At 40.5% G+C, this 144,179-nt stretch overlaps 3 protein-coding genes, 1 long non-coding RNA gene and 1 pseudogene across 4 annotated transcripts in view; 1 reads left to right on the top strand and 4 right to left on the bottom strand.

The window, feature by feature from the left end:
- The window catches only part of LOC148363431 (uncharacterized), a 13,449-nt gene extending 7,823 nt beyond the window's left edge, over positions 1-5,626 (top strand). Inside the window, exon 3 of the mRNA XM_088341087.1 lies at positions 3,947-5,626. Within this exon, the coding sequence (XP_088197213.1) occupies positions 3,947-4,297 (351 nt within the window). The 3' untranslated portion in view covers positions 4,298-5,626. The remainder of the gene's footprint in view (positions 1-3,946) is intronic.
- Positions 5,627-12,115: 6,489 nt separating this feature from the next.
- On the bottom strand, positions 12,116-40,129 carry tigara (TP53 induced glycolysis regulatory phosphatase a). Its single transcript, XM_088341086.1, has 6 exons — positions 39,986-40,129; positions 31,564-31,601; positions 31,324-31,445; positions 20,940-21,017; positions 20,737-20,847; positions 12,116-13,085 (listed from the first exon to the last, which is right to left on the bottom strand). Exons 1-6 carry the CDS (start codon positions 40,021-40,023, stop codon positions 12,726-12,728), a joined length of 747 nt encoding a protein of 248 aa, XP_088197212.1. The 5' UTR covers positions 40,024-40,129; the 3' UTR covers positions 12,116-12,725.
- Positions 40,130-46,889: 6,760 nt separating this feature from the next.
- Positions 46,890-89,942, bottom strand: ccnd2a (cyclin D2, a). The gene is made up of 5 exons (XM_088341085.1): positions 89,496-89,942; positions 88,026-88,241; positions 74,047-74,206; positions 59,505-59,653; positions 46,890-49,779 (listed from the first exon to the last, which is right to left on the bottom strand). Exons 1-5 carry the CDS (start codon positions 89,688-89,690, stop codon positions 49,612-49,614), a joined length of 888 nt encoding a protein of 295 aa, XP_088197211.1. The 5' UTR covers positions 89,691-89,942; the 3' UTR covers positions 46,890-49,611.
- Positions 81,836-81,925, bottom strand: LOC148363429 (U2 spliceosomal RNA; annotated as a pseudogene).
- A 10,552-nt stretch (positions 89,943-100,494) lies between the features above and the next one.
- On the bottom strand, positions 100,495-122,053 carry LOC148363427 (uncharacterized). The gene is made up of 4 exons (XR_015850839.1): positions 121,903-122,053; positions 108,560-108,745; positions 108,307-108,432; positions 100,495-100,788 (listed from the first exon to the last, which is right to left on the bottom strand). It is a non-coding gene; the product is annotated as an uncharacterized LOC148363427 (long non-coding RNA).
- Between the last annotated feature and the right edge of the window lie 22,126 nt (positions 122,054-144,179).

The raw sequence follows: 144,179 nt of genomic DNA, 5'->3' as shown, positions 1-144,179 counted from the left end.
TGCTGAGCCATCCTCCCCACCCCCTAAGATCGATTGTTTTTTAAAAAGGATTACATAATATTCTTGGGGAAAAAACTATGATCGCTTGATATTGGTGGTGACATGTCACCTCTGTCCATGCCAAATCTACGGCTTTCACCACATTTTCGCTAAAGAAGAACTCATGCGTCTTTTCAGCGTGATAGGTTTGTAATGCTGGGAGACTTCTATGCTCACGTGGGCAATAACAGTGAGACCTGGAGGGGCGTGATTGGGAAGAACGGCCCCCCTGACCTGAACCCGAGTGGTGTTTCGTTATTTGACTTCTGTGCCCGTCATGGTTTGTCCATAACGAACACCATGTTCAGACATAAGGGTGTCCATATGTGCACTTGGCACCAGGACACCCTAGGCCGTAGTTCGACGATCGACTTTGTCATCGTTTCGTCGGACCTGCGGCCGCATGTTCTGGACACTCGGGTGAAGAGAGGGGCGGAGCTGTCAACTGATCACCACTTGGTGGTGAGTTGGCTATGATGGTGGGGGAAGATGCCGGTCCGACCCGGCAGACCCAAGCATGTTGTGAGGGTCTGTTGGGAACGGCTAGCAGAATCTCCTGTCAGAAGAAGTTTCATTTCACACCTCCGGCAGAACTTTGCCCATGTACTGAGGGAGGTGGGGGACATTGAGTCCGAGTGGACCATGTTCCGCGCCTACATTGTCGAAGCGGCTGATCGGAGCTGTGGTCGTAAGGTAGTCGGTGCCTGCCACAGCGGAAACCCTCAGACCTGTTGGTGGTCACTGGCGGTGAGGGATGCAGTCAAGCTGAAGAAAGAGTCTTATCTGGCCTTCCTGGCCAGTGGGACTCTGGAATCAGCTGAAGGTATCGGCTGGCCAAGTGGAATGCGGCTTCGGCGGTCGCCGAAGCAAAAACTCGGGCATGGGAGGAGTTTGGCGAGGCCATGGAAGCCGACTTTCGAACGGCTTCGAGGAAATTCTGGACTTGGAGAAGGCATTCGACTGTGTTCCTCGGGAGGACCGGTGGGGGGTAATTCAGGAGTATGGGGTACCGCACGGTCTTATCTGGTATGCCCGGTGCCAAAGTCTGGTCCGCATTGCCGGCAGTAAGTCTGATTCGTTCCCGGTGAGGGTTGGACTCCGCCAGGGCTGCCCTTTGTCACCGATTCTGTTCATAACTTTTATGGAAAGAATTTCTAGGTGCAGCCTTGGTGGGGATGGAGTCTGGTTTGGGGGCCTCAGCATTGAGTCACTGCTTTTTGCAGATGACATGGTGCTGTTGACTTTCTCAGGCTGTGATCTTCAGCTCTCGCTGGAGCGATTCGCAGCAGAGTGTGAAGCGGCCGGGATGAGGATCTGCACCTCTAAGTCCGAGACCATGGTACTCAGCCGGAAAAGGGTGCCATGCTCCCTCCGGGTTGGGGATGAGATCTTACCCCAAGTGAAGGGGTTCAAGTATCTTGGGGTCTTGTTCACGAGTGAGGCTAGGATGGAACGGGAGATTGACGGACTGGTCGGTGCAGCGTCTGTGGTAAAGAGGGAGCTGAGCCGAAAGGCAAAGCTCTCGATCTACCGGTCGATCTACGTTCCTACCCTCACCTATGGTCATGAACTTTGGGTTATGACCGAAAGAACACGATCCCGGATACAAGTGGCCGAAATGAGTTTCCTCCGCAGGGTGTCTGGATTTTCCCTTAGAGATAAAGTGATAAGCTCAGTCATCCGGGAGGGACTCTATGTAGAGCCACTGCTCCTCCGCATTGAGAGGAGCCAGTTGAGGTGGCTCGGGCATTTGATAAGGATGCCTCCTGGACGCCTCCCTCGGGGGGTGTTCCGGGCATGTCCCACCGGCAGGAGGCCCCGAGGACGACCCAGGACACGCTGGAGGGACTTTGTCGGATGACCTGGAGGAGGTGGCTGGGGATAGGGACGCCTGGGCTTCCCTTTTAAGGCTGCTGCCCCCGCTATCCGACCTCGGATAAGCGGAAGATAATGGATGGCTGAATAGATGGTTTGTAAAGTCTTTAAATGACATTGTAACTCATTTGGCCTTGTGCTTTCTGCTGCCAACATTTTTAACATGGCAAACAGTGTTGAGCACATCACTGAAAAACAGTTAATACTAGTTACAGTTACTTCTTTCAAAAAATAATTCCATTAGCCCCCAGATCACTCACACCCAAAGTAAGTGTGCTACTCTAAGAGCAACTGTCTAGTTAAAAATTGCCGTTTTGAAGCTGACCCTCTAAAATTGCTTAAAAATAGCCACATAATAAAATAAAATTAATAGAAAAAAACAATCAATGGAAACAGTGAACCCTTCATCTTTCTTGGTTTGTGCAATCTTGCCATGGGGTATTGCAAAAATAATTTTGAAGAAAAAAAAAAGAACAAAAATAAGCACACTCTCACCCATCAATTGATTTCAGGCTTGTTTGTTGTTGTGGTATAAGCCACGCCCCGCTCCCCATGCACTGCCTATCATTTGCTACTGGTGACGCGCAACCAAATATGTGCATACAAATTGACCCCCTGATTCAGTATTTTATTTTACAGTTGTAATTACGGTTAATATGCGACTATGTATAGTAGGAAGAGTACCTCCATGGGTAAAAAAATCAGGGTCCTCATACTCTACTTGAGATTTGAAAGTAAACATAAACATGCCCCCCCCACATTGTTGGAAGGTTGTATGTCACATCAGGAGCAAGTTAGCTATCAGAGGACACCTCAATTACTAATCTTTTATTAATAAATAGCGGACTAAAACACCATTTAGTACAAACATTTGAGTTACCAAATCTTATTAGTAACACGTTACAGTACTGTATTTTCACAGCCATAGGGCACACATAAAACTCTCCGAATCTCTTCAAATTGTGCCCCGTCGTTTGGTACGCCTGTGTGAAATGAAAAGCGGCAGCTCGGTGGCCCTAGGGTTGGGCGTCCTAAGATTGGGAGCTCACAGGTTCGAGCCTTGGCAGTCGGCAGAGTCATACCTCTGACATCCAACATGTTTGGGTAAAATATGACGTTTTTGCCAGATTGTTCACATTTCCAACTAAATGCAATCTCCTGTGAATTCTATGTGGACGATACAAAAGACCTGCTTGTGCAGAAGAGGTCACGTGACCTCACATGCAATGCGTCCATTGTTTGCGGAAGTATTTATGTATGCTAACGCCATAGCGTATCTAGCAATTTGAAAGCTATTTTGCCACCGGAGGCTTAACAAAGTGGTCGCCCCAAATATTAGATACAAAACCTCGCTTTCCCTCCATTAAATGCTTTCGGTGTTTTGTTGATTTCTACGCTACGCGGAAGAACATGGAAACCAAGCAGCCGCAAGAGAATTAAAGATTGAAGAGTCGATAGTTTGCAAGTGGAGGAAGATGAAAACGACCTCAGACAAGTTTTTTCCATGTGTTTTACTTTGTGGGGTTTTTAAGGGTTATTGTTCTATCTTCGTTATTCATTATCCATTATCCGTTATCAGTCAGTTCATAATACGCTACAAAGCCTAGGAGCCGGGACACTTACTCTCAGCCAAAAGGCCAAGCTAAGGTCCTAGCCCTAAAGCCTTGCTGCGATCATTGCGAATGCACCGTTCCCGGAGGTACTGCAATACCGGGCCGATGCGTGGAGTGTTACTTTGTGATCATTTAAAAAACGACTCTGAAATTGCGGTACTTACGTGGAGGGGATTTAAGTTACTTAGTAACGGGTTCACTGTAGGGTAATGTAGCGGTCTAGGAGTAAATTTTCTTCTTAACAAATCTACTTAAGTGAAAGTAAAAAAGTATAGTGATTTAAAAATACTCACATAAGTATATAATGTCCCACAGCATACGCAAGTAGATGTCATGGAGTAAATGCAACTTGTTACTACCCACCTTTGAGTTTGTAAATAGCTGTGGAACAAACGCTGATCATTTTTCCCACCATACAGAATCAAAACAACAGTCGTGAAATTCACTGCCCAAACAGAAGTCAACCTATCCTGCCTGCAGCCAAATCACTGTGTCGGACCCCCGTCTCACTTGAGCCTTCCCTAGCCTCTTCGGCAAGAAAACGGAGCAGGAGCGATGATGTGAACCCTTCCGACCCGTTTCGGTCCGAGTCGAATCCTTCCCGTCCCGTCAAAGAATCTGTCGATCTGGATCACAGCCATCGGGAACCGGACCAGCCGGAAGCCGTGTCAAAAGAGACCGTCTCGTCCAGTGACGAAGACCCCTTAAAGGTTTTGCATACAAACGGGCCAGTGAGTCCGGTCAAAACCAACCGGGCGGAACAATACTAACTTGATCAAATTTGGGAGTTAGTTTTATGGTCCCGCTAAACAACATTCAAGGAAGCACAAAAGAAAAATTTGCGTCAGTTGGAAATATTTCTACTTGAAGTTGACAAAGTCAGGCGCCACTCGCAAAGCAACTGGAGCTATGTTACTTCCTCTCTTTATTTCTCTTATATATATACATATGTATGTGTGAGAGAGAGAGAGGGAGAGGGAGGGTTTTATTTCTACCTTGTGGCCCCCAACCTAAAATGAGAGGCCGTGGAGGTAAGATTTTAAGCCCGACCGAACCCAGATTTTGGGCGTTAGGTTGGCCTAAAATGTCAATCATTACGTTCGGGCCAAACTTTTCTCCAGCCTACTATCCACCTAGCATTATTTTTTTTTGTCTCTCTGCCTCTCTTTACCTTAAGCACCACACTAGACCAGGGGTCTCCAATGTGGTGCCCGCGGACATCCAGGTGCCCCCTAAGGACAGTTGAGGTATTCGCGTACCTGTTCTGAAAATAACTCACCAGTGCTCGGTTGTTGTGATTTTCTAGTGAAATGGTTTTTTTTTTATTAGTTGACTGAGTCTATTCAACCATATTTTAATAAAAAAACTGGTAATAACACAGTGACAACATAGTAATAGCAAGATGTTATTTTAGAAATTCAAAGCCATGAAGCCCATGAACTGGAATTTTTTTGAATTTCTAAAACAACTTATCATATTATCACTATGTTGTTACTTTGTTATTACCAGGCTAATTATTATGAATACAGTTAAATAGACTCAGTCAACGAACAAACAAATCATTTTATCAGATGACTACATTGAGCTATTTTCAGAACAATACTGCGGGCACTTCAACTGACCTTTGGGGGCAACAATTTTCAAGATAACAAAGAACTGGATTTTTAGTGAGTTTAAAAGGAAAATAAATTGAACCCCAAAATAAATGACTTTAATTTGACAACACTGCATGCGTCAAGTTTATATTGAAAAGTAACAAGCAATGTTTATGTGATCAAATAATTTGATTTTGTCAGATTTTGACTGGAATGTAAAACTGATTTGGCAGATTGTTTTAGATAGATAGATACTTTATTCATCCCCGCAGGGAGATTCACATCATTTTTTTTAGAAAACCGGGTCACACCAGTTGCCTTTTAACCTTCTTTTGTCCATTAAACTTTAAACCTTGAGCTATTTTTGCTATGCTTCTTGTCACTGATCATCCTTTTAAAAGCATAGAAAATTATCTATTCTAGGACGCCTTTTATTTGTGTCATTTATGTAGGCCATGTGTTTTCATGTGAACAAAATAAAATCGAAGATTTCCACACTTTTAACTTCATTTTTGTCTGTGAATAATGTGTAACAACTAACAAAGGATGTTGTTCAAAAAGGGTGAACATACAATATTTAATGAGCTTCCATATAAAGGATTCTTTAGCGATGTACAGGGCAAAATGGGGTCTGTTGTGACGCATTGACTGTAAACTGTTAAAGTAGATTTGTCTGTGCATGCACCAAACCCAACAATGAACTTGCCAGAATTGGAGCGCTATGAAGGAATTTGCACAATTAGCATTTTGTCCCCGGCCCATAGGTACTCATGAAAAGAGCCATATTTGGCTCACGAGCAATAGGTCCCTGACCCCTGGTATAGAGCTTCCAGAAATAACTTTTGAGCAAGTTGAAAATATTGACTTGACACCACCTTCTCTTAATAATTGATTGACCAGCGTTTCAAAATAGTAATTTTCCGAATATCACATCTGTAAAAAACTGCTATATGCTCGAACATAAAGCTTTTTACGCTGAAATGAACTGTCAAAATATCAACGGATACAAATTTTTGCAAGTCTATATTTTTTTAACTTGCACAAAAGTTATTTCTACAAGGTATACAAGGTGAAATATCTTCGTACTTTAAAAATGAGATGCTTAGGTGTTTTAGTAACGTTTGCGCGAAGGGGAATTTTTTTTTTAAGCAGGAGGGGCATTTTGTTAGAATCTGGTACACCTCCTACGACCAGAGTGACCCAACGGAGGATTGAACCAGGCACACGTGAAACTGTTCATTTTTTTAAGAGAGTTTTGAGACGAAATTCCTCAAAACCGCCAAACAATAATTCAGCACATTTAACATCTCTGTGTGACACTAATTTGATCAAATTTATGAAATAATATTGCCAGGGCTTGCAATAATTAACAAATATGCAATTTTAGACACATTTCCCCTCCCAGAGTTACTTAAGATCACTGAGGCTTATTTTGACTTAATTTTTTTTCCACAAATAATGGTTTCAAAACAAGGTGCATGTGGAATTCTTTGGTAAGTTTTTCACAGATAACTGCAAACAAAAAGTTTATGGATTGTGAGAGATGAACATTATTAAGACTGTTTAATGGCTATATTTGCACAGATAAAATACATGTATATAGTTTAATTCTACATTATAACGGCAGCGAAAATAACTTACGTCCTTCCTGGTCAAAGTCCACAAAGAGAGAGAGAGAGAGAGAGAGGGACGTTTATTTTGCGTCAGAGAGATCAGTGCACACAAGAACATGATTTCAAAATAAAAGAATACAAGATTGATAAATGTACAAGAGATATAATTACACTCATTATTGAAACGTTACTTTATGTGTGTGTGTGTGTGTGTATGAGAAACATTGTTTTTATATTTAGTAATATAAAAACAAGCTAATTACCTTGAGACAGAAATTCAAGAGATTTACATTGAAACCCTGACATGGATATATTTCCCTTCTGTGCAGTGTTCGCATGTGAGAATGTGCTGTGTTGCATAGCTCTGCCTACCCTTACCGCTTAACCAATCAAATTCTTCCATGTGCTTGGCTGACATTTGTGGGGAATTACAGTTTGTTGTGTTTTTCAACAAAGTGTCCCAACAGTGAACGTATATATTTAATGACCTTCAATCTAAAAGATTATTTAGCGATGTACAGCCAAAACGGGGTCTATTGGTTTGACACCTTGACTGTAAACTGTAGTTTGTACTGCGCTCTTTATATTTTGGACTGAACTCAAATTATCATTAGGGTGGCTTTGACTAAACACGCACCACACCAGGTAGAGTTTACAAGAAATGGATCTTGCTCAAGTAGCATTTTATCACTGAGCCTTAGGATCCCGACCCCTGAGCTTTGCTGTCATTTCATTAAATTGTTGACTGTGTAATTGCAACAATCAAGTTGTAATCAGAGGCAGCACAGCGGCGCAGTGGTTAGCGCGTGTGCGGCACAGTTCTGAGGTCATGAGATCAAACCTCCTGTGTGAAGTTTGCATGTTCTCTCCGTGCTTGCGTGGGTTTCCTCCGGGCACTCCACTTTCCTCCCACATTCCAAAAACATGCATGTCAGGTCCAAATTGTCCCTAGGTGTGAACAAGCGAGCGAATTGTCTGTCCCTGTGTGCCCTGTGACTGGCTGGCAACCAGTTCAGGTTGTCCCCTGCCCACTGCCCGAAGATAGCTGGGATGGGCTCCAGCACCCTGCGACCCTACTGAGGATAAGCGGCGCAGATAATGGACGTCACAAGCCATGTATTCTATTGCTATGACAATAAGGCTTGTCAGTTTTGTTGAACATAATAATATTGCCGTTTTTGTGATTCTAAAAAAGTGGCCAAAACTTGCAAAGTTGCTTTCAAATCTTTAGCAAGGGTTACAGGGTAATATAGTTTATATAGGTTCAACTTTCAGTCACCTGTTCCCTCATCAAAGAGAGAGGTTTGTTCTTTGAGAGGAATCAATAAAAAAAAAAATTAAAAGAAATGAAATGATCTGCATTTATATAGCGCTTTTCAAGTCAATGACTTCCCAAAGCACTTTATAATGTGCTCCACATTTCCCAATTGCGGCCTTGCAGCCATGTAAGGCGCTAAACTGCTAATTGGGGGTATTAGGGGTTCAGTGTCTTACCCAAGGACACTTCGACATGTAACACGGACAAGCCGGGATTCGAACTGGGATCCCTTGATCTCAAGACGAGCGCTCTACCTCCTGAGCTACTGCCGCTACAGAACAAATCCTTCTCGTTATTGTCTTTTAAAAAAAAAAAAAAAAAAAAAAGACGTGTCACCCCAGGATTAACAGGTGATAAAAGCCTTAGAATAAAACAAAATTAAATAATATTTGGTTAAATGGACCAATATTTGTCTTTGTTGCAAACGGACTAAAGAAAAAATAGCATAGTAATACTAATTTAAATGACTGTTGTAATGATTTATAAGTCTTTCTGCCTTTTTTTTTTTTTTTAAATGAAAATGTTTAGCTGGGTATTGGAACTTTGTTAGATTTGATAGCTATTACAGGAAGGAGATAAAGCCTCTTTAAACTTCTGCTATGAGACCCAGGTACTTTTTGTTGTATTTTTCATATAGCCTTGAACACAGGGTTTGTACACCTTTTTCATGACCAAGATCAAGCACTTTTCAAGCACTTTCAAGGCCCATTTCTCAATAGTTTCAGTACCTTCAAAACAAATCCAGCTTCAATCATTTTTTTTTATAACTAAAATAAAGTCGCTATCTTACTGCTAGCACATACTTTTTGCTATTTTGAGCTGTTCTTATCTAGTCAAGTTTATTTGTATAGCCCTTAATCACAAAGAGTCTCAAAGGGCTGCACAAATCAAAGACTCATGCATGACTATTATGACACCATCCCCTCATCTAAAACCTACATGAGGGCAAATAATACACATATTATCAACATAAAATATAGGTTATTCATATGCTATAGAGTAGAAATATGTTTTAAGCTCAGATTTAAACATTTCCACTGAGGTTGCAGATCAAATCTCAGGAAGAGCATTCCATTGCACCGGGGCCCAGATGGAAAGCGCTCTCGAACCTGCGGATCTCTTCTTGGCTCTTGGGATCACTAGTAGACCAGCATTTTCAGAGTGAAGGCTCCGGACCGGAACATAGGGGGAAATTAAATCTGACAGATATGATGAAGAAGAAGAAGAATTTACTTTTATTGTCATTCTTTGTAACCATGCACACAGAACGAAATGTCGATACACTTGACCCGTACAGTTAAACTGTAGCGAGCCGATGCAGCCGCAGCCAAACAGGGCGCAAGTCCATGCATGATTTAGTATACTAGCAACAAGATTTTAAAATCACATCTTAGGCTAACAGGGAGCCAATGCAGGTTAGCTAAAATCGGGGTAATGTGATCAAACTTTCTTGTCTTAGTTAAAAGCCTCGCTGCAGCATTTTGTACCAGCTGAAGGCTCTTGATTTAGACTTCAGGACACCGGAGATAAGTGCATTACAGTAATCGAGACGGGAGGTAACAAACGCGTAAATTATAATTTACGCATCCGACTGAGACAGCATAGGACGAATTTTAGCAATGTTGCGAAGATGGAAGAAAGCTGTTCTAGTAATATTCTTCACGTGTGTTTGAAAGGACAGATCGGGATCAAATATGACACCTAAATCTTTGAGTCACTCTGGGTGATATGACATATGTCAATGTTCAGAGCAGTTTTTGAGAACAAGTCACGGCATTTAGATGGACCAATAACTAACATTTCGGTCTCTTCAGTGTTAAGGCGCAAGAAGTTGAGTGACATCTATTCTTTTATCTCAGTGAGGCAGGTTTCCAAATTTCCACAGTTTAGTGTGGCAGATTCCTCCATTGGAAGATATAGTTGAGTGTCATCTGCGTAGCAATGGAAACTGATATTGTACTTGTGAATAATATCACTTAATGGAAGCATGTAAATGCTGAAAAGAAGGGGGGAAGTACTGAACCCTGTGGAACACCACAGGTAACACTAAAGGGCTCAGAAGTCATTTCACCAGATTTAACACAGTGCGTCCTATCTGAGAGGTAGAATCTGAACCATAAGAGGACGGTTACTGAGAGAACAATCCATTTTTCAAACCGCTCTAGTAAGATATTATGGTCCACATTGTCAAAGGCAGCACTAAGGTCCAGCAGCAGCAAGAGTGATGAAGCGTCGGAGTCCATTGCCAGTAGATCATTGGTTACCTTAATCAGGGCTGTCTCAGTCAAGTGGTTAGCCCTGAATCCTTATTGCATTGATTCAAAATAGTTTTTGGGATATAAAATCATTCAGCTTTTTCAAGTATTTTAGAAAGAAACGGTAGGTTTGACACAGGTCTATAATTACATAAGCTTTTTGGATCCACGTTGGGTCGTTTCAGTGTAGGTTTAATAACAGCGGACTTAAAAGCTGCTGGAATTACACCTCAGAAGAGTGATATGTTTATAATATTTAGAACTTACGGTCCAAGGACCCCAAAAAGAACTTTAATCAGCGAACCCGTATTCACCACTTGTTTCAGATTATCAAATGACAGATCACTATAATCGGGAAAAATTCCCTGGACAGCCACCATGTCGCGCATCTATAGATTTCAGCCCTTTAATATGTGATGTATTAACGATGTCTTTAGAAATTTCTCCCCGTATGCGTTGAATCTTCTTATTAAAGAAGACCATAAATCTATGATCTACAATATTTTTGTGTCAATGGGCTGCTATAAACTGACATGAATTCTGCTTCAACAATGCACCAGCAAGCTTAGCTACATCACACTTGTTTACATACACAGAAAGGGCTTTGTGGATGCTGGGTAATAATTTAGCTCAATAAGGAAGACAAAAAAATCTGGAAAAAATTTTCATTTATATTTCATGTGTTTTTCAGGGATCCTCTGTAAAACATGAAATTACTAATTACTAAATAATTTGGTAAATAATGTGTTGTTATTGATAATATAATAGATAACAAAAAATCTGAGGAACCGTTTGGGAGCCGAAAGAGACAGCTCTACTCAGTGAGCCGAGCAACAGCAACAACAAAAAAAGGGTTTTCTAAATAGAGCTGTCCTCTCAGGGGCAGTGAAGCTTCACATGACAACGCCATATTGACAAGCCACCGGAGCAGGTGTGTCAGCGTCATTTTCACGCACTTTTTAAAACACATTTTTCATTTTTTGCTTGGTCTAGAGTTAGACTGATAAGACACATGAGAAGAACAATTTCAGGCATTTTCCACACACTTCACTCAAAATTAGTATTTACCTGACCTAGAAAACATTAAAATCCATACGTTTTCAAGTATTTCAAGCAACCGTACGAACCCTGTAAACACAGCGTACGTGACTTTTATTTTATGTAAACTAACAGGATAGGTTTCCTCAATGATCTGTGGTTGAGAAATAATAGTCGGCAAATACAGATTTGAAAGTGGCGCTTTGGTGACATGCAGTGGACATATTAAAAATCCAGGTAATCGTTTGTCGCTGCTCACCTATACCCCTCTTAAAACATTTTCTTTGATCTTCACGGTTCACGTAGATCACCCATTTTGACTTCAAAACGTTATACAGAGATCCCTTGGTTTTTGCGGTTAATGGAGACCAAAACCACCTGCGAGAAGTGAAAAAATCCGCAAAATTAAGAAACATCTCGCAAACTAACGTCGCACCTTCATGAAAGACCCTAGAGCAGGAGTGGCTGACCTGGTCCTGGAGAGCCGCACGTCCTGCGTGTTTTGGAGGTTTCTCTGGTCCAACACAGGTGACGCCAATTTTCAGCTTATTAGCAGGCTTTGTGAGAGCTTGATAACGATCCAGGTGATTGGAATCACCTGTATTGGAGCAGAGAAACCTCCAAAACATGCGGGACATGCGGCTCTCCAGAACCGGGTTAGCCACCTCTGCCCTAGAGGGTTTAACTTACCTCGAGATGAAGTCATTATCGACTGAAAGAATGACTAACAAAAAAAAAGAGCAACTACAAATAATAACACAATGCATAGTTGTAGTTGAATGAATTGTTTAATTGTCATTACACAAAAGTAAAACAAAATTGGAGGGATCATTTAGGTGTAAGAACAAAATTTAGAGTGCAACCAGCTAGCAGCATGTGTTGTCCTCAATGTAGCGGTTTCCCACGAGTTGTTGCTCCAGGTCGTACATGTCATAGCCAATGAAGCTGGCGTTGTCAAGATACATAAATGCGCAGTGGCCAGACCTTCCCAGCGCACATGAAAAGCTTTGCTGCGCATAAAAATCTGGGTTCAAAATTGCAAAATAATTCATTAGCAAATTCAGCCAAAATTCCAGTGTATGCGGGAAAAAATAACATGGATTCCCTCTGCATTTTTAAGGGTGGTATTTTGAAGTCAATGTCAGCATGGGATTGAGTAAGTGAAACCAAGTGGTGAAGAAAAGTATTTCAAAACCCTGCTATTTTGCCATTTCTCCCACTTAGAAATCAATTCAATTCAAAATCAATTTGATTCAAAATCTGAGAAGGAGTGAAGGAGTGATAACCAAAGCGTGAAGTAGCAAGGGGTCTCTGTATTTAGCTGAAAGGTGAGCTTTTCATGACTCGCTATTTAAAAGAAAAGAACAACCTTCAATTTCCTATTTGTTTACATGATCTCCCTTGTTGACAAACAGGCATCGAATGTGAGCAACTTGAAAAGTGCTGTCCTCTTTTGTCAAGGTAAGCACGAAATGACTGATACCAGCGTTAGGGCACAGTGAAAACATGCGTGCACGGCTGCAACCCTCTGGGGCATCACAGTGCAAATCGTCCAATAAGTATCGCATGGTCGTGCACAACAAAGCCCCGTGGGTTACCACCAGGACGTGGACAGGGAGCTGGACTGTCTCGTGCAGTGGTGGTGCTGAAGCGCCTTCATCCTCAGCTTTGTCAGGCCAGTGTTCGCACCCGACTTGTTGGACCATTTTGAGCCAGAACTTCTGGACCCGTTCCTTCAACTGAAAACAGTGACATATTATTCTCAAACATATACCACAAACTCAATCGACATGAATGAAAAAATGTATATGAATCCAATTTCAGCTAACTTGCACTGGCTCCCTGTCTATTTAAGATGCAACTTTAAATGAAGGGTGCGAATCTGAGGTGACCTAAAAAAGTCAAAAGTGTTTTTTTTTTCTCTATTAAATATGTGTTAACAATGCCCAACTGAGTTCAATCAAAAGTATGTTTGATTGGCACTGGCAATTGGCATTGTGAGGGTCAAACAGAGTGATGAAATGATGAAATAGAGAAAATTACTGTATTAAATACAGTCCAAATACTAACCCAACCCCTAAAAAAAGACGAAAAACGAAGAGTTTATTAAAAAAAAAAAAAAAACACGTACTTGCACACGCAACAAAAAGAGCTTGACACAGGCTGCAATGACAATTTCAGCCAGAGGATGGCATAAGCAAGAAGCATATTTTGAAGTCACGGACACCACCTTTAAGGATCTGTTACTAACATACAAAAGTTTGCATGGACTTGCCTCCTCTTATCTCTCTGATTTGAATTGCCCCTATGTTCCATCTTCCGCCCATAAAATGTTGGTCTAATTGTGAATTCAAAAGCCAAGAAGAAATCTGCAGGCTTGAGAGCGTTCTCCATTCAGTCCCTGGTGCTGCGGAATGCTCTGCGCCCTGAGGTAAGATCTGCAACCTCAGTAGAAGTGTTTAAATCTAGACATAAGACAAACTAAAATTCTTTAGCTTATAATAAGTGCCAACCTCATAGGAGGATGAACTGAGGTGAGTCAGTGGACCAGCACCTGGCCTGGAATGTCATCATCTGCATCGAGCAGTTGGATGGGAAGCTACATCATAGCCACATTAGACTTCTTGAACAATTTTAATTATGACCTATGTTCATTGTTGATGTTGACTATGTCGGTTTTGGATCATGGGATGGTGTAATTGTGACCTGTGCAGTCCTTTCTGACAAATAAATTTAACTTGACTTTATGATAAAATTGATGACTCATTGATGATGATAAACTGGTCTATCTTTGGCCAGCATGCCATTCTCATCCCTGTCATGCGCTCGTCCCATGCTGCGAAGGCTACTCCAGAATTTAAGAGACAAATTTATGCAGCTTGTTTCTGAAAAAGAAGCTCCTAAAGACGTGTCCACACCCATGATGATGCAGACACAAATAGAAGAGGTGACTTTTCAATCGGTTGCTCTGACACTATGGAGAAGTACCATATTTTCCACATTATAAGGAGCACTGGATTATAGGTGCACCCCAAAAATTCATCTTTGTAAAATTTTTTTGATATATAACTCATATCTGACTATATGGCGGAAAGAATGGTTGCACCAAAAATAATTAAGAACCCTGTTTTTGCATTGATTCATCAGTCGAAATATATGGCGATCACAATTGCTAAAAAAGGATGCATAAGGAATCAAACCCGGATCGTGGCATCGAGAGCGCCAGATCCAATCCACAAGACTGCCAGGGATACAGACAACATATGAAAATGCATAGTTTTAGGTCATCCATCAATCCATTTTCTAAAGAGACTTATTTCATGCGCATGCTCGACGTTTTCTTTTATTGTCGAATGAAAACGGTGAAATAGGTAGAGGAGTTTTTTTTTAAATACAGTCAATACCAACCCAAACTCCAAAAAAGATGAGAGTTTATTTGAACACTCCTGAGTGAAACGCTTACGTGCACATGGCAGATAGTCAGCCAAATTATAGTGTCATTAAGTAGAATTATTTTCAGGTTATGGACACCACCTTTAATATGCTAAATTATACCTGGGGACAATTTTGGAGTGATCAATTAACCTCTGCAATGAATGTATTTTGGAATGTGGGAAGAAATTGGAGTGCCCAAAGGAAACCCACATAGGCACGGGGAGAGCATGCAAACCCCGCACCGGAAGGCTGGCGGCTGGACATGAAGCCATGACCTCACACAACCAAACACCAACTACCCAGCCGCTGTCCCGCTGTTCTAAGTCATTATCACACTATTTTTAGTCATGGTACCACGTTGTTGATATCATTGGGGTGGGCCGCGAGAATATTGTCAGACATTGAACAATCTGTGGTACAGAAAAGTAGATTATTGAGAGAAAGAACAAGAGAGAGAGGAAATAGAGAAAAACAAAAAGAGAAAAAGAGTGGGAAAGAAATAAAGAACAGAATAAACAAAGAGGAGACAAGGAGATGTAAAGAGGGACAGAGAGAGAAAATGAAAAAAGTAAAAGAGAAAAATAAATAGAAGGAAGAACAAGAGAGGGACAACGATGTAGAAAGAGTGAAATAAAGAGAAAGAGAAATGGAGAACAAGAGAACGATAGAGAAATTAAGAACGATTTTGAAAGAAAGAGAAAAGGACAATTTTAGAGGCGTTGTTGCTGTCATGCATTTTGTCTACAATTCTTAAATATTACTTATGTTTTTATTATTGATGTTCACTATGTTTTGTGTATTGTTCCCCAATGCTAAATCGATTGCAGCCTGTTCATCCTGGAAGGGGGAATACCACTTGTAAGGTTTGTATTTTCCTAACATTGAGGTTTTGAGTTTTTTCTTGCCCACTTGTGGATTTTAGGGCCCGGTCACACAGCCGTTTGCGTCTGTATCGCGGGTAAAATTTTGCGGGTTTTTTTTGCCCGTGGTTGCCCGCGATGGAAAATGCGCAAAATTGGCCAACCCGCTGTTCATCGGTGGTATGCCCGCAAAACAGACGCTGGCGACTGTTCCGCTTCCTCATCGCGTCATTTCCGCGTCATTTTCTCTTGTGGACCACGGGTATAAAAGCTGCCGAGCCGGCGTTATGCCGAGAAATGCATCCTTGCCGAGATTTGCATCCCCTCGCTACTACAACCACTTTTACATCGTTCTATCTAACTTTTATATCACTTTTAGGGAATTTAATGGCGAACATATAACCAAAACCACTTCGTCTTGCATTTGTTGGGAATGTAATACAACTTAAACCATTCCGTCTTTGTATTTGTTGTGAATGTAATCGAACGGTAATGCACACCGTATACAAATCACTTTTGACGAGGTAAAAGTGGTTGTAGTAGCGAGGGGATGCAAATCTCGGCAGGGATGCATTTCTCGGCATAACACCGGGCTGTAGAAATCATAACCGCTCAAGACACAGTCCCGTGAAGATCAAGATTTCAAGCTATGGCACCGAAGAAGCCAATATGTTATTATTGTAATAGTTTTTCATTTTTATTTTATTATCTTGTTATGAAATGAAATGAAATGTCAAGAAATAAAAATGGATTAAGACGAGGTCACTACGGTGACGGGGATCCATGTTCACCCCTTGACGTCTCGGCAAATCGCGCTGTGTATACGCGGAGAAAGGCGTTTGACCGTCACACGCGTAACACGCTAATTTCACGTAATAACACCGCGATAAGGCGCAGAACATGCTATGACCGTGCTCCACCCACGATTACCCGCTGAAATTTCTCGTCCTACCCATGTGTAACCACGCCCTGGCCGCGGCCATAGTGCGTCGTTCCGCGTCATTTCCGCGTCATTACCTCGTGTGTACTACGTGTGCCGCCCGCGGTTAACACGTGGTCTAAAGTTTTGAGCGGCGCAAAACTTTTTCGCGCAGCCAACCGCGTGTGAATTTCCGACCGCGAGTAAAGCACTGCTGTATCTCGTCTATATGGCGATCTCAAAGCGTCCAATAGCGCTTGCTTCACGGGCAGAAATTTCTGGCTGTGATTCAGCCTCGATACGCCCGTGAAAGGCTGTGTGACCGGGCCCTAAAGTTTTGAGCAGCGCAAAACTTTTTCGCGCTGCCAATCGCGTGTGAATTACCGACCGCGTGTAAAGCACTGCTGTATCTCGTCTGTATGGCGATCTCAAAGCATCCAAAAGCGTCCGCTTCACAGGCAGAAACTTCTAGCCGTGATTCAGCCTCGATACAGACGCAAACGGCTGTGTGAAAGGGCCGTTAGATCAGAAGATGGCACAATTGTGACCTGTGCTGTCTTTTAAGACATCTTGTGATTAAGGGCTGCAAAAATAAAAGTGTCTTGACCTAACTTGAGTGGAAAAAAGAGGGAGACAAAAAGAGAGTGAAAAAGTAATGTAGCTCCAGTTGCTTTGCGAGTGCCTGGCTTTGTTAGCATCAGGTGAACATATTTTATACTGCAACTAGGTGCTGTCTCGCGGATCAAAGTAAAAAACTTGGCAGGCAGGTAGGTCGAACGATTGACACCTGTGCTCCAGAGTCAGCGATTGAAAGCATGACACAATTCCTCTATCAGCGCATTATGTATATCTAAATATAAAATGTTAATCCTGCAAAGTGATCCTTTTTTTCTGTAACTGTCACGGAATACAATTACCGTATTTTCACTTTCACTATAAGGCGCACCTAGAAGCTTTTATTTATTTTAAAAGCTGACCATGTGCCTTCTAATAAAGTGCACCATATATATGGTTAAATATTGAGTCAAAAGGTCTCGCAACTAAGGCAAGCAGCCACCGACTTGATTTTCCTCTGTAGGCGAAGTACAGTGGGACCATCGCGGATTCGACGTTCGCGGAATCAGAGCTTCGCGGTCTGTAATGGTAAAAAAAAATGTTTTATTTTCTTTTGAAGGGGCGTCGCTACTTTGCAGATTTTCACTTTTAGCGGGACTCGGCCGACGACCCTAGTCTTGAAAATGGAGGCACTTCATACACTGGTCCGGACCCGTTCTTGTTTCCCGGTGTTGTGCCCAAATCCGACTCCCGTACAGAATCCTCCCCCCTCGCGTGAACGCGCATTCTGCTGCGCTTCCGACAAAAGCGATCGTATTCTATATAATACGCTTATTGAAATCATAAAGCGAGCTAATTAAAATAATTGGGCGATCGTAATCTATATAACGCATTTATCTAAACAATAAAGCGCGATGGTATTCTACAAAATGCGTTTGTTAACGCGGATGAAAAACTCACCAACGTCACGTCTCCCGCTAGGGCCGCAATGGCTCTACATGGCGCTACATGGCCCTCGATGGCTGCGGCCGACGGACAGGGCCGCGGGGGAAAGGGGTAGGGGGGACCTGTGGGGTTAGGGGGCGGTGAAGCGGAAGCCGCACGGCTTGTCGCGGTGTCGTGCGTATCGCGCCCGAAAGTACCCGCGGGTTAGGGGCTCGCTCACGAATAATAAGGATAAGTGTTGCAGATAATGAGATGAGATGAGATTTTTTTATTTTTGAAGGTGCGCTGCTACTTTGCGGATTTTCACTTATCGCGGGTGGTTTTGGTCCCCATTAACCGCGATAACCGAGGTCTTACTGTAGTCCGCGATGTATGTTGGGATATATATACAGTAAGACCTCGGTTATCGCGGTTAATGGGGAACAAAACCACCCGCAAAAAGTGAAAATCTGCAAAGTAGCGGCGACCCTTCAAAAAAAAAAAATCTCATCTCATCTGCACCGCTTATCCTTATTAGGGTGACGCCGCGTCCGCCGAACTCGGACCGTCGCGCGGCCCGGGAGTGACCTCCGCTGACTTTCCCCTCCTCTTATTCCGCGTCCACTGACGTTCCGCCGAAAAAACCCGCAAAAAATGAAAATCTGCGGAAAAAAAAAACATTAACCATTACAGACCGCGAAGCTCTGAATCCGCAAACTTCGAACCGCGAAGTAGCGAGGTCCCACTGTACCGGCAATTTACTTCCTAACCAATGTGTTAATCATTATTTGAATCAGTCACTATTGGCTTAAGTTATTCGGATAAAGGAGGCGCGTCCTTTTTAGCATTTACAGGCTCACATAGGCTAAAGCGGGGCAAAACAGCCTGCAATTGGCCGAAATAGATGTGAATCACACGTTTGGTTGCTCTGGAGAAAAACATTTTTATTACTGTAGTCTGTATTTGTAAAACAGGAATTATGGGGCTAAACAGACAACTAGCAACAAGCAACGTATATCAATGCAGATGCTTCTCTGTCGGCATTATTGCGTGTTATGGAGTGTGTGAATATTTTACACCGTTGGATTTACTACACTCACGGATGTAAGAGGACAATGGTTGCGTATTATTATTGAACGTGATGGCTGCAAGACAACTTTGGTGGGATACCCCGGCGTTATATTTTCCCAGTATCTTGTTTCAGACTGATCTTGAGGTTTCTGCAATAGTCTATTTTTAAATTCAATGAAAAGTGTTTATTGTAATATGCACAGTAAAGAACCATGTTTCCTGCAAAATGAAATTCTTACTTTGTTGTCCACACAGTTGCCAGCTAAAAAGAAAACAGAAACTAAGAAATGGTTGGCAGGAGTTTAACCTTCCTAATGATTTGTGGAACGACATATTTGAGTGATTGGTGACATTGTACAGACATCGTGTCCGTATGTGTCTGAGACACATATTTGCTTCTTTGTGAGCCGTCTGAATGTTAAGGGGTTAAAAGTTTGACTGAACTATCTGACTGATTTGTTGACGTTCCCACTGTAGCGCCTTATAGTCCGGTGCCCCTTATGTATGGTTTCTTTTTTTTCTCCATTTTTGTCTTTGTCTCCTTTTTGAAGAATTCCATGAATATTTCATAATTGGTGATATACAGATAAAATCAAGAACAACAACTCAAAAAGCCTTAGGACCCGAAATAGCCAGCTCTTTTTTCTGAGCCGAGCCGAAAAAGCCAGTTCTCTAAAACTATTCGGAATTCCCATCTCTAGTAGATTCCAGTCAAAGACATCACTGTGGTGTTTCGTATTTGCTCCGAAAAATTCAAATTCTTTGACATACAACAACTTATTACCGAAAATAGTTACCCTGCCTGGCGACTAGTTACTTTTACTATAAAGTAATTCAGTTACTAAATCAGTCACTTTTTGGAAGAAGTTGTGATTCACGATTCAGACGCCTCCCGTACATTATGGCAGATACGATAATTTTTTTCGGGATGTCAAAAAATATCCGGACGTTGCTGTAAGTTATATTTTGTATTGTGTACACCATCTTCCGAGTAGAAGACCGTAGTGTAGTGCTTCTTCCCGCCGTGTGGCGCTGTGAGAGGTCACCCAGCATCCACACCAAAGAATAAATCCGGCTTCTACTTCCTGGTCCGTGAGTAATCATAACAACGAGTACTGTATCGCTAGCGCGCTAAGAACTTTGATGTTTTTATTGTTCAATATCTCGTGCATCCATTCAATATGGTTGGTGTAAAATGTAAGGAAGAGGCAAGCAGTTCCTTTTGAAATGAAAGTGCAATAAGAAAGCTTGATGCGTTTTGGAAAATGGTAGGAACTGTTTTTTTAGCAACTTTTTACCACGGAAGAGGACCTCTTGAAGCACAAGTAAAAAAGTAAGTAAAAGCTCGATTTATCTTCAAAGAGCATATTATTTTATTAAATGTTTATTTTTAGTACAAAACAATACAAGTTACTTATACAAGCCTTAAACATACTTATATAAACCATAAATCTACAAAATATAGCACTGAAGCAACTTCTAAACAAATTCAACTTACGAACAATCGCCCAGAACCTAACTTGTTCACAGTTCGGGCATAGTTTTTAATTAATTCCTTTTTTGAAGTAACGTGCCCAACACAAGTGATGTGCCATATTTTTGAAATCTCTCCAAAGAAAACCTTACCTGCTCTGAAGTCTCTCCCAGAGGAGGCGTGAAGAGTGCTAGAGATTGTCCGGCAGCTTTGGCCATGTCTTTCATTTCCTGCAATGGCTTCCCCTCTGCTATCCCAAAACTCTAAAAAAACAACCAAAAAAAACATGTGGCAAATTTTACAAACAGAGATTGAAAACTGCGGAAAAAAAATTAAACATATCCGAAAGACTGACTTTCTCCTTCAGAAGAGGGTCACACACCAGCTGTAGGTTAACACAACTACTGTTGTGACCAACAATGACCTCGGCGGTCTGCAAAGAACAACACATAAGATCCGGACATTATGCAAACAATCTTCCGTCATCTCATCAGTTATGTTCCCTTTAAGCTTCCACGGGTCTGAGCAATCACAGAAAGTCCGAGCATCTCTTGGAAATTTGGTGAGCAACATCAATCCCAAGTGTGGCAACCAAATCATTATCAAACATGTTCATTGCGAGACAACCAGTTTCCAGGAGATGCCTGGCAACCACTCCAACATTGAGGAAATTGTTCCTGTTGTTAATTGGTTCAGCACACTTACTAACGATGATAGGTGAATACTCGGGGACCGTTGCCGTCAATTGTTAGATGGGAATGTACAAGAATTTTTCAACCAACTTGACAACATTGTCACTGCAGTTCGGAAAGACCCGGCAGCCCCCACTGATTATTCTGAGGCAGAGGTGACATCAAAGTGCTAGCACCTCTTAGGTAGTCTCACCGTTAACAATGTGTAAAATGGATTTTATTTGCGAACAAAATTAGAGCAAGTATAAAACTACAACGCTCTTCTAGATCCAGGGTCGGAAATTACTGTAATGTCCCGAAATGTATTTTAACAACTCCAAAGCATGCTTTAAAACAATGGCCTTCTGCCAATAATTGCAATTTAACAGTGAAATAATTTGCATCGACACACACACACTGGACAATCGGACATTATAAAGTAGTTCATCCTGTCTATTTGTCTTTTGATTCGGTCCCAATGATTATAGGTCAAGACGTATTAAACCGTTTCATTGACTACAACCAACCAAATGTGGTCACAATTACAACCACCTTTATCTACAGCCCCATCAACAAAGACACCTTCGCACTGCTTCAGTTCGAGCCAAACCAAGCAGTCTTTAGAGCGTGAGCATGAAGAGGTGCTGCAAGAATTTTGCAACGACATTTCCTTAATTAAAAAAAGAAAAAGCTACCCAAGGTTTCGATTGAAGGTCGTAAGAGCATACCAGACCAGTGCCTGGGTGAGTTCGTACCAAATGGGTGCACCCGAACAAAAGAAAGGTTGCTTTCCCCTCATACAAGTCAGTCTGGTGGCCACAAGCACGGAAAAGTGAGCACCCTCTTTCAATAGCGCGGAGTACGTTTCATGGGCGTCTCTCTGAGTGGCTTGGTTGTTTATAATGAGTTTTTCTTAGTCCAAAACCCAGGACCAAGAGGGGGGGGAGTAGATCCTCATAACTTAGCCAATGAGACAAAACCCATCTTAGAAAAGTTCCCGCCACGTGGCGCTGTGAGAGGTCACCCAGCATCCACACAGAAGAAGAAATCAGGCTTCTACTTCCTGGTTTGTGTGTAATCATAACAACGTACAATAATTACGGGCAACTGATTCCTGATAAATGTGGTTTGCCGTTGCTGAGGATGTCACCAAGAATACACTTGAAAAAAAACAAAAAAACAAAAGTAGTGCTCGACCATTATTTTCTTGAAATCTAACAAAAAAATTAAAGGGACAGTGTGTACACAGGCATCGAAACAAAAAAGGTGCATGTAAAATATTCGAGTAAGTGTACAATGACTCGCTCTAATTTGGCAAATCTCTCATGACACAAAGTGTTTGGTGATACACTAGTTTCAGGCTGCTATGTCAAGTCAAGTCAAGTCATTTTTATTTGTATAGCCCTAAATCACGAAGAGTCTCAAAGGGCTTGACAGATTATTACACTATATTACACAGACTATTTTTTATCCGACGAGAAGAGTAGGTTATTCATATGCTATGGAGTAGAAGTGAGTTTTAAGCTTAGATTTAAACATTTCCACTGAGGTTGCAGATCGGATCTCAGGGGGAAGAGCATTCAGTCTAAGTATGATTTTGTAAAATACTAAGAGAACCTTGAAATCACATCTAAGGCTAACTGGGAGCCAATGCAGGTTAGCCAAAATCGGTGTTATGTGATCGTACTTTTTTGTCCTAGTTAAAAGCCTCGCTGCGGCATTTTGTACCAGCTGAAGAGACTTGATTCTAGACTTCGGGAGACCGGAGAGTAGTGCATTACAGTAATCGAGACGGGAGGTAACAAACGCATGAATTATAATTTTCGCATCCGACTGAGACAGTATTGAACGGATTTTAGCAATGTTACGAAGATGGAAGAAAGCGGTTCTAGTGATTTTCTTTACATGCGTTTCAAAGGATAGATCAGGGTCAAATATGACAACTACATTTTTAACTGAGTCACTCTGTGTGATGTGACATTTGTCAATGTTCACAGCAGTGTTTGAGAATAAGTCACGGCATTTAGATGGACCAATGACTAACATTTCGGTCTTTTCAGAGTTAAGACGCAAGAAATTGAGTGACATCCACTCTTTTATCTCAATGAGGCAGGCCTCCAAATTTCCACAGTTTAGTGTGGGAGATTCCTCCAACGGAAGATATAGTTGAGTGTCGTATGTCTGATGTCCTTTTCCTAAAGTTAAACCTATCCATAATTCTATTTTTTGAAAAAAAAACCGCCTTAAAATCATACTGGGAAATCCGATTTTTCCATTGCCCCGTCAACAAGGCGCAACTAAACAATTTTTCTGAGCGAACATTTGTAAATATAAGCAAAATCGTAACCAGATTCGCTTACTTAACCAAAATTTTAGTTTTCTCTCATTTCAAAAGACTGAGACAAAGTGCACTGAATTGGTTTGCCCATACTGCGAGAGTATTTCTTTCTTTTTTTTATATTTTCTTTTTTTGTTTTGTTTTTGGAAAAGCACCCAATGTGTGCGGCAATTAAGGGGCATGGATCACACCAATCCATACTCGGGTAATAATGAGGATGTAACTGATGATTTGTAACTGATGATTTTGTACCCACAATGATGTAATAACTTCTCCCACCTGGCAATCTCATCCAGGCCGCCAAGGCCGCCAAGGACCTAAGACTCAGGAAAAAGTCTTTCTCAAGGAACCAAGAAGGGAATGCAGGCGAACGTCACCTACGGACACAACGACAATGGGGTGTTGTCTTCTGCACCAACCCAAAGTTGTCCAAAGGTGTCCGTGGGATCAAGTCCCCAATATTAGTGATGCACGGACAAAGGGGGAATGTAGAGTATTCAATGTTTGATCAGAATTCCATTTCGCAATGTCAGAAAATAATGAAAAAATGTGAAGTGAATACTGTGTTTTAAGTCAATCACATAGATGTTATCTGACTTATTCTGGTGGAAAGTGAGTATGGGGAGGGGGCCCTTATCTTGCATTTGCGCATCAAAGGTTGCCGTGAAAACTCCACCACAAGGAGTCCGCCCCTCCCAGGAGACCGGAACCCAGAGCTGGTACACTTCTCAAGGGCAGTCTGAATTTGGCCAGCCAGAAGGCAACAGGGCATATCCTAACAAGAAGAACTGGCTAAAAACTGCACTTAAAACATACAAGCAAAAGCTTGTGGTCAACTAACTACACACTGAGCTGAGACCAAATCCCGGCTCAAAAAGCAGCCAGAGAACCATGCCAAGTTATTGGCAGCCAAGCTTAATCAAGCTAGGCCAAACCAGTGGGACAAAACCAGTGATATCAGAGAAGCCTCAAGCCACCAGCAGACAATCTCAGTCAACCTCTCCTTCAGCACTATGCATTCCGTGATCCTCGCTTTAACAGTCTCTGGTGCCTAATATGATTCCTCATTGCTGTACAGCCAAGGACATAAAGACAGTGCCGTCATCTTCATCGACGCAGATCATCTCGTTGTTGGTAGGTATTGGTGTAGGTGTGACGTAAAAGGGGGAACTCTATCAAAATACAATAACATAATATAATAATCAAGCCAATGTTATTGTCCATCCAAAAGGTGCCAGTTTATGTTCTCAGATTCTAGTTGTCTTGGTTATTTTTTTATTCATGATTTGTGTTCTATTCAAGCTTCTTCAGTAGATTATTAATATAAGAAAAGTCCATAAATCTAAGAGTGTGTGTGTCTTGACTAATGTATATTGAACCATCAAATACGGTAAAAAGAATTCACCTAAAGTGTTTGCTGCTACCCTTCAGAATAACTAAACAAGGTTTTTCATCCGTTTTCCTGACACAGTGATGTAAAATCCTATGTGGTGCTCCAAAAAGACGAGACGAGTTTTGAAAAAAAAAAAAAAAAAAAAAAGCTCTTTAATTCAATTGGTCAATAAATTGGTCAAATAATTTATTTACCACACATATTTGCTACAGGGGCAGCACGGCAGCGCAGTGGTTAGTGCATGTTCATGTCTTGGGAACCTCCTGCGTGGGTTCAAATCCAGCTCCAGACTTCCTGTGCGGAGTTTGTATGTTCTCCCCGTGCTTGCGTGGGTTTCCTCCGGGCACTCGGGTTTCCTCCCACATTCAAAAACATGCATTTCAGGTGAATTGGCCGGTCCAAATTGTCCCTAGGTGTGAATGGGCGAGTGAGTTGTCTGTCCCTGTGTGCCCTGCGATTGGCTGGCAACCAGTTCAGGGTGTCCCCTGCCCACTGCCCGATGATTGCTGGGGTGGGCTCCAGCACCCCCGCGACCCTACTGAGGATAAGCGGTGTAGCTAATGAGATGAGATATTCGCTACAGCGCTATAGGTCTTTGGTAATAACGGAGTTCAATATGAAAGACAAAAAAAAAAAAAAGTACTGTGTGTATGAAAAGCAGACAAATTGGCTTATTTTGACTTATTTTCATGATATTGATTGGTCACAATCTTAGAGACTGCTGATTTTTTGCTTTTTGTTGTACGTATTTTAAATTAATATATATATATTTTTTATCTGTGTCTCAAATGGTTAAAATAGAATTGTGAATGGTTAATTGTTTTGCATTTCATCATTTATTTATAGCACTGAAGACTTTTCATATTTTATTGTTTTGAATTTTAGGGATTTTGTGTTGTTTTTCGACTTTAAAATTGGTTTTGTATTTTATAAATAATATTGTAGATATGTTAATATCCATCCATCCATTATCTGCACCGCTTATCCTCAGTAGGGTGGCTAGGGTGCTGGAGACCATCCCAGCCATTTTCGGGCAGTGGGCAGGGGACACCCTAAACTGGTTGCCAGCCAGTCGTTGGGCACACAGAGACAGACAACTCACTCGCTCAATCACACCTAGGGACAATTTAGACTGGCCAATTAACCTGACATGCCTATTTTTGAAATGTGGGAGGAAACTGGAGTGCCCGGAGGAAACCACACAAGCACTGGGAGAACATGCAAACTCCACACAGGAAGGTTCGATCTCATGACCTCAGAACTGTTTCGCATACACGCTAACCTCTGCGGCGCCTTGCTACCCTGATATGTGAATATTTTATTTTAAATTTAATGTCTTACAGGATCCCTGCAAAACACATACAATTACTATTTACTAAATAATTAGGTGAATAATGTTGAATCATTATTGTTAACATATCACAAAAGAAATTTAAAATCTGTGGAGCTGTTTGGTAGCCAAAATAGTGAGCCAAGCCGAAAAAGCCACTTCTTGAATAAGAGCCAGAATTCCATTGAGGGCTATACATATAAACATGACTTGACTAGACTAGTCTGATAAACCAGTCTTCGTGGATGTGACAGTAGGGGGCAGTAACGTTTCACGTAACAACTTGAAAATGAAAACTGGAGCCACAATCTGCAGTTTTTACGCAATGCTTTTATTTTTCTTCATTTATAAGTGTGGTCTATCGATTCAGACTGCCAGGTAACACAGCAATGGAAATAATTTCAAGCATTTTCAAGCACCTTACCTGACCAAGAAAACACAACATAAAATTGAAGCCATATCAAGGATTTCAAGCACCTGTAGGAACCCAGCATGTAGTGATGCCATTCTCTGTTGGAAAAACGTGCCTCGGGACAATGGCTGATATCTTTTTGTCGACGAGATTGACTGAAGCTTCCGGTTCCAACATGGCGGCGCGTGTTTACATTGCGGCTAGTTGCTATCCGGCTATCCTACGATTTACTATCGTTCTCCTGCTTTCTTTTTTGGAGACATGCGTGGCCAATAAGACTTATAGTCGGGAAGAACTTATTCAATGGGTGGGCGTCTAAATTTTGACTTTTCAGGCACTTTTTATACCACCCATTATATCCCGAACGAGCTTCAAAGGGACTCGGGGTCTCCCCTTGGCTATCCACTCTACCTAAGAAAAGACGAAGACGGCGCAAAGACAGAAAGCAGAAGCGGGGCTGTCTCCAGGGAAGCGTGTGAAGTCGAAGGAGCAAGAAGGACATGAAGATGTGTCTAATCCAACCATTATTTCTTCATCGATCTTGCGGATCAACCGACGCCTGAAGCCCAACGCACTCGAACGGCGACATCTTGTGACGATCTCAACATAGACTACAGCTAAGTTAAATGATTCAGCAAAGCTAAAATTTGGTCTTTTAAATGTTAGATCGCTCGCTCCTAAAGCTTTACTTGTTGATAATATTATTCGCGATTATAAACTTAACTGTATCGGTCTCTGTGAAACTTGGTTACGCCCGGACGAGTTTTTACCGCTAAATCACGCTTCTTCTCAAGACTATGTGAGTAGCCATGTGGCACGCAAGTTGAAGAAGGGTGGCGGTGTCGCACTCATTTGTGAAAAAACGCTCAAATTTACTCCTCGTACCTCTAATAATTACAAGGTGTTCGAGGCTCTTGTGATGCGGTCCTTTCTATTGTCAATTTATGTAGTAACTATTTATCGCGCACCAGGGCCATACACAGCTTTCTTGGACGAATTTGCTGAACTTTTGTCTGAACTAGTAACCTATGCAGACAAAATTATAATTATGGGGGACTTTAACATTCATATGAACTCTCCACTCAATTCACTCACTGTTGCGTTTCGGTCTCTAATTGATACATTTGGTTTTAATCAACTCGTTGATTTGGCAACTCATAAAGATGGAAACCCGCTAGATTTGGTTCTGACTCTAGGAGTTTTAACCTCAAACATGACGGTGTTACCGTGTAATACAGTTATTTCGGATCATTATAGAATTAGAAAAGAAGAATTTACTTTATTGTCATTCTTTGTAACAATGCACACAGAACGAAATGTCGATACAACTGACACGTACAGTTAAACTGTAGCGAGCCGATGCAGCCGAAGCCAAACAGGGCGCAGCCATTTTAGTCATTAGGTGACCAAACCCCCCAATTCCAACCCTTAATGCTGAGCGCCAAGCAGGGAGGCAATGAGTACCAATGTTGTAAGTCTTAGGTATGACTCGGCCGAGGCTTGAACCAGCGACCTCCCAGTCTCCGAGCGGGCGCCCTACCATCTAGGCTACCGAGCTGGTTATTTAGTTACATTCGAGGTATTAGCTAAATGTAGTACTAAAAAAGATGAAGTGTTTAGTGGACGCAATATAAGCACTGGCACACTTTCTGAGCTCTCAGATCGTCTTCCAGGAGCAGTTGCGTCCTTTTCTTAATACAAAGGCTCTATCGACTCACTCATGAATGAGTTTAATGCTACCCTGGCTAGTGTCCTGGATTCAGTAGCGCCCATACGGCTTAAATCACGACCTAAAAAGACGCACGCCTTGGTTTAATGATGAAACACGGTCCCTTAAACAAGAATGCAGGAAATCTGAAAGAAAATGGCGCGCTACCAAGCTTGAGGTTTTGACTTAATGGTCTTCTTTACTAAGAAGATTCAATGCATACAAGAAGAAATTGCTAAAGACAGTATTAATACAACACATACTAAAGCACTGAAATCTATAGATGCACGACATGGTGGCTGTCCAGGGAATTTGTCCCGTTTTAGTGAACTGTCACTCGATAATCTTAAACATATGGATAATACGGCCAAATCGAAGACTTGCCAGTTCGACCCGCTTCCAGGTTCACTTATTAAAGGTCTTTTTGGCATCCTTGCACCTTCAGTTCTGAATATTATAAACATATCACACTCCTAAGGTGTAGTTCCAGCGGCTTTTAAGTCCGCCGTTATTAAACCCACACTGAAATGACCCAACCTTGATCCAGAAAGCTTTTGTAATTATAGACCTGTGTCAAACCTACCGTTTCTTTCTAAAGTACTTGAAAAAGTAGTGGCACAGCAACTGAATGATTTCATATCCGAGAACAATCTTTTTGAATCAATGCAATCAGGATTCAGGGCTAACCACTCTACTGAGACAGCTCTGATTAAGGTAACCAATGATCTCCTGCGGGCAATGGACTCTGGTGCTTCATCACTTTTGCTGCTGCTTGACCTTAGTGCTTCTTTTGACACAGTGGACCATAATATCCTACTAGAACGGTTGGAAAAATGGATTGGTCTCTGAGGAACCGTCCTCTTATGGTTCAGATCCTACCTCTCAGATAGGACGCACTGTGTTAAATATGGCGAAATGACATCTGAGCCCTTTAGTGTTACCTGTGGTGTTCCGCAGGGTTCAGTGGTCTTTTCAGCATTTACATGCTTCCATTAGGTGATATTATTCGCAAGTATAATATCAGTTTCCATTGTTACGCAGATGACACTCAACTATATCTCCCGATGGAGGAATCTGCCACACTAAACTGTGGAAATCTGGAGGCCTGCCTCACTGAGATAAAAGAGTGGATGTCACTCAATTTCTTGCGTTTTAACGCTGAAAAGACCGAAATGTTAGTTATTGGTCCATCTAAATGCCGCGACTTATTCTCTAAAACTGCTGTGAACATTGACAAATGTCACATCACACAGAGTGACTCACTTAGAAATTTAGGTGTCACATTTGACCCCGATCTGTTCTTTAAAACAAATGTGAAGAAAATTACTAGAACCGCTTTCTTCCATCTTCGTAACATTGCTAAAATTCGTCCTATACTGTCTCAGTCGGATGCGGAGATTATAATTCATGCGTTTGTTACCTCCTGTCTCGATTACTGTATTGCACTACTCTCCGGTCTTCCGAAGACCAGACTCAAGAGTCTTCAGCTTGTACAAAATGCCGCAGCGAGGCTTTTAACTAGGACAAAAAAGTCCGATCACATCACCCCAATTTTGGCAAACCTGCATTGGCTCCTTGTTAGCCCAAGATGTTATTTCAAGGTTCTCTTATTATTATACAAAATCATACATGGACTTTCCCCCTCATATCTTTCAGATCTGATTTCCCCCTATGTCCCGGTCTGAAGCCTACGTTCTGAGAGCGCCGGACTTCTGGTGATCCCAAGAGCCAAGAAGTGTTCCACAGGTTCGAGAGCGTTCTCCATCCGGGCACCGGTGTTGTGGAATGCTCTTCCCCCTGAGATCCGATCTGCAACCTCAGTGGAAATGTTTAAAGCTAAGCTTAAAACTCACTTCTACTCTATAGCATATGAATAACCTAAACTGCTTATGTGTAATAACCTGTAAAGCCCTTTGAGACTCTTTGTGATTAAGGGCTATACAAATAAAAATGACTTGACTTGACTAATGGTTGCTGAAACCCTTATTATCAGTGTAAAAAGCTCTAACACAGGGGGTCTCAAACAGGGCCGCCGGAACTAGAGTCTGGGGAAAGTTGGGCCGAACTAGGTTTTCCACAAAAAACTTCAGATAAAAACATCCACTGGTCTCAAATATTGTTTTTAAAGAATACTACCAAAAACAAGGTGGAAAAATTAAAACATTTTAAGAATGGATGTGAAAATAAATCAATCAGTAATAAATGAATCCATACTTTGTGTGGGATGCACTTACATCAAAGGATCAGTGTGCATTATTTGCCGACTAAATGTTGCTTTATATTGCTGTGCAACCAAAAACAAGTGTTAAAAAGAAAGAAGACAAACTACAGAGACTTAAAGTGACCATACCGCAACATTTTTATTTTTTTAGCCAGGCCTTTGAAAAGAGAGGAAAAAAATAAAAATGGGAAAAAAGGAAATGGAAAAGATAAATAGGGGAAAGATAAAATAAGGGAAAAAAAGGAAGAGAAAAAGTAGACAAGAAGAAAAAAATAAAAGAAAAAGAGAACAAAAAGGAAAAGGAGAAGAAAAGAGCTAGGCAAAAACAAGGGGGAAAAAAACGTTTTTGTTTTTCGGGGTACCTGTAGCAGTAAGATGGCCGACGATGATGTCAGCCCCATCTAAATAAGGGTAATGTTCTGTTAAATTAATGCACATTTATCTACCTATGATATAAAATATTGACATTTATTCCAAAGTTCATGTATTTTTGCTCATTTTGCAAATCAGTATTTGTTTTTCAATGAATTATAGGTTTCCCACCTGGAGGCGCTTACTAATACACACTGTCCCTTTAGACTTCCATATTAAGGCTGGGGCCTCAAACTATCACCCTGCGGGCTGTCATTGGCGCCGGGTCCGTGAGTTTGAGACCCCTGCTCTGACCTGTTGCGCTCGCAGCATGTCACTGGCAAACAGGTTGGAGAACTTAAAATCCTTCAGGTAGCGACCAGCTGCTTCGGCCTGCTGAAGGCCCACCTCCGACAATGCACAGTCGATGGCCTGGCCTGGATTTGAGACAAAAAACAAAATCAAGTCAAAATTAGGGGGTGGTGGTTGCTGGATGTCTGGATCTTCTAGAAAATTGCCATGTATTATTGGAAGTAGTTTTAAATATCAATTTACCTTGTAGAAGGCCTTCTTTATTGTAGTGCGTTTCTCCACTGTAGGAAAATTTGAGTAAATCATGTGCACAGTGTAGAGTATTCAACATTTGGTCAGAATCCTGTTTTGAAATGTCAGAAAATGATCAAACAATGTCGAAACATGTCAAGTGAATACTGTGTTTTAACTCAATAACAGATGTTATCTGACTGGTGTAATGTGAGGTTGCGGAGGAGAGCCTTAGTTTGCATTCGTGCATCAAAGGTTGCCGTGACAAATCCACTACAAGGGGTCTGCCACTCCCAGGAGACTGGAACCCAGAGCATCTGACCTCGTCTCATCTCGCAAGGGCAGTCTTAATATGGCCAGCAAGAAGGCATGAGGGCATATCCTAAGAAGAACTGGACCAAAACCCAGAAAGAACTGACTAAGTCTCAGCTTCTCAGCTTAACAAGCAGCCAGAGAACCTTGCAGTCAACAGCCAAAATTGACAAAACAGTGGGACAAAGCTAGCTTCAGAAACCCTCAAGCCACCAGCAATCAACCTGCTTCAACACCCTGCATCCTGAGGACCTTGTACCAGGCCTACCAGGATTCCTCATCCCTCTACAGCCGAGGACATAAAGACTGGGCCGTCATGTTTATCGATGCATGACTTCGCAGAACATCCCGTTGTTGCTGGGTATTGGTTTGACAATAAAGGGGGATTCTATGAAAGTACAATAACATAATAATCAAACTGACAATGTTGTCTATCCAAATGGTGCCAGTTTAACTTCTCAACTTCTAGTTGTCATTGTTTTATTTTATCATTATTGTTGTGTTCTATTCAAGATTCTTCAGTAGATAATTAGTAAATGAAAGGTCCATAAATCCAAGAGTGTGTCTTGATTAAAGTATATTGAACTTTAAAAACGGTAAAAAAAAAAATCCACCTTAGTGTCTGTAGCTACCCTTTAGAATAACTAAACAAGGTTTGTCATCTGTTTTCCAGACATAATGATTTAAAAACTTATGTGGTGCTACAAAAAGGCGAGACGAGTTTTGAAAAGAATAAACTCGTCTCTCTAAATCAATTGGTCAATAAATTGTTCGTTAGAATAATTTATTTACCACCCATATTCGATACAACAGTAATCCCTCGCTGTATCGCAGTTTACTTTTTTGTGGTTTTGATACTATGCGGATTTTTATTGTGCATTGTGTTCTGCACTCTAATTACAGGGTTCACACACCTCTCCCATGGCCAAATTCAAGCACTTTTTAAATACTTTAAAAGCCAATTAGCGAATTTCTTCACTCACTTTCATTCAAAGAAAAATGTATTTTTGCAGAGCTACAAATTTGACTGATTTAATATATGTTTTTTAATCTTGTGTGTGCATTTATCAAGACATATGATTTTAAGAACTTGGTAAATCACAAATAATATGTTTTATAGGTGTTTGGTAAAGTGACTAATATGTAGCTCACATTTACAGTTGCAGGAAGGAGGTTTTTCCCATTACAATTTACCACTGGGATAATACTACCTTTATTTTTTGCTTGGCCCATAATAAATGTCCATAATTGATACATAATCCTTGGACTAATAAGCATTTCATAGTGCCCTGTTCTGGTGTTGCAGGAGGCGATTACACTTCATAGGACAATGACGTACAGTGGAACCTCAGTTTTCGAACGCCTCTCAGTTCGAACAAATCGGTTCTCGACCAAAAATTGAGGAATTCTTGCTTCGCTTTTCGTTCAAAAAAATCGGAGTTCGAACGCCGCTACGCTAGGGGCGATGCAGAGCGGCGTACGAGTGTAGATTGCCCCCACCACTCGTGAAGAACTGTTGTCACGACAACGCGCACTCCTTCTCTGCTTTCGTTTTTCAAAAGCGGTGAAGGGAGTGTTTTAACTCCTAATTATGCCTCGGAAGAAGGTTGGTGCAAGCAACAAAGTTGCTACAGGTGAAATAAGAGGAGTAGTGCATACAACTATTGCATTTAAGAAAGAAATAATAGCAAAATATGAAGAAGTTTCCCTTCTTTCAGGAATACAGCATGGCTTCTGTAGACAACCGCCAAGGTAAGAAATCCTACTCATAATTCTTTTCTTTATCGTTTAACTGCGTACCACTTGTTGTGGAGACCCGGGTGCTAAATGACGTGTAAACGACCCAATTTTTTTATTTTTACACGTTCATGTTAGCGTAATCTTTCGTACGGAAGATTACGCTAACGCGAACGTACGATTAGCCTGGGTAAGCTTCATGTTTACTTTCGTGGTAAACATTTAGGGTGTTGGAACGGATTAAAACAATTTTACATTACTTTTAATGGGAAAAAACGACTTCGGTGATCGTACAAATCGGTTTTCGTACAAAGAAATGGAACGGATTATGGTCAAGAACCGAGGTTCCACTGTACATACCAATGCTGGGTGATATTAATCACAAAGAAAAAAGAAATGCAATGGCAAAGCAAAGCCACCAGAGAGCAGTGTCAGCGCCATTTTCAGGCAGACTTGTTAATAACCATGGTGTAAAAGATGGACGGAGTCCTCTTTAAACCCAACATGAACTTGTTTATTTACAGAACACGATATAGCGTCTTTGCTAGTTTACAAACATGTCTCCAGATACCACGCGGTCTCCCTGTGTGTACCGTAATAACGCGTCTGCCGCACAGGCACAATCAATTACCGTACATGACATCTCCCCCCTTTTTTTTTTTTTTCTTTTTTCACAGCATTATCATCCGAACAAGAACAATTAGTCCCCTGTGTGTGTTGTCTCTTCCATTTCTTAACCCCTCTCCCCAAAGGCCATAATGAATTTTAACTCATTCACAGGTCAAGTCTGTTAACAGGTTTACACACCCTTCCAGACCTTGTCACAATCTGTCTTGGTGGAGGTGTGTCGGATGGACATGTAGCCTGGACTGCAGGGACAGTCTCTTCTTGAATGGTAGACTGTAACTGCACTTCATCACTTTCTGTAGACGATGCTTGAGTGCGGCGTATAGCTGACGATGTCACGAGATGACGACGATTCCGCCGTAGAACAGCACCGTCTTGGGTGGTGATATTGTAGGATCTACTTGTAGCAGCCTCTCCTGAGACCACAGCTGGTCTAGACCATGATTTTACTTGATCCAGCCTGGTGTAGACCGTTGTTCCTGGTTGTAGAGCAGGTAGGAGTCTGGCTCCGTGACGGCGGTTGAAGTAATGAGCTTGCACTGCTTTCTGCTTGGCGTAGTTCACTTTTACCGTTTTCCTGCTGGGCCATCTGGGCAGGAGATTCTTCTCCGAGGTTGGAACTGTCGTCCTGATCCTCCTTCCCATTTCCAAACACACTTGGCATGACATCACTGTGTCCTTTAACTGCTTGGACAGCCCTGGCCACCACACTGATGTTTTGGCTCTCTCTCTACATTTGACCAGGCCTTGGTGCCCCTGGTGTAGCTTCTCCAGAATTTCGGCTCTCATAGAACGTGGCACGACAATCCTGCACCCTCTTAAGACTAGGCTGCCTTCAACGGAGAGCTCTGACTTCACTTTGGTAAACTCCCTCGCATCCAAAGGGACACTACTTATGTGTTCAGGCCACCCTGACCTGATAATCTTACTGACAAGCTGTAACTCTGTGTCAGTTGCAGTGACGTTTCTAATGTTTTCAAGTCTCTTTGGTGAAGCTGGTATTCCCCCGACTACTGAGGCTACATAGCAGGCTACATCACTGTGTGTATCCACATCCCCTTCACTACATGTCAGTGGGCTGCATGACAGTGTGTCTGCTACCACAAGAGTTTTACCTGGTGCATACTCGGCCACCGCGCTGAATCTCATGAGCCTCATCAGTAGACGCTGACATCTGAGAGGAACATTTTCCAAGCTCTGATTGTTGATAAGGGGTACCAACGGCTTGTGATCTGTCACTAACCTGAAACGTGAAGGCCATTTAGGTATCTGTCAAACTTTTCACATGCCCACACACCTGCCAGACACTCCTTTTCTATCTGGGCATAACGTGTTTCTGCATCAGATAGTCGTCTGGAGCAGTATGCCACTGGTTTCCACTGTTCTCCATGAAGTTGTAACAGCACACCCCCTAGTCCAAAACTGCTAGCATCTGCTGACACTACCGTGGGTTTGGTGACATCATAGTAGGCCAGCACCGGTGCAGTAGTCAGTAATTCCTTTATGTTTTCGAAGGCTGTCTGTTGAGCATGTCCCCACATCCAGTTATTCTTGTCCTTCAGCAACTCAAGGAGCGGCTGCCCCACAGTGGAGAGGTTGGGAATGTACCTGCCAAGGAAAGTCACCATTCCCAGGATTCGCTTTAGCTCAGTGACATTTACTGGAGGTGGCATTTTCCGAATTGCTGCAACCTTCTCAGGATCAGGTCGAATCCCTGACTTGTCGATGAGATGCCCCAGGAACTTTAGTTGGCTTTGCCTAATGGAGCACTTCTCCTTATTCAGTTTAAGTCCAGCTGACTGAATACGATGCATCACTTTGTTGAGACGTCTGTTGTGTTGCTCCATATTGCTCCCGTAGACCAAAATATCGTCCATGAAGACCTCTACACCTTCCAACCCTTGTAGAGTCTCCATCATCTTCCTCTGGAAGATTTCAGGTGCACTAGTAATTCCAAATGGCAAGCGTTTGAAGCTGTACCGACCAAATGGAGTTATAAAGGTTGTGAGCTTGATGCTGTCTGGATGCAGTGGAATTTGCCAAAACCCGCTGGCTGCATCGAGTAATGAAAAAACAGTTGCTCCACTTAGCTTGGCTGTTATCTCATCCACAGTAGGTAGGATGTATCGCTCCCTTTTGACAGATTCATTCAGTCTTTTGAGATCAACACATATGCGAGCTTTGTCTGTGTTCTTCTTTGAGACAGGGACCATAGGTGCACACCACTCAGTAGGTTGTGTCACGGGCTCAATGATGCCATTACTCTCCATTCTCTTTAGCTCTTCTTTTACCTTCTGGAGCATCGGGAGTGGTACCCGGCGTGCAGTATGTACAGCATACGGCTGGGCATTGTCTTTAAGCTGTATTCTCACTGGCTCTGTTTTCAATGTCCCATAGTCTGCGTGTTGCTGAATGTTCAAACTGATTTCGTCTTTTCTCCTCACAAGATTCATTTTCACTGACATTGAGCGACTTAAGAGATTATTAGTGATCCCATCTACTACTGTTAGTGGATATGATTTTCCTTTGTAGGTTACTGTGGCCTGGAACCTCCCTAGACAATTTAGCTCTCCACCTGGGCCGTCCAGTGGAATGTCTGGTGGCTCCAACACACTTTCTGGAGTGTATGCGTTGTACGTCGCCTCGCTGACTACATTCACATCTGCCCCTGTGTCGATTTTGAACGTTATTGGCTTTTTATTTAGCCGGAGCTCAACTGACCACTGTTCTTTTATATTTTTCACATGTGACACAGCACCCAGGAAGTATGCTGACTGCTCGGGTTGTCCTGACTGTTCTGCCCGCTCATTAATCTCATTCACTTGCTTTTTATTTCTGCACACTCTAGCCCAGTGCCCGGCTTTGTGACAGATATGGCAGGTAGATTTCTTAGCAGGGCAGTTTTCATCTTTGTTATGCTGTGTTTTTCCACATTTAAGACATTTTCTCACATTTCCCCATTTTCTGTCTTTCTCCCCACCTTGTGGTTTAGACTTTGGGTATCTGTAGCTCTGCCTTGTAACTTCATGCACCGTCCCTACTGCTTCTCCTTGCATGTTGACGTGCGCAGTAATCTCTTCCGCCTGTCGAACTACTTGCACAGTCTGAGTCAATGTCAGGCCTTCCATCAACTGAAGCTTACGCGACACTTCCTTGTCCAATATTCCAATAACTATCCGGTCTCGGATGTTGTCCTCACGGCTCGTGCCGAAATCACAATGTTCTGATAGTTCATGTAAAGCCCTTATGAAGCTTTCTGCCCTCTCCCCAGGCTTCTGGAAACGCTGATGAAAACACGCGCGTTCGTGGATGATATTCCTCCGCGGAACGAAGTAATCATCAAACTTCTTCAGCACAACGTCATAATTATCCTCTTCACCGTCATTAGCAAAAACAAAAGACTTAAACACATTCTCCGCCTCGCTTCCCATTGCGTATATCAAGCAGCTTACTTGAACTTGTCCATCGTCTTTGTTTAGTTTCGTAGCGATTCTGTAGCGATCGAAACGCTGCCTCCAGTCCGGCCATTCTGACGGTTTCTCGAAAGCAAAGTTCGATGGAGGATTAAACTTGGCCATTATGACTTGTCTCCTTATCTGGATCCTTTCAGACCTCTGACACCATGTAAAAGATGGACGGAGTCCTCTTTAAACCCAACATGAACTTGTTTATTTACAGAACACGATATAGCGTCTTTGCTAGTTTACAAACATGTCTCCAGATACCACGCGGTCTCCCTGTGTGTACCGTAATAACGCGTCTGCCGTGCAGGCACAATCAATTACCGTACATGACACATGGCAACAATTTCAAGCATTTACAGGTACTTCACCCAACATTCAAGCAAATTTCAATCCACTAAAATACACTATTAAATTAAATCATGTATATATAAATAAACATACACATATACACACACACACATATATACATATATATATATATATATATATATATATATATATATATACACACAGTGGAACCTCGGTTTTCGATCATAATCCGTTCCAGAACCCTGTTCAAAAACCGATTTGTTCGATCCCCGAAATCATTTTTCCCATTAAAAATAATGTAAATCGTCTTAATCCGTTCCAACACCCTAAATGTTTACCTTGAATGTTTAACGTAAACTCAAAGCTAACCCAGGCTAATCGTACGTTTGCGTTATTGTAATCTTCCGTCCGAAAGATTACGCAAACATGAACGTGTAAAAATAAAAAAATCAGGTCGTTTACAAGTCATTTAGAACCCAGGTCTCCACAACAAGTGGTGAGCAGTTCATTGGAAAGGGGGCTCCGTTCCAACACCCTCAATGTCGGGCTCCGTTCCAACACCCTGAATGTTTACTGAATGTTTAACGTAAACTTGAAGCTAACCCAGGCTAATCGTACGTTCGTGTTATCGTAATCTTCCGTACGAAAGATTACGCTAACATGAATGTGTAAAAATAAAAAATAAAAGGATAAAGAAACGAATTATGAATAGGATTTCTTACCTTTGTGGTGGTATATATATATATATATATATATATATATATATATATACATACACACACACACACATATATATATATATATATATATATATATATATATACATACACACACATACATATACATACACATATATATATATATATACATACACACACATACATATACATACACATATATATATATATATATATATATATACATACACACACACATATATACACACACATATATATATATATATATACATACACACACACATATATACACACACACATATATACATATATATATATATATATATATACATACACACACACATATATACACACACATATATACATATATATATATATATATATATATACACATACACACACACATATATACACACACATATATACATATATATATATATATATATACATACACACACACATATATACACACACATATATACATATATATATATATATATATATACATACACACACACATATATACACACACATATATATATATATATATATATATATATATATATATATACATACAAACACACATATATACACACACATATATACATATATATATATATATATATATATATATATATACATACACACACACATATATACACACACATATATACATTGCCTTTTTCTACTCAAATCGCTCGTATTTAAACTGTTATGAACTCTACCATGAAGCTTATTTCAGCACAATAAGCTTTATGGTAGAGTGCATAACAGTTCTCAAAAGTGATTTCTATACGGTGTGCATTACCGTTTGATTACATTCATAGCAAATACAAAGACGGAATGGTTTAAGTTGTATTACATTCCCAAAAAAAAAAAATGCAAGACGAAGTGGTTTTGGTTGTATTTTTTCCATTACATTCCCGAAAAGTGATATAAAAGTGAGATAAAACGAGGTAAAAGTGGTTATAGTAGCGAGGGGATGCAAATCTCGGCGGGGTGCATTTCTCGGCATAACACGGGCTCTCGCTAAGGGTACAAATTCCGGCAAGGGGTGCATTTCTCGGCATATAACCGATAGATACAGCGAGAACAAAATTGAACTGTGTCGTATTCCTCCCTCTGCTGGTCAACCCAGGGCACTGCTGCATCGGGAAAAAAAATACGTGCAAATTCAAGTTACGTTAGAAAACGCCTTCGTTTCTTTACTGTGAGAGAAAGTGTGTGTCGCAAACGGTAGCTCAATTCACATTAATGCGTTGAAAATGAGGTAACAAATGCACTTACTGTCGAACAAACGTCAAGCCCAACGTTAACATCTTCATTTCCAGGACACCTTCGACGAAACTAAACACCTCACGCACTTTACACGCAGGGCCTATAACACCAGACACAGTTGTTTGTGGTTGCGCATGTCCTTTTCAGGCAGCTTCCGTTTTGGCACCTTCACAGTAAAACTAATGTCAGCTTATTGTTATTGTTGGTTGGATCCTTTAAAGCAGGGTCAGCAACCTTTTTTTTTTTGTGGAGTGCCACTTTCAATTTTCTTTGCGACACCAAGGTTCATGACTTGCACAACATTTTTTAATATCCAACAGAGCTGTAGTCTTACACCAGTCCAAATATACAACATGGATATACATTTTAATCGTATAACTCAGTGTTTTTCAACCCTTTTTGAACCAAGGGTTACTTTTATTTATAAAAAAAAGTTCCGGGGCACAGCGTCCGTCGAAAATGTTTGAAAATGTAGTTATGTCAAATATTTCACTGTACTACCTCATAAGCAGATAATTAGTAAGTAAAAAGAAGAAAATAATACTTAAAATAAAAAAGAATGATGTGCTTTATTTAAGTTTTTATTATTTACAGTGCAATCTTAAACCGCTTTCTTAAACAAATTAAGTTATTAAATGTACTGTGCTACTTCAAGAGCAGATAATTAGTACATAAAAAGTATATGAAAATCGACTGCCACCTACTGATATGGATGACTATTACAGTTCCTCGTCTGAAGATTGTAAAAATACTGAATAATGGCCTGATTTTCTGGAAAGATAAAATTGGGCAAATTCCAGCGGCCCACTAGACAGGGTCTCACAGCACTCTAGTGTGCCTCGGCACACTGGTTGAAAAACACTGGTATAACTGACCAATTTATCTTCCACTATTCTTGTTCATCAATCAACTCAAAAATGAATGTAAATCACAAGTGGAAAGGCCTGTCGCAATCCATGACTTCGACTTTTTGCCACAATAATTAACCAGAATCAACCATTCTTCATTAACAATGAACTACAATCAAAAAACAGGTGCTATGGACAGCTACCAACAAAACTTTTCTTTAATGATAATTTGTTGCAGAAAATATCAAATCTTCAAATAACAACAGCAAAGCAGAAGGCACGCGCACGCACACACGCACACACACGCACACACACGCCTCTTTAAAATATTCGCCATCAGTAAATGGTTTTCTGTGCTTTGCCATGCAGTGAGCAATGTGTGTGTTCAGCATCTGTGTTTGTTTGCCGTACCTGGACACAGCGCGTTTTAATGTCTCTGCTATGTCAGACTCATCCTAGAATTTATGTTAATGTATCGTCTCGTAATGATGTTTAACACTTGCTGTGCGAGGTACAATGCTCTCGAAGCATAATGCACAAAACAGCATGGTCGTTTTTTGCACAAAGCCTCATTCGTCTGTCCACGCTGGCTGGAAAGAACGAGATGTTTTCTCTCGAGGAGCCGTCATGATTTGTTCATTCATCGCGCGTGTGTGTTTCGTTGGCTGGGTTAAAACACGTTCACAAATGGAGCAGGGTGTCGTGATTACCTAAGTGGAGCCACCTGGGGTAATCATCTGGTGCGCTTGATGATTGGATGGTGTTCCCCACTTAAGCTGTCAGCGTCCAGAGATGGACGTTCGAGTGTACTCCTCGTATCTCTGACTGTGACTCCAACATACAAGGTACCCACGAATTCCCTTGCCTGATTCATGCCTGCTTCTCGTTGCCTGACCTATTTCTGTTGCAAGTTTTACGATGTACTCTCCCGCCCCGGCCACCGACTTACCCGCTACGTTGCACCTTACGCTTTTCATCACGGAGCTGCCGTTCCGCCCGAAGAGGCTTTCGACCAGCAAGAGCCGACGTCCCAAGCCTGTTCCAACGATCCTTGTCAATAAAAACTCTAAAACTGACGCAATTGGATCCGAGTGTCCGTTCTGGTTCATGACACAGGGGAAGAGGGGCGCGACCGTAAAGCCTCTGAATAACATGGCGCACAACTGAAAATGTCTGAATTTCGGATAAAAATGTGCATTTTTAAAATATAATCATTACTATTTTGACGTGCGCTTGCGTGCCACTGGTTAACCCCTCGAGTGCCACCGCTGGCACGCATGTCATAGGTTGCCGACCCCTGCCTTAACCAATAGAGTCGTAGGGGCACCATTTTTGATGGCGTGTCTTTGGCAAGTACAGCCTGGTGGCGCCCATTCTTCTCCAGGCCAACGTATCTTTCCACGCCTGTCTCTATATACATATTATATGAGTAATAATAATAATAATAATAATAATAATAATTTCAAGTCAAGTCATGTTTATTTGTATAGCCCTAATGTAATAATAATCAGGGGCAATATTAGGTTCTGAGTGCTAAGCACCCACAGTGCCTGGCTGGTTACCAAAATCACTATTTAGGATCATTCAACACTGTCCACACACAGAACTTACATCAGGGGTGGGCAAATCCGGCCTGTGGGCCACATGGCAGGCTTTTTCATCCTGCTCAAAGTAAAAATAGTAAAAATCTAATCATATTATATTCATATTATGAATAAAGTACGACTAAAAAAATATTTGGTGACAACTTTGTCCTCATTGTTCCTTTGTGCATCTAACAAAAATATACTAATACAGGATTACGAAAAACAACTAAAAAATTACTACAAAACTCAATATTAAATTTAGTGCTTAAAAACAGGGACTTACTGTATTATTTTGCTTTAATTCTGAAAAGGAAAACAAATCGTTATCAATAATATATAAGTATTACAAACGTAATACTGTGGTAATTCGAAGAAAATACTTCCAAGATAAAATGGCATTCATACAACCAAACAGACTCATCACAATACACCTCAGTACCTCGCCATTCGACATCACAGTCATCCAGGCAAATGAACCAACCTTAGAACACCCTGATGAAGAAACCGAGGACTTTTATACCCAGGTTAAAGTGGAATCAAGACAGATAGCTCACGCATGTGTCCTGAAGCTAATGTGAGAAGCGATCATGACCTGATCATGACGAACTTCTGCGTTCGTCTGCACAAGGTGAAGAAGTCACAGAACCCGCGTATTCGTTTGGCCTTGAGCAACTGAAACACCCACAGGTGGCCAAGAGCTTCCAGGCCTTTATCGGCAGGAAGTTTGCTCCTTTGCTTGTCAAAACCCTGACCACCAATTTCTGAAAAATGATGATTGAAGCAGCAAAGGAAATTGTAGGAAATCACTGGAATAAGATAATGCCGTGGGTTACAGAAGAGATTCTCCAACAGTGCGACACGACGCATGAACTAAAAAAGAAAAGAAACCGCCCTGGAGGAACAGCCAAATATAAAGCAGACAACAAGAAAAAGCATGGAAGAAGCAAGGGGAAATTGATCGATGTCCATTGCTGGGAGTTAGAAGAGTGCCAGCAGGATTCAGGATGAGGCATGGAATAAGTTAACCGAAGAAAAAGAGATTATCAATAGATGAACAGAATACTGCTCCAGACTCTACAACATCTGACACAGGAAGACCTTAGGGTCCTTAAGAATTCTGGCCCAGGGGAAAGTGATGACTTCCCTATCCTCAAACAAGATGTTGAGGGCTGCCTTAACTCACTGAAGAGCGGAAAGTCTCCAGGAATCAACAATTCCATCAGAACTCAATACAAAATACAAAATGGTAGTGTGCAAACTATATAAATTTTGTCAAATATTTGAAGAAAGATATAGCAAACAGAACAGTTGCCGTCTACATGGAAAAAATCACTTTAAGGGCCACTATGCAAAGTACAACATGAGACAGAAACTAGTTTAGATCATTGAACAACTGTGTGCCAATGCCAACAGTCCAGTACTAATGAGTGAGACGAGAGATTGGGAATAGTGCGTCTACAACTATGGTTAACTTTGTTGTTATTGTTGCTATTGTTGTATAATAACTGTTATTGTTAATATTATTACTATTGTTGTTATTATCAATGGTGTATTTAATAGGGAAGATGAAGAGGTAGGGAAAATAAGCATCTGCTTCTTACTACCCCTTTTCAAACATGTTATGTAACATTATTTTGTTGTTGAGTCATTGTTTTTGTTTTAATGTTCGAAATTAAGTTTTCATTCATTCATTCATTCATTGATTCATTCATTTTGGAGCACTTAATGCATCCATCTGGTGAAAAGCTCTATGGAGAGGAATATTTTTTTTTAGCACGCCCTGACACCTGTTAACAGTGCCAAAATTACTGGTAAATGGTTTACTGACCATGTTTTTACTGTGCTCAATTGGCCTGCCAACTCTCCTGACCTGAACCCCATAGAGAATCTGTGGGATGATGTAAAGAGAAGGTTGAGAGACACCAGACCCAATACTGTGGATGAGCTTAAGGCTGCTATCAAAGCATCCTGGGCTTACATAACACCTCAGCAGTTGCCACGCCGCATTCAAGCAGTCATTTCTTCAAAAAGATTCCCGACTAAGTAGTGATTCAGAACCAAACATATTTATCTGAAGCCCGTCTTCAAAAAACAACAACAACACTTTTTTATTGGTCGGATGAAAAATGCAAATTATTTAAAACAAGGATTTTTGTTTTTAGCTTTTTTTTTTTTGCCAAAATAATCACTATTACAACAATGTGAAATGCTCGAACTGCTGTGTGTATTGAACCTAAAATATATGAAAGTCCAATGTGCCTGGTAGCACCCATCCCTCTCCAGGCTAAAAGGGATATTTACTCAATTTTAATTCATTATTTTTTTGCCTTTCCCTCAAAATGGACAGAGGTTTATCAACAGATTTATGTCTTGATCAAGCACTGTTTGCATATGTCTTCTATGCTTTCATTTGACAATCTTCTACCTAGCATTTTTGTGAGGTAAAATATTTTTTTACATATGCACTTGAAAAAAAACGTACAATGTTCGTTCAATTATTGAGCATCCTGTTGTAATAAAAAAAAATTGTCACTGGTTCCAGCTCTAGTTACTACTAAATTGTGTTTATATATCTGTTGTTACCAGGATGTCATTATTAGAGGATAGGTAAAAATAGGCTTAGTCAACCATTAATTGATTTAAATGTATAGAATAAAGGCTAATTTTAAAAAGACCATGCATACTTTTTGTGTGGTGCAACAAGTAATGTAAACTTCAAAGTGACCAAAGCGCACTACCTTTCTTCTCATTTTTTTGCCCAGCCTTTTACAAGTGTCCGGGGGTACCCTAAGCATCAAGATAAGTGGCAATAATGTGAACACTTGTAGTTAAGCCTCTTAAACTATTTCCCGAGTATTTGAAAAAAAATTAAGTTAATGTATTTTTGCTTATTAATCAAATAAATTACTTTGTTAATTAATTCATCTTTTTAAACTCCAGTAAGCACTTAAAAATACACACTGTCCCTTAATAGGAATTTTGGAAAGATTTATAATTAGGGTTCGTTCACATTTTTCAATGTCCAAATTCAAGCACTTTTCGAGCACTTTCAAGGCCAGTTTTTCAATATTTTCCAGAACCTTCAAAGGAAGAAATCTAGCACAGATCAATAGAACGTTTTTTGTTGTTGACTTTAATGACTAAAATAAAGTCGCCAAACGCATACATGAGCTATATTGAGCTGTTCCTATCTTTGTGTCAATGGGCTGCTATAAACTGTCATGAATTCTGTCAGTCTGCTTCAACAATACATGCGTAGCTTGGCTATGTCACACTTGTTTACAAACACTGTTGGTGTTGGGTTATAATTGAGTTCAATACCGAAAATGAAAAAAAGAAATGACCGTATGTACAAAAAGCAAAAAAATAAGCCAAATTCGGACTTATTGTAATAAAATTGATTTCTCTGAAGCAGAGGCAATTCAATTTTACGATCTGAGAGACTACTGATCTTTTGTTTTTGTTTTACTTATTTTTTAAATGTGTGTTTTTCAGAGGATCTGTGTTCAAATTGGTCATAGACGAATTGTAGTTAAATTTTTTTTGCATTTCATCATTTATTCATAGCACTATAGAGAAAATAGTTTTAATTTTTATTTTTAGGGGTTTTGTCTCGTTGTTCGACTCTGAATCTGTTCGCTATGTAAAAAGCTAAAATGGTTTTGTATTTTACAAAGATTTTTGTCAGATCTGTGAATATTTCAAAAACAATTTCGTTTTTTTTTTCAGGGATTCTCTGCAAAACATAGGAAATTACTAATTACTAAATGATTTTGTGCATGATGTTTTATCATTTTAGATAAAGTATAATTAAAACAACAACTCTTGAGTTGCTGTTAGGGAATCGAGCCAAAAGAGCGTTTTTTTCTAAATAGAGCTGTCCTCTTGGGTGTGGGCGGTGACCCTTTTATCGACAACGCCATAATGACAAGCCACCAGAGCAGATGCGTTGGCGTTACTTTTATGCCCCATTGGAAAAAAAAGAAAATAAATTTAATTTATTGTGTAGTTGCAAATTCAAGCATTTGCCTGACCTTGAAAACACAACATTAAAATTCAGGCATTCAAGGATTTCAACCACCTGTACAAACCCTGTATAATGTTTTGAGAAGACATTTGATAATCATGCTTCTTATAAATCAAATTTAATCTAAAATGATAACGACCTAGAACTAGAGAGCTATTTTAAGAACCGGTACGGGGGCTACTTTGGTGTTTTTAGGGAGCTATCTGGTACGGGCACAACCTCTGTGAGATTTGCCCATTGCAAATGATGCCACCAAGCCCTATCATACAGTTGGCTGCTTATTTTCGATACATTCTGGATTAAACTGACTGACCCGGCCGGTATAAAAAGGTCCCACCCACATCAATGGAAAAATTGACTGGTCTCGCCAATATCCCCGGCGCGCACAGTTCAATAAATAAACATTTGTGATAAGAAATCAGATAAAAAGAAAAAGAAGCAGTAGGCTGATGTGGTGTCACACCCTTTAAAGCAGTTTATTGAACAGAGGTGGTGGTGCAACAGACATTTGAGGTACATGGTTTCTAGTGGGGGTGGTGGCCCAGGTGAATGTGCTCCATTCAAGCTTCCAGATATCACAAAATTTATAAACTGATGGATGTCATGGACTACATCATTTACACACGCATATACGCAGGCACATTATCTCAGATCCAAACATGTGATTCCTAAACTAGGAATCCATCTTGGTGGACATTCGGTATGATTGTGTATGAATAAAGCAACACGAGTACTTTGGCCACCTTAGGAACGCTGTAGCAGAATCTGTCACTCAAATCATGTCAGATGTTGCACCAGAATGAGCAAAACAGTAAAAAATCCTCAGTGACGAACCCCCACTATCCTCTCCCCATCCAAGATGTCCATGTGGAAGCCAGACAACTGCATTTCCACTAAATGCTATTTTTTGTCTATTCTATTCCAGGTTACCTAACTGCAGAGGTATTGATGAATTTGTAACTTTTTTTGCTGTCAGTAATACAGAGGTATAGGATATCATACCACTGACGCATAATGTGACTGAAGGAAAAGAGCAAAATAGATTAAAAAAGGGACAAAAGGAGACATGCTATCCAAGCAAAATGTCGTACTGTACAAAGAACATTTCCAGTCGAGAAACTTATTTCATGTTCTTCTTTCACCTTCTACTTTGTTTCTTTCTGAATGTATCTCTTAAGCAGTAAAATAATTATATTATAATACAAATGTTTAGAAAATAGCAGCACACTCAAGTGACACATTACAACTCTGTAATGTTATTTTGTATAAATGAAACAAATTCATAGCCTTTAGCAGCGCAAAAAGACAATATCTCAATAAAAATATTGACTTTTTTTTTCTTGTCTTCACACCTCTTCTGTCCTCTCTTCACTTTGGAATACAGTATCTCTAAATCTTAGAAGAAAAAAACCCTCTTGTGGGTCTGGTCACCCCATAAAATATATCAAACACAAATTGAAAAGTGTGGTTGCAAAATATACACGCATACACAGGCATAAGGACATCAAAGGAGAAGACATTACGTTTGGGTGAGAGCTTACATCCGGCAGAGACAAAGAGAAGGAGGGAAATCATGGAAAAAAGGGATGTTTTGGCAAACCAAGTCCCCAAAACAAAAACAAAGATATCCCACCTACATTCTTTTTCATTCCTAAAAGAAAAAAACAACACACGCTTCTAAATCCAACCAAGAAAGACTCGGTGATGTCCGTGGACCTGATTGAGCCCTCGTGGATTATTCCAAGCAGCGACGCTTAGAGGACTGAGTGACACAAAAAGTTGTCCAACATTTCTGCAGTTTCAAGCCAGCACCGTAGAGAGTGAACAGCCACTAAAACACACATTGCTTGTGGTGGTTGGGAAACTAAAAAAAAAAAAATCATTGGCCTCCATAGAACATGTGCAAATATTAAATGATACGACCACAGAGCGCCGCCCTCTCTGATGTGACTGTGATGCAGATAAATAAAGAAATATTCAAGTACCCAAAAAATTATTGACAGTGTAAAAGAAAGCCACAGTTGAGGAAAAAGAGTGTCTTGGCCTTTGTTTTTCTTCCAATCCCTGGATCGAGTTGGCTTTTGCTAAAATTGGAATGTTCATTTGGATGGGTATGCCCCACCTTCGATGTGACAGAGGGGAAAGGGTGGTGGTGCGGAGGGGGGGGGGAGATTGGGAAACCAGCCCTACAAGGTAAACTAAAGACTAAAAACAAAAAAACAAATCCAACAAACGAAAAAAGAAACACCCACCCATTTGCAAATTACCACCCGTTCATTTCTGACGTTTCTCCTGGGGAGCATGCTCTCAAAAGTGCTTTGCCATTGAATTAATGTATTGACATTATCTTATCCCCTTCCCAAGCAAGACAAAAACGACTATTCATTCGTAATTCCTCATTTCGATATAGGGTTGGTTCTCCAACCTATTTGGGCGTTTTAGTCATCATTCGGTACATCAGCAGCGCTCTCCTTCGCCCCCAAGCTCCTCACGATTACGTTTCAATCATCCTCCCTCGACATCCCGTCTTTGAAAAACTTCAATAACAAACACACCTCACACATCTGCCACAGGAGCTTATTGATCTCGTCTACTCAAATAATATAATGACGACTAATAATAATTACTACGACTAAGACTATTTTACGCCAAGGATCGGGAACTATTTTTAAGTCTACCCCTTTCGTGTCTCAGAGAGAAGTTAAATGTGTCAAAAATTGAGAGGAAGGGGTCTGTTAGGGGTGCGAGTTATTTCAGTTTTTTGATCCCACTTTTGTAACATTCTGCCAACCAGCTGTGGTTACAATATAACTTAATGATCATTCTATACAATCAAAGGCAGGATGAGAATATGATTGGTTTCCCTTCTGTGTATCCAAGGCACCACGGGTCATCATCGTGCCCAAAATCTGTTGATTTTAGATTTAAAAAAGAAAAAAATATATATATATATTTCATGGGCAGGCTTTTTCATTTTCTTTTTGTTTAAGTCTTAAAGAACAGAAACATCTACAAAAAACTAGCAAGCATTGTTCTTTTCTTTTGAAGGGCTTGTGTTTTTAGCATTTTGAATTTTTGTTCTTTTTTTCTGCTTTTCCAAAGTTTTTTCTTCTTTTTTCATGATTGTTTTTCATTTATGTTTTCCGTTGTCGGGAATCCTGCGACATAAGGGCTTCACAAGTTGATGTCGCGGACGTCCGTGGGGGTGGATGACTGGTCCAACTCGTCCAGGCCTTTGCTGCTCGGTCCTCTCTGGCTTTGTTGTTGCTGCTGCTTGCGGCCCTCACGTAAACTGCTCTCCAAAACGCGCTCGATCTGCTCTTGGCACTCTTTCAGGACATCCTGCAGCAACAGGAAAAACACCATAATCCACCAGTGACTGGGCATGTTACTTTAAAAAAGTAATTCGTTATAGTTACTCACTGCTTCTTACAAAACGTAACTGAGCTAGTAACTAAGTTACTCTATAGTAAAACTAACTAGTTATTAGGGAAAGTAACTATTTCTGTTAATTCAAAGAAAGTTGTATGTCAAATGGTTTGAAATTTTATGATTTTAGTCTGTTGAATAGAGAATAAAAGACAAGTACTTGTCGTATAGGACCTTGAGTATGTTTGAATGGGTAAGTGTGTAATACATTGTAAATCGTTTTGGGTGGGGGTCTTCATAACTTGAAAAGTGCAAGAAAAAATGCTGTCCATTTACCATTGCACCTCACTAGCAATATATTTATCCTACCCTCAAAGTGCAACAAAAATAAACAGAAAACAAAATTACAATCAGCAGAAAACAATATAAAGTAAGTTTAATGAATTAAATCTAACTCTCACAACCTGACACAACTGGTCAAGTAGAACTAGCCTACTGTACTTCAAGTAATTAGTTCACAACAAAAATCAATTGTAAAACAATATAAATTGAGTCCGACATAATAGAATTAATCACAAACTCTGGTCGGACAACTATTCAAGTCGACATATACTATTGTACTTGAAATATTTTCACACAACAAACGTAAATAGTTGAACAATATAAAGTGCGTTTAACACTGCAGTGTAAAATAAATAAATCAAATTCTAACAACCTGAGACAGCTGGTTAGGTTGAATGAGAGCCATGTTGGTGAATAAAAATGTCAAAAGGTTGACTGAGGATGTCGAGCTTATCTTTGCTGATTTCTACTAGACAAAGTAACACACCGCCTTTGATCGTCAGTAACAGTAATGGCGTTGCAATGGCAGGAAAAAAACATTAGTTTTAGTTACATTACCCAGTTACTGAAAAGGTAACATTGTAACATAATGGCGTTATTTATAACGGCGTTATTCCCAACACAGTCATTCACAATGCAACTGGCTGACCGATTCTAGTGCAAGTACTCAACTGGTAAGCAGTCACATCATTATCAGCAATAAGCATCACCATCAGTACCAGAGGTAAGGTCTTAAGCCCAAACCCTAACACGACCCGAAATTCGAGTTTTATTTAAACTTGTTATTTTTTGTTTTTTTTGTTCGAGTCATTTGTAATCATTAGTAGGCTTATTTTCGCATGTTTAGCTTTGTTTGGTTATTTATATTTTTAATAGTGGTCTTACAATGTTATTTTTGTTCTCAATTATTTAAATAGTCATGTTGTTTTCGATCTAGCTTTCTTATTTATATATGATGTAATTTCTCTACAGCATGCCTGTTTTTAGTTAGTTAGTGTTATATTTTAAAAAGTTGTTCCTATTATTTGATTTCAATGCTTCTTAACGCAGGTTGTTTTTGTGTATGTTTCGATGCATATTATTAAAATAAAGAATGTTATTCTTTGTCAAGTTTTTGCTTTTGCTCTTTGGTTATTTGCCTAGATTTTTCATTTTCATACTGTACAAATAACAATTTCATATATCTTTTCTCGATTTTTTGAGTTTCATTATTCTATTTAAACCCTAGTGGGCTGCAGTTTTCTATACCTAATTAAGCAAGCGCGCATCAGGATCTCTCTCTCGCTCTCGTTGTCTGGCCTCTTATTCTATGTCCTAGTTCTATTTTATTGTTAAAATGCATTTATCATTTATGAAATATGTGCATTATTTTAATCTTAAAAAAAAATGTCTGCCCTAAATTCAACGGGATGAAGCAATACAAAAAAATTGCAGGCCATGAAATTTTCATTAAAAAAGGTGTTGACACTTTTTGCATTCTGAGTCCCCACAAATAAAATATATATATTTTTTCCAGGTTTAGTCCTGCATAATCAAGGTAATCGTTTCTGCAGGAGTCAGACAAAAATTTTATATTTCGGGTTTGCTTCAGACGCTGTCCTTCCAATGAACGTAATTAGTCGGGTTGTAATACTTGCAGGTCGGGTCAGGTTATTTTTTTAGGCCTGATTTTATTTCTAATCAGTACTTTTGATATTTAACCATTTGGTGCAAAAAAAAGAGTACAGATTCCCCAACTGCAGAGGTTTCTAAAATAATTGTATCAGACTATTTTAAATCAATGAATTTTCTTTAAAATAACATGACATAAAAGTGACACTGTGTATTTGACTACTAGATGTCGTTGTATTGTGTAGTGCAATCCAAAACTAGTGCTGAAAGGCACAAGGAAGATTATAAATCACAGCACACAAGAAGCTAGGGTCTTAGGAGGTTAATGGCAATGTTCAATCATTGTAGTTCCTAATCGTAAAACTGCCATAAGGGCTTGTATTGCTCAATGACAAGTCATTGAATAATACAAGAGATTGGATTGTTTTAAGTATTTTTTTTACATTTTACTATAAAAACAAGTTTGTAATTAAAAATACTTAAGTAGTAACATTTTCTTATCTGACATAAATTCGTATCTTCATAGACAGCAAACCTTGCTTTTTTATCTCCGTAGTTTGTTTTCTCTTTGTGCAGTGTAGCACTCGTTTTCATTTGTACAATACAAAAAACAGGTACTTGCAGTGTTCATTTTACCTCTGAAAAGTGATGGGTCCCGGGGACTCGCATGCTCAAAAATCTATGGGTCCCAACAGAGATCTATTGGTCCCCAAAATGTTATCGTGGTGGAAATTGTAAATCGGCGACAAATATATAATATAAATCGATATATTAATTCAGTTTTAATCATCACAATTATTGGGAACACAAATCAGTTATCACTTCAAGATTTTTCAGTTCACAGCAATATTTTACATTATACAAAATATTGCTGAAATAATTATATTAATCTATATTATCATTCAGTTTTAATCATCACAGCTAATTGGTAATACAAAGCAGTTATATCTTCAGGTTTTTCAGTTCACAAAAATATTGTACATTAAGCAAAATAATATTGCTGAAATATTAAGTCTATATATTTATGCAGGGCAGCACGGCGGAGTTTGTATGTTCTCCCCGTGCTTGCGTGGGTTTCTTCCAGGCACTCGGGTTTCCTCCCACATTCCAAAGACATGCATTTCAGGTGGATTGGCCAGTCCAAATTGTCCCTAGGTGTGAATGAGCGAGCGAGTTGTCTGTCCCTGTGTGCCCTGCGATTGGCTGGCAACCAGTTCAGGGTGTCCCCTGCCCACTGCCCGATGATTGCTGGGATGGGCTCCTTGCTTGGAGTATTATTTTGTTTATTATCTTTCGTCAAATCATTCGCTTCAACACACATGTTTTCCTTGCCTCCGCGTTCTTCCGAAGAATTTCTCCACCGTTTTTTCGTGCCGGAATTATTGCCGTTGTTATAACTTTCTGCATTATGATTCGACTTATGACTGACACTGAAGAAATGACCAATTTTGTGTTGATTTTCACCTAATACTAACTGTCTTGCTCAAAATGAATGAGGTTTCTTATAAAAAAAAGTTCAAAAATTAAGTAGCTTGGACGTTCACTGTAGAAGGAAAAATTACATGCAAATATAATTAAGTAGAATAATACATTTTCTTATTCAAATTATTAATTCATTTTCTGCATTAAATTATTTTTGGTAATATACTGATTAAAGGGGTATCCACAAACCTGTCTTTTTTTCATTTTCTCCTTTTATACTTTTTCTTAACTTTTCTATACAACATAATAATTCGTAATATAATGCATCAAAGCAAATGAGCCGTTTGAGAACCGGCCCTCTTTAATGAGTTGAGCCGAAAAAGCCGGTTCTCAAAAAAGACTTTCACTACACAATTCGAACTCGTTTGACTTGATTGATTTGCCGTTTCGTGATAGTCCGTGAATACTGGAAGGTACCCATAATTGACAAATATGCGTTTTCTGTACAGATTTGCTTGTACGTCGTACACGTCTTAAAATGCATAATAAACGTACTTAGTACGGCAAAAACGTACAGGTTGGAAGGTATGCATACTTAACCTTCATTCAACGACAAGCACCACAACAATGACTTAATCTCGAAGCAACGAGATCTTGTTTGCCGAGATCGGCGTGCAGACGAAAACTCGAACCGCAAGACCAAAACAACATCTACCGGATCAGCCTGACAAAACGTTTGGAGTGCTGTAACTCTTTGATTGAAAAAAATGTAATCGGGTAATAATGACAATTTTGTGTCAAAAGAAAGTTGCGTCCCAGGGACGCACGTTGATTTGACACTATGCGTCCCCAGCAAATATGATGCGTCTAGGACGCAGGGACGCAGGCAAACGAGAACACTGTACTTGTCGTCAGACTTTTGCCTTTGCCAACCACACCCACAGAGTTCCCGCTCCGTATTTGGCTATTACCAAGCACTGAGATGAAGTCGTACCGTTGCTATGTTAATGTGCTGCCAACTCCTGCAAGAGTATAAAGGTGATGCATTTTTAAATTAGAAGCAGCCCTCGTACACGCCCGCCTGTGGGGAAATGTGGGCGACGTGGCCCGGCTCCCCTTTCGCCATCAAAGGCACTTGGGCAATGTGAGAATCCAACTAGGAGAGTAGCGCTCGTTTCCGTTGGCAATGTGTGCGCTTCTTGACTGCGCTGGTTTTAAATGTAGAGTTGATTCCTAGCAGAAGGTGTCAGGAGGACCAGAACAGAGCAGGAGACCCCAGAGCGTTCGTTACAAGTCTTTTATTTGGGGAAGCGTACAGGGTTAGCGGGAGACACGATGACCGTCGAACGTCAGCAGCAATGCCGTGAAGACAACTTCGGAACACGTAGCCAATCGTAGCGTGGGACGGAAGCAGGTCGAGTTTACCGGGACTGGAGAGAAGATCGTAGCGTGGGACGGAAGCAGGTCGGATCGGAGGCAGGCAGGCAGAATCAGGTAAACAAGAAGGCACAGGTAATCGGGAGAGTCATACGGGGTACAGAAGTATCCTCAGACGAAGAGGTCTCCGCGTAGCGTGCTTAAAAAGGGAACACAAACCAATCAGGGAGCGCATTCCAGCGCGTCAAATGATTACCCCAGGTGGCTCCATTTAGGTAAACATGACAGAACCCCCCCCTCAAGGGACGGCTCCAGAAGTCCCCCAGGAATTTTTTTTTTTTTTTAAATCCAAGACACGTCACAGGGAAACACGGGTAATCGGGGAACTATGTAACAGCACAGTACCTCTCAGAATCCCTCCAAATGGAGGGAAGCCCCCTCATCAGCATCCGAAGGGGCGGCAGAGGGTGGGTCCGGAGGGCAAACAGGAAGAATCAGGACCGGCGATTCAGACAGGACAGGCAGAATCAGGACCGGAGATACAGACAGAACAGGCAGAATCAGGACCGGCAAAAACAGGAGTCGACTCAGAACAGGCAAAGAGAAGAGTCGACTCAGAACCGGCAAAAACAGGACAGGCAGAATCAGAACAGGCAGAATCAGAACCGGCAAACAGGACAGAATCAGAACAGGCAGAATCAGGGCCGGCAGCGGAGTCGGACTGGCAGGCAGCGGAGCCGGACAGGCAGGCCGGAGAGTCGAAGTCGGACTGGCAGGCAGGAGAGTCGGACTGGCAGCCAGGGGAGTCGGACAGGCAGGCAAGGGAGTCGGACAGGCAGGCAAGGGAGTCGAACAGGCAGGCATGGGAGTCATTGCGCAGTCATAAGGCCGATGGTGCCCGGTCAGTGTTGGGCACCAATGAACTGGCTTGATGGGTCATTACTTTGGAGAGATAGGACCAGTCCCGACCCAACAGATCCCACTCGAACCGTAACTGACTCGCTTGCTTAGCCAAATTCGCCACGTCGGAAATGACTTGCCGAACTGCACATTCTAAAGGGGGAATGGGCTGCTGGTTCTGGCTTTCATAGTCGTCAGGGGGCAGATGTACGAACGCGGGGTCCATTCTGGTCTGAGGATTCTGTCAGGAGGACCAGAACAGAGCAGGAGACCCCAGAGCGTTCGTTACAAGTCTTTTATTTGGGGAAGCGTACAGGGTTGGCGGGAGACGCGATGACCGTCGAACGTCAGCAGCAACGCCGTAAAGACAACTTCGGAACACGTAGCCAATCGTAGCGTGGGACGGAAGCAGGTCGAGTTTACCGGGACTGGAGAGAAGATCGTACCGTGGGACGGAAGCAGGTCGGATCTGAGGCAGGCAGGCAGAATCAGGTAAACAAGAAGGCACAGGTAATCGGGCGAGTCATACGGGGTACAGAAGTATCCTCAGACGAAGAGGTCTCCGCGTAGCGTGCTTAAAAAGGGAACACAAACCAATCAGGGAGCGCATTCCAGCGCGTCAAATGATTACCCCAGGTGGCTCCATTTAGGTAATCATGACAGAAGGACTCCACAGATGTTGCATTGATGCTGCATAGGGCAGTGATTCTCAATTATTTTATGTCACCGGCAGGGTGTCCCCTGCCCACTGCCCGATGATTGCTGGGATGGGCTCCAGCACCCCCGCGACGCCACTGAGGATAAGCGGTGCAGCTAATGAGATGAGATGAGATGAGATGACAATGACCCAAGGATAGTCTTTCAGAACCATTCTGCGAGCTACTCAGGTAGTGGGCACCATGTTGGAGATCCTTGGACTTAACAGTGACCCCATTTATTATAATTTGACGGTAGAGTACTAATTTGTAAAAAAACAAAATTTTAAAGTGTTTGTACAGTACTTGTGGTGGTTGCGCCAAGGTTGTCGAAAGTATTCAGAGAGCGGGCCAGATTTGCTAAGCTGAAAATATGTGAGGGCTGAATATTCAGTCTGGCATTCTTTGAACAGTCAGTCTGGCATTCTTTGAACAGTCTTCAATAAATCCACGCTCCGTGAAAGTTTTGCAGTGCTTGCCAATCAGAGTTGCAAACTCGTAGCTTGCCTTTGTAACAATACTACTACTGCTGCTAGTGAGCTAGTTCTTGGTTTACAGTGATAAAAACATGTTTATTTAATTTTAGTTAATTATTTATTGGCCTTTCTCTAAGAAAATGGAATGGAGTTTTTTCAATAGATGTATGTCTTGACTGAGCAATGTGCCTAATTGGTTTTAGATATAGATTTTTATCTATTTTTATTACAAATCTACGGTATGTTCAAGACAATAAGTATTTTTGTATCCATTGTCTGTGTTCATTATCATTTGCGACATATTACATTGACTTCATGGAAAATTTATGAAAAAAATAATTATTATCCAATTATTTGACTAATGCTTTCAGATGTTGATGACTAGCCGACTATAGGCATAGTGGCTAGTTGCAGCGCTTATTTCTACTACGTTGCGTCTATGTATCGGTTCTTACTAGGTTGTCATCATTAAAGGTATGGTTAAAGTAGGCTTTGTCAAACCCTAATTATTTTAAATATTTGGATTAATGGCTAATTTTAAAGGGACAGTGTGTATCTTTTGTCCACCAGATGTTGCTTTATTGTTTGGTGCAAATAAATGAGGGAAAATAAGAAATCTTGAGAAGGGGCCACCACACAAGTGGTATTTATTCCCCCACTTGTGCAGCCCTAGTTTGTTGTGACAAAATATATGACAAACTACTTGAAAAATAAGTACCTAAATTATTAAATGGCAAAAGGTATTCCTAAATAAATAAATTGCATTAAAGTGATATATTTAGGTATGATTTTTTATGTTTTCATTTATTTATATGGCATACGTTTGTAAGTATTTATTTTATACATTTATTTCTACATATGGCAGCATCGGTCCTCCGTAGCGGTGGTCGGATATCGTTAGAGGTAATGATACACACCAAAAAAATTAGCAAAATGTTGACGCTCAGATGGCTCCTAAGCTGTTTATACTCGAGTCCCACATCTATGTTGAGTTAGGAGAGGTGCCCTCGGCTTGGCCTCCGGCCTGCACTGCAAAGCACAGCACGGCTTGTCTGGATCCAGGAATGCGGGCGGGCCGCTGATTACAGAGCCGCCCAGCGCCTTAATTCCCTCAAGTTCTGAGCCGCACAGTCCAAACACACTAAGATCCTGTGCTGCTGGGGATCTAACTGTTTGTCTTTCCCCAGCCTGTGAGCAGTGCTTCTTGCAGCGCACAGCAGAGGGCACTACGGTTCAAAGAGCAGAACAAGTATATATAGCTTTAAGTATATAATTTTTTTAAATTAGGCCCAGAACGTGTAGTATTTGTTCCCCAGGGTTCACCCAGGATTTTTTCCATTTAAATTTAAGACTTTAAAAGACCTCCATAAGACCACATCCAATAAAATCTAAGACTGCACTAATCTTGTTCCACATATTTTGATTCGCTAGCCTGTTGTTAGCACCGGTTTTGCCATGTTCCTGGGTTTGTTCATTGATTTGGCTCGTTCTAGAAATATACCACTTTAACTTGTCTCCCCTCCGATGGTTACTTAATATAATTGAGGCTCATTTTGACCTTTATTTTTTTTCACAAGTAATTCTTTCAAAACAATGTGCAAGCAGAGTTCTTTTGCAAATATGTCACAAAAAACTGCAAACAAAAAGTTCACGGATGTATTTCCCTTCGGCACAGTGGGCTCTTTTGAAAGAGAGAGGAGTGTGCTGTGTTGCATAGCTCCTGTGTGGGTTTTTATCATGAAGTGTCTCGACAGCAGACATACATTCTTTAATAAGGATTATTTAGCGAAGTACAGTCAAAACAGGGTCTGTTGGTGTGACACTTTGACAGTAAACTGTGGGACAAACTGCGACCTTTATATATTGGCCCAAACAAATGCATTACCAGAGTATCTTCGGCTAGGCACCCACCAAACCCAACACTGTGCTTACCAGAATTTGTACAAATAGCAATATTAACACCGAGCCATAAGTACTCATGAAAAGAGCCATAATGGCTCGTGAGCCAGATGTTAGCGACCCCTGCCAAAGTAGTTCCTAGGATGGTTTGCCCAGTGTTGGTTAGACCAGTACTGTATTTCTCAACCAGTGTGCCACTGCACAGAATCATCTGATTTCAGCAAATCTGAGACAAAAATTCATAAATACTTTGGCAAAAAGTGTACTGTGCACCACCTCTCCTGTGGTGTGTCTTGGGCAAGTACAACTTGGCAGCACCCATCCCATTCAGGCTTTTTTTTGGGTAGGGCTTTTGCTCTCCACATGAAACAAATAGTATTGGTTTTCATAGTCACCAGTTGGAGGAGAAGCCTCCTGATAGTACCTTCATCATCTGGCAGCTGTTTTTTTTTGGGGGGGGGGTGTAAGTGTCATCCCGTTCTTCAGGGATGAGCTGTATCTTAGCATCATTTTAGTACTGACAAAGTTGATTCCTTGGTTATTGCATGAGTGTCATCTTCTGGAAATTTGCAGTAACAACAGTTTTGATGTGCATTTTCTTTTTGTCTAAGAACCACGTTCTTTTAAATGCTAAAACGAAAACTTTTTCAAAATTTGAAAATTCTCTTTATACATTTTGAAATGTGAATGAGCGAGTGAATTGTCTGTCTCTGTCTGCCCTGCGACTGCCTGGCAACCAGTTCAGGGTTTCCCCTGCCCACTGCCCAAAGATAGCTGGAATGGGCTCCAGCACCCCCGCAAGCCTACTGAGGATAAGGGGTGCAGATAATCGATGGATGGATGGATTTTTAATGTTTGGGAGCTCTGTATATGCATATATGATGACCTTTTCAGGTATTGTGTTTAGAAACTAATAAAATCCATGTATTCAGCTATTCTTAACAAAGGTAAAACAACATGTAAAACCAAAACTTACCACTTCTGTATTCGTGATTTTGGCTAGGAGGTCTGTGAGGCTGTCTCCCCACTGGGATTGGTTGACTGAGTCCAGCTGTAAACCGCAAATGGCCGCTCCAACACTTCCTGTGGCGATCATGGATGGAGGATACATGGCGAATCGGAAATCTGCCAGAGATGGGGGGGGGGAAAGATTGAGCGCAATGCAAAACATCAGAAAGAAACTAATATATATATATATATATATATATATATATATATATATATATATATATATATATTTACACAATTATAATTTACGGTTCATACACCTTTTACATACCTTCAATGGAAGAAATCCAGCGCCAGTCAATAGAACAATTTTGGTTGACTTTGATGACTACAGTAAAGGCCCTATCTTGCTGCTAGCACATACTTTGTGTTATTGGGATGTTCCTATCAATGATCTAGGATATTTTTGTGTCAATGGGCTGCTATAAACTCACATTGCGCAATGGTGAACTTTAGAACAAAAGAAACTTCCCAAATATTGTTTTTGCGTCATAGATATATTCTTTATGTCATATACATTTGTCATTTGGACTAGCATTATCAAGTATTTTCCTTCTATTATGTAGTTGTAACCAAATTCTACAAAATATAATTTCTAAATTATATTCTAACTCAAACTTCAGACATTGAGACGCTGCAAATTATTCGTGGCCACGTTTAGGTATTGTAGTCATTAGGCACCTTCAACTCAAAAGATGAGTGAATCATTCATAATCAATAGTATCATATACAATAATATAATATGATACCAGAAATCTATTTATGTTACAAAAGAAAAATCAGAAACAGTGCTTTAAATCGCTTTGCCAACATTTTGATAATGAGCGATTGATGACTTGATGTACTTTATCCAGTGCGAATAGTTCTGCCCCCTGGAAAAGTTTATTTGAATGTGACCAATGTTCCCTCTAATTTTTCACGGGTCTGAGCGTTCACACAAAGTCGGTGAGCAACGCTTGAAACAACAGTGAGCAACCATAATCCCAAGTGTGGCAAAATAATTAATGATCAAACATGTCCAAAACTTGACACCAAGATAGATTTTGCTGAGTTTCCGGCAATGCAAAATTATTATTTTCTTTAATTTATTGACTCATGTACTATTGCAAAGGTTGTACGGCCTACAAACGTCGTTTGTTCTTACAATTCTTTCACAAGACATCCATTTCTTTTTATTTCCTGATATATTTTGTCGCATAATATTAACAGTTTGGGGGGCTAATTTAGTCGGTTGTAAGATACAGAACTGTACTTAATCACATTTTTAGTGGAGGTACAATGTTGGTTTTTTTCTACATTTTTTTTAATTCCTTAAAAAAAATCTCATTGTGTTTATTTTTTCTGAGCTGTTACTTTTCTCTTTTTGTTCTCTATTTACTTTTTTCCTACATTTCTTTCTTTTCTTTTTTCTAGCTTTTTTCTAAATTTTTCCTTCTTTTTTTCTCTTCCTTTTGTTTCTTTTTTTCTCAGCTTTTCACTGCTTTTTCATTTTGGTATTTTTTTATTTTTTGTTCTATTCCCCCTTTCCTTTAAGTCATTTTGTGCATATTTTTACATAATATTTGGTCATGTTGGGATTAGAGAAGCAAAAACAACCTGAAGAGCCGTTTAAGACCAAAAAGAGCCGGATCCTTTTAGTGAGCCGAGCCGAAGAAGCCGGTTCTCGACAAACTCTACTAACTTTACTCAACTTCGTTCTACTTCGACTCGACTTCAAAATACCGCATTTAGGACACAAGGTCAGGGGAACCCATGTATTTTTACCTTCATGCACTGTAACTTTGACTTAAGTTGCTTCTTAATTAGTAATTTTGAGCCCTCATTTTTGTGCGCTGGCTAGATTTTCTTGTGCGCTGAGAATGTGACGTTAAGAGGGAACATTGAATGTGACGTAGTTTTCCATATTTATTTTGAAGGATACTATCAGACAGGAAGTGATGTTACATTGATGGCCATATTTGTTCAATTTAATTAAACATTATCATTGACACGAGGTATAATCACCATCAACAGCCACTGTTTCTGTTGTACCTTTGTCTGTAGGATTTCAAAGAAATCCTATTGAGTTTTTATCCTTGCCCGCATGCTGGTTTAAGATCAGGTGATTGTGTAATTTTGTAATTGTAATCATGTGCAGTCCTTTGAGACATTTTTGTGATTAAGGGCTATATAAATAAATTTGACTTGACTTGACTATTGTACCTCAGATGTTTTTGATGTATTTGAATGAAAATGCGAAATAATTCATGATATTTTTCTATAATTTTTGGTGTGGTGTCGGACTTACTGAAATCTATTTGTATTTTTCAGTTTTACTCTGTTTTCGATTAGAAGAGAGTTTGTCAGTAAGCCTGACTTTAATCCAAGACAGGGTTTGTACACCTTTTCATGGGCAAATTCAAACACTTTAAAAGGATTTTCAAAGCCAATTTTCAAATTTTTCCAGTACCATTCAGAGGGAACAAAAAATCCACCGCCGAAAAAGGACGGTAGCATAAACTGTAGCTTCAAACCCTAACCCTAGACCTAACCTTATTTCAGAACCCTAAAATCTCAATGTTCTTTTTGCTTTATATCTTATTTTATCTGGGGAATTTAAAAAACATATTTAAGGAACAGTGGAATGTTTTCATCAGAACTATTTTTTGTGGAAAACATGAATTGGCTCAACCTCACCCAGACGCCAGCTCCAAGTAAATCAAACTTGAGACCCCAGCACTACGCCATACAACAACATCTAGTGGTCAAATAAAGAACACTGTCCCTTCAAAAGAAATGAATAGGGGACGCGATGCATATATTAAAAGATTAGGTATATTTGTTTAAAAATATTTCTAACACCTGTAATTTTAAATATTGCTATTGCTATTAATTTATATTGATGTTTCACAAAAATGTATAAGTTTGATTTATTATGGGCCAGAAAACATACCTTCTATGTGAAACAACACTTTAAAATCTTTATACCTAGCTCTTAGACGCTAAATAATCCTTCTGTTGCACACAGCCTGAATGCAGCGCTTGCTAATGACCAGCAGCCTGGATAATGTGGCTTCCCTCAGCTTTTAAGAGAGCTGAAAAGCAACCCCCACTTCCCAATCCTTACCTCCGCCCAGCCCTCTTCTCCCCGGGCCTGGCCCCTTTTCTTAAACCCCCTTACCCCACTGAGTAAATCGTGCATTCAATTAAAAAGCGCTGTAGCGCTGGTGAAGAAAGAGGCTCAGAGCTTGTGCCAATACTCACTGCTGTAGGTCCTTTTTTCCACGTGTGGTCACAAGCGCGCGCCTCAAAGACAAAATAACCTTGTTAACTCGCCTTACTGTTATTCATAATGCAAATGAGACAGATTTCAAACGTGCCAAAAGCCCGAGAAGGCCAAAAAGAGTCCGGGAGGGGAGATCGCAGTCTTTCTGTACGTCTTGCTCAACTTATACATTCCAAGATAAGGACAGACAAACACATGCTCATGAGCCACGTATGGCTCTTTTCATGAGTACAGAGACCCCTTGCTACTTCACACTTCAGTTATTGGTTGGTTCACTTCTTAGCAGATTTTTAAATGAATTTATTTTGTTTTGGCTGACATTAACCCTTTAATTACCATAAGGGGCGCCAGCGCTCGTGTTTGACAAGTGCTGTTTAAATTACAGTAGCTCTGCTACCATTGGACTAAAGGAGAACATTCAAACGTTTCCTGAAAGGATGGAACACAGGCTTTGGTTAAAAACGTTGATTTCAATGAAATTATCTAAAAAAAGTTCTCCAAAACACCCACAAGATGGCGGCAACTTTCTACAATGGATTAACTCTTGTATCACAGGCATCCAAGTGTGCCAACTGTCCAATCAGAGGCAAGACGACTCGAACGAATCCTTCATATGGAAGCTCAGTAAACCATCTATTTTCACTGTTGAGATACTCTATGATGAAAAGACAAAGAACAAACACTAGTTAATACCAGCCACGCACCTAGATCAATTTCATTAGGTGAGTGGTAGGGTGGGCAGATCTCTACATACATAGCGCACTCTAAATACATCTGTTTTCTTCTGTTAGCATTCTTTTGTGACATTTTTATTTAAGAACTATGATAGTACCTTGTTTTGAAACCATTATTTATGAAAAACATGACGGTTAAAATGAGCCCCAATGATCTTAAGTAACTGCAGGAGCGTGACAAATTTCAAGCGGTATATCTGGTGATATGAGATAAAGGCTCTGGCATCATTATAATTTTATATACCATCATTAAATCATAAAATGTCACACAAAAGTGCTGAACAATAAGCAATTGTCTAAAGAGGAAGTTTGGTGGTTTTGTTGAATTTGGCCTTAAAAGAGGGTGTGTTGTTTGGGGTCTCCTTAAAAAGTTAAAAGTTAAATATTGTCTCTATTATTTCTAAATCAATATCAAACCTTAACATGTAGTCCAAACGCTAAATTTATTTGCACTGTGCATAAGGCACGGTAAAAAGCCTTCCTATAAAAGTACTTAATGTAAAAATAATTTTTAAAACAGGAAGGTTAAATCAAAAACACTAAAATTACATTTTAGGAAACTGACCGCTACATGTTTCCTCATGTTCGATGTTGTATTCTTGATTGCAGAAATCACCGTTTGTTTAGGAAGACAAAAGAGACATTGAATATTGTAGTGGGTGTTTGGCACCCTTTTTAAGGGAAACATGCTTATGATGTGAGGTGCTCCTCGTCTTCTGTGTTTTCACAGTCGGTATTTTCGATCTGTTTCATCCTGAACAAAATTCCCCCCGCTGAAGTTGAATAAGTCACGTGACGAGGTTACTACGTTTGATTGGTTAGACATGGTAGAGCCTGCTGGAGTACTGCGTCACAATAAAGACAGACGCCTACTTACATAGAGGAGATTTATTAAGTAACGAAATAACGACTTCAATGTTGCCTAATGTAAAAGTACTGGTTTTCCTTCACAAATTTACTCAAGTAAAAATGAAAGTGTAGGGCTTTAAAAATACTCCTAGAAGTTCAAAATTTCCCAAAACTTCCTCTAGTATATGTAGAGTAAATATACTCCGTTGCTACCCACTTTTGCCTAACCCTAGATGTAACACTAGCCTTAACCCTGTTTCAAACCTAGCTCTAAACCTGTTTTGGAACTCTACATTAAGTTTAGAACACTAAATGGAGCCCAAACCCTAGCTCCTAAGTCTAGCTGTAACCCCAGCCCTAACTCTATTTCAGACCCCTAAAATCAGTGTAATACCCTAATAAAGAGCCTAAACCTTAGTTTCTAACTCTTGTCCAGATCATTTTATTGGAACCATGAAATATGTTTAAAATTCTTATTTGAACACATAACCTAAAAAAATTGGCAGAAATTTCAAGCATTTACAAGAGCTTCAGCTATAATTCAGGCACTTTTTTTAAACATTGAAAACACTACATTAAAATTCAAGCATTTTTAAGATTGTCAAGCACCCATACAAACCTTGAAAATCTCAATATTTTGCTTTCATGGCTCTTTTGATTTTAAAAGGTTCCCTCCCCCTACTCTAGGCTTTGTGGAAAGCAGGTTTATGTTGGCGGGCCTCCTCTCCCCTCACCCTTTTAGCACATTAATAGACGGGGGAGGGGACAGAAGAGTGTGACTCTATTGTCCGGAGTCATTTTCCCATTGATTGAAGGACGTCTTTGGGGGCTTTAGGGAAGGAGGGAGGTCAAGATAAAGAAGAAGTGATGGACAGAGTGGCGACAAGCTTGTGGGTGTGGCCCCAGGGCGAGCAAGGGTCTACATGGCGTCTGTGTCCAGAGAAAAGACTCGCCCTATGGTAACCTAAACCCCCTCACAAGCGCACGAGTCTCTTATCAGCCTCGAGAGGGGTTGTGGTGTTTGCTAGGGGCAGTTTGGCGATTACCATATCGGGGGTGGGCCTAAAAATTCAAGCCCGACCTGGTCTGCAGGTATAGAAGCCTGAACCAGCCCTAACAAGACCGATTACTTTATTTGAGGGACCAGGTCTGAAGTAAACCCGAAACTGCACTTTGGCGCCAAAGTGCGCACTTTCGGCTGAAGTACGAGCGGCACCGAAGTGCAGCGCCAAGGTGCAGCCTCGGATTTACTTTGGGTTGGGTCCCTCAAATCAGCTTCGGGCTTACTTTGGGTTGGGTCCTTCAAATCAAGTGTGATCTTTGAGAAACCGGACCCGCTACATCTCATGCCAGAACCTGGCCCAAAATCCGGGCCGGGTTTGTACCCGGGCCCAAGATCTTCCCTCTCGCTGGAACCAATTCATAAATCCGTAAGTTTCAATGCATGTGTATGTGTTAATAATGCCCACCTGAGTTCAAAGAGCCCTTAATGTTTTTTTTTCACCGTGCTGATCAACTTTAATCTATACCTTTTTAGCATTACCGTTTGGGATGCGCAAACATTAGGTAGGAGGAAAAGGGGAAAAGGGGTTGTGGGTTTAACGCAAACAAAAACCCTTAAAAAGATTTTTTTTAAAAAGAGTTGATTCAAGCGCGTCTAAGAAATGCATGTACTTGTACGCGCAACATGAGGAGCTTGAGGAAGCTGCAACGATGCCTTAAGACAGAAGATGTAGTCAGCGAAAAATAAACTTCCAAATCTTGTACAGCACCTTTAAAATTAGGGACCTGGTATATTATTTTACCTTCATTCTGAAAGAAAGAATTACTACAAAATTCTACTTGTACTATGGTAATACTACAAAATACTAGAAATACTATGAAAAGTCTACTTTGGAAATGATACAAATATACCACAGAGATAATACAAAAATACTACTACAGAAATGCTACTACAGAAATACGAAAGAAATAACTCTAAATAAATATGCCTATTATACAGCTACAGTAAAACTACAAAATAATATTCTAGAAATGATTCAAACATACGTTAGAAATACTACAAACACACTACCCCAGAAATAATAAAAACATACTACAAAAAAACATCTACGGTAATACTAAAAAAAAACTGCGAAATCCCTACGACAGTAATGTTAATTCAGCAATACAACAGAAAAAAACACTAAATAGATGTGACAGAAATACTGATACAGTAATACTATAAAAATACTACAGAAATACTATTTTGGATATAATACAAAAATACTGCAGAAATACTACTTAAATATATTTACAGTTATAATACAAAATACTACACAAATGGTGACGGAAAGCTTGTCTGTCAAGCGGGCCCCTTGGTAGCGCCAATGCCCCCTTCTTCTTCTGTTTCTGTCTGCGGCGCAGTCATTTTCAAGCCTCCAGTCACGTGCCACTCACCACTCCATGCGGGTGGTTCAACTTGTAAACTCACCCGCCATGAAACCTTGCAGAAATTCCCAAACTCCTCCCTGAATCCCTTCTTGTTTTTCTAAGGTAATAAATCAAGGTTCTGTATTGTAGAGATGTTGTGTCTTGGAGAAATTGGAATAATAGTGAAAATGAAACATTACAGAACGCTTGCTATGTCACCTTTTACAAAACTCTGCGGGATTCCTTTGAGGGAAAAAACAACACCACAGCTGCCCTAATGAATCATACACCTGATACAATTTCAATAAGAATGTAATGATTCACTCTTGCTACTACTGGAATTGATTTCCATTCACTACAACTGATATGATATGTGCGCTGCAAAAAAATTTGGATGAATGTCTCGGTCCAATGTTTTTGGTTTAATGCACAACTATCTTCTTTTTCTTCGATCAGGAGTGTCCACTGGGGACCTATCAAACTTTGATTTACGATCACTTAACGTCTTTTTATTTGATTCTCCTGCAAGTACAAAATGTCCAAAAATATCCTCAGGTAAATGTAACGGAGTAAATGTAACCTGTAACTAACCACCTCCGTCATTAAGGATGTAGCAATATTTTGACAGCCTACATTACATAATCACAATGACACCACAGTAGAAGCTGGAGGCAAAAGTATACTTGTGCTGGTTAGAAGACAGAGGACATGAATGCTGTCGTTACTGCTAGTTGTCGTCATGTTCCTCAGTACTTGAGAAGTTTTTTCACCATGTAACTTTTTAATTTTACTCAACTAATTATTTGGATGACTACTTTTAGTTCTACTTTAGTCATATTTTTCTGAAGTTACAGTACTTTTACTTGAGTACAATACTTGGCTACTTTACTCACCTCTGCTTGATTATCAAGTAATTGAGTGGTATTTTAATAGCCTAAATTAGGAGTTAATTCATCATCATCATCTCTGCATTATATTAATGTCGCATTTTCTGTGGCAGGCAAGTGTCACTAGTCAGTGCCAAATTCCATTTGCGCTTGTGATGTGAGTCACGCGGCCGCAAGTTTTAAAGTTGTTAGCTCAGGACATGCCACTGCGTGATTCAGCTGCCACTTCAAGCCCTTGGGTGCTGACTACTTCCTGCTTCGTCCATTGCCAAGTTCGCCGCATTGGAAAGGGTCCCACTCATCTGCGGATAATATGTCATATACCTTTTTATTTTTAAATGAACAGCAGTAAAGATGGTTTAATTGACCCTAAGTGGAATGCATCATTTCTCTGGAGAATGCTCTAATGAGTGTCCCTGACAAAATTCTGCTCCAGTGAGATTATAAAAAGGAAGAAGTGAGTGACTGAAAATATTCAGTGTTAAGCACGTTACTTTAAAGAAGTAATTAGCTATAGTTACTCACAACTTTTTCCAAAAAGTAACTGAGTTAGTAATTGAATTACGCTTTAGTAAAAGTAACTACCTTGTAGTTACCAGGGAAAGTAACTTTAAAATAGTTGCAATTAAATAACCACACATACACAAATAATTTACACTCAAAAAACATATTAAAGCTTTTATGCGCAATAAGTTTTAAAGTGACTAACAATGTTGACAAAATAAATAAACAAAAGGAATTGGAACACTGCTGGAAAACAATGTTATGAGCGCTTGTTGTCGTTTGGGCTCAACCTGCGAGCACTGGTTTGGGGTTGAAATGTTTTTAATCTTGTATAGTCTAGCAGGTGGTATTGTTTTAAATGATGAAATACATTTGTGCAATCGCCTTGATGGGCACGTGTTGATGGGCACGCCGCTGTTCTGTTTTTTTTTTATTGGACTCTAAGTTTCCAAAATATCTCTATACAACTAAAAACTCATGCCGTTGTTATCCTTCGTGTCTTTTTGATTGTTGTTTGTTCCCTTTCACTCTGTGTGCAAAACGATTGCCCGGTCTCTGTCACCTTCATCTCCTAAATATTGGCGTGGAACTTTATTTTATTGCATTAGAGCCCTTATTTTCTTATTTTAATTATTGTTATTGTTTTATCACCCAGGCCTACTTCTGATATACAATTTCTATATGATGTAAAAAAAATATGCAATCCCCAATTGGTATGGCATGGACTTTAAACATGGTGAGGGAAAGAAAGTGGGTGTCTTCCCTGCAGTGAATCATTAGTTTTCCTCTGCGCAACTAAAGAGTCAATGATCAGGTAAAATGAAAGTTAAAAGCTGCTTCAAAGCCATTCTTTCAACAGGAGAGAGGAGAAAAAAGAAATCGACAGCACGGGGATGTCACGTGTAAGCAACATGTACGACCATCCAAACGGGAAGAAAACAAAAAAACCTGGAGGCTGCAGGTGAGTTGTTGTCAAGCGCCCAGCAAATATAAATCGTCCTGCGAAGTGTGTGGGCAGATAACAAGAGATTTGTGCGTGGAAACACGGTACAAAAGGGTTTTCGATTCCCTTCACATGTTTGCCGAGCATAACTAAGCAGGCTGTGGCCGATCGCCGCTGTCCCTGTGAAGAGGCTAAGGCTGCGCGATTAACCGAAATCTATTCGACAATGCGATGTTACGTGGTGTGATTGTGTAATCCCATGACACTGCGTTTTTTCAAAGAAATTCATAAAGAGCAACCTTAACAAAACAGGGCAGTGTTTACTTAAGTTTGACCCTTTAAACCCTGTAAAATTCACCTAAAATCTCAATCCAAGAAGTACCCATAATAAATGGAATGCTATTGTTGGACCGTTTGAAGAATCTGAACAATTTTGGTCTCTTTTGAAAGGTAGCACTCTGAGGTTTTATCCCCAATAATAATCACAGCAAGTGCTACTAACATTGAGTAATCCGAGTTGAAACACAAAGAAATAGTAAGTTTTTATTATTGACTGATTGTTTTTGAAAGCACATGAGTGTAGCATGGGCATCCTAGCCTGGAACACCTGGGAACAATAGCATAGCTTATCCAGTTCCAGGTCAAAGTTAATCACAATATGAAACACTAAACATTAGTATTTTACACATTTTTCTAACAGTATGTCTAGGCATTTCCAATAGTGGCCATTTGGTGACTCCAAAAGGACCAATGACTGGTGACATAGAACAAACGCATCTGTGTTTCTAATCAGTCTGACGACCTTGTCACTAGTATGGATGTATAAATGGGATAAAAAATGACCCCATGGGTTTTTAATTCTTCAAAATCTCTAAAAATAAAAAAGTTATAATATCTTCATATTCAAGGTATTCCTCATAAAACATGTTAATGACATGATACAATTAGTATTTTTATATATCCCCCCGCTAATTATTGACTTCACTCATGGGAGAGTGCACTTACTGGTAGGCCATGCATCCAAGGGTAAAGTACCCACAAAGATAACGAAACTAGCAGAGAAAATGCAACCCTCTTTTGAAATAAAAAATGGCGTCGTGGTTGCAATACTGGTATGAATAATGCAATTAGGTTTTACCCGAAATCATGTAGCCCCACAAGACTCTATGTTGGGTGACGAGAATCATAAATTCACATTGCGAGCTCCGGTTAACCACGACAAACGATTTGCATGCCAGGTCTACAGCAACTTATTTTCAATATCTTTTTCCCTTCCCTGATCATTCACATTACAACCGGAATTGTAGTCTAGCATACAGTTCAATTACCGGGTATGCTGATCTCTTTTAGGGACTGTCTATTTTTGGGTTTTACTCAGGGAGTAAAAGGACACTAAGTAAGATTTGAACCCCAAGATGTCACTGTATTGTGTGTGCTAAAAAGCACAAGGAATACAAAATGACCAAACTGCATATATTTTTATCTCCTTTTTTTGCCCAGCCTTTTACAAGGTTTTTTGGTACACAGTGTTCCTTTTGATTTTCTACCTCCACTATTTGCTGTGTACAAGGTTTTTACACCTTTTCCGTAGCCAAATACTAGCATTATATAGAGACTTTAGAACGCAATTTTAAAATGTTGCGAGTACTATCAAAAAAGAAATACGGTCTGAATCACGTATTTTGCAGATGGAGAATGTACCTGGAATTCACATGTGATTTTTTTTATCTTCGATGCGCATTTTTTAAGACTTTTTTATATCTTGAGTAAACTGTGAATATATTTTTGATCCGAACAATTCGTGTGAGACATATATCTTCGCATAAAGAAGTTGGATAGGAATATGTAGCTTACATTTTCAGTAGTAAGAAGTTTTTCCAATTGCAAGTGAAATGTTACCTTATTTTTTTGCATGGACCATTATAAATGTCCATAATTGATACGCAATCCTTGCAGTAATACACATTTCATAGTGCCCTGTTTAGGCGTAACATGCACCACAACAGCGTGGCGCTGCTTCACAGGACAATGCCATAAACACGAATACCAGCCTCCATTAATCACGAAGGAAGAAAAAATGCAATGGCAAAACGAAGCCAACAGTGAGCAATATCTGTGTCATTTTTAAGCAGACTTGTTGTGAAACATGGCAACAATTTCTACCATTTACAAACACTTCATCCAAGTACTTTCTAATCCTTGAAAACACAAAATTAAAATGAAAGGATTTCCAAGGATGTCAAGCACCCTGTGTGTAATTTAACACAAAAATGTTTCATCCAACTTTCCCAAAAGTACAAGTTTAGATTGTAAACAACCCACTGTTAGCAATTCCATGTCTTTATAAGACAAGCACAAAAAACAGGAGGTGTGGGTGGAAATTAGGGCTGCAAGAACAAATCAATAAAATCGCATAAAATTGATTATTTAAAGCGTTGGCATCTAATTAGATCCTCAATTCATCAGATCATGTTATTTATGAGTCACTAAGTATGTAAAATCAATGCAATTTCATGTAGAAAAACTTTGGTTCCACAGAGGGCACCAAGACCGTTTTTAAAAGAAAGTTGTACAACATTTTTTTTAAATCCTTTTTATAGAACATCGCATCACTACAAAAAATTGGTGAGAAGGTTTCAACGTTGTAGTGTTAAATTGTTTCATCATAAAACAAATTTGACAATTTCCAAGGGAACAGAGGTAAGATAAATCAGAAAATACAATAAAATAAAAAGAAAAATAACAATGCCATTTTTGACTCAACACAAGGGGCAGAATCTTAAGAATATTCTACATAATTTTCTTATTTTGGGAATATTTTATTGTATTCAAATATTTAACCAAAACCAAATTTGACAAAATATTGAAAAGTGGGTTAATATTTTTGATATATTTTTGTGGATGAAAAAATGCAAAACATAAAATGAAATGTGTATCTCTTTCTTTTTTGTTTTGTGTGTTTTGGGCCACATACGAAAGGAGTGTTTTACATTATTGCTGGGTTTACTATTTTCCATCCATCCATCCATCCATCCATTATCTGAACCGCTTATCCTCAGTAGGGCCACGGGGGTGTCGGACCCCATTCCAGCTATCTTCGGGCAGTGGGCAGGGGACACCCTGAACTGGTTGCCAGCCAGTCGCAGGGCACACAGGGAAAGACAATCCGCTCGCTCATTCACACCTAGGGACAATTTGGACCGGCCAATTCACCTAACACGCATGTCTTTGGAATGTGGGAGGAAACCGGAGTGCCCGGAGGAAACCCATGCAAGCACGGGGAGAACATGCAAACTCCACAGGGGGTTCGATCTCATGACCTCTGAACTGTGCCGCACACGCGCTAACCGCTGCGCCGCCGTGCTGCCTGTTCACTATTTTATGTATTTCTATGTATTGTCAAGTTAATTGATAAACACATTGATTTTTGTTTTGTTTTATAATATAGAATACTCTTTTTTGTGCACTAATTTTCTGTCCGTCCAAAACTTTAACATTTGAACAAATAGAAGGAAATTGTAAATGTATTTAAGAAACCCAATTCATCAATTAATCAAATAAATAATCGACTGATTCACTGATTAAAAAAGATAAATTAGTTGCAGCCCTATTTGAAACAGAAATTGGACAAATCTGTGTGAGCAACGGAGTGAGCAGTGGCTTACATGTACAGTGGCTTGCGAAACTATTTGGCCCTTGAAATTTGTGACCTTTTGCCACATTTCAGACTTCAAACATCAAGATATAAAACTTTAATTTCTTGTGAAGCATCAACAATAAGTGGGACACAATCCTGAAGTGGAACACAATTTTTGGGATATTTTAAACTTTTTTAACAAATAAAAAACGAAAAAGTGAGTGAGCAAAATTATTCAGCCCCTTTACTTTCAGTGCAGCAAACTGTCCAGAAGTTCAGTAAAGATCTCTGAATGATTCAATGTTGATCTAAATGACTAATGATGATAAATGGAATCCACCAGTGTGTAATTAAGTCTCTGTATAAATGCACCTCACTGTGATAGTCTCAGAAGTCAGTTTAAAGCGCAGAGAGCATCATAAAAAAACGAGGGAACAAACCAGGCACATCTGAGATACTGTTGTGGAGAATTTTAAAGCTGGATTTGGATACAAAATGATTTCCCAAGCTTTAAACATCCCAAGGAGTACTGTGCAAGCAATTATATTGTAATGGAAGGAGTATCAGAATAATACAAATCTACCAAGATCGGGCCGCCCCCCTAAACTTTCAGCTCATACAAGGAGAAAACTGATCAGAGATGCAGCCAAGAGGTCCATGATCACTCTGGATGAACTGCAGAGGTCTACAATTGAGGTGGGAAAATCAATCAGTAGTATACTGCACAAATCTTGCCTTTATGAAAGAGTGGCAAGAAGGAAGCCATTTCTTTAAGATATCCATACAAAGCGTCGTTTAAAGTTTGCCACAAGCCACCTGGGAGACACACCAAACATGTGGAAGAAGGTGCTCTAGTCAGATGAGTCCAAAATCAAGCTGTTTTGGAGGAATGGGCAAAAATATCTGTTTCTCGATGTGCAAAACTGATAGAGACACACCTCAAGCGACTTGCAGCTGTAATTGCAGAAAAAGATGGCGCTACAATGTATTAACTCAATGGGGCTGAATAATTTTGCACACCCAATTTTTCTTTTTTTTTATATGTTAAAAAAGTTTAAAATATCCAATAAAGTGTGTTCCACTTCATCATCTTGTCGAACTTATTGTTGGTTCTTAACGAGAAATTACAGCTTTATATTTTGATGTTTGAAGTCTGAAATGTGGCAAAAGGTCAGAAAGTTCAAGGGGGCCAAATAGTTTCGCAAGCCACTGTATATTGGCTTACATTTAGGGAGGTTAAGGCACATTAAAACATCTGGAGCACTTAATGGTGACCTACCGGTTGCGCAGAGGGCAATGAACGTCTGGACATGTTTTCGTATAAGACTCAATTTGTTTTCGGGCAGCGGTAACCTCCTCACGATGTGCTCGATGAAGTCGTTGGGTGTGACGGCCGCCAGGTTCCACTTCAACTTGCCCAGAACAACCAACTCCCAATCCTGAACGGAAGGAGACACACGTGATTCAACAAAAATAGGTCCTTGCAAAAGTTGAATCCAGTTTTGAATTTCCGTACAAGTTCTGACGCAATCTAAAAGGTTCGTACACTTTTTTCAGTGCCAAATTCGAGCATTTCACAAGCACTTTCAAGGTCAATTTCTCCAGTAACTCCAAAAGGCTAAAATCTAGCACCGATCAAAAGAAACTTTTTTTTTTACTTAGATAACTGAAATTAAGTTGCTATCTTGCTGATAGCACATACTTTGTGTTATTTTGAGTTTTTCCTATCCATAATGTAAGATCTTTTTGAGTCAATGGGCTGCAAGTTCTAAGGTCTTGGGAACCTCCTGTATGGGTTCAAATCCAGCTACCGGACTTCCTGTGCGGAGTTTGTATGTTCTCCCCGGGCACTCCGGTTTCTTCCCACAATCCAAAATAATACATTTCAGGTGGATTGGCCGGTCCAAATTGTCCCTAGGTGTGAATGAGCGAGCGAGTTGTCTGTCCCTGTGTGCCCTGCGATTGGCTGGCAACCATTTCAGGGTGTCCCCTGCCCACTGCCCGATGATTGCTGGGATGGGCTCCAGCACCCCCGCGACCCTACTAAGGATAAGCAGTGCAGCTAATGAAATGAGATGAGAGATGGGCTGCAATAAACCCACATGAATTCTGCCATTCTGCATCAACAATTCTTGCACAGACGTCAGACTTGTTTACAGATATTAAAAGAGCTCTTTAGGTGTTGGGTAATACAGTGGGACCTCGCTACTTCGCTCATCGACGTTCGCGGCTTCAGAGCTTCGCGGCCTGTAGTAGTTAATTTTATTTTTTTTGAAGAGGCGTCGCTACTTTGCAGATTTTCACTTTTAGCGGGTGGTTTTGGTCCCCATTAACCGGGTCTAAAAAATAATAATTGGAAAAAATATATATATATTTTTTTAAGGTGCTCCGCTACTTCGCGGATTTTCACTTGACGCGGGTGGTTTTGGGTCCCCGTTAACCGCGATTACCGAGGTCCAGCTGTAGTTGAGTCTAATACGGAGGACAAAAGAAGAAAGTACTTTATGCATAAAAACAAAAAATGGGCTAAATTTGAACCTGATTTAATTGTTTTATATATATATATATATATATAAATATATATAAATATATATAAAAATATATAAAAATATGTATATATAAACATAAACAGCGTCGCTTGAGGTATGCTAAAGCACATTTGGACAAGCCAGCTGTGTTTTGGAATAAGGTGCTGTGGACTGATGAAACTAAAATGGAGTTATTTGGACATAACAAGGAGCGGTATGCAAGGCGGAAGATGAACGCAGCATTCCAAGACAAACACTTGCTACCCACAGTAAAATTTGGTGGTGGTTCCATCATGCTGTAGGGCTGTGTGGCCAGAGCAGGTTTTGGCAATTTTGTTAAAGTTGAAGGTTGCATGGATTCCAGTCAGTATCAGCAGATTCTTGCGAACAATGTGATAGAATCAGTGACAAAGCTGAAGTTGCGCCGGGGTTGGATAATTCAACTAGACAACGACCTCAAACACTGCTCAAATTCTACTAAAGCATTCATGCAGAGGAACCAGTACAATGTTCTGGAATGGCCATCTCAGTCCCCAGACCTGGGAATTATTGAAAATCTTTAGTGTGATTTAAAGTGGGCTGTCCATTCTCGGAAACCATCAAACCTGACTGAAGTGGAGATGTTTTGTAAAAAAGAATGGTCAATAATCCCTTCAACCAGAATCCAGACCCTCATTGGAAGCTATAGGAAGCGTTTAGAGACTGTTATTTCTGCATAAGAAGGATCTGCTAGATATTGATGTAATTTTTCTGTTGGGGTGCCCAAATTTATGCACCTGCCTACGTTTGTTTAAGCAATTATTGCACATTTTCTGTAAATCCTATAAACTTCATTTCACTTCTCAGATATCACTGTGTTTGTCTGTTATTTGATATATTTAATTGAAATTGCTGATCCGAACAACCAATGATTTATAAAGAAAATCTTGAATTATAAAGGAAGATCTTGAAAATGATCAGGTGCCCAAACTTTTGCATACGACTGTACAGTGGGACCTCGCTACTTCGCGGTTCGACTTTCGCGGCTTCAGAGCTTCGCGGTCTGTAATGGTCATTCCAAATTGTATTAATTTAATCTCTTATCTCAAAATTCTACACAAAATACTCCATTATAACAATGTGAAAAAGTTTTTATTTTACTTTTTTTGAATTTATTAAAAATAGAAAACTAAGAAATCACATTTACATAAGTATTCACAGCCTTTGCTTAATACTTTGTTGATCCACCTTTGGCAGAAAATACAGCCTCAAGTCTTTTTGAATATGATCCCACAAGTTTAGCACACCTATCTTTAGGCAGTTTTGCCCATTCTTCTTTGCAATAAGTCTCAAGCTCAATCCGGTTGGATGGGAGACGTTTGTGCACAGCCATTTTCAGATCTCTACAGAGATGTTCAATCGGATTCAAGTCTGGACTCTGGCTGAGCTACTCCAGGACATTAACGGAGTGGTTCCGAAGCCAATCTTTTGAGATCTTGGCTGTGTGCTTTGGGTTGTTGTCCTGCTGAAAAATGAACCTTTGCCCCAGCCTGAGGTCAAGAGCGCTCTGGAGCAGGTTTTCATCCAGAATATCTCTATATATTGCTGCATTCATTTTTCCTTTTATCCTGACTAGTCTGCCAGTTCCTGCTGCTAAAAAAACATGCTTCACTGTAGTGATGGTATTGGCCTGGTGATGAGCGGTGCCTGGTTTCCTCCAAACATGGCGTCTGGCATTCACACCAAAGAGTTCAATCTTTGTCTCATCAGACCAGAGAATTTTGTTTCTCATGGTCTGAGAGTCATTCAGGTGCTTTTTGGCAAATTCTAGACGGGCTTCCATGTTACTTTTACTAAGGAGTGGCTTTAGTCTGGCCACTCTACCATACAGGTCTGATTGGTGGATTGCTGCAGAGATGGTTGTCCTCCTGGAAGGCTCTCCTCTCTCCACAGAGGAACGCTGGAGCTCTGACAGAGTGACCATCGGGTTCTTATTCACCTCCCTTCTTCCCCGATCGCTCAGTTTAGAAGGCCGGCCAGCTCTAGGAAGAGTCCTGGTGGTTCCAAATGTCTTCCATTTACGAATTATGGAGGCAACTGTGCTCATTGGGACCTTCAAAGCAGCAGAATTTTTTCTGTATCCTTCCCCAGATTTGTGCCTCAAGACAATCCTGTCTCGCAGGTCTACAGACAGTTCTTTTGATTTCATGCTTGGTGTTTGTGCTATGACATGCACACTCAACTGTGGGACCTTATTTAGACAGGTGTGTGCCTTTCCAAATTATGTCCAATCAACTGAATTTACTGCAGGTGGACTCCAATTAAGCTGTAGAAAGATCTCAAGGATGATCAGTGGAAAAAAGATGCACCTGAGCTCAATTTTGAGCTTCATGGCAAAGGCTGTGAATACTTATGTAAATGTGATTTCTTAGTTTTCTATTTTTAATAAATTCAAAAAAAGTAAAAAAAAAAAACGTTTTCACATTGTCATAATGGAGTATTTTGTGTAGAATTTTGAGATAAGAGACTAAATTAATACAATTTGGAATGAGGCTGTAACATAACAAAATGTGGAAAAAGTGAAGCGCTGTGAATACTTTCCGGATGAACTGTATATACTGCATATGGACCTGGTTCAGAAAGAAGTGCTGAGGAGAGAGAGGAGTTCTGGAAGGATTTGTCCGAATGTGTGGCAAGTGCGAAGAAAGTGGTAATACTAGGTGACCTGAATGCGGGAGGGTGATGGAACAGTTGAAAATGTGATTGATATGGAGTACCAGGAAGAAATGAGGGTGGGAAGAAATTGATTTGAGTAATGTGTGGAAAATGAGTTGGTGATTGAGAATACATTGTTTAAAAAGAGGGACATGAGTAAGTATACCTTTGTCAGAGTGGATAGTGGGGAGATGGTGGACAGAGCACTGATGGATTATTTAGTGGTTAAGAAAGGGATATTAAGTAGATTGTTGGATGTGCATGTTTACAGAGGTGAAATGAGTGGTATGTCTAATCATTTTTATGTGGAAGGAAAACAGAGTTGATGGATCGTGGAGGGCTAGTTAAAAGAAGAGTGTTAGAGAAGAGGGGAAAATGTCAAGAGTTGTATAAGGCAGAAAAGGAGAGAGAGTTTAAAGAGAGGATAGGGGAAGAGTATGAACATATTAGCAGTAGAGAAGTGGATGAGGTGGTGATGGAGGAGTAGAGTGGTGTCAAAAAAGGAAGAGGATGTGTGGATCAGGTGTGTGTGAAGTGCCACAGGTGTGTGAGAAATATTTTGCAAAAGGTAAGGGTGTTTATTTGGCTTTCATGGACTTGGAAAAAGCGTATGTCAGAGTTGATAGAGAGGCGTTGTGCCAGGTGATGGTAATGTATGGAGTGGGCGGAAAGTTGTTGGAAACATTGAAGAGTTTTTTTATGTGAACGGCAGAGCATGTGTAAGAGTAGAAAGTGAGACAAGTGAATGGTTCCCTGTGTTGACTGGTGTGAGACAGGGGTGTGTGATGTCACCATGGCTGTTTAATGTGTACATGGATGGTATGGTGAGAGAGGTGAATGCAAGAGTATTTGGCAGAGGTGTAGAGATGATGGATAACAGTGGAACGGTGTGGCGGGTAAGTCAGTTGTTGTTGGCAGATGACACAGTGCTTGTGGTTGATTCTGAGGAAACATTGAGAAGGTTGGTAATGGAGTTTGGAAGAGTGTGTGATAGGTGTAAGTTATGTAGGAATGTTAGGAAGCGTAAGGTGATGAAGTGTTCAGGAGATGGATTGGGCATGGCGAAATAAGGTTGCATGGACAGGTGATGGAAGAAGTTGAAAGCTTTAGGTACTTGGGTTGTGATGTGGCTGCAGTTGGGGGAATGGAGTGCGAGGTATTGCAGAGTGAATAGAGGAAGCAAGGTTTTGGGTGGTGAGGAGAGTGATGACCAACAAGAGTATGAGTATGGATGTTAAAAGGGCACTGTATGAGAGTGTGATTGTGCCAACTGTGTAAGGTGCAGAGACTTGGAGCCTGAACGCAGTTTTGAGAAGGAAATTAAATGCTTTTGAGATGAAGTGTTGAGGAGTATGTATGGAGTGACAAGATTGGACAGATTGAGAAATGAAATCGTGAGAGTCAGAACTGGAGTAGGAGTGGAACTGAGCAAGCGTGTGGATACTTGGTTGGTTTAGACACATGGAGAGGATGGATGAGGAGCGAATGTTGAAGAGGATCTACTGTACAGAGCAGAAGTAAATGGAAGAGGACCAAGATGAAGGCCACGATTAACATGGATGGATGGTGTTATGAGTGCACTGCAGGAAAGAGGTCTAAATGTAGTGGAAGCTAGAGCTCTTGTTGGTGATAGGAATGAGTGGAGAGGTGTTGGAAAAGGATAGTGGGATGTTTAGACATGTTCTAAGGGATGGGCAGGGCACCTGTATGATGTGGCAGGGGTAAACCAGTGAAAGCTGTCGAGCCCTGCATAATTTTTAGTTTATTATCGTTGATAATATATCACAAAAAAAAAATCTGACCAATAGAGCTGCTTCTTAAAAAAGACCTGGAACCTCTAAGAATAGTCTGATAAACCTGTCTTCTGGATGAGACAGTACGGGGCAGTAACGCTTCACATGACAACTCGATAATGAGCCACCATCGGCGTTATTTTTACGCACTTTTTAATTTTTTCTTCATTTAAAAACGTGGTCTATCGAGTCAAACTGTCAGGAAACAATACAATGGAATTAATTTCAAGTATTTTTTGGCACTTCACTCAAATGTCGAGCATTTTCCTGATCCTGTAAAACACAACATTAGAAGCATTTTCCAAGATTTCAAGCACCCATACGGACCCCTATTTCATCCCATTTCAAACAGCACAAAAATCCTCATTGCGTTTTGGCCCTAAAAATAGCTTCGAAATGAATTGGGTAAAACGGAGGCTTTGTTTTGGTATTCCAAACGTGCCGCCATCCATGTGACAGGACATGACACCAGGAATGCTGTTAGTCCGTCTTTGGGTGTATTGTTACTTTTACTTACGAGCGCCGGCGGTGATTAACTCAAGAGTCATTTTAGAAATAATTTAGTGGTTTGGTTCCGGTCTGCTAACTCGTGACTACCAAGATGGGCACTGCCCGTTTTCTTCCTCGCATTATCTCAGTCATGAGACAATCCAACATGGCTGCCACTGACCCTCTACGTATGTATTTTGCTCCCCCCACTAAACTTGTGATTGTAAACAGGGTTTGAACACCTTTATCATGGCCCAATTCAAACACTTTAAGGGACTTTCTAAGTCAATTTTGCGATTTATCCAGTATAATTAAGAGAAATCCGGTGTGAATCATTTATTTTGCATAGCCATAGATATGCCTGCGATTTACATATGTCATATTTAATTTTGTGTGTGCATTGATCAAGACATATGATTTTTAGAATTTAAAAAGGTCATGAATATATTTAGTTTTGAAACAAATCACACCCCACAACGGGAAACCAGTTTGAAAAGCATTTCTAAAATAGCAACTTTTGTCATTAATATTTTTTCACAATATTATCATTTTATTATCAGGTAATAATTACAAGAGGGGTAAGAAAAAGCACAGTAATCCTTGAAAACATTGTTTTAAAGACACTCATCATGTTGATGATTTGTGCCAGTAACAAACCAAATTTCCAAGAAAATCTCAATGACAATAACACTGGTGAGCTATTTTTAGAACCAGTCCAGGGGCTACTCGATGCTTTGATGTTGATGACTGAATGTTTATGTAAAGTTCCAAAAAAAAAAGAAAAAAAGAGAGAGTAGGTTATTTCACTATTGCTTAGTTCAAACGGAATTTTACACTACTACCTACCTACTGTTTGAACATTATACAGTATGATGATTTTCCACTAACACTAAACACAACACTTTCATAATCATTACAATGTTTTAATATAAATCAAGCAGGATGTCATATTTTTTGTGTTTTGGTTTTATTTGTTTCATTTATTGACTTTTTCCTCTGTTCTCTTGAAAATGTTAATTATGAATTGTCTTTTACATGCCAATTTTGTTTGTATTTGCAATGTTCAATAAAAATCATTTGAAAAAATAAAATCTACCGTAAATTCCGGACTATAAGCCGCTACTTTTTTCCCAAATGTTCAGCCCTGCGGCTTATTCAGTGAAGCGGCTTATTTAAGTAATTTTTCTAACCAACACCAGCGGCACTCGAGTACAAAAGGTAAAATTTAGACCGGTAGAATTGTGCGCTGAGGTTAACTGCATCCTCTTGGATTATGATCCAATTGTCCGTATGACAGAGGATAGAAGTTTGTTTCAAATGTGAGGAAGACCCCCTTGAAGACGTCAGTAATGACGAGAAAGACGAGGACGGCTTACCGTGAGGGGGTTTTTAAGGGTTATTGTTCTATCTTCGTTATTCATTATCCATTATCCGTTATCGGTCAGTTCATAATACGCTACAAAGCCTAGGAGCCGGGACACTTACTCTCAGCCAAAAGGCTAAGCTAAGGTCCTAGCCCTAAAGCCTTGCTGCGATCATTGCGAATGCACCGTTCATTGCGAATGCACCGTTCCCGAAGGTACTGCAATACCGGGCCGATGCGTGGAGTGGACAGAGCAAGCTCTTATTCCATCTCTGGATTGCAAAAATCAAAGATCAGCTGAGACGTGTCGACATATCTATCCTCAACCAGATTTATACTTGCAAATCTACATCTACAATCGGCAAACAAATAATGTGAGGCGGAACCACACCGTGAATTTCATAATTGCGGCACAGCTCTTTTTAACAGCTACGCTACGAGCTCTGCGAGCAAGTTAGGAGTAACGTGGTGGTACCTTTCACAGGCACGGTTTGGGATGAAAGTTATATTATTATTATTATTAAAGCTTTGAAAACTCTCTCGGTGTATCGTCTTTCTTTGTAAATATGTGTAACCATGTATAATATGTATTTGCAACTGTATTTTTTGTCATGTATTTATTTGTATTTATTTTGGACACTTGTTCTGATAAGTCTTGCACTGACCAATTAAAAAGAAGGGGCGTAACAGACGCAGGGGATTATGGGAAGTAAAAACTAGTAAAGAGTGTTTGTGGACACCGCAGACAAAAGTGCATGTATATTTTTCCCACCCTTACTTTTGGAATCATACACTTTTTTTCCTTGGATTACTTTCAACGGGCACCTGGACTTTGCAGGTCTGCATCAAATGATAACCACCTGTATCATTTTCGGATTCAGTCAGCCAGCTGTGAGATTTTTAAATAATTGGCATGTTGTCTTAATAAGAGCTTGCTCTGTCCACTCCACGCATCAGCCCGGTAATGCAGTACCTCCGGGAACGGTGCATTTGCAATGATTGCAGCAAGGCTTTAGGGCTAGGACCTTAGCTTGGCCTTTTGGCTGAGAGTAAGTGTCCCGGCTCCTAGGCTTTGTAGCGTATTATGAACTGACCGATAACGGATAATGGATAATGAATAACGAAGATAGAACAAAAACCCTTAAAAACCCCAAAACCCCTTAGCCTCTTCGCTGGAAGCAAGCGTTTCAACCTAATGATCATAGGTATAATGTGATATGTCTGATAATTCGCAAGCAACAGAGAAATAACATATCTATGCAGGTTCTTCCCATTAAATTTGTTGAGTTAAAAAGGGCTTCTTATCTCAATGTGGATGCATGCGGCTAATATACCGGTGTGGCTTGTGTATGTAATAAATCAGTTTTCCTCCCGAAATGTAGGGGGTGCGGCTTCGCGCCCCGGCCGAGTCATTCCTAAGACTTAAAAAGTGGTCGGCGGCGCCCTCTGTTGGCTGCGGCTGCATCGGCTCGCTACAACGGGTCAGGTGCAATCGACATTTCGTTCTGTGTACATTGTTACACAGAATGACAATACAAGGAAATTATTATTATTATTATTATTATAATCAGGTGCGCCTTACAGTCCGGAATTTACGGTATTTATCTATCTACCTTGGTCTTATCCCTCAAGAGGGGTGACCGACAGCCAGACAAACACATACAATAACAAAGAAAATAAAAGGAAAGAAATAGCAAAAAAAACACACCCAAAATTTTTTGGGGACCATGGCCAACCCAATTGCCCAAACACCCAAAGAAGTTAGGCACCTCGGCACCTAAGTTGGTCATGCTTTCATCCCTCCAGATGAAATGGGACACCAGAAAGCGGCCATGTCACTCTGGTCAGGGTGACACAACACACTCTTTTGTTCAACAGCAGGGCCTGACAGCTTTCACTGGTTTACCCCTGCCGCATCATACGGGTGCCCAGCCCATACTTAAGAACGCATCCACATTCCCACTATCCTTTCACAACACCTCTCCACTCCTTTCCATCACCAACAAGAGCTCTAGCTTCCATTATATTTAGACCTCTTCCTGCAGTGCACTCACAACACAATAAAAAATAAATAATTATCAAGTAATGAACTGGATAGAAGATGACATAACATTTTTTGACAATCTGCAACCTCAGTGGAACTATTTAAATCTAGGCTTAAAACACTTTGATTCTATAGCATATGAATAACCTATATTTTATGTTGACAATATCTGCTTATTATTTGTTATCGCAACATCCATTGCAGCCTGGTTATCCTGCAAAGGGGGTTACCTAATGTGCGGTCCCTTCTAAAGGTTTCTTTATTTTCCTCATGTTGAGGTTTTTGAGTTTTTCCTTGCACTCATGTAGGTTTTAGATCAGGGGATGGTGTAATAATAGTCTGTAGTTTTCAACAATCTGTGGTCTGTGCAGCCCTTTGAGACTCCTTGAGATTAAGGGCTACACAAATAAACATGACTTTACCTGACTTAAACATTATATTGTAAATAATTTAGGTCCACCGTTGAAACAATTCATGATAATAACACAGAGAAAAACTGTAAACAGCCATAAACGCCAGCCAAGCACACAGAGCAATTTGACTGGGTGAGCAGAAGGGGTGGGCGGAGCTATGCACAGAGCGCACTTCTGGCAGAAGAAAAGGTAAACATGTTGGTATCCTTGTTTGCATTATTTTTTTGACATTTATACAAAACAAATCTGCTTTCACCTTGTTTGAAACCATTATTTATGAAAAACTTGATGGTCAAAATGAGCATCAAAAAGGTAATTGCGGGAGAGAGACAGGTTTAAATTGGTATATTTGTTTATATGGGACAAAGGCTCTGGCATTATTCTTATTTCATAAATTTTCTTCAAATCATCTGACGTCACAGTGAAGTAAAATGCGCTAAAACATTAGATTTATTAAACTGAATTTTGTCTAAACATATATGGTTTGGCTCTCTCTCCTCCCCAAAAAAATCAAATTACTTTGCTATTATGAATATTTGGGTCAGAAGGTTCCTGACTGCTGCATAAGGACTCTCAACTACCAAATAAAAGATACATCAATGGGAAAAGTAACTCCCCAAAAATCACCCCTAAAAATCAACAACCCACTTCTCACCATGTTGTCTTTGAGAGACAAAAGGCTTGCAACACAGCCTAGCTGAATGCTGAGTGGCAGGTTGGCGGCCCACTTCCCTCTGCTACTTTCTAGCATTGCGGTTCAATTTACAAGAAATTCTTACCAAATTCTTAAAAAAAAAAAAAAAAAGAAGAAGCGATGACATCTGCTGAGCATCTGATCTGTTTCCTGTATCTGCTTGAAAGCCAAAATTCTGCCTTATAAGAAACAGTGAGGAAACACATCAGGCAACAAACGGCACAAGCTCTTTAAAATTAAGAGTAGGAATTGCTGCTTGACGTTCACAAGAACCAGCGATGCAAACAGCTTCATTCGACACATCAACCAAGAAAGGGCCCGCTTATTGCCTAGTGTTGGGAGCAGTTTTGGCCAGGTTACTTTAAAAGAGTAACTAGTTATAGTTACTCACTGCTTGTCCCAAAATAACTAAGTTAGTAACTGAGTTACTCTAGTAATAATAATAATAATTTCCTTTGTATTGTCATTCTTTGTAACAATGTACACAGAACGAAATGTCGATACACCTGACCCGTTGTAGCGAGCCAATGCAGCCGCAGCCAACAGAGGGCGCCGCCATTTTTACCAATGTTATAAGTCTTAGGTATGACTCAGCCGAGGCGCGAACCAGCTACCTCCCAGTCTCAAAGCGGGCGCCCTACCATCTAGGCAACTGAGCTGGTAAGAGTAACTAGTTACCAGGGAAAGTAACAATTTGCGTCACTTTAATTATCCGAGCAAATACAAAACTCCACACAGACGTGCTTTACCGAAGTTTACTTGTAGAGATGGTAAATATGACTATATTTAGAGAACCGCCTATTTAGGCTCAGCTCAGCTCTTCCGGGTTGCAAACAGCTCTTGTTATTTTTTTATGTAACATTATGCACGGAATACATTGTTATGTAAAAGCGTTATTTATAACACTGGTTGGGAGCAATGTTCCCTCTAATTTTCCACAGGTCTGAGCGTTCACACAAAGTCAGTGAGCAGCGCTTGAAACAACAGTGAGCAACCATAATCCCAAGTGTGGCAAGATAATTAATTATCAAACATGTCCAAAACTTGACATCAAGTTACATTTTGCTGAGTTTCCACCAACGCAAAATTAATTTTCTCTTTTGAATGAATTGACTCATGTACTATTGCAAAGGTTGTACGGCCTACAAACGTCGTTTGTTCTTACATTTTTTTCACAAGATATCCATTTCTTTTTTTTCCTGATATATTTTGTTGCATGATATTAACATTTTTGGGAGCTTATTTAATCGGTTGTAAGATACAGAACTGTACTTAATCACATTTTTAGTGGAAGTACAATGTTGGCAACAAGATTAAATTATTTGAATGCAAACTTTTTCTTCTTTTTTCCGTGTTTTTTTTCCTACTTTTTTTTAATTACTTTAAAACATCTCATTGTGTTTATTTTTTCTGAGCTGTTACTTTTTTCTTTTTGTTCTCTATTTACTTTATTCCTACATTTCTTTCTTTACTTTTTTTCTGTCTTTTTTCCAAATGTTTCCTTCTTTTTTCTCTTCCTTTTGTTTCTTTTTTTCTCAGCTTTTCACTACTTTTTCATTTAGGTATTTTTTTCTTTTTTTTCTATTCCCCCCTTCCTTTAAGTCATTTTGTGCATAAATTTACGTAATTTTTGGTCATGTTGGGATTAAAGAAGCAAAAACAACCTGAAGAGCCGTTCAGGACCTGAAAGAGACGGTCCCTTTTAGTGAGCCGAGCCGAAGAAGCCGGTTCCCCGACAAACTCTACTAACTTTACTCAACTTCGTTCTTCTTCGACACGACTTCAAAATACCGCATTTAGGACACAATGTCAGGGGAACCCATGTATTTTTACCTTCATGCACTGTAACTTAGACTTGAGTCGCTTCTTAATTAGTAATTTTGAGCCCTCATTTTTGTGTGCTGGCTAGATTTTCTTGTGCGCTGAGAATGTGCGAGCAGTGCGCAATTGCACACGCGTGCAGCTTAGAGGGAACACTGGTTGGGAGTAACATGTTACAAAGGAGTGCGTAACCGGAACGCAATTACTTCTCTCTGTAACGAGCAGCGTTGGGAATAAGAGCATTATAAATGACGGCATTATTTTTTCAGTGACGGGGTAGTCTAACAAATCATTTTTCTGCCGTTAAAACATGGTTACCGTTACTGAAAGTCAGAAGCGGTGCATTACATTGGCTCAGAGTGGTGGTGTCAAATTGGTTTTGAAACGCCCATGAATAAAGCAAAATCACATATTAGGTCCCTGTTTTAAACACTACATTTCAGTAGTGTTACTGTAGTTGTATTGTTTGTAGTATTTTTGTAGCATTTCTGCAGCCAGATTTTTGTAGGGTTACTTTAGTATTATTGTAGCATTACTTTAATTTGATGTGTGTAGTATTTCAGCAGTTGTTTTTGTAATATTTCCATAGCAGTATTTTTCTATTATTTCTGCAGCATTTTTGGAGTCTCTCCATAGTAATATTTCCATTTTAATTCTGTACAATTTTTCTAGTATTTCTATAATAGATTTTTTTGTCGTATTATTGTGGCTGCAATTTTCTAGTATTGTTGTAGTATTTCTGTATCGGTATTTTTGTATTCTGTAAGAGTATTTTGTTTAGTAGTTCTATAAGGTTTTTTTTTCTTTTAAAAATGAACGCAGAAAAAACATCTTTTTATAGCAACCATTTTTAAGCAACTTGTTAAATGAAGTAACTAGAAACTAATTACTTTTTTCCAGTCACACACCCAATGCGGCTTATTGTTTACCCATGTGTGTCTCAGAAAGGCCATGGTTATCTGGTGTGAGGCTTCACTAAGTAATTGCTTGATGCAGGTGCATGCAAAGTATAGAAGGAAATATAGAAAGTATAGACGCATACCACCCAACCGCACTCCCTCCCGCCCCTCAACAAAGGTGTTGACGTTAAGAGGTACATGCGCCTCGAAGGTTTATTTTTGGACTGAAGCTTAACTGTAAAAGGCAAACTTGGATTTTCTCTGCGTCTGTCCCACTGACAGGAACAGAGTCAGAAGTTTGGCCGCCGTTCAAGATGACCTCGTTGCTCTGCATTGGCAAATATTTGCCACTAGATGACGATAAAGACCGCCAGAAGGACTTTAAAGCCCACCCGTAGACCCTTTTCCTCCAGTTCACAATTCACATTGGGTCTTTTGAGTACCATCCTAACATATAATCAATTTCCTTTTTTTTATGTTTATTTCTATTTTTTTTTCAGGCATAAATAATACAACTTACCAGCAGCTCTTGTGGTCTGATGGAGTTATCCGTGTAGATGCAAAGCTTCTCCGCAGTTAAAGGACGAGTCTCTTTCAATTTGGATGCAAGAAACATGCAAACTGCTCCTAAAAGCTGGAGATTACACTTTTTGGTGGGGACCACTGCTAAAAATCTGTCCAAGTAGTTCATGGCCAGGGGGAAAACTTCTTCCTCACACTTTTGTTCCTCACAAACCTTAACAGAGACAAAGCAAAATATCGATTAAATATAAAACATGTAAAAGTTTCAAATTTTAACCACTAGCAGTTAAAAACTATAATGAGTTTTAATTGATAAAATAGGGAACATAAAACCGCATCGACACCCAAACGTTGGGGAGCAGCCAAGGATTTGCGCTCGGTCCTGATGAGTTGCGACATCACATTCAATCGACGTGACAATTACACAGAGAATGAATTAAGTTTGAAATATTTCAATAGAGTCACATTCTTGTAGTTCTTTCAGTAAGGAATGAATTTGAGTTATAATCGTGTCGAGCATGAAACACCTCGCTTCTAGCACAGCACGCGGAAACGCGTTTTTCGTCATTCGTCATGTTTTTCAAAAAATATTTAAAATTATAAATAAATTGTGCAGATGCTTTACCTTTGCATTATAATAATCGCCAACGCTTTGTGTCTCAGATGCGACTGTTTCTACCCAAATAATCAGAGGTTTAAGTTGAATAAAAAGTGAAAATTTAAAATAAGTCGCATAACTGCAGAGGCGTGCGGCATCAGCGAGCCAATTTTCAATTTAGAAATTAATTTAAAATATTCAGCAGTTAGGAACTTGATAAAACTTGCATGTAAATAAAGCTCAAAGTCTCTGCTATCCCTGTAGAACAACTTAAACGAGAAATAGTAAGATTAAGGTCGACTTTTGAACATAATTCCTGCGTGAGGCATTGCGGAGGGGGAATCGTAAAAAGCGCACAAGGCCCTCACCCTTCCTCCATTTCAAAACGATATATACGAACTTTGAAGCCTTTAAACACACTATTTTCACGCTCTGATGACAAATAAGCTAACCACGTACCACAGGCAATGGGTGATAAGAGCTGTTATTGTGTTTGTCACGTTGTTAAATCATCCTAAAAAGCGCCAGCGCTCCTGTAAAACAAGGGGGAAACAACATGGCGAATAGTCCAGAGCGAGTGCATACGTGTGCATGGAAACAGTCGCACTATTATTTAAATGAGACAATAAAACTGACTCAAAAACAACCCAAAACATCTACCCCAACACACTTGAGTGGCTCACGTTTGCAATCGTTGTGTGGAAGGCGAAAGCACGCGGATATGCGAACGACGTGAGCGGACTTTAAGACTCCGAAAAGGAATCGATAAAGCTCTCTTTTTGCAGGAAAAAAAAATCAATTTACCCTAAACATATAAATATGTCGATCACTAATGCAGGGTCATTTCACACGTATTTGTCTGATGTTTACCTCCAACATCCAAGTGGCGACCATCCTCCTCATAAAGGGCTGAATGTCTCTCTGCACGCCTTTGAAATACGAATATTGAGGTAGAAACCTCTCCTCTATGGTCAACAAGCTTTGGAGGACTCGGTCATCACAAAGGAGGTTGGGATCGGGACGAGCCCGAATATTGGTGTCCATTTCCAGGCAGAGCAGCTCCATGGCGTTTGGGTTCACGAGTCACAACAATAAAAAATAGACGGGGGGTGAGGGGCTGGGGGGATTAGGATCAATGGGGGAAGTGCGTCGGAGAGCACAAGAGAAGAAGGGAAAGTGTAGAGGAGGCATATAAAAAATAAGAAAGGCGAGAATGTAGGTGCTCCTCGTTGTCGTCCTGCTTCTAGTAGTGAACTTGTGTTGTGTGTCCCTTCTGTGCGGCTCTACTTGCGTCAGAAGTCAGGCGCATTTCAAGGCTGCGCGACAGGCGTGCGCAACAGACGCAATTCGATTCATTAGCTCCGAGTTGCACACGCACAGCTCGCTCTAACGGTGGGTAGGTCGATCCAAATATCAAAATTATCGATACTCAAGGCCTACCCAGATTAATATTAGTCTCCTGGGATTTATAAAGTTTTACCATTTTAACTAGCACAATAGATGAATGAATAGCGTACATTTGTTTAATACACTAAGAAATTCCTTTTCAACTCTCCCAATTAATTGCTTGAAAATAAGTGTCAATACTTGAATTCATTTTTTTGTCCATGGAGCCCATGAACTGGAATATATTAATTTGATTTTCTAAAATAACAAATGATCCCCCTATTACTATTTTCTAACTATGTCATTATCATATTAATTATAACCAGGTCGGTGGCCTTGGGGGTATGGCGCCGAGACTCGGAGGTTGTGGTTCAAGCCTCGGCCGAGTCATACCTAAGACTTAAACATTGGTACCCGTTGCCTTCCTGCTTGGCGTTCATCATTAGGGGTTGGATTTGGGGGGTTTGGTCACTTAATGACTCCCAACACCTCAGTTGGGTTGAGTGAGGGGGCTGGGAATCCCCTCCTCTGAATCAATCTCCCAAAAAGAGTCAGAAATGACTCTAGCCACCTCCCACTAGGGGGATATGGCTGTGGTATATCTCATCTCATTAGCTGTACCGCTTATCCTCATTAGGGTCGCGGGGGCTGTGGTATGTATATATATATATATATATATATATATATATATATATATATATATATATATATATATATATATATATATATATATATATATATATATATATATATATATATATATATATATATATATATATATATATATAATTATAAAAAATAGGGTCAAACAGACTAATTCAACTCATAAAAAAAATAATAATAATTTACTTGAAAATCACGATGACCCAACACTGGTGAGCTATTTTCAGAAAAGATCTGTGGGCACCTTTACTGTCATTTTGGGGCACCCTGATGTCCGCGGGCATCACGTGGAGGGATCCTACTGTTCATTTGATCTTTCAAATTGAATAATTTGTATTTACTACACCTAAGTTGCACTACTGACTAAAACTATTGTCCTGGGATAGATAAATATTTAAACTAGCACAATAATAATGCCATTAGTGAAATTTACATTGTTTACATTATACCTTTCAAACTGAATCAATTGTATTTACTACACTTATTTTGCACTGATGAGTTTATTTTTAAAATATTGTGCAAAACAAGGTATTTTAGCCATCTTTTGACATTGTATTACTGTTTTTTTTTGTTTTATAGCTGATTTGGGGTTTTACTCTCTTGACTTTTGTTCTGAAACAGTTATTATATAACTATTTATATTTACTTTTTTATACTGTTAAAGGTATGATTTGACCACTAGATGTTGCTGCATTGTGTAGTGCAACCAAACATGTTTGCTGAAAAGCACAAGGGACCACGGTGACCAAAATGTAACCATGTATCTTTCATTTTTTCACCCAGACTTTTTGAGGTTTTTGGGTATCTGTAGCAGAAACATGGCTGACAATGACATCAGCTCCATTTAGGTGAGGCTTGTGTTATATAGCAAATATTTGCAAATATCTGAAACAAGATACCCGAAAACTATAAAGCCGACGTAACTTACCAGTACTTCCCATGGGCCGTCTTCAACTTCTTTGAATGTCTGCCATAATGGATTTGTTGCATCAAGGATAATCCCTATAATCCAACCGTGTAAAATATTTTTTTCCAAAACACACCATAATTCAGACAGATAAATACAAATCCGCCTAAAACATTTCTGCTTTGTTGGACCTTGCTTTCTGTAATCCGTTCATTTTGCCACATTATTTACAAATAAACTGACTGCTAAAATTATTCCCAATATAGTAGTTAGCACTCCCCTTCTGATTGACACCTTTTCCATGAGGGTTTGTCCATGCTAGCTTTATTCATGCACAAAGCGCAGTTAAACTTGCGACATGTACTGCTTGGGCACCCCTGGTGGCTCTTATTAAAAATGCATAAATTGGCCGCATCGTTGCCTAAGACGCAGGGTTAAAAGCTTGGCGGAAAAGTTGCGGTTTATAGTCCGAATTTTACGCTATAAGGTAAATCAAGGGAGCAGGGCTTAAATTATTCAACGATCATGACATTTTCAAGGGCAAAGTGTCTGTATCGGAGTTGATCAAAACCACTCTGTTTTTACTTTGTTCAGATAGATAACAAAAATTCAAAAATAGCGAACCCCTACTCTAACTACATTATCGATATAGAGGGTGTACTTCGGATCGGATTCACACTATTGTCTTGAGATCAATACTGTCTTAACATTTTAACTTTTACTATAATAATGTTTTGAGTGGGTCGTATATATTTCAATCTCCACACTTTATTTGCACTCTTAAATTTATTTTCAAAAGTTATTCTGCTTGTCTTGTTGACATTATGTATAGAGTTATTTATTTTGTTAAAATGCTGCTTTTTTAAATACCATTAATGGGTGCATTGTAGTTCTTTGTATGTATTTTTTAAATAGTTGTGCTGTGTTTATTGTAATTATAAACGAACTCAGGAGGGAGGGGGTATTTAATTTAATGTGTCATTTCCAAGAAAAAAAGTATCGGATCAGTGTCGATCGGTACTAACTAGATCGATACCAGAATTCCAGGTATCGTACATTCCTAACTCCCTCTGCTTTTTTCTCTTTCCACGCGTGCATGCGCATGAGACACCAAATTCGCCATTTTCACCACCAAAGTTGAAAAATCCGGCTCAGGATCGATCATTTTCACATAGTGCATGGAAGTAAATACGGTTTATAAATTTGTGCGTGGGTGATTCTTTTTCGGTGATTCCGGTAAACAAAGAGGGCGACCACGTGCTTTTCCAAAAGGGAATAGACCAACTTTCCCCGCCCCCCCTTTCCGAAACCTGACATGTTGGAAATAAGGGAATATACGAAGAGTTGTGTCTATTGGGGTAATTAATTCGCAAATAAATGTAAATTTACATGGGTAGAGATGCTAAATCTCCTGCATTCCTTCTGACGGGTCGTTTGCGAACGAAACTGTTTTATTAGCCAGCTCTTTGAAGTGAACGACGAAAGCCGATTCTCCATAAAAGAAAGAATAAAACAAATCTGAAGAGCTTTCTCTTTTTTAGTGCTAAGCCAAACCAGCCGGTTCTTTAAAAAGTGCTGTTAGTCCCATATCCCCCAATTATCGTCGGACCACGTCTGCAGTGCATTAGGGTAAGACTTGAGTCCTCCCAGCACGCTTTTTTCCCTTCTTCGAGCTCCTTTAGGTTGCATGGCGCTCTTGGGAGGAAAAGAAAATGCAAGGGGGAAATGTCTCTTAATTATTTTTTTCACTTCGTCCCCCATTGTCCCGCCCCGCCAGTCTAAAGTAGTCTTCCTCCATCTGAGCTTTATATGCATAGCCAATAGTTTTTTAGAACTCGACCAGTGTGGGCGATTGTTTACTGGGCAGACTTCCTTTTATATGCATACAACAACAAAAAAATAATAATAATAATGATAATAATTATATATATATATATATATATATATATATATATGGGCAGCACGGCTGTGGGCAGTGGTTAGCGCGTGTGCGGCACAGTTCTAAGGTCTTGGGAACCTCCTGTGTGGGTTCAAATCCAGCTACCGGACTGACTGTGTGGGGTTTGTATGTTCTCCCCAGGCTTGCGTGGGTTTCCTCCGGGCACTCCGGTTTCCTCCCACATTCCAAAGCATTTCAGGTGGATTGGCTGGTCCAAATTTTCCCTAGGTGTGAATGCAAGTTGTCTGTCCCTGTGTGCCCTGCGATTGGCTGGCAACCAGTTCAGGATGTACCCTGCCCACTGCCTGATGATTGCTGGGATGGGCTCCAGCATCCCCGCGACCCTACTGTGGATAAGCGGTGCAGCTAATGAGATGGGGAGATGAGATGATATATATGTATATATATATATATATATATATATATATATATATATATATATATAAATGAGTAGAGCAGAACTTGTGACACCAAATGAAAAAAAAACGCAAAAAATCCAATTAAAATAGATAATAATACCTTTTTTCACCATATATAAAAAAAATAGACGTTTGAATAGACAAGGGGTGCAATCTCACGGCCCGGGAGCCAATTGCGACCCCCATTATAATACTTTGAGGCCACTGCCTTACTATTAAAGTTAAAGGGACAGTGTGTATTATTTGTCCACTAAATGTCTCAGCATTTTGTTGTGCCTCTGAAAACGAGTGCTAAAAGCAAATTGGATGAAGACAATATACGGAGACTTGAAGTGACCAAAATGCACTTGATCACCTTTGAAAAGGAGAGAAATAAGAAAATAAAAAGTAAAACAATACAGAATAAAAAAAGAAAGGAAAACAACAAAAAAAACAACAACAAAAAACAAGACAAAAAGCAGAATTCGAGAAAAATAGGAAAAAAATGAGCAAAATAAAAACCCGAAAGAAAAATGAGAGAAAATTTCGTTTTTGGGTCCTTTTTGTTTTTTCTTTTTAATTCATTTATATTCCTCGTTTCATTTTTTCTTTGTTTTTCTGATTTATTTTCCGCTATTTTTCTTTTTAATTCCAATTTTCTTTTTTAGTCTCTTATTCATTTTCATCCTTATTCATCCTACTTCATCATTTTTATTCCTTAAAAATAAACCTTTTCATTCTTTGTGAAAGTCTGGGTAAAAATTGGAAGGAAAGGTGCTTTTTACTTTCTTTCACTCTCTGTAGTTTGTTGTTTTCCTTGGACTCATTCTTTTGTTGCACGACACTTTACAGCGACATCTATTGGACAAATATCAAATACTTTCCCTTTAAAAACTGCAGAATATTTTACGATCGCTGTTTTTGCAGAAAATCCCATTTGGTGCAACCTCATCATAGCTTTAGTGGCCCCTGTCTCAGTTGAGTTTGAGACCACTGACTTAAAATGAGCAAAAAATATCTGACAGAGTAATCAAAATTAGGTTGAAACTCGATTAATTATTGATATTATTTTATCAGCTAAAATGAGGGCAACACGGCGGTCGAGTGCTTAGAGCGTCCGCGGCACAGTTCCAAGGTCATGAGATCGAACCGTCCTGTGAGGAGTTAAGATGTTCTCCCCGTGCTTGAGTGGGTTTCCTCCGGGCACTCCAGTTTCCTCCCACATTCTATAAACATGCATTTTAGATCAATTGGTCGGATCAAATTGTCCCTAGGTGTGAATGAGCAAGTGAGTTGTCTGTCTCTGTGCGACTTGTGACTGGCTGGCAAACAGTTCAGGGTGTCCCCTGCCCACTGCCCTCAGACAGCTGGGATGGGCTCCAGCACCCCTGTGACCCGAATGAGGATAAGCAGTGCAGATAATAGATTATTAAGAAAAGCACGATTAAAGTTAATAATTATTTTACTAAATTTTACTTGTATTTGATCTGTTGATTGTTTTTGTGGAAATCTTATACAGCTTCATCAAGGAACATAAATTAATATAGTTCTCTGTACTAGTCAATTAGCAGATAATTAGTTTATCACTGTTCACCATCCCTCTCCAATTTTGGGTATGGGTTTGCTCCCCCATATTAAACAGGTTTCCATGGTTACTAGTAGCAGGTGAAGCATCCTGATCTGACTCAGGTACAGCACCAGCACCTTCACCATTTGGTCGCTGTTGGATTTCAGTGTAAAGTGTCATTCCGCTCCTAAGATATATAAATAAATAAATAAATAAATATATATATATATATATATATATATATATATATATATATATATATATATATATATATATATATATATATATATATATATATATATATAAGACGAGCCATGAGAAACAAAATTCTCTGGTCTGATGAGACAAAGATTGAACTCTTTGGTGTGAATGCCAGGCGCCTAGTTTGGAGGAAACCAGGCACCGCTCATCACCAGGCCAATACCATCCCTACAGTGAAGCATGGTGGTGGCAGCATCATGCTGTGGGGATGTTTTTCAGCAGCAGGAACTGGCAGACTAGTCAGGATAGAAGGAAAAATGAATGCAGCATTATATAGAGATATCCTGGATGAAAACCTGCTCCACAGCGCTCTTGACCTCAGGCTGGGCGAAGGTTCATTTTTCAGCAGGACAACGACCCAAAGCACACAGCCAAGATCTCAAAAGATTGGCTTCAGAACCACTCTGTGGATGTCCTGGAGTGGCCCAGTCAGAGTCCAGACTTGAATCCGATCGAACATCTCTGGAGAGATCTGAAAATGGCTGTGCACAAACGTCTCCCATCCGACCTGATTGAGCTTGAGACTTATTGCAAAGAAGAATGGGCAAAACTGCCTAAAGATAGGTGTGCTAAACTTGTGGGATCATATTCAAAAAGACTTGAGGCTGTATTTGCTGCCAAAGGTGGATCAACAAAGTATTAAGCAAAGGCTGTGAATACTTATGTAAATGTGATTTCTTAGTTTTCTATATTTTTCAAAAAAAGTTAAAAAAAAAAATTCACATTGTCATAATGGAGTATTTTGTGTAGAGTTTTTGAGATAAGAGATTAAATTAATACAATTTGGAATGAGGCTGTAACATAACAAAATGTGGAAAAAGTGAAGCGCTGTGAATACTTTCCGGATATAAATATTTATATTTATACATATATATATATATATATATATATATATATATATATATATATATATATACGCTGAGTATTCCGGACGATTTGCCAACCTCAGGGCTCAGAAAGGGAGTAACTCATTTGCGATCGAAGTGGAAAGCGCACCAACCAGCCTCCAAACGGAGCTAATTGAACTCCAATGTAATGACATGCTCAAAATCAAAATATGACTCTGTTGGTGCTGCGCAGTTTCCATGTATCCTCGCCGACAGAATGCCTCAATTACGCTCCAAAGCTGCTCAGATGCTTTCAATGTTTGGCATCACATATCTATGTGAGCAACTGTTCTCGATGATGAAGGTGAACAAAACACCTTACAGAAGTTGCCTCACTGATGAGCACCTTCACTCCGTCCTGATGCCTTCCTCACCTCAGAGCCTGACTCCAGACTTTGAGAAACTTGCATCTACGAAAAGATGCCAGGTATCTGGTTTAGACCAATGTGCAGAGAAAATCAGTGCGTAGCAAACTGAGCTTGAATATACTGTATCTGTTACTTGTGCACTTTTTTCTGCAAGGCATTGTCTATCAATAGTTGAAATGTTGGATTTTTATCGAATGACTTTATTATTTTTGGTTCTGTTGTTGTTGGCTTTGAAAAAGATTTACTTGAAAAAGGATCTCGAAAGGATAAGGGGAGAGACATACTACTTTATTTATTTAAATAAAAAATGAATACCACTGTGTCTTATAATTTAAATTTTATCATGTTTTTATGATATCAAAGCTTTGGTTGTTCCCAATTCTTTGTTTAAGCAAAACTAAAGTTTGTTTCCATATGTAAAGGATAAAACTGAAAATAAATAAAATCACTAAATTTTGTGCAGGCTTGGGGAGTAATGGAATACATGGAACGGCAAAAATAATGTTGGCAAGCTGTTTGGATTTATTTTCATTTTGCTTCTGTCGCATTTCATGTTAGTTTTGCCGGAGATCAAAGAGATCAAAGCCAGGAGAGAAAGCTTACCATGTGTTGTGAGTCATAATTTTAGTTTCTTTTGTCTTTTATTAGCATATTTGGTATTGGAGTAATCCAAAAGTAATTGAAAGTAATCCAGTTAAAGTAACCCTACCCAACCCTGCAAATCAGTAGCAGTAAATCAATAAATATTGACTTTGGCCCCTGAGTTTACTTCTCTGCTTAATTTTGTCCCACTGTGAATTTGAGTTTGACACCCCTGACCCAGAGTATCTTGACGTTTTTATTAATGTTTATTTATTTTTCTTTTTTTCTTATTTTTTACAAAAAAAAAAAAAAAAAAAAAAAAAAAAAGGTACATTAGTACCTTTTTTTAATTGAACTATTATTTAGTCCCACCTTAATACACCAGAGCCTAGGCAGACTCCGCCGCTATGCCGCAAGTGACACTAGCCGAGGAAAAGGGATGCTGGGAGAAGGGTGTGAGCGGTGCTAGGAATCAAATTGACTGAACCATTTCAAGGCAGTGGAGTATTTTCGACACTGCGTGGTTCACATCATGTTTTGTTCTACTTTTTTGACATTTTAGCTCGAGTTTTTCATTTTATTGAAGCCTGTCAGGTCCTTAATTAAGGAAAAGGGTCTTAAAACGCGATAAGTTTTGAGGGTGTTTGGGTTGAATTTGGTGTGCTTGAGCCGTCCCAAAAATGTCTGGTTACGCCCATGCGTGACGCTATTTGCACACCTATTTTTTTTTCCGGAAAATATGATCCCTGTATTTGTCTTTATGATTTAATTGGTGCGTGGGATGTTTCCTAGTTAAAAGTGCATTACCCGATTTCTTTAATGAACGTACATTTTTCAGTCTGACGGCACCACGTGGTCCCGTCACTCACAGCTCTGCAACAGAGACAGAAGCGTTCAGAAAAAAGAGTTCAAAAAGAGACATCATTTGCAAACGCACTTACAGGAGCCACGCACAAAATTAAAAAGGAATGCTCAGTAGATGTGAGTCGCAAGTTGAAAACAACAGCAACGCGCGATCTTCAATGGAAGCTTGCGTGCTTCATATTTGCATTGACCCTTTGCATGCAGGCGACCTAACTTGAAGACACCATGATGGATGGCAGTAAACTAGAGTAAACAATTTTCCCTGTGTGTGAGGCGAATAAACAGTAGACAAATACAACAAAATGGCTCTACAATTTAACACGGGCGGCAGTAGCTCAGGAGGTAGAGCGCTCGTCTTGGGATCAAGGGATCCCTGTTCAAATCCCGGCTTGTCCGTGTTACATGTCGAAGTGTCCTTGGGTAAGACACTGAACCCCCAATACCCCCAATAAGCAGGTTAGCGCCTTACATGGCTGCACAGATCACGGCCGCTATTGGGAAATGTAAAGCACTTTGGGAAGTCATTGACTTGAAAAGCGCTATATAAATGCAGATAATTTCATTTAATTTCATTTCAACACTATTGGCACTGACTCGTCAAAGCAATATTGTGCAGCTGTCGGTTGAAGTGGCTCACCTTGTCAAAAAGCACAAAGAGCGCTACAGACGCCTCCCCACTAAGGTACATTCGACTTACGGATTCCGGCAGATATGATCATTTTTTCGGACATTACTGTAAGTTAGATTTTGTATTGTGTTTACCTTTTTCTGAGTAGAGGACAGTACTGTAGTGCTTCTTCCCGCCACGTGGCATTGTGAGAGGTCACCCAGCATCCACACCGTAGAAAAAAATCCGGCTTCTACTTTCTGGTTCGTGTGTAATCATAACAACGTGTACTATATCACTAGAACTTTGACATTTTTACTGTTTAATATCTCATGTATCCATTCAATATTATGGGTGAAAAAGTGTAAGGAAGAGGCGAGCCATTTCTTTTGGAATGAGAAAGTTGAATAAGAAAGCTTGATGCGTTTGAGAAAATGGTCGCAACGCTTTTTTTTGGCCACTTTCTACCACGGAGGAGGACCTCTTCAATTGCAAAAAGTAAGTAAAACCTCACTTTATCTTTATATACCATATTATTTTAATAAATTAGTATTTTGTTGTACAAAATAATACAGGTTATTGATACAAGCCTTAAACATACTTATACAAACCATAAACATACAAAATATAGCACTGAAGCAACTTACGAACGATCGTCCAGAACCTAACTCGCTCGTAGGTCGGGCAGCGTCAGTATTTAGAGAAACTGAGGATACAGTAGCATTAGCAGGTCTAGTTATGACTCATACAGACTTATTCCTGACATATGAAAGATACCTGGCATCTTTTCATGGATAGAAAGATGCCGGTCGTCTAGGGTCTCCCTTGCCACTGGAACCATCTTCTTTACAATCAAGATAGTGGCGTTGGGAAAAGCGCACCCCTTACGCCACTTTAAAAACCATCATTGCGCAGGTATCCTCTTTTACCTGAGTCTCCAACCACAATCCAGGATCGGACTGTTCAAACATCAGCAGACTCACAAATAAAAGAAGATGGTCATCATCAAATCGATGGACAACCCCAACGAACGAACGACGAACATCAAAAAGGATACAATTCTAAATCGGGATTAAAATCTTGCTAGTTGGCACAGCACCCCGCACAACAATAAATCACTACTGTATTGTAAAAAAGTGGTTGTTATTTTCTTCCGTCATGGTTATTGATATTTGTTAGAAGTCAAATGCTCATTCAAGTGCAGTTCTAGAATGCTCCTTGCCGTCTGTCATGGTTCTAAATAGAATAGAATAGAATAGAAGAATAGAATATACCTTTATTGTCATTGTTACAAAATGGGTTAACATATTGTGACAACGAAATTGGGCATGACACTCCAGTTTCACACATTCACAGTGACGTAAAAAAGCCAAGAAGATAACGGAACAGAGAAGATAAGGTTATAAAACAAGGATTCTCTGCCAGGGAAGGCAATGTGACGTCATGTGCTAATGGTCAATAGTATTAAAAACAATAAAAGACACTTCACGACTGAGAATGGCAAAAACTTGCTCATTTTACCTAAGTGTCAAGTTATGATTTGAAAAAAACAACAACATTTTGATGTTTGTGGGCGGCACAGCAGCTGTGTGGTTAAAGCATCCATGGCACAGTTCTGAGGTCATCGGTCCAAATCCAGCTACCAGCATTCCTGTGCGGAGTTTGCATGTTCTCCCCGTGCTGGTGTGAGTTTCCTTTTTTTCCCCATTTGGTTGTGAGGATGTGCTTCCCAAACTGTAGACAAATTAATTTGCATAGATAAGAATCAGCGCAGGTATGTGGAGTCTGTAACGCTAGAGCTAACTAGCGCTATGCTAGATTCATGCAATTCACAGAGTTTTTGTAGTTTAGAGCGTTCTATTGACTGCACCATACACCCTGATCTGTATTCTTCTATAGCATCTTCTTCTGTGCTTCTTACCTCTGTTTCTCCCTTGTTAGGTGAGGAGGGAGAAGAATTAACATTATTTTCTACCAATAGTCATCCTGCTACTCCACCTGTCAACAATATTCCTGTGGTATAGAATTCGGGCCGCATCTGCCGTCATGCAAGGCACAAGACCCGGCAGTATAATCCTGTGGAGGTTACCACTAAGGTTGCCATTAAGGTTCAAAACTCGAAAAGGTTTCAGCTCAGTCCACAGTGCTGAAGCTTGGCCTTCTGATTATTAGATCACTAGCCTCCAAGGCTATACTTGTCAATGACCTTATTAATGAACACAAACTTAACCTTATTGGCCTTTGTGAGACCTGGTTAAAACCAAATGAGTTTGTAGTGTTAAATGAGGCTTCTCCCCCTAACTTTGTGAATTCGCACTCGGCACGACCATGCAAAAAAAGGTGGAGGTGTTGCTCTTATATGGGAAGATAAGTTGAAATTTGCTCCTAATACCCCTACTACTTTTAAAACGTTTGAAGCACTTGTTATGAGGTCCTTATTGTCAACACCAAATTATTTAGTTGTTGTGTATCGCCCACCTGGACCATACTCAAATTTTTTGGAAGAATTTTCGGAACTGTTAACAGACTTAGTAACTTATGCGGACAATGTTGTAATTATTGGTGATTTTAATGTTCACATAAACTCCCCATCAAATTCACTTGCAATTGCTTTTAAGTCACTGATTGATACATTTGGTTTCAATCAAATAGTTGATGTGCACACTCATAAAGATGGGAACACTCTAGATCTCGTCCTGACCCGTGGCGTAGTAGCCTTAAATGTTACAGTGTTACCGTATCCTAATGCCATCTCTGATCACTATCTTGTTAAGTGTGAGATGCTGTTTAATGTTTATTGTGATAAGAAAAATTTAGGCTTTAGCAGTTGCAATATCCGCCCTAAAACGGTTTAGCCTTAAAAGAATTATTACCTACAGTAACTGCAGCCTTCCCTTCGTACACTGGGTCTGTTGACTCACTTACAAACAACTTCAATACTGCTTTGGTTAATGTTCTTGATTCTGTGGCGCCCCTAAAGCATAAATTCCGACCTAAGAAGAATAAACCTTGGTTTACTGAAGAAACTAGGTTATTCAAACAAAGTTGCAGAAAACTTGAACGAAAATGGGGCACTACTAAGCTGGAGGTCTTTCGACTAGCCTGGTGTGACAGTTTGCTGAAATATAAAGTAGCTCTTGGCTCAGCTAAAGCTTCGTGTTCAGAAACATTCTCCAGTTTCAATAATTTGTCCCTTGATAATCTAACACAGATGGTCAGTAGGATCTGTTTGGGATCTTAGGACCATCAGTTTTTGATATTATTAATATATCGCTATCCTCGGGTATTGTTCCTGTAGCATTCAAGTCTGCCGTCATTAAACCCACGCTTAAGAGACCTAACCTTGACCCAGAAAGCCTAGGTAATTATAGGCCAGTGTCAAATCTGCCATTTTTTGCAAAATTACTTGAAAAGGTCGTTGCGCAGCAGCTAAATGACTTCATGTCAGAAAATAACCTCTTTGAAACTGTCCAGTCAGCATTTAGGGCAAATCACTCTACTGAGACAGCCCTGGCTAAAGTAACCAATGATCTCCTTTTAGCAATAGATTCCGGTGCCTCATCAATGTTACTGCTGCTGGATCTCAGCGCTGCTTTTGATACTGTCAACCACAACATGTTATTGGTTCGTCTAGAACGCATTGGTATCTCAGGAACTGTACTCTCGTGGTTTAGGTCCTACCTGTCAGACAGGATGCAACGTGTTAACTATGGCAATCTGACCTCTAAACAATCCAATGTCCCCTGTGGTGTTCCTCAAGGCTCTGTACTTGACCCCCTTTTTTTTAGTATTTATATGATCCCGCTTGGTGACATTATCCGCTAGTATAATATTCGTTTCCATTGCTATGCAGATGACAATCAACTGTATGTGCCACTGGAAAAAAAATGGACATTTAAGTTGTAGAAATCTGGAGGCTTGCCTTATTGAGATTCAAATATGGATGTCACTTAATTTTTTACGCCTTAACCCAGAAAAAACTGAAATGTTGATTATTGGTCCAGCTCACTGTCGTCAGTTGTTTTAAAACACTGCCCTGAACCTAGACAATGTAATATCACCCATAGTGACTCGGTAAAAAATCTAGGTGTTATTTTTGACCCTAATCTGTCGTTTCAGTCACACATGAAAAATATTACTAGAATAGCTTTCAACCACCTCCGTAATTTTGCGAAGATTCGTTCGATGCTGTCCCAATCAGATGCAGAGGTTTTAATTCATGCGTTTATTACTTCTCGGCTTGATTACTGTAATGTACTGCTTTCTGGTCTCCCGATGTCTAGCATTAAAAGTTTGCAGCTGGTTCAGAATGCGGCAGCTAGACTTTTGACTAAGACCAAAAAGTTTGGGCATATTACTCCTGTATTGGCCAACTTGCACTGGCTCCCAGTCCACTTAAAATGTGACTTTAAGGTTCTCTTATTAACATATAAAAATTTGCATGGGCTTGCACCCTCTTATCTCTCCGATTTGATTTCCCCCTTTGTTCCTGCACGGAGTCTGCGCTCGGAAAATGCCGGTCTACTTGTGACTCCAAGAGCCAAGAAGTCTGCAGGCTCGAGAGCGTTCTCCATTTGGGCCCCGGTGTTATGGAATGCCCTGCCTTTGGAGATAAGATCTGCAACCTCAACAGAAGTTTTTAAATCAAGGCTTAAGACACACTTCTATTCCAAAGCGTATGATTGATGCCCACCTCATATTCTGTATTGTCCTGTCTTTTTCCGACGCCCGCCTGGCTGATACGAAGGAGAAGGATGATTTGAGATGAGTCAGCGGACCAGCGTCTGACTTGCAGCACGTCAACCCCTGCATTTACAAGCTGGCAGAGATGGGAAGCAGCGTCGTGGCCGTCATAAACTTTCTGGACTAGTTTAGAGGCTGGGGGCGTCGTTGGTGTCATGCTCTTTCCGGACATCTTCAACATCTTACCTAATGTTTACTATTATGTGTACAGTAATGCTAATTGTAATTCACCCTGGTTAATCCTGGAAGAGGGATTACACATGTGAGGTCCTTTCTCAAGGTTTCTCTTTTTTCCTCACGCTGGGGTTTTTGAGTTGTTCCTTGCCCGCATGCTGGTTTAAGATCAGGTAATTGTGTAATTTTGTAATTGTAATCCTGTGCAGTTCTTTGAGACATTTTTGTGATTAAGGGCTATATAAATAAATGTGACTTACAGAAGTTTGTGAAAAAGCGACAGCATACCGGACTAACATGCAGTTGCACAGGCTCCAAATTCGGATTGGATAACATTTTTACACCCAAAAATTGCGAAACACTTAAAAGGATACAAACATGCAAAAAAAACAAAAATAACATCAACTTGCTGGAAGAAAACAAATAAGTATTGGGAGGAATTCAAAAGATCAAATAAAGGTTCCTGGTATGTCGTGTATTTCCTTTATTAAATAATTTTAAGATGTTTTTTCCGTTCTTATTTTTTCACGTTAGTTACAAAAACAATAATTGAATAAGGAAAATTCCTAAATAATCACTATGAATTAGTAATAAACTATGAGTTATAAAATGAAAACTTATCTTCTTAAAATTAAAATCTTATTTTTTCATTTTCCAGATAGTCAATTTATTATTATATTGTGTGTGTGGGGGCAGCATGGCAGTGCGGGCACAGTTCCAAAGCATGAGATCGAACCTTCCTGTGTGGAGTTTGCATGTTCTCCTCGTGCTTGCGTGTGTTTCCTCCGGGCACTCCAGTTTCCTCCCACATTTCAAAAAACAAGCATGTTAGGTTCATTGGCCGGTTCAAATAGTTCCTAAGTATGAATGAGCAAGTGAGTTGTCTTTCTCTGTGTGCCCTGCGACTGTCTGGCAACCAGATCAGGGTGTCCCCTGCCGGCTGTCCAAAGATAGCTGGGATGGGCTCCAGCACCCCCGCGACCCGTGACCCTACTGAGGATAAGCGGTGCAGATAATGGATGGATATATATATATATATATATATATATATATATTCACACCAAAGAGTTCAAACTTTGTCTCATCGGACCAGAGATTTATAGTAATGTTCAAAATAAAAATAGTGCAATATGACTAACCAAAATATCCCTGGTTTTTAGAATATTTTTTAATGTTGCATGCCAGACAAGTTACCAGAAGGTGCAGTAGATTCTCAGAAAACATACAAGACCCAGCATTCATAATGGGCACACTCTGAAGGATGTGCAATTGGGCAAATAGCTCATATGGGTGTGTTAAAAAAATAGCAGCATGGTTACCGATCTCTGAGTTTATCAATTCCGGGTAAGAAAAAATATAGGTGTGAATCAGGGGGCACCTATTTAAGGATGATGAAGCCAACACAGATTTAACATGCATTTGAGGAACATGGGTGGTTCAAGACATTGCTCTGAAAAAGAGCGTTCCTTGATTAAAAAGTTGATTGGGGAGGGAAGAACCTATAAAGAGGTGCAAAAAAATGTTGTCTGTTTGGCTAAAATCATCTCTGATGCTTTTATATGGGTAGAAAAACAGCAGACACACGGAAGAAAACGAAAGACAACTAATAAAATTGACCGGAGAATAATCAGAACGGCAAAGGCTCAGTCAATGATCAGCTCCAGGACGATCAAACACGGTCTGCAGTTACCTGTAAGTGCTGTGACAGTTAAAAATGTCCCTGTGAAGAAAATTTATTTTCAAGAACCCCATGAAAGTCCCTCTTTAAAATGTGCAGAAGAGGTTACACTTTGCCAAAGAGCACCTCACCAAGAAAAATAGAAGAATATGTCCTTTTTGGGGCCACATATGGTGTATGAGACGACCCCCAAACCTCAGTACATATTGAGGAAGTGAAGCATGGTGGTGCACGTATCATTCAGATTCAGATTCAGATATACAGTGCATCCGGAAAGTATTCACAGCGCTTCACTTTTTCCACATTTTGTTATGTTACAACCTCATTCCAAATTGTATTAATTTAATCTCTTATCTCAAAATTCTACACAAAATACTCCATTATAACAATGTGAAAAAGTTTTTATTTTACTTTTTTTGAATTTATTAAAAATAGAAAACTAAGAAATCACATTTACATAAGTATTCACAGCCTTTGCTTAATACTTTGTTGATCCACCTTTGGCAGCAAATACAGCCTCAAGTCTTTTCTTTACGAATAATGGAGGCCACTGTGCTCATTGGGACCTTCAAAGCAGCAAATTTTTTTCTGTATCCTTCCCCAGATTTGTGCCTCAAGACAATCCTGTCTCGCAGGTCTACAGACAGTTCTTTTGATATCATGCTTGGTGTTTGTGCTATGCAAGCACACTCAACTGTGGGACCTTATTTAGACAGGTGTGTGCCTTTCCAAATTATGTCCAATCAACTGAATTTACTGCAGGTGGACTCCAATTAAGCTGTAGAAAGATCTTAAGGATGATCAGTGGAAAAAAGATGCACCTGAGCTCAATTTTGAGCTTCATGGCAAAGGCTGTGAATACTTATGTAAATGTGATTTTTTAGTTTTCTATTTTTAATAAATTCAAAAAAGTAAAAAAAACAATATTTTTCACATTGTCATAATGGAGTATTTTGTGTAGAATTTTTTGATAAGAGATTAAATTAATACAATTTGGAATGAGGCTGTAACATAACAACATGTGGGAAAAGTGAAGCGCTGTGAACACTTTTCGGATGCACTGTACTTTATTGTCATTCTTGTACACGTGTATACAGAACGAAATGTCGATACATCTAACCCGCACAGTTTCCTTGAATGTACAGATATAAATAAAATGTTGTATTGAGTTGGAGTATTGAAGTACTAAAAATATACTAAATAATTATAGCTATATATAGTATTATACAGTAGTGCAAAGAGTGCAAGAGGAGCAGCTAACCAGATGTGCAAAATGGGCAGTCATGGTGTGGGCATGTCCCTCCTTTTCTGGTGTTGGGCCCATTTATCGCATACCAGGGATTATGGATCAGTTTGTGTGTGTCAAAATACTTGAAGAGGTTTTGTTGCCTTATGCTGAAGAGGACAAGACAATGACCGCAAACACACCAGTTGACGAGCAAAGTCTTGAATGTAAATGTAAATGGTCCACATTTATAGCGCTTTTCAAGTCAATGAAGACCTCCCAAAGCACTTTACAATCTGCTTCAGACTTTTCCCTTTTACACATTAACTAACCGATAGCTGCGTCAGCCATGCAAGGCAACTACCTGCTATCGAGGGGATTAGGGATTCAGTGTCGTGCCCAAGGACACTTCGACATATAACACGGAGGAGCCGGGAATCAAACCTGCACCTCTTGATCCCAAGACGAGTGCGCTACCTCCTGAGCCAATGCTGCCCGTCTTGGTTCCAGATCAAAAAAAATAATGTTGTACAGTGGCCAGCCCAATCCTCAGATTCCAATCAAATCAAGAAGTTGTGCGGTGATATCAAAAACGCTGTTTGTGAAGCAAAACCAAGAAATGTAAAATAATTGTGGAATGTTGCTAAGCAATCATGGACTGAAATAACAACTGAAAGGTTGTACACCATCCAAAAGGGTTTTTTTCTTCTCAAAAAAATCTAAAATCTTTTTTTGTGTCTATATTTATGGATTTCTCTGGCCACAATGAATAACATCAAGGAAGTATTGAGTAGTTATGAAAAAAGGTGCACGCTTGCAAACTGTTTGGTGCCAAATAAATGGTATAGAGATCCCTCGGTTTACACAGTTAATGGGGACCAGAACCACCTGTGAAAAGTGAAAATCTGCAAAATTGCGTCATACCTTTATAAAATCCCCCAAAGGGTCAAACTTACCTAGAGATTTTGTGTTGGTTGTTCACTTTAAATTTGTTGAGTATATAAAGTATACAAGTATAAAAAGTATATAAGTATACAAATGTTTGAAGTTTAAATTAGTCAAAAGTTCACTGCAGAGTGAAAGAAAATGCTATTATAATTTAGTAGATCTTTACAAAAAAATACAAAAATCATGAATTAATTTTGTTAATATTAATATTGGTAATATACTTATCAAAAGGCACCCACAAATCTGTTTTTTTAAACTTGTTTTCTTTTTTGTTGCTCTTTTCTTCTTTTTCCCTTTTTCTTTATTGTTTCATTTTTTCCCCTTAGCTTTTTACTTTAAAGCCTTCTATCAAACTTCTTCTTTTATTTCATTTTTTCTACATTCACTTTTCTTTGGGTGGGCAGAGCATATCTGTGGGGGGGTCATAGTCCACCCTTGCCCCCTATGGTATAGCCCAGTGGTTCCCTAAGTGGGTGGTACGTACCCCCTGGGGCGGTGGAAAGATCTGGGGGGGCGGTGAGGAAGAAGGCGGTAGGGGGGCGGTGGGGGGCTGCAGTCCGAAGTCGAAGTCAGAAGTTTGAACGTAGTGCGGTTGTGAAACCACAAAGCCCTGCGGATTTTTCAAGGTTTTGTAGTGAGTGAATTGTTACTGACCAGATCAGAGGCAAATTTTGATAATAGCACAAGCCAATAAACGCGATTCAAAGTTTGCAAGCAGTACACTATGTCATACCCACCATGTCAGCGCATTGAGTGTCATGGCGGACTCCGTAAACATAGTCCCAATGTCAACAAACAAGAAGGAAACGAAGCTTGCACCGAAGAAGGGCGGTACATCACTTGTTCAGACCTTCTTTAGTGTTGATGAAGCGGACGTGGAACTGAAGAAAACGACCGTTGCAGAATTTACTTTTGCGTAGTCTCTAGGTCCAGAGGAAAAACAAGTCATTTGTACCAGTACATTAAAAATTATCACAAATTATGTCAAAAAGGACACTGGGGAGCCAAGGGGGCGCTAGCCTGCAAAACTTTGGGAACCATTGGTATAGCCCCTTCCACAGTCTATCATAGTTGGGCACACAAAAAGTCACACCAGCCTATGCAGTCATGTACATAGACAGTCTCACCCACCCGACACAGAACGCCCTCTCTAATCTGTCTGCGCGGTGTGCTGTCTAACAGAACACAAAGCGTGATACAATATGATTGAGTATGAAGACAAAATCAACTCAATTTACAACCCGCGATAACCAATGCGCGATGTAGAGAGGGTTCTGGTAACAGCAAAGAAATAGAAAATCGTTCCCTGACACTCTGATTTGCTGGCTGTCATCGCTGCAAACATTGCTGATGAGAAGCGTTCCCTCAAGAGACACATCCAGCAGCTTTGGCATTGAGCATCTTGCCCTTCTTGCAGACTTCTCTCAGACTCCCTCAAAAATTTCTAGCAAAAAATACGTCCACCCAAATTATATTATATTATATATATATGCCCTATCTCAACAGCTGAATGCCAAAATATAACAAAGAGGGAATCTTTTGGCTATAGTTGCAAACAGGCAAACGGGCATCCAAGTGCTTTAAAATATTTTGACATTATATTTTATATATATATATATATATATATATATATATATCAATGACAACCAGTTCAGGGTGTCCCAACATGTTCAGGGTGTCCCCTGCTTGAAGATACCTGGGATGGGCTCCAGCACCCCCGTGACCCTACTGAGGATAAGCTGATAGCTGCTGAGGCAATTGCGCCTGCTAGCTGAAGCTAAGCCTTTACTTAACACAAAAAACAACCCATCTGGTATTCATTTACCTTTCTTAAAACCCCCAACTTCGTTCCTGCACCCTTCCTCCCCTGACATTCCTCTCCGGGTCTTTTGAACCCCACTAACAGTCTCGAACGCCCCCAATGAACAATTCAACAAACGACCCAGGCGGACAAAGCGGCTAAATATCGTGCGCGGTGTCTTGAAAGCAAAGCTTTGTGTTTGCCGCGCTTTGTGTTGCCCCTTTTTCCCCTTTTGGACTAGTGTGGAGACTCAGCTTCAACTGCCGTTACTGCTGCCAATGCCGCTACCGCCGCTGTCTCTTAACCTCCGGGATTTTCCCATGTTGGTATCACCAGCCCTTGACTATGTCACTCGTACAACAGCTGCTTGCTGATACCGCAGCCAAAGTTACAGCCTATTTCGCTTGCTTCTTCCACTGTGCATACAAGGATCAAAGGCATTATTAATCCGGCCGAGTCCTTGATGCACTAACAGCATTTTTGTGCATGAAAACTTTTAAGAATGTTTGAAAATTGTGTTTGTAGTGCATCATAAGAATCAACATTCTGAGGACTTCCAGTGCAGACAAGAACAACCTTGTACTTTAGGTTTTCCCAAATTCTTAAACCTTGGCTGCGTAAGTGGGGTCAAAAATGACCCCCTGAGTTGTTATTCTTCCCACAAATTTTCAACCCCACTAATGAAAGAGAGTATGACCCGGTAGGCCATGCATCCAAGGGTGAAACATGCAAATTCTGTGTAAATAGTATATGGTTTATTTTGCGTAAAATCTATATACATTTTGTTTGTTTTCCTTTCTCTCCCAATAATAATCTGCCCTAATAAGGTTAGTGATTACGGGAAGTAAAAGTTAAAATCAGCGGCAGCAACAATTGAGTCGAAGAAGGAAACTATTGTAATATATGTAATTGATGTACGCGTAACTGACACTGAAACGCTTTTGGAAGGTACGGTACACGGTTTAAAAATGGCACATTTTAAACTTCATACCATGCCTAATATATATTAAATAATCATCGGTGTTTAGGTACACACTTTATTGATATTTTGAATTTATTTTAGTATGTGGCTGTTTTAAAGCAGTTTGAGGGATCGCTTAAATGTGATGTAGGCTTACGTATATGAGAGTACATATGGGCGTTTTTGTTTAGCTCGTAATGTTTTTAAAGGTGAATATATTATACCAAGCATGTCCTAAGTCCAGCTGGGGGCTAGTTATTGCCCGATTTAACCTTTATAGGCCCGCGGCCTTTGTCATAAAATGAATCATACGCCCCCCCCAAAAAAACCAACAACATTTGAACAGATAGATGGCAGTAGCCCTTTCGCCACCGTGCCCTTGGCTTTCTGTGACAATTTTAACCCACCCCATTTTCGACATGGTGACTGTAGATACAAAAAGGAAAGTTGATTGTGATGGCGAAGTGAAATTTGGAGTATTGTTTTCATAGAAACAACCGCGTCTGCCAAATTCACCAAAAGACTGATTTTTTTCAAACAATATATCAAGAGGCAGTGCCAAACGAAGCATACCGACTACAAAATGCTAACTTGAAACGAGCGCTGGAAAAAGGTGAAGCAACAGAAAGCTGTTTTGACGGCACATCAGTGCTTTTGCACGAGACACTGCGAGTCAAATGAAAATGCTTCAAAGGTGATCTATGAGGTCACTGCAAACCTTTCACGCAGGGTGAATTTATGAGCGACTGTACAAAGATTACCAGGCTGAATAGTCGGCCCACACAAATTTTCAGCTTACCAAATCTGGTACGCTTTCTGAAACATTTGACACCCCTGTATTATAATTATCTATACTTTAAACTGCAACATCTTTCCATTGTATACATTTGAGAAGTGAAATTATTTTCTCTTGGATTGCAGCTTGTGATTTCCATGGAATAGTCGGTTCTGAAGTCAGACCAGTTGAGAACAACTGGTGTAAACAGTGTATATATTCCATCATTTCAACACGTGAGTATGGCACTAAATGGGGATCTACTTGTCGATTTTTCTTATCCCTGTACAGATGGTAACAAATGGCCTAAGTGATGTGAGTGTGCTCTGAGCAGAGATGAGGAGAAGATTACTGCAACAATTGTGGGAGGGCTTCCCTCTATCTGCGGGTGCATCAGGTACTCACGTTTGCTTCAGGAAAGGATTACAATGATTCTGCGGTGGTCAGGGAGATGCAGAAATATTAAAGGTATATAACGGCCACAGCGAGACACACAGCAGCGGAACATGACAGAAATTCTATCAGAAACAAGTAAGAGTGAACACTGTCGTGAATCATGTGTTTTTTGCATATTTATCACACCCAAAGGTTTGAGATCATCAAACCAATATCAATAACACACAGAGACATCCCAAGGTAATACAAAATTCCATGTTTAAAATGTTGCTTCTATTTACAAAGGGACGAAAAAACAGAACCTTATTAAATGATTGGCACAAAAAAACCCTTGCTACTTGCTTTAAAGATAGCAAAAAAGTTGTCAGCTCTGAAATAATTAAAGGAAAAAATTGTATGATGAAACTTAGCAAAGTAGCGAAACTGCATAAAATGGATGGCCATAAAGCGAGGGATTAGTGTATTTAGGAATAAGCCTGACCAACTTAGATGATTGATGGCGAACTCTCCTTATATTACATAAACGTGATCACAACATGGGAGTAAATGGACCAATCACAGGCAACAAAATCGCAGAACTTTGTATGCGTCTAACATTTTCTGGTGGCAATTGTTATTGTCGACAAAAGGTGATGCAGGAGACAGTGATAGCATAAATGGGCTTTAAAGTTATTGCCAAACAGAATTTTTTTTTCAATCAGGCACAGCACGTGTAGGGTTCCTCCCCACATTTATGCAAATGACAGCAATTTTAGTGAATAGCAAATGCTTACCCTGTCGCTGGGGGCCTTGTGACTTTTTGGCTAAGTTGAGTGATTTGACCTACAAAATCTGGCTGGAGTATGTTTACTTGCCAAAGTTACATTTTGTGTTCCTTTTCTGCCTAACCCTCCTTTTAGGTAGACGATTGTGGTTTTTCATCTGGCAAACAGTTGGCGTTGGGGCTGCCGAAGGCTTTCGTGTTTTGTTTGCTTCTGGTTAGCTCTCGTTGGATGCCCACCGTGTGTGGTCTGGTCGGCCAGCCAGGCGTTAGTGCCAGTTTTGCTTTGTCCTTTGGTCGACCAGCTTCGCTTTTATCTTAGTAGTGGTTGCCGCTTTTTATTGTTGGTTCCCAGTTAGCCTGGCCGCTCACTGCATGTTTTTTGATTGGCTAGCCTAGCCATAGCGACAGATTTATATATTTATTCCTGTCCGGCTTCACTTTTGTTGCCATGGAAATTGTTGCTTTTGGTAGTTGGTTCCCAATTAGCCTGACTGCTCACTACATGTTTTTTTGTCTGCCAGACTCACATTTTTCCGCCGAGGCTGTGGCCGCTTTTCGTTGATCGATCCCAGTTAGCCCCCTGTTGCTGGCTTTCTGTGTGTTGCTCAAGCTTTGTTGTATCATTACTGCATCCACATGTGACACAACATCTTAAAACACATTACCACATAAACCAATATAGTGAATGGCATGTGAGGGTGCTGGTTTTTCTCGGATGACGTCCCAGCTCAGGATGACAAAGACAAGATATGCTGTTTTCAAAAGGCATTGTATTAGAAAATATTTGGGGTATAGAAATGAAATACACAATGATTTAGTGCAAAATATACGAAATATTTCTTCATGTTTTGCATGTTTAAGAGTTTGGGTATACTTTTAAGCCTTGTATGAACGCACCTGTCAAAATTTGTGTGGAAAGCCCAACTCGTTGCAGACCCAACCCACCACTGAAAATCTTCTTTTGGGATGAAAATGACCATCGTTACCAGGCCTTTGTTCACCAAGTTGTTGGATGGACGCCTCTCATCCATAATCCATTGGGTTGTAAAATGGTAGGGAGATGGTATACCTTTGCCATTTTACACACACACATGAATTTATATTCACATGCACAGTACAAGACGTGGCAGTCACAAGCAACAGCAACACAAACAATGCAACAACAGACCCAAAATGTTGAAAGAGCTATATTGTACCCCACAAAAAAAGTTTGTCTGGAGCCTCAAAAAATGAAAAGATTTATATAAGCTTTATACAAGCTTTAAAATGAATGCAGCACATATGTATCTATACTAGCCATGTAAGACTTCTATCAAAATGATGCACCATGCGATTACTCTATTATAGGATACCTCTTCAAGTTTTAAGACCTTACAATATTTATAAATGATGGTATATTTAATTTATTTGATAAAATTAAAGAAATTCAATAAGGAAATCGAAATTGTGATGTAATTTTATTTTGAGGATTAAAAAAACAGCAACAAAACAGAACGTGCATAACGTACCCATTATCTGGGCAACAAAAAGAGTTCAACAAATAAAGCAGGCATTTGTGAAAAAATAAAATAAACAGCAACCTTTTGATAATGTGAGTAAATAAAATCACATTGATGCAGTTTAAGTTTGACTTCTGCACAAATATTAAACCTGTCAGTGCATGGGTAAACCACAGCAGCATCCTCCTCTCTTTTTTGATACCAAAAGCAGCCATCCCCGGGCCTCAGCAATAAAACAGAAATAATATCCCCAGGTGTCATTCAAAACATATACTGACAAAAATCAGGAATCAATTAATGAAAACAGCTACTTTGTCACTAAAAAAGTGCTTATGACAGCATTGTGCTCTTACCTTTTTAATGCGACTTAGTTGAAATTAAGAGTGCAGCATTAGACTGCCGCTTTAAAAGGGCTCAAACAAGAAAGACGGGAGAGAGAAAATGAAGCAAAGCTGATTTCCCTCTTGTCTCATAGGTACGTAGTAACACCCAGTGTTGAAATGCAATATTTATTCCACACATTTTTACAGCATTGGAAAAGGTTAGTTTGTGTCATGTTTGTCCTACTACAAAAGGCATATTAAAAGAAAAATATATATTCTTCCTCCTTTTTCAATTGTACTCTTTACTCCGCAGCGCTAAAGAGCTGCATCCGTCTCCTGAGCCGCCGCCGGTTGCTGACCCTGGGCTTGAACTGATAAGTAAAATGAATTGTTTTTTTTGCAAATCATCGATAGCACAGTTTTCAAAGTCAAGGCTACACCCGGCCCCTAAGAAGGTTTTCTTCAGCCCCTGAAGAATGATATTGATTTATTTATCAGGAATGAATACGTATTTGTTATAACTATATATACTTTTCTTTGCATTTCTTCTACGGCAGCCCGGTTGGTGCTGAAATGAAGTTGAAGAACGACTAGAGATGATTGAGCGGACCAGCGTGCTCCCTTATTGCAGGTGAGGTGCCCAGGGACATGTTCTGAAAATAGCCCACCTATTCTGGGTCTTTTCAAATTTCTGGTAATATTATTATTATAGTGATTGACTTAGAATAGAATATAATTTACTTTTATTGTCATTCTTCGTAACCATGCACACAGAACGAAATGTCGATACACCTGACCCGTACAGTTAAACTGTAGCAAGCCGATGCAGCCGCAGCCGAACAGGGCACCACCATTTTAGACCCAACTTGCTGTGTTGGGAGTCATTAGGTGACCAAACCCCTCAATTCCAACCCTTAATGCCGAGTGTCAAGCAGGGAGGCAATGAGTACCAATGTTGGTATGACTCGGCCGAGGCTTGAACCAGCGACCTCCCAGTATCGGAGCGGGCGCCCTACCATCTAGGCTACCGAGCTGTCTATTTAACTCTGCTTTCAATAATTAACCTGGCAAAAACATAGTAACAACTAGGGCTAAAAGTAATGATTATTTAATTTCCTTCTCTCCATTAAAACATTAAAGTTTTGGATAGATTAAAAACATAGTGCAAAACCACCCCAGGTTTTTATTCTATCACAGTTCATGGATACCGTAACTACCAGGGTTGATGGGGCAACACTTCCTGTGGTGTGTTTGGTGGCGTCCATTCCTCTCCAGTTCGATTGTATAACATTATCCAAGTGTTTGTCAAATAGCTTAAGAATAAAAAATACAAACAAAAGTAGATAGATAGATAGATAGATAGATAGATAGATAGATAGATACTTTATTCATCCCCGAAGGGAAATTCACATTTCCAGCAGCATCCCTGAGCTGAGAACAATACAATAATAAAGCAAAAAGAATACAATATACAAATACCCAATGTGAAGTGCAAATGCCCACTGTAGCGTGTTATCTAGAATATCTAAATAGTGCTACACAGAATACATTTGCAATAAAATTCGGTAACCTGCAAATATGTTAGATACTTTTGTTTTAGAGTATATAGCGCTTTTCAAGTCAATGAAGACTTCCCAAAGCGCTTTACAATGTGCTTCACATTTACCCATTCACACACTCTCACAAACCAATAGCGACCATGCAGCCATGCAAGGCGCCAACCTGCTTATTGGGGTCATTAGGGGTTCAGTGTCTTGCCCAAGGACACTTCGACATGTAACATGGATGAGCCGGGATTCGAACCTGCGATCTCTTGATCCCAAGACGAGCGCTCTACCTCCTGAGCTAATGCCTAATGCCTCGAGAAGAATGCAAAAACTTCAGGATGACCCCATGCATCAAAATATGGCCTTGTGACGACTACAAGCATGTCCCCTAAACAGCCCAACTACAGTACATGGTCACAAAATCAATGCACTCTTATTTGCATTAAATTTGCATGCTGAGTCGAGCAAAAACGTGCGATAAAACCAATTGATAATGAAAAGTCGGGCCTTTCAGAGCAGACACATGTTTTAGGTCTACCACAATACACTGATCAACCCGGACAGAGATGTTCACTTTGGACTATGGGAAAGTGTAAATTTAAGTTTTAAGTTTTTTGCCATTGCTAAAAGCTGTGCCCGGTAAAATTGCACAATGCATTGTGTGCAAGAAATATTTGTGTTTTTTTTGTTTTGTTTGTTTCAATGTCGGGTTTTTTGTCAAGTTTGTCTTATAAATATTAAAAGGCATGAAAAAAGTATAAAATGTCTTGAGTTTAACTTGCCTTAAGCTGTAGAAACACTAATTTAGCGGTATTCAAAATTCAAAAACAAGAAGACTGCTTGCTTTATAATTATGTATATTTGTTTATTTTTTTTACATACTGTGACATTTTAGGTGTTACTGTACAATTAATGTTAAATAATCTTTTAACAAAACTTTTGGACAGACATACGACTCGGTACATGATAGTCAGAATTGCGAAAAAAAAAAGTGTATCCTAGGGTAAATGAAAAAAGTACTTTTTCGACGCAACTTAAAAATCATATCTTGAGAGCGTAATAACCTGTTGCAACATTCAAGAGCAAGCATGCATTTTGTGCCAAACCTAGGGTATTGGAAATACACTTATTGCAAAATACTCTTGGTGATCTGATTTACCGCACCTATTTGCCAGACTGGTTTGAATTTTTCAAAAGAAAAAAAATAACTATCAGTGTTCATTTTACCTTTCAAAAGTGATGCGTCCCGGGGACTCGCATGCTCAAAAATGTATGGGTCCCAACAGAGATCTATGGGTCCCCAAAATTTAGTGTGCTCCAAACCCTTACAAACTGTTGTATTTTCCCTTACAAAATACAAAAAAAATCTTTTTTTTTCCAAACATGTTTATTTATGTAGTTTAACATGTTATATTGTACATGTGTTTCCTTATATCATATATATTGTTAATGAACATTTTGTTGTGAGACACTGAGTTGCTCGACATGAGCATGAGGTTCATGAGGATCATGAGGTTTATTATTAAAAAAAAGTTCAAAAATGAAGTCGCTTGAATGTTCACTGTAGAAGGAAAAAATACATGCAAATATAATTAAGTAGAATAATACATTTTCTTATTAAAATTATTAATTCATTTTCTGCATTAAATTATTGTTGGTAATATACTGATTAAAAGGGATCACCACAAACCTGTCTTTTTTCATTTTCTCCTTTTATACTTCCTTTTTTTCTTAACTTCTTTATACAACATAATCATTCGTAATATAATGCATAAAAACAAGTGAGCCGTTTGAGAGCCGGCTCTCTTTAATGAGTTGAGCCGAAAAAGCCGGTTGTCTAAAAAGAAACGGACTTTCACTACACAACTTGAACTGGAGACAGCCGTGCAGACGAAAACTCGAACCGCGAGACCAAAACAACAATGGCGGATCTGCCTCAAGAAAAGTTTGGAGTGCGGTAAATCCTTGTTAAAAAATGATAATGACAATTTCGTGTCAAAAAAGTTGCGTCCCAGGGACGCACGTTGATTTGACACGATGCGTCCCCAGCAAAAATATTGCGTCAAACGAGAACACTGAACTATGTATTCATCAATAACGGTAAGTGATCGGATTATATTAATTTGTTATGAACTTTTGACAATATTGTGTCATGGTTGCCATGGCGCCCACTTGGCTGCGCCCGTGTGTGTCATGGTTGAAATGGCGCCCACTTAGCCATGCCCATGTGTGTCAAGGTTGCCGTGGTGCCCAATTGGCCCTGCCCGTGTGTGTCACGTTTGCAATGCTGCTCAATTGGCCCCGCCCGTGTTGTGCCAGCTGCGGCTCGTTTAGAGATTGACATTCTGTGTATATAAAGCTCAGCGCTCTCTTGCTTCAGTGTCAGCCCGTCAACGAACTCCTGCCCCACAAGACGTGGGTTCTGTCCCGTTTTCCTGTCAACGAACTTCTGCCCCACAAGACGTGGGCTCTGTCCTGTTTTCCTGTTAACGAACTCCCTTCCTACAATACGTGGGTTCTGTCCTGTTTTCCTGTCAACGAACTTCTGCCCCACAAGACGTGGGTTCTGTCCTGTTTTCCTGTCAACGAACTCCTGCCCCACAAGACGTAGATTCTGTCCTGTTTAGAGCAAATCATTCTACTGAGACAGCCCTTGCAAAAGTAACCAATGATCTCCTTTTAACAATAGATTCTGGTGCCTCATCAATGTTACTGCTGCTGGATCTCAGCGCTGCTTTTGATACGGTCGACCACAACATATTATTGATTCGTCTAGAACGCATTGGTATCTCAGGAACTGTACTCTCGTGGTTTAGGTCCTACCTGTCAGACAGGATGCAATGTGTTAACTATGGCAATATGACCTCTAAACAATCCAATGTCCCTTGTGGTGTTCCTCAAGGCTCTGTACTTGGCCCCCTTCTTTTTAGTATTTATATGATCCCGCTTGGTGACATTATCCGCAAGTATAATATTAGTTTCCATTGCTATGCAGATGACACTCAACTGTATGTGCCACTGGAAAAAACTGGACATTTAAGTTTTAGAAATCTGGAGGATTGCCTTACTGAGATTCAAAGATGGATGTCAAATAATTTTTTACGCCTTAACCCAGAAAAAACTGAAATGTTGATTATTGGTCCAGCTCACTGTCGTCATTTGTTTTCAAACATTACCCTGAACCTAGACAAATGTAATATCACCCATAGTGACTCGGTCAAAAATCTAGGTGTTATATTTGATCCTAATCTGTCGTTTCAGTTACATGTGAATTATATTACTAGAATAGCTTTCTACCACCTCCGTAATATTGCGAAGATTCGTTCAATGCTGTCCCAATCAGATGCAGAGATTTTAATTCATGCGTTTATTACTTCTCGGCTTGATTACTGTAATGTATTGCTTTCTGGTCTCCCGATGTCTAGCATTAAAAGTTTGCAGCTGGTTCAGAATGCGGCAGCTAGACTTTTGACTAAGACTAAAAAGTTTGAGCATATTACACCTGTATTGGCCAACTTGCACTGGCTCCCAGTCCACTTAAGATGTGACTTTAAGGTTCTCTTATTAACATATAAATGTTTGCATGGGCTTGCACCCTCTTATCTCTCTGATTTGATTTCCCCCTATGTTCCTGCACGGAGTCTGCGCTCGGAAAATGCCGGTCTACTTGTGATTCCGAGAGCCAAGAAGTCTGCGGGCTCGAGAGCGTTCTCCATCCGGGCCCCGGTGTTGTGGAATGCCCTGCCTCTGGAGATTAGATCTGCAACCTCAACGGAAGTTTTTAAATTGAGGCTTAAGACACACTTCTATTCCAAAGCATATGATTGATGCCCACCTCGTATTCTGTTTTGTCCTGTCTTTTTCTGAGGCCTGCCTGGCTGATACGAAGGAGAAGGATGATTTGGGATGGGTCAGCGGACCGGGGTCTGACCTGCAGCATGTCAACCCCTGCATTTACCAGCTGGCGTCGTCGTTGATGTCATGCTCTTTCCGGACATTTTCAACATCTTACCTAGTGTTTACTATTCTGTGTACAGTAATGCTAATTGTAATTCACCCGGTTCAATCCTGGAAGGGGGATTACCACATGTGAGGTCCTTTCTCAAGGTTTCTCTTTTCTCCTCACACTGAGGTTTTTGAGTTTTTCCTTGCCCGCATGCTGGTTTGCTAGTTTAAGATCAGGTAATTGTGTAATTTTGTAACTGTAATCCTGTGCAGTCCTTTGAGACATTTTTGTGATTAAGGGCTATATAAATAAATTTGACTTGACTTGACTTGACTTTTCCTGTCAACGAACTTCTGCCCCACAAGATGTGGGTTCTGTCCTGTTTTCCTGTGATATCTGCAGTCCGGTATTGTTCCTGTTTATTTTTGTACTGTTTAATTTCGGGTTCCAGTTTTGTTTTCCATCTATTCTTGTCCTGTTGGTTAGTTTCTCCAGTGTTGGTTCCCGTCTAGTTTCTCCTGTTTATTTATGTTACCCTGATTCGTTATCGATCTCGTCCCTCTCCGGCGTCCTGTCCTTCCACGCCAGATCGGCGTCCTAACGTGCATGCTTCCCCATTTCCCATAAAATGAAAAGCTTGTGTGAGAACGCCACGCGATTGGGTCCTGTATTTGTTCAGGTTCTGACAGATTGTGATCTTAACTAACTAACTAACTAACTAACTAACTAACCACCACTGCGATAATGCCTTGAATTGTTTTCGTATGCTATCTGTACCACTGTGGTACTAACCCACCAAAAATCCAACAACCGACCAAGCGACCGCTGGAAATAAGTTGTTGTTGCCCTCATCACCATGACCTAGGTTTGAATCCCGCTGCTCACAATGTATTGCAATTTGGACCAGCGATGGTCATTCAGAAAAGGAGCGCATTTTTATGTTTAATATACAGTAAACTGGGCAGCGCGGCTGTGGTTAGCGCATGTGTGGCACAGTTCAAGTCATGGGAACCTCTTGCGTGGGTTCAAATCCAGCTCCAGACTTCCTGTGCGGAGTTTGTATGGTCTCCTCGTGCTTGCGTGGGTTTCCTCCGGGCACTCCGGTTTCCTCCCACATTCCAAAAACATGCATTTCAGGTGAAATACAGGCCGGTCCAAGTTGTCCCTAGGTGTAAATGAGCGAGGGAGTTGTTTGTCCCCCGTGTGCCCTGCGATTGGCTGGCAACCAGTTCAGGGTGTCCCCTGCCCACTGCCCGATGATTGCTGGGATGGGCTCCAGCACCCCCGCGACCCTACTGAGGATAAGCGGTGCAGCTAATGAGATGAGATACAGTAAACAATTATTGATTGATCAATAATTGCTCAAATTCAGAAGTGTAAAGCGCTGAGTAATAACGCACAGCTATAATTACAATATGCATTTCCGATCTTCTCCACCCTTATTTTCTGTATATAAGGCGCACTTTCAAATTCATGGCCCAATTTGGGGTTCTCAGGAGCATCTTCTAGTCAGAAAATATGGTAATCCTTTTAGGGTATTGAGTTCCTGTGAAATTTGCCTTAAATCCCAATCCAAGACCTACCCAAGTAAATTGAATCTTGTTCTTGAAGCGTTTGGAGAATATGGACGTTTTTGGTCTCTTTTGAAAGGTAACACACTGACGTGTTTTCTGCCCAATTTGAAATATGCTCGGCAAGTGCTACTTACATTTAGCAATCTTAGTTGGAATACATAGAAATAGAACGTATTTATTCACGCCTCAAAAACTAAACATTGTACTTTACACATTTTATGTAAGTTATTTCAAAGCATTTCCAAAAGTAGCCATTTAACAAGCAACCAGTTAACAGCCAATGATACGTGGCATGACGAATTTCAGTGACTGGTGACATCGTGAAGACATGGCCGTCGGAATTTTAAGGGGTTAGTGCCAGCACCTTGTCTGTTGCCTCCATCCCCCATGTGTGCTTCATGGCTACGTATGTCAGTCCCATTCTACAGTCCCAGTGGCCGAGAGGTAGAGGAAGGCTTAACAACCTGGGAAACAAGTTGAACAGTGTGAAATTACCTTGGTCCAAAGATTCCTGCTGCATACAAGCCCGATGAACCCATAAGAGTGCAGGCACTCAGCTGAAGAGGCTGGCCTGCAAAGAACAGCTGAGAAATTACGGAAGACGGTAGGGAAGGCGGGGGTGAGGATCTGCAGGGAGGTTCAAGAAAGATAAATGGGTGTAGAAGAAATGCCCAGCCCTCGTAATCTCCAGTCAACAGTAAGGGGCAGGGGTCATCTAATGTACATCCTGTGATAACGCGGTAAAACTGTTAGGAGGGGCAAGGCAGTCTTCACAATGAAGAGGCACTGCAAGGAGTTTGAGAAACCAGTAAAACTATCGGATGTCACCAAAAATGGCATTCATTTTATAGATTAATTTAAATGGAATGTTTATTTTTTTAATATATCTACGTGTTAGAATGAACTTTCTTTGTTTAAGACACAATATTGATTTGAATAGTACGTAGTAAATACATGAACTAAACATTCGTGCATAGTGTTTCTTCGTAATATAATTTGTAATCTTGTGGATCAAAAATTTTCTCACTGCACTAATGATTAAGAGTGGATGAAATTAAAACTTTTTACCTACTGCTAAAATAAAAATAACAATCATTGTAGTCTCACCAAGATGTCATGTGTTTCCGAAGGCTTGCAAAAAGTTGCTCGTAGCAAACATTTTCTTATTTTCCTGGAGCTAAGCTCTAGCACAGGGGTCTCCAACCTTTTTCAAGCAGAGAGCGACTTTTTGTGACTATTTAGCGCAAAGGGCACCCATACATCCATCCATTATCTGCACCGCTTATCCTCAGTAGCAGTGGGCAGAAGACACTCTAAACTGGTTGCCAGCTAGTTGCAGCACAGGGAACCCAGTTTGATAACAATTTCTAAAATAGCAACTTGGATGGATGGCTTGCTAAATGGTGAAAAAACAACTTGGAAGTTTGCTAAAAATCTATACAGGTAAAAAACTAAAAGGGAGCAAGGTAGCTAGCTAACTATAACAGCCATGTAAACAGCCAGAAAAAAGCTAAAAAAAAAAAGCGAGATGGCTAGCTAGAACGGAGGCCAACATTTAGTTTGACATTAGTTAAAAAAATAAATAAAACATAAATGTATGCCTAATAGCCAGACATGGGACCAAGTCACACATGTGCAAGTCTCAAGTAAGTCTCAAGTCTTCACCTTCAAGTCCCAAGTAAGTCCCAAGTATTTTTTTCTTGGGCAAGTCAAGTCACAAGTCAAGTCCCGAGTCTTAGATTGCCAAGTCCAAGTCAAGTCACAAGTCATAAAAACAGCGACTCGAGTCGACTCGAGTCCAAGTCACTAAGTCTCAAGTCCCCATGTCTGCTAATAGCATGCAAAAACAATGTAAAAAGCTACCTAGATTACTTGCTAAATAGCTAAATATGTAGGAGGATAACTAGCTACAAAACTATAAAGGTAGCCAGGTAGCTATCTAAAAAAAACGGCTGTATTGGAATTTAGTTTGTTGTTTTTCAATAAAAAATGAATAAATGCATTTGTTTAACATACTAATAAATTCTCTTTATACTCCTTTAATTCTTTGCTTGAAAATATTTGAATTCATTCTTTTCTTGTCCACAAAGCCCATGAACTGGAGTATATTTATTTGAATTACTAAAATAACAAATTCACATGTTGTTACTATGTTTTAACTATTTTATTAATATGTTAACTATTTAAAATATGGTAAAAAATACTTTTTCAACCAACAAGAAATAATTTTACTGGAAAATCTCGACGACCCAGTAATGGTGAGCTATTTTCAGAACTGGTCCACAGGCACCTCAACTGTCCATAGGGGGTACCACTTTGGGGATTCCTGCTTTAGCATTTCTAAAATAACAACTTCTGTTATTACTATGTTACTACTATGTTATTACTAGGTAGCAATTATTAGAAGTTAAGGCAAAAATCAAAACATCATGTCATTTCGAAGTAAAAATAAAAAAAAAATTGCAATGACTGCAAAATAGCAAGCCTAGTGTCGCAAGCCAGAAACGGAGAAGGGACCCAAAAGCGTTCATTTTTACTCAGTTTTTTTGAGAAAGAGAGCAGTGCTTGCTTCCACGATCCGATGATCGTCGGACACGGGTAGCTGATGGCAGCAACGCGGAAGTGGCACTTCCGTGTCGAGCGGGCATAGTCTTAGGCAGTGGGAAAACTGGCCGATAGCCGGGACGGAGGAGCAAGGGTGGTAACGAGCCCAGAAAAGAGGTCGGCAACAGGAATCAGGCAGGAAACAGGGCAAAACAGGTCGATGGCTAGGACTGAAGAGCAGGGCAGAAACGGGTCCAGAAACAGGTCGGCAACGGGTATCAGGCAGGAGAAAACAGGGCAGGAGAATGTCGGAAGGTACAGAGCTTGCCTAGCTGAAAGTGTAGGTTCGCAGGACGGTCTGACAACTTCCTCTTGGAAGACGGGGGTTTAAAAGGAGTCAGGGAACCAATCAGCGACCAGGGTTGTTGGCGCCAACGGGGCAGTCGCAGGTGCCCCAAATCAGCAATCATGACTGAACCCCCCCAAGGGACGGCTCCAGAAGTCCACCAAAAAAAACAAAAATACTCCACCAGGAACAAAAACAAAAGTAATCCAACTGGAGGAACACAAAAAGACAAAAAAAGAATCCAACAGGCAAGGGGAAAAAAAAATGCACCCACAAAAAAAACCCAAATTTCCTCCGAGTGGACTGAAGCTCCATCGTCAGCATCAGGAGGTGTGGCAGAAGCAGGGTCCGGCGGAGACAGGGCCGACGAGCGGGTGCCCCTAGGAAGACCTCGGAAAGGAGCAGGCTGGTCAGGATGCTGACGATGGAACTCCGTGATAAGAGAGCGGTCCAAAATCTGCCAGGTGGGAATCCATGATAGCTCCTCCGGACCGTAACCCTGCAGTCTACCAGGTACTGGAGGCTTCGACCCCTCCGTCGGAAGCGGAGAAAGCGACACACCGTGTAGACTGGATCCCCGCCCAGAAAGCGTGGGGCCGGAGGAGGAGATGCTTCAGGCGCCAGTGGACTCTGGCGGACAGACTTGATGCGGGAAACGTGGAAAGTCGGGTGGACCCTCATGGTGCTGGGCAGGCGATGCCGGACCGCAGAAGGACTGATGACCTTGTCCACCGGAAAAGGTCCCAGGAATTGCGGAGCCAGCTTCTTTATCTCCACCCGAACAGAAAGGTGTCTGGACGATAACCAAACTTGCTGGCCCACCTGATACCCCGGAGCAGGCGTCCTCTGATGGTTAGCTCCATTAGAGTAGGTGTTGACCGTTCGAAGGAGAGCAACACGCATCCGTGCCCAGGTGCGGCGACAGCGCCGGGCGTTAGCAAACGCTGAAGGACAGGAGACCTATCCCTCTTGGCTAGGAAAAAGGGGTGCCTGGTAGTCGTAGACACACTGGAATGGGGACATGCCAGTCGAAGAGCTGACCAATGAATTGTGGGCGTACCCCACCCACACCAGCTGCCATGTCCAAGAAAGAGGCTCCCGGGAAACCATGCAGCGGAGAGCCGTCTCCAATTCCTGGTTTAGGCGTTCTGATTGTTCATTTGACTGGGGGTGAAAACCAGACGAGAGGCTGAGCGAGAAGACAGTATAACTCCTTCCAAAAGCCAGAAGCGAATTCGGGACCTCGGTCAGAAACGATATCCTTGGGGATACCATGGAGCCGGAAGACGTGCAACTGGACCGCCAGCGCCGTCTCCTTGGCTTAAGGGAGTTTGGGTAGTGCCACGAAGTGGACCATCTTGCTGAAACGATCCACAATGGTGAGAATGGTGGTCATCCCTTCCGAGGCAGGCAGTCCAGTCACAAAATCCATACATATGTGGGACCATGGACGACTGGGAACTGGCAAGGGTTGTAGCAGGCCAGCAGGGGTTTGGTTAGACGACTTGTTCCAGGCGCAGGTTTGGCAAGCCCTTACGTAGTCCTGAACGTCTTTGCCAAGGAGGGCCACCAGAAGCTTTGGGACAGGAAGCTACTTGTGCGGGCTGCCCCCGGGTGGCAGGAAAGGCGGGAGTCGTGCCCCCATTGGAGAACCTCGGAACGTAGAGCCTCCGCAACGAACAGCTGCCCATCAGGACAGGTACTGTGCCCCGTTTGATCCTGGAGCGCCTCCCTGACACGGTCCTCAATGTCCAAGGAAAGGGTGGCAACCACCCAGGGAGGATGGCAGCCGGACCATGGGGTTGATCGTCCTCTTTCTGGAACTGGCGGAAAAGGGCATCGGGCGTGACATTCCGGGACCCCAGGCGGTAGGAAAGAGTGAAGTTAAATTGGGCGAAAAATAGGGACCAGCGGGAATGTTTAGGGTTCAGGCGCTTTGCTGAACAGATGTATTCCAGGTTCTTGTGGTCTGTCCACACCAGGAACGGGACCGACACCCTCTCCAGCCAGTGATGCCATTCCTCTAGTGCCAACTTAATGGCCAGTAGTTCACGATCCCCCACGTCGTAATTGCGTTCTGCCGGGGATACGAGTCGTGAAAAGAAGACGCAGGGGTGCATCTTGGCCGACCTCTGGGACAGGACCACACCAACCCCCACATCCGAGGTGTCCACTTCAACCACGAGTTGACGTTCGGAGTCGGGCACTTGGAGAATGGGAGCAATAGAGAGGTGGGCATTGAAGGTGGTGAAGGCATCGTCGGCCGCGGTAGACCATCCGAACGCTCCCTTAGGGCTGGTGAGAGCCGTGAGGGGAGCTGCCACCATACTGTAATTCCATATAAATTGACGGTAAAAATTGACAAATCCCAGGAACTGCTGGTGCTTCTTGCGGCAATCGGGGACAGGCCAGGAGGTAACCGCCGATACTTTCGCGGGGTCCATTTGCAGCCTCCCCTCCGCCATGATGCATCCCAGCAAGGCCACAGTCTTGGCGTGGAATTCACATTCCTCTGCCTTCACGAAGAGGGAGATTTCCAGGCGGCAACAACGGATGAGCTGGACGTGCTGAGTGTTTTCCTCCAGGGTCTTGGAAAAAATCAGGTTTTCATCCAGGTAGACAAACATGAACCGATTGAGTACATCACGCAGCACTTCATCAAGGAACCGTCTTTCTTTCCCACGAAGTAAAAAACGGCCCCTGCCGGCAACGATGACGGTCGTATTATGCCGGCCGCCAAGGCATCAGATATGTACTCCTCCATGGCCTGTCTCTCGGGTGCAGAAAGGGAGTAGAGCCGGCCCCGAGGAGGAGGAGAGCCCGGTAGGAGGTCAATGGTGCAATCATAAGGCCGATGGGGAGGCAAGGATGTGGCCTTTGCCTTACTAAACACTCCACGTAAGTGAATGTAGCAGGCGGGAACCTTGGACAGGTCCGGTGGAGTCTTCGAGGAAGCGAACCGGTCGGGATGAGAGGCGGTGCGCAGACAGGTCCGGTGGCAATCGACGCCCCATTCCAGCACCGCCCCAGTGCGCCAATCGAGGTGGGGGTTGTGCTGCACTAACAACGGGTGTCTCAGAACGAGCGGTAAGGAAGCAGGTGGAAGCAGATCCGCTCCTGATCGTTGCCGGATAACCTAATTTCCACCGGCTCAGTGATCTGTGTGACGGTGCCCAACAGATGATCGTCTAACGCTCGGGCTGATACTGTTGTCGGGAGAGGAGTCAGCGGTATTCCGAGCTTATGAGCGAGGGAGATGTCGAGGAAGTTTTGCTTCGGTGCCGGAATCTAAGGCGCAATAATACGAAAATGGCGCCACGGGCAGACGTAAAAGTAAGAGACAGAGAGAGACAACGCAGGAAACAGGGCAAAACAGGTCGATAGCCGGGACATGAGAGCAGGGCAGAAACGGGTCCAGAAACAGGTCGGCAACCGGTATCAGGCAGGAGAAAACACGGCAGGAGAATGTGGGAAGGTACAGAGCTTGCCTAGCTGAAAGCGTAGGTTCTCAGGACGGTCTGACAGCTTCCTCTTGGAAGACGGGGGTTTAAAAGGAGTCAAGGAACCAACCAGCGACCAGGGTTGTTGGCGCCAACTGGGCAGTCACGGGTGCCCCGAATCAGCAATCATGACACCGAGAGCCTCTACGGCTTATCCTGAGCTAATCGTAGTTGAGAGGTGCAGGATTTTGTCAGCCAATCCCGAGGCACATGATAACAAAACCAAATTACACTTCGTGCCTGCGGTCAATTTAGCACTTTCTGTTGACCAAAAATGCAAGTCGAGACTGCAACACATGGAGCAATAACACCAAAAATCAACAGCAGATGATGAAGGTGCTGTATCGGAGTCACATCAGGAGGCCTCTCCTGCTATTGGTAACCATGGAAACCAGCACAATCCACGCGAAAAAAAAATGTCCTGGAGAAGTCAAGTAATTTATGAACCGTGAACTAATTTTTAATTAGAAAACATATTAACCCCCTTTTTTTAAGTAGAACTAAAAAAATGACAAATTGTTTTGCTTACTTTAAGAATTAATAGAAGCCAAATAAAAGGAGCACAATTTTATGTTTAATATCCAGTAAACAAAAATGTGAATATTTTAGAATTTTTTTGTTTGTTTTAGTAGCAGAACAGGTTTAAAATGTATTAAAATAAGGAAAACATTATGACAATTTGGTCTGCTATTTTGCAGCAACGGATAATTGCTCTGAGTGGTTTGATCGCAGATTTATTTATTTGCAGTTTAATCAGTGTGTTTTCATCATAAAGTATCTCAACGGTAAAGATACATAGATTATTGGGCTTCCATTTAAAGGTTACTGTTCACCTTAGAAATTCCCCATTTCAATTAACTGACTTCAGCACATATTTAAGTTATAAACAAACTAAAGGCTAATCTCAATATATCACGCAAACAATTTCATTGGCACATTTCTAAGTGTCACTGCTACATTGAATCAGTCACTTCTCAAAGTGAAGCAAGGCACACCAGAGTCAATTGAACATGCAAGGCCAAAAGATTTTTATTCGCTAAAAAGGATATAATAGGGGACAGAAAAGCCATAAACATGGCACCAAGACATGCGAGATGGTGGTGGACTTCAGGAGAACCAGAATTCACCCGGTTCCTGTAACCATCAAAGGAGAATGTGTAGAATTTGTCCGGACCTACAAATACCTAGGTGTGCACCTGGACAACAAACTGGACTGGACTGCCAACACAGAAGCTCTATGTAATGAAATGAAATGATCTGCATTTATATAGCGCTTTTCAAGTCAATGACTTCCCAAAGCGCTTTACATTGTGCTTCACATTTCCCAATAGCGGCCGTGATCTATGCAGCCATGTAAGGCGCTAACCTGCTTATTGGGGGTATTGGGGGTTCAGTGTCTTACCCAAGGACACTTCGGCATGTAACACGGACAAGCCGGGATTCGAACTGGGATCCCTTAATCCTAAAACGATCGCTCTACCTCCTGAGCTACTGCCGCCCCATGTAGGAAAGGGCAAAGCCGACTTTACTTCCTCAGAAGGCTGGCCTCCTTCAAAATCTGCCAAAAGCTCCTGAAAATATTCTATGAGACAGTAGTGGCAAGCGCCCTCTTCTATGCGACAGCGTGTTGGGGAGGCAGCGTCAAGAAGAAGGATGCCTCTCGTCTCAATAAACTGGCTAGGAAAGCGAGTTCTGTTGTGGGCAAAGAGCTGGACAGCCTAACAACAGTAGCTGAGAGACGCGCACTGGAAAAGCTGCGGTCAATCATGGACAATCCATCGCATCCACTACACAGCATTATCTCCAGACAGAAGAGCTGTTTCAGCGACAGACTGCTGTCACTGTCTTGTTCCACGGACAGACTGAAGAGATCTTTTCTTCCTCATGCCATGAGGCTCTTTAACTCTATCTGGCAGAGTAAAAGCCCACAGTAAACCACACCACCTACATTGCATATTACCGAATCTTATTGCAATATGTATTCTGTGTAGCACTATTTAGTTATTCTATATAACACGCTACAGTGGGCATTTGCACGTCACACTGGGTATTTGTATATTGTATTCTTTTTGCTTTATTATTGTATTGTTCTCAGCTCAGGGATGCTGCTGGAAATGTGAATTTCCCTTCGGGGATGAATAAAGTATCTATCTATCTATCTATCTATCTATCTATCTATCTATCTATCTATCTATCTATCTATCTATCTATCTATCTATCTATCTATCTATCTATCTATCTATCTATCTATCTATCTATCTATCTATCTATCTATCTATCTATCTATCTATCTATCTATCTATCTATCCATCTATCTATCATGCGTGGGTTGATTCACTTTAGCAAAATTGATGATATCCAAATGTTCTCCATGTTATACAAGCTACAGCCTAATCATTAATTGTTCTCCATTGTGCATTGTTTTGATTTTTTCAACTGTTCTTTTGAATGGGTTACACTGTGGCACTTGTATCCAGATGATGTCATCATCATTTTCCTAGTCATCAGGCTGCCAAGCACTTTGGTCGATAAACTTGCCAGACGACTGGCAGTGCTGATATAGCCGTTGTTTGAAATGGTGCTTTGTCTCCATCTTGCGGTGGGATGTTTTTACAATTTTTTTAATTTGTCATTTTTTCTTTAAGGGGAAAACCGTAGTTTCTGTGATGTCACCATATCACTGTAGTGGGTTAAAGAAAACTGTACTCATTACGTCAAAACCGTAGTACTTTGCAAGTATGCCACGTTAATCGCGGCCTTCCTCTTGGTTTCCTTACATTGACTTCTGCTCTGTAGATCCTCTTCAACATTCGCTCCTCATCCATCCACTCCATGTGTCCAAACCAACCGAGTACTCTCTTATCAACACACTTGCTCAATTCCACGACTACTCCAGTTCTGTCTCTCACAATTTCATTTCTCAATCTATCCAATCTTGTCACTCCTAACATACTCATCAAACACTTCATCTCAAAAACATTCAATTTCCTTCTTAAATCTGCATTCAGGCCTCAAGTCTCTGCGCATACTTCACAGTCGGCACAATCACACTCTCATACAGTCCCCTCTTAACATCCATACTCATAATCTTGTTGCTCCTCACTCTCCTCAGAGCACGCAAAACCTTGCTTCCTTGATTCACTCTGTGCAATAATTCGCACTCCATTCCACCAATTGCAGCCATCACAACCCAAGTACCTAAAGCTTCCAACTTATTCCAGCACCTGTCCCTGCAACCTGATTTCTAACGTCATGCCCACTCCATCACGTGAACACTTCATCACCTTACTCTTCCCAACATTGACACATAACTTATGCCTATCACATACTCTTCCAAACTCCGTTACCAACCTTCTCAATGTTTCTCAATATATATATAAATAAATAAATAAATATATATATATATATATATATATATATATATATATATATATATATATATATATATATATATATATATATATATACTGGACTGTCTCAGAAAATTAGAATATTGTTATAAACTTCTTTATTTTCTGTAATGCAATTAAAAAAACAAAAATGTCATACATTCTGGATTCATTACACATCAACTGAACTATTTCAAGCCTTTGATTATTTGAATATTGCTGATTTTGGCTTACAGCTGAAAAAAACTCAAAAATCCTATCTCAAAATATTAGAATACTTTCTCAGACCAAGTAAAAAAATAATTTTATAACAGCAAAACTAAATCAAACATTTGAAAATGTCCATTGATGCACTCAGTACTTGGTTGGGAATCCTTTTACACGGATTACTGCATCAATCCGACGTGGCATGGAGGCAATCAGCCTGTGGCATTGCTGAGGTGTTATTGATGCCCAGGATGCTTCGATAGCGGCCTTCAGCTCATTTGCATTTGTAGGTCTGGTGTCTTTCATCTTCTTCTTAACTATACCCCACAAATTCTCGATGGGGTTCAGGTCAGGGGAATTAGCAGGCCAATCAAGGACAGTGATGCCATGGTCAGTGCACCAGTTACTGGTGGTTTTGGCACTGTGGGCAGGTGCCAGATCATGCTGGAAAATGAAATCCTCATCTCCATAGAGCTTTTCAGCAGATGGAAGCATGTAGTGCTCTAAAATCTCTTGGTACACAGTTGCATTTACTCTGGACTTGATGAAACACAGTGGACCAACACCAGCAGCTGACACGGCTCCCCAAACCATTGCTGACTGTGGGAACATCACACTGGATTTCAAGCAACTTGGCATTTGCTCCTCTCCAGCCTTTCTCCAGACTCTGGCGCCTTGACTTCCAAATGGAATGCAAAACTTGCTTTCGTCTGAAAAGAGGACTTTGGACCACTCTGCAACTGTCCAGTGCTTCTTCTCCATAGCCCAAGTCAGACGCTTCTTCTGTTGTCTTGAGTTCAGAAGTGGCTTGACCATGGGAATACGGCTATTGTAGCCCATTTCCCGGACACGTCTGTGAACTGTGGCTTTTGATACCTGGACTCCAGCTTCAGCCCACTGTCTTTGAAGTTCCCCCAAATTCTGGAAGCGGCTCTTCTTCACAATTTTGTTAAGGCTGCGGTCATCCCTCTTGGTTGTGCAGCGTTTCCGGCCACATTTTTCCCTTCAAACAGACTTTTTGTGGATATGCTTTGAAACTGCACTCTGTGAACAGCCTGCTCTTTGAGAAATTTCTTTTTGTGTCTTACCCTCCTGATGGAGGGTATCAATGATGGTCCTCTGGACAGCAGTCAGATCAGCAGTGATTTAGTTTACTGAACTGAGTGTTTTTAAGGCTCAGGAAACCCTCGCAAGGTGTTTCGAGTTAATTAGATGATTCAGGTGATTAGTTGAATAGCCTACTTGTATACTTTTTCATGATATTCTAATATTTTGAGATAGGATTTTTGAGTTTTCTTAAGCTGTAAACCAAATTCAGCAATATTAAAATAATAAAAGGCTTGAAATAGTTCAGTTGATGTGTAATGAATCCAGAATGTATGACATTTTTGTTTTTTTAAATGCATTACAGAAAATAAAGAAGTTTATCACAATATTCTAATTTTCTGAGACAGTCCAGTATATATATATATATATATATATATATATATATATATATATATATATATATATATATATATATATATATATACACACACACAGTGTCTGAAACTGGTGAGAAAGCAGGGCGGACAACTCTGAAAAGTTGTCTGCCCAGCCATAAAATTGCCTGCCCCATTTCTCCCAACTTGAAACACAATAAGACGACTAATTGCAAAAAAAAAAAAAAACATTTTTGCAAAGTAAGAATTGATAATCAGAATAAAACAGAACAACACTCTAAAATTAAGTTTTTATGAATCTATGATTTTCCACGATGCTTTTAATGTACGTTTACGTTTTGGAGCATCATAAATGTTGCTTTGAATCTTTTTTCTGGGGCTGGGGTTTTGGCTTGATTCCTAACCACTTCTCAATTTTTCTTGTGTTCTCTGTGCGTCTACTGTGGAAAATGATATGCAAATGCGCGACCTTATAATGCTCGGGAAGGTCCGGACGCACAAAGTTTTTCGATGCGGGCTTCTGATCGGTTGCCGAGTATGCAGATTGCTAAACGAACCGAAATTCGAAATTTCGAAACCGAACGAAGATTTCGAAATCAGAATAAAGAAAACGTTTGATTTGAAAATAACAAAAAAAAGAAAACTTTCGGGGGTTTTTCTTTCTTCAAAAAGTTGTCCTGGCGGACACGTGTAAGTTGTACGCCCGACGTAAAAGAGGCACGCCACTGGCATCCGGGCAGACAAACACTGATAAATATATATATGTATATACAGTGGCTTGCGAAACTATTAAGCCCCCCTTGAACTTTTTGACCTTTTTTGACCTTTTGCCACATTTCAGACTTCAATCCTCAAGATATAAAACTGAAATTTCTGGTGAAGCATCAACAATAAGTGGAACACACTTTATTGGATAGTTTAAACTTTTTTAACAAATAGATAACAAAAAAGTGGGTGTTCAGCCCCATTGAGTTACATATATAGTTACATATATATACAGTATATATATATATATATATATATATATATATATATATATATATGTATATATATCTCATCTCATTAGCCGTACCGCTTATCCTCAAGTAGGGTTGCGGGGACGCTGGAGCCCATCTCAGCAATCATCGGGCAAGGGACACCCTGAACTGGTCGCTAGCCAATCGCACGGCACACAGGGACAGACAATTCGCTCGCTCATTCACACCTAGGGACAATTTGGACTGGCCAGTTAACCTGACATGCATGTTTTTGGAATGTGGGCAGAAACCGGAGTGCCCGGATGCGACCCATGCAAGCACAGGGAGAACATGCAAAACTCCACACAGGAGGTTTGATCTCACGACCTCAGAACTGTGTCGCACACACGCTAACCACTGTGCTGCCGTGCTGCCCTATCTATATATATATATATATATATATATATATATATACTGGACTGTCTCAGAAAATTAGAATATTGTGATAAAGTTCTTTATTTTCTGTAATTCAATTAAAAAAACAAAAATGTCATACATTCTGGATTCATTACACATCAACTGAACTATTTCAAGCCTTTTATTATTTTAATATTGCTGAATTTGGCTTACAGCTTAAGAAAACTCAAAAATCCTATCTCAAAATTTTAGAATATCATGAAAAAGTATACAAGTTGGCTATTCAACTAATCACCTGAATCATCTAATTAACTCGAAACACCTTGCGAGGGTTTCCTGAGCCTTAAAAACACTCAGCTTGGTTCAGTAAACTAAATCACAAGTATGGGAAGACTGCTGATCTGTCTGCTGTCCAGAGGACCATCATTGATACCCTCCATCAGGAGGGTAAGACACAAAAAGAAATTTCTCAAAGAGCAGGCTGTTCACAGAGTGCAGTTTCAAAGCATATCCACAAAAAGTCTGTTGGAAGGGAAAAATGTGGCCGGAAACGCTGCACAACCAAGAGAGATGACCGCAGCCTTAACAAAATTGTGAAGAAGAGCCGCTTCCAGAATTTGGGGGAGCTTCAAAGACAGTGGGCTGAAGCTGGAGTCCAGGTATGAAAGGCCACAGTTCACAGACGTGTCCGGGAAATGGGCTACAATAGCCGTATTCCCATGGTCAAGCCACTTCTGAACTCAAGACAACGGAAGAAGCGTCTGACTTGGGCTATGGAGAAGAAGCACTGGACAGTTGCAGAGTGGTCCAAAGTCCTCTTTTCAGACGAAAGCAAGTTTTGCATTTAATTTGGAAGTCAAGGCGCCAGAGTCTGGAGAAAGGCTGGAGAGGAGCAAAATCCAAGTTTCTTGAAATCCAGTGTGAAGTTCCCACAGTCAGCAATGGTTTGGGGAGCCATGTCAGCTGCTGGTGTTGGTCCACTGTGTTTCATCAAGTCCAGAGTAAATGCAACTGTGTACCAAGAGATTTTAGAGCACTACATGCTTCCATCTGCTGAAAAGCTCTATGGAGATGAGGATTTCATTTTGCAGCATGATTTGGCACCTGCCCACAGTGCCAAAACCACCAGTAACTGGTGCACTGACCATGGCATCACTGTCCTTGATTGGCCTGCTAATTCCCCTGACCTGAACCCCATCGAGAATTTGTGGGGTATAGTTAAGAAGAAGATGAAAGACACCAGACCTACAAATGCAAATGAGCTGAAGGCCGCTATCGAAGCATCCTGGGCATCAATAACACCTCAGCAATGCCACAGGCTAATTGCCTCCATGCCACGCCGGATTTTTTTTTTTTTTTCTTTCATTGTTTGTACAGTGTCCTTGGGTGGCCTGAAAGGCGCTTTTAAATAAAATGCATTATTATTATTATTATTATTGATGCAGTAATCCGTGCAAAAGGATTCCCAACCAAGTACTGAGTGCATCAATGGACATTTTCAAATGTTTGATTTAGTTTTGCTGTTATAAAATTATTTTTTTACTTGGTCTGAGGAAGTATTCTAATATTTTGAGATAGGATTTTTGAGTTTTTTTCAGCTGAAAGCCAAAATCAGCAATATTCAAATAATAAAAGGCTTGAAATAGTTCAGTTGATGTGTAATGAATCCAGAATGTATGACATTTTTGTTTTTTTAATTGCATTACAGAAAATAAAGAACTTTATCACAATATTCTAATTTTCTGAGACAGTCCGTATATATATATATATATATATATATGTATGTATGTATATGTGGGAAGCCCTTTGAGACTCTTTGTGATTTAGGGCTATACAAATAAAAATGACTTGACTTGAGAGGAGAGCACATCAGAGGTTGGCATTTACCTCTCAATCACCACCACACCACCAGCCTTACCCCTCAAGCCTTTAACCATGTCACAATTCAATTGATAGGAATGTGACCCTTACTTCCCAACATGCCTAATGTAGTACACATGTTTCCTCAAACACAGAAGGATGCCTTGTTCCGCTAAAAAGGCGAGGTGGGAGCATGCATTCAACATACTGTGTCATGCCAAGGCTATATAAAGGGACATCACTCTTTCCTTCTGATCCTGCCTGGGAAGCCAGCAGTTAATCTTAGTTTATAACTCGGAGCAACAAGATAATAAATTGCATACTGCCAGGGTTGGGAGGATTACTTTAAGAATGTAAACCGACAGTGACTTGTTACCTAAAATCAGTACCGTAATCCGAATACCATGTTAAGTATTGTAACTTGATTACTTTCAATTACTTTTGTCTTACTCCCATATAGAATATGCTAATGAAAGACTAGAAAAAACTAAATTGAATCCTTTATTGACAAAGTATCATACAAACCGCTTGGATTTTCTTTTGTTATTTTGGCTAATCCAATATTGTTTTGAACACACGTAAGGTTCACTTTCTAAATTTCCCAAAAAGGTGTGACGACTTGTCATCTCTCAATGGCTGTCTGACGTCAGTGATTGAAAATATGTTAGACACAATTCGTCCATCAGCGCATTATTTATATGTAAATTTGAGACTCATGAATGAGTGCATGAAGAGGATAAAAAAATGTTTGTTAGGGGCCGGTCACACAGCCGTTTGCGGCTGAATCACGGCTAAAATTTTGCGTTTTTTTTTTTGCCCTTGGTTGCCCAGGATGGAAAATGCGCAAAATTGGCCAACCTGCTGTTCATCGGTAGTATGCCCGCAAAACACGCCAGCGACTGTTCCGCTTCCTCATCGCTTCATTTCCGCGTCATTTCCTCGTGTTGACCACGTGTGCGGCACGCGGTTTAACACGTGCTCAAACTTTTGAGCAGCTCAAAAGTTTTGAGCGCGGCCAACCACATGAAAATTTCCGACCGCGAGTAAAGCACTGCTCTATCTCGTCTATATGGCGGTCTCAAGACGTCCAACACCGCCCAACAGCATCTGCTTCACGGCCAGAAATTTCTGGCCGTGGTTCAGCCTCAATACGCTTGTGAAAGGCTGTGTACCCGCGCTCTGAAGAATTTAGCAGCGCCAAACATTTTCGCGCTGCCACCCGCGCGCGAATTTCCGACCTCATGTTAAGCACCGCTGTATCTCGTCTGAATGGCGATCTCAATGCGTCCAATAGCGTCCGCCTCAAAGGCAGAAATTTCTGGCCGTGATTCAGCCGCAAATGTCTGTGTGACCGGCCCCTTAGGATGCTGTTGAAGAGGGCACATGCCCCCGGGCAATTTATTGCATTAATAATTTCATTTAACATGATTTCATTTATAGAGTATGTTCATACTTGATTGTCGATGTCTCTTGTTAGTTTGTTGGATTTGCGAAGTTTTTGGTCATATAGTCATGTTTTGTGGTAAGGCACATAAGGCAGGTGCAGGTTTGAGTGGAATAAATGAGACGGCAGAGAGAGTAAAGAGCGAACGGACGTGGCAAATGTACAAATGTGCACACTGGACTTTAATATTGTCCCCTTAATTGTGCAGCATGAATATGATTTTAAATATAATTATCATCCTGCAAAGGAATCCTTGTTTTTGCAAAATGAACCTCTAATTCGGTTACATTTATTTTTAGTATTCTGTTTTCTGAACTCCGTTTCATGTATTCTGTTACTTTCCAAGCCTTCATATTGCATACAGATTCTGCGTTCATGAACTTGTCACGATTGCCCATTGCCCTCACCTGGGCCCGCTCATTTGGCGCCAGCTGCTTCTCCTTGCCTGATTGGCTCCCCTCCTATTTAAACTCAGTGCTCCCATTCACTCCTTGTCAGTCCGTCAATAAACCTCTGCACTTGCAAGACTTGTATTTTGACTCTGTCCGGTATCCTGCTCGTGTATCCAGCAACCGATATCGATCCCACCTGTCTCGTCCTGTACGGTATCTTGCTCCAGTCTCCAGTATCCGGTATCAATCCCGTCCGTCTCCTCCTGTCCGGTATCTTGCTCCGGTCTCCAGTATCCGGTATTGATGCCACCTGTCTAGTCCTGTACGGTATCTTGCTCCAGTCTCCAGTATCTGGTATCGATCCCGTCTGTCTCGTCCTGTCCAGTATCTTCCTCGTGTATCCAGTAACAGGTATTGATTCCGTCTGTCCTGCCCAGTCCGGTATTTTGCCCGTGTATCCGGTATCCGGTATCAATCCCGCCTGTCCCGTCCTGTCCGGTATCTTGCTCCAGTATCCAGTATCCGGTATCAATCCAGTCTGTCCCGTCCTGTCCGGTATCCTGCTCTTGTATCCGGTATCGATCCCGTCTGTCCCGTCCTGTCCGGTATCTTGCTAGTGTAACCAGTATCCGGCATCGATCCAGTCTGTCCCGTCCTTTCCGGTATATTGCTCTTGTATCCAGTATCAGGTATCGATCGCGTCTATCCTGTCCTATCCAGTATCTGTTCGTGTATCCTGTATCTGGTATCGATCCTATCTGTTGTGTCCAGTTTCGATCTTGTCTTCCCCTGGCTTCCTGTTTTCCCGTGCCTGACTTATCTGTCTCACTTCTTCGTCCCAGTGATCGCCGAATCGCTAGCATTTGTGCTCCCGCGCATGACTGCCCTGTTCCTATAAAATAAAGCTTGTGTGAAAACGTTATGCGTCTGGGTCCACTGTCTGTTGAGGTTCTGACAGAACTCTTAAATAAATATGGAGGGTCGTGTAGATTGATGTGGGGGAGCAAAAGTTTGCTCATTTTTCACTCAAACAAACAAAAGACAAATAATGTTATTTCACTAAAATTACCCTCTACACTGCAAAATATAAATTATTACCCCATTGGCAGGAATTTCTACTAATTTAAAAAATGTTTTCAAATATATTTTCTTTTGGTCCCTACTGCAGTTGACAGTCACTGTGTTACACCAACAGGCTGTACGTATCTATGGAATCCTTTATATGGAAGCTCATTAAACAATGTATGTTAACTTTAGGCACTTTTTGATGAAAACCCACAGAACAAACTACAAACAAAGCTAGCCAAGGACCCAGAGCAATTTGATTAAGTGAGCGTTATGGGGACGGCCGTCATATAGCTGAAGGTGTCCTTCTCGTTTACAGCATTTTCTAAACGTTTTGCCGTATTACTTTGCTCTCATCTTGTTTAATGACTAGAATTACAGTCCAAATGAGCCTAACAATCTCAAACAAGTTTAAAAGGGAGAAAAACGGGCATTTTTTTATATGAGACACAGGCTCTGGCATTAATATTCTATAGATTTGATCAAATCATTAAATGTCACATGGTGAAAGAAAATGTAATGAAAAAATAGTTTTTGCCTGAAGACTGGGTTTAGCGATTTTGATTACTTTTCTCTTAAAATACAGTATATGGTGTGGCTCTCCCCCCAGATTTTTTTTTTTTAACTGTCATGGCTCTTTTGAGTCAAAAACGTTATATAGCTCCCATATAAGCTGTACCAGCCTGGATTCTATACTTTTGAATTTGAATTTGTTTAGAATTTTTTTGTATTTTATCTTTTTTATGTTTCCTATGTTTTTCAGTGTTAACGTTTAAGTGTTAATTTTGCTTTATTCCCCCCTTTTTAAGTCATTCATAATAATATACAATAAATGGTAATAAATGGATTAAATAACATGAAAAACCTGAAGAGCAGAAAGAGCTGACTCTTTTTATTGAGTCAAGCCGAAAAAGCCGGTTCTCTTAAAACAGTCGGAATTCCCATCGGGCCAGTTGAGTTAGATTTAATTTATTAAACTCAGTTGATATTGTTCACTGCTGATTGTTATTTTATCATATTGTGACTTTTTATTTTTGTTGCACTTTAAGTGTAGGATAAATCTCTTGCTGGTGTGGTGCAAAAAATATTACAGGGTTCTTTAATACAACTACAGTACCTGTCTTTTCTTCTCAATTTAACTGACTCAAAAATATTCTTTGACATACAACTTCTTTTTTAAGAATCATAATTAGTTACTTTGCCTGAAAACTGGTTACTTTCACTATGGAATAACTCAGCTATTAACTCAATTACCTTTTAGAAGTAGTGAGCAACTATAACTAATTACATTTCTATAGTATCGTGCCCAATACTGCCATTCTGTAATTCCCACTCCATCACTATGTGTCTATGAGCTTAGTGAATTTGTGCCCCTATTATGGGCCAATTTGTGTCAATGCTAACATCCCATTCATCATCGGATTGGGGGGTCAACGGCAAATTGGTTTCCGTTAGGGCTCAAGGGGCCCACATACCTCACCTCGCACATTTTCACCATGGTGGCATCCGCTCCTCTAAGGGGTAAGAGGTCAGAGTTCCAGACCTCCTGAGTGATCACTGACTCCTTGGTGTTCTGCACTGGAAGCTCTCACAACCCCCAAAATTGCGCCGTACAACTCCCACAAGGTTTATTATGTTTCAAGCTCTTCCCCCTGCTCCTTCTCTTTATGGAAACGTTGTTCTCCTCCAGCTCATTGATAACGTCTGTGGCTAGCTGTAGCTCATAGCACTTTGCTAATTGGTTGTCCACATTTTTTTACCAAGCAAAGAGAAAAGGAATACGGTTTCTATTTGTCTCAACGTAATAACTAACTTGAGGAGAACATAAAGAGAACAAGATTAGCTGCAAGTTTTCTTGACGTGTCTGCAGAGAGATTTACAACCTTGTCCCTTCTGAATGCTCTCTGTAAGCGTTCTCCCACCCACGAACCTCCACTGACTCAACCCCTATCACATCAATGGCTGACAGGCCTTTATCTCACTAAAACCCGTCCATGCAGGACCATGGTTTATTTCTCATGAATGGAAGGCCAAAATGAAAGTGCATTCCAGGCTGTGCTTTGAGGGGGAGCAGCTGGCTGTTTGCTGCAGCCTGTCTCAGACTGTCTGTGCATTACCTCTGTGTTTGAAACCCTGAAGGGTTGGGCAAGGAGTACATATGAGCCCAGGAAAAGAGGATCAACGTAAAACAAAGACAAAGATGATTAGATAGATGACAGTACAGAGATCCCTCTGCTTTTGCGCTTTATGGGAACCAGAACCACCCGTAAGTGAAAATCCGCAAAGTAGCGTCGCACCTCCAATAAAAGCCCCCAAAGGATTAAACTGACCTTGAGATTACGACATTACCGACCAAGCGTATACGACTTTAAATAACAACAATACATTTACAAATAATAACCCCAAACGCATCATTGCAGTTGAAGCGATGGTTTTATTGTCGTAATACAAAAGTAAAACAAAATTGGATGGCTTTTCTTTCCAGAGTAAGAAAGCAATTTATGGAGTGGCCAGCTAGCTGCGCCCTAGCATTGGGTGTCCTCGATTTGAACCAAGTCTCCACAATGATTCAAATAACAAAGTTCCAAATGTAGCGTTTTCCCACGAATTCCAGGTCAATAGTTAATGGACTTGGCGTTGCTGAATTACAGGCTCTGGAGGGGTAGCTTGTGAGGGTTGTTAGCTTAGCCGTAGCAATAGGCTGGACTTCCAGCCCCACTATGGCTTTCTCTCCCAACACCACCTCACCATTTCTTTGCGTTCCTCTGACTTTCCCCAGGATCCAATTTAATTGATGAATTTCTTTTCAATGCAATGAGCCACTAAAAACTAGCTGCCGCTACCATTCCCAGTTTGTTTTGATTTGGAGACGTAGACTATGCATGCCCACTGACTGTTAGCATAAACCAGCCTATTACCATCACGCACGCAAACAGACACGCCCACCCAAAACATGCACACACAATCTGCCCTTGCAGCACTTGCTGTGTCCTCTCTCTAAACACAATGAACAATACGTTAACGATTTCAATAAAGACAATTGAAATATAAATCCAGGTTATGAATCAGAAAGTGTGTTCAACTGTTGATGTGTAAAGAAAGTGAAAACCCACACAGGAAAGGTGAACTGTTAACTGATTGGCAGAACATTTAGCCGATTATTAGTATGTTTTTTCCCCCTATTTTAATATATTTTACCTTGTTTTTCTAGTAAAATGAGATACGGTATACTTAAAATAATCACAATTGCACATCTGCCAACCACAGCCAAGTGCAAGAACACAACATATGTATGAACTTTGCAAAAACTGTTCAGTGCCCGATTTTTACGGTGCCATGATCACACAATTATGGGGGCCGGCCACACATTCTCGCTGGATAGAGGAAGCAAAGCAAGACGTAGAAGTGGTGGCACCAAAGACCTGATCAATGCCATTCCTGCCATATATTGATGATTTATCATAATAAAAGTCACTGTGTTACACCAACAAGCTGTACGTAGACTTGATACTTACTGATCAGCAGTGCCAAAGCCTTAATAAAAAGAAAACATTTTTACATTTTGGCACTAAGGGACAATACTTCTGTAAACATATTTTTATGCTATGGCACTAAATTAATTAATGATTGCATTTCCCCCCTAATCATCAATAATATGCCTTACAATCACAAAGCATCACCTATTTACTCACAGAGAGGCACACTATGTAGAAATTTGAAATAAAAAGGTCTATATAGCAGATATATGTTCATTGTTTTTCTTTCAAAATATTAGTAGAGAATATTTGTTAAAATGAATAAAACTATCTAGAGTCTTCTAGATCAGACATTTTGGAAAATTTAGGGTTTATTTAGTTTACTCAGAAATCAAGATAGAAAAATAATACAAAATCATAAGTAAATGAGTAAAATTTCCATCCAATAGGATGGGCATTTATTCTTCCAGTGTGCCCTTTCAAGACCTGAATATTGCAAATTCACAATGGGCTATTTTCAGAACAGGTCTGGGTGTCATGAGCTCTCTCTCTACTGGTAACCAGCACCAATCATCTCCCTGCTCTGTCACTGCACCCTGATCTGTTCCACCTGTCTGTTCTTGTTTACCGCCAGCTGTTTTGAATTCCCTGCCAATCAAGCTCTGTATTTAAAGTCCTGCCTTTGTCAGATCGTCTGCAAAGCCTACACCCGGAACCAGTTTGTCTGCACTTCTGGACCTGTTTGACCCTTCTGTCTTCTCTTTTTCCCCGTCTTCCAGACTCGTGGTGTGCGAGCCCAGACCCATGTCCTCCTACTACCCCCAACGCCACTCAGCCACTGGAGAACACACACACACACATACAGACGCAATTGTTGTCCTCGTCTGTCTGATGCGAGACACTGCAGGCACCTCACCTGTAATAAGGGGGCACCCTGGTGCCCGCAGGCACTACGTTGGAGACCCCTGCCTTTCGGAAAAGGACTTTCATTACTTTAGGCTCAACTAGTTGAATACATCATGTAAATTCCGCTGAAAGATTTAGGAGTTCTATTTTAGTAGTCCTGTTGTAGGAGCAGTAATGTATCAGGCAAACTTTAAGAGTCTGATGATCAGTTTTCGGCACTCTCTGTTGTGCTCAGCACAGAGGTAACATAATAGTGATAAGACGTTTCCATTGGTCTGTGTTCAACAATTCTGTGTTATTTTTATGCTCAAAGTGTGCTCTTTTCCAATGTTGCGTCCATATTTGGGTTTCAATAGGATCATTGACTGTTTGTAAACTTTTATATGGCATTAAAACTTTTACACTGATGTTTTTTTTTCTTGAGAAAAGTGTCACATGAGATGTTCTTCCGTGAAATAAAATTAAATCCAGGTAAAGTCTGAAATCAGCATTTGGGCTAAGGTTTTGTGGTCATTTTGAGATTTCTCATGCATGTGTTTAAGGTGCAGTCAATTTCTTGAACATTTTGGCCCCTCTGTGTTGCAGGCTGCCAGATGGGGCAAGCCATGGAGAACGGGAGACATGCGGGGCATGCAATTCCGTCTCCATTTCTCACTCTCTGCCAGCTTGTAATTATGTCCAATTACACCTTTAAAACAAGTGGGTCACTGTGGACGTTTCTCAGGGTGTAAGGTCAAGCATTTCCAGTGTCTGTGAATGACCCAACGTCAAAGGAATTGTCTTGCAGGGGCCTCCAGCTCTCTCTCCTTCCATCATTCACTCCTTTTG

The sequence above is a fragment of the Urocampus carinirostris genome, chromosome 7, assembly GCF_059441175.1.
Source record: "Urocampus carinirostris isolate Australia breed hairy pipefish chromosome 7, RoL_Ucar_1.0, whole genome shotgun sequence".
Classification (NCBI taxonomy): Eukaryota; Metazoa; Chordata; class Actinopteri; order Syngnathiformes; family Syngnathidae; genus Urocampus; species Urocampus carinirostris.
Note: the sequence above shows the minus strand (reverse complement) of the source record. Positions and strands in the feature narration are given on the sequence as shown.

What these genes read in the sequence shown, in the direction of transcription:
- tigara (XM_088341086.1), bottom strand. Translation starts at nt 40,023, where the DNA reads ATGAAGATGTTAACGTTGGGCTTGACGTTTGTTCGACA. An exon ending in TAAAGAAGGCCTTCTACAAG is followed by an intron (nt 31,446 to 31,563) that starts GTAAATTGATAT and finishes TCTCAAATCCAG; the next exon opens with GCCAGGCCATCGACTGTGCA. An exon ending in ACCCTCTTCTGAAGGAGAAA is followed by an intron (nt 20,848 to 20,939) that starts GTCAGTCTTTCG and finishes TTGTTTTTTTAG; the next exon opens with AGTTTTGGGATAGCAGAGGG.
- ccnd2a (XM_088341085.1), bottom strand. Translation starts at nt 89,690, where the DNA reads ATGGAGCTGCTCTGCCTGGAAATGGACACCAATATTCGGGCTCGTCCC. An exon ending in CATTGCCCTCTGCGCAACCG is followed by an intron (nt 59,654 to 74,046) that starts GTAGGTCACCAT and finishes CATCTCTGGCAG; the next exon opens with ATTTCCGATTCGCCATGTAT. An exon ending in AAATCACGAATACAGAAGTG is followed by an intron (nt 49,780 to 59,504) that starts GTAAGTTTTGGT and finishes CTGTTGCTGCAG; the next exon opens with GATGTCCTGAAAGAGTGCCA.